This window comes from Aspergillus glaucus, assembly GCF_001890805.1.
Source record: "Aspergillus glaucus CBS 516.65 unplaced genomic scaffold ASPGLscaffold_2, whole genome shotgun sequence".
Taxonomy (NCBI): Eukaryota; Fungi; Ascomycota; class Eurotiomycetes; order Eurotiales; family Aspergillaceae; genus Aspergillus; species Aspergillus glaucus.
The window spans coordinates 1,047,119-1,176,826 of NW_019170454.1; the positions used below are offsets into that span (position 1 = coordinate 1,047,119).

The 129,708-nt window shown below is 48.7% G+C and overlaps 52 protein-coding genes across 52 annotated transcripts in view; 28 read left to right on the top strand and 24 right to left on the bottom strand.

The window, feature by feature from the left end:
* The window catches only part of ASPGLDRAFT_42219 (RNA helicase SLH1), a 6,136-nt gene extending 4,622 nt beyond the window's left edge, over positions 1 to 1,514 (bottom strand). The window contains exon 1 of the mRNA XM_022545566.1: positions 1 to 1,514. This exon is cut by the window's left edge and continues 4,622 nt beyond it. Coding sequence (XP_022405312.1) covers positions 1 to 1,459 — 1,459 coding nt within the window. The 5' untranslated portion in view covers positions 1,460 to 1,514.
* A 171-nt stretch (positions 1,515 to 1,685) lies between these two features.
* On the top strand, positions 1,686 to 3,034 carry ASPGLDRAFT_141318 (palmitoyltransferase YKT6). The gene is made up of 4 exons (XM_022541730.1): positions 1,686 to 1,924; positions 1,982 to 2,442; positions 2,500 to 2,584; positions 2,650 to 3,034. Exons 1-4 carry the CDS (start codon positions 1,904 to 1,906, stop codon positions 2,683 to 2,685), a joined length of 603 nt encoding a protein of 200 aa, XP_022405313.1. The 5' UTR covers positions 1,686 to 1,903; the 3' UTR covers positions 2,686 to 3,034.
* Positions 3,035 to 3,055: 21 nt separating this feature from the next.
* ASPGLDRAFT_79125 (uncharacterized protein) lies at positions 3,056 to 3,899 on the bottom strand (the record flags this gene model as incomplete). Its single annotated transcript, XM_022550005.1, has 2 exons — positions 3,056 to 3,794; positions 3,840 to 3,899. The coding sequence occupies 2 exons, from the start codon at positions 3,897 to 3,899 to the stop codon at positions 3,102 to 3,104; spliced, it is 753 nt and encodes a 250-aa protein (XP_022405314.1). The 3' UTR covers positions 3,056 to 3,101.
* Positions 3,900 to 4,738: 839 nt separating this feature from the next.
* On the top strand, positions 4,739 to 5,925 carry ASPGLDRAFT_42221 (uncharacterized protein). The gene has a single exon (XM_022545567.1). The coding sequence runs from the start codon at positions 4,801 to 4,803 to the stop codon at positions 5,797 to 5,799; it is 999 nt and encodes a 332-aa protein (XP_022405315.1). The 5' UTR covers positions 4,739 to 4,800; the 3' UTR covers positions 5,800 to 5,925.
* Positions 5,926 to 6,494: 569 nt separating this feature from the next.
* ASPGLDRAFT_116570 (molybdopterin oxidoreductase family protein) lies at positions 6,495 to 9,701 on the top strand (the record flags this gene model as incomplete). Its single annotated transcript, XM_022539778.1, has 5 exons — positions 6,495 to 6,643; positions 6,705 to 6,815; positions 6,881 to 7,114; positions 7,162 to 8,906; positions 8,956 to 9,701. 5 exons carry the CDS (start codon positions 6,495 to 6,497, stop codon positions 9,699 to 9,701), a joined length of 2,985 nt encoding a protein of 994 aa, XP_022405316.1.
* Positions 9,702 to 9,951: 250 nt separating this feature from the next.
* On the bottom strand, positions 9,952 to 11,112 carry ASPGLDRAFT_116635 (CorA family magnesium transporter; the record flags this gene model as incomplete). The annotated part of the gene is made up of 1 exon (XM_022539790.1): positions 9,952 to 11,112. One exon carries the CDS (start codon positions 11,110 to 11,112, stop codon positions 9,952 to 9,954), a length of 1,161 nt encoding a protein of 386 aa, XP_022405317.1.
* A 500-nt stretch (positions 11,113 to 11,612) lies between these two features.
* ASPGLDRAFT_163193 (molybdenum cofactor guanylyltransferase) lies at positions 11,613 to 12,299 on the top strand (the record flags this gene model as incomplete). The annotated part of the gene is made up of 1 exon (XM_022542533.1): positions 11,613 to 12,299. The coding sequence occupies one exon, from the start codon at positions 11,613 to 11,615 to the stop codon at positions 12,297 to 12,299; it is 687 nt and encodes a 228-aa protein (XP_022405318.1).
* A 37-nt stretch (positions 12,300 to 12,336) lies between these two features.
* Positions 12,337 to 13,692, bottom strand: ASPGLDRAFT_63489 (molybdopterin molybdotransferase MoeA; the record flags this gene model as incomplete). Its single annotated transcript, XM_022548665.1, has 1 exon — positions 12,337 to 13,692. The coding sequence occupies one exon, from the start codon at positions 13,690 to 13,692 to the stop codon at positions 12,337 to 12,339; it is 1,356 nt and encodes a 451-aa protein (XP_022405319.1).
* Positions 13,693 to 13,996: 304 nt separating this feature from the next.
* ASPGLDRAFT_63490 (uncharacterized protein) lies at positions 13,997 to 15,253 on the bottom strand (the record flags this gene model as incomplete). Its single annotated transcript, XM_022548666.1, has 3 exons — positions 13,997 to 14,089; positions 14,146 to 14,923; positions 14,985 to 15,253. The coding sequence occupies 3 exons, from the start codon at positions 15,251 to 15,253 to the stop codon at positions 13,997 to 13,999; spliced, it is 1,140 nt and encodes a 379-aa protein (XP_022405320.1).
* Positions 15,254 to 17,621: 2,368 nt separating this feature from the next.
* Positions 17,622 to 18,715, bottom strand: ASPGLDRAFT_31768 (DUF3431 domain-containing protein; the record flags this gene model as incomplete). Its single annotated transcript, XM_022544097.1, has 2 exons — positions 17,622 to 18,249; positions 18,300 to 18,715. The coding sequence occupies 2 exons, from the start codon at positions 18,713 to 18,715 to the stop codon at positions 17,622 to 17,624; spliced, it is 1,044 nt and encodes a 347-aa protein (XP_022405321.1).
* A 576-nt stretch (positions 18,716 to 19,291) lies between these two features.
* ASPGLDRAFT_116578 (Rab family GTPase) lies at positions 19,292 to 20,372 on the bottom strand (the record flags this gene model as incomplete). The annotated part of the gene is made up of 3 exons (XM_022539779.1): positions 19,292 to 19,480; positions 19,547 to 20,262; positions 20,327 to 20,372. The coding sequence occupies 3 exons, from the start codon at positions 20,370 to 20,372 to the stop codon at positions 19,292 to 19,294; spliced, it is 951 nt and encodes a 316-aa protein (XP_022405322.1).
* An 874-nt stretch (positions 20,373 to 21,246) lies between these two features.
* ASPGLDRAFT_71633 (putative MFS monosaccharide transporter) lies at positions 21,247 to 23,030 on the bottom strand (the record flags this gene model as incomplete). The annotated part of the gene is made up of 3 exons (XM_022549561.1): positions 21,247 to 22,182; positions 22,233 to 22,881; positions 22,934 to 23,030. The coding sequence occupies 3 exons, from the start codon at positions 23,028 to 23,030 to the stop codon at positions 21,324 to 21,326; spliced, it is 1,605 nt and encodes a 534-aa protein (XP_022405323.1). The 3' UTR covers positions 21,247 to 21,323.
* Positions 23,031 to 26,771: 3,741 nt separating this feature from the next.
* On the bottom strand, positions 26,772 to 27,939 carry ASPGLDRAFT_141349 (short chain dehydrogenase/reductase family protein; the record flags this gene model as incomplete). Its single annotated transcript, XM_022541733.1, has 3 exons — positions 26,772 to 27,143; positions 27,197 to 27,782; positions 27,842 to 27,939. 3 exons carry the CDS (start codon positions 27,937 to 27,939, stop codon positions 26,832 to 26,834), a joined length of 996 nt encoding a protein of 331 aa, XP_022405324.1. The 3' UTR covers positions 26,772 to 26,831.
* Positions 27,940 to 30,291: 2,352 nt separating this feature from the next.
* Positions 30,292 to 30,800, top strand: ASPGLDRAFT_22147 (uncharacterized protein; the record flags this gene model as incomplete). The annotated part of the gene is made up of 3 exons (XM_022543157.1): positions 30,292 to 30,310; positions 30,367 to 30,610; positions 30,668 to 30,800. The coding sequence occupies 3 exons, from the start codon at positions 30,292 to 30,294 to the stop codon at positions 30,798 to 30,800; spliced, it is 396 nt and encodes a 131-aa protein (XP_022405325.1).
* An 804-nt stretch (positions 30,801 to 31,604) lies between these two features.
* Positions 31,605 to 33,362, top strand: ASPGLDRAFT_54666 (L-lactate dehydrogenase (cytochrome)). The gene is made up of 3 exons (XM_022548093.1): positions 31,605 to 31,744; positions 31,803 to 32,116; positions 32,169 to 33,362. Exons 1-3 carry the CDS (start codon positions 31,642 to 31,644, stop codon positions 33,246 to 33,248), a joined length of 1,497 nt encoding a protein of 498 aa, XP_022405326.1. The 5' UTR covers positions 31,605 to 31,641; the 3' UTR covers positions 33,249 to 33,362.
* Positions 33,363 to 33,576: 214 nt separating this feature from the next.
* Positions 33,577 to 34,656, top strand: ASPGLDRAFT_141354 (uncharacterized protein). Its single transcript, XM_022541734.1, has 2 exons — positions 33,577 to 33,859; positions 33,917 to 34,656. The coding sequence occupies exons 1-2, from the start codon at positions 33,602 to 33,604 to the stop codon at positions 34,577 to 34,579; spliced, it is 921 nt and encodes a 306-aa protein (XP_022405327.1). The 5' UTR covers positions 33,577 to 33,601; the 3' UTR covers positions 34,580 to 34,656.
* Positions 34,657 to 35,119: 463 nt separating this feature from the next.
* On the top strand, positions 35,120 to 35,937 carry ASPGLDRAFT_163218 (uncharacterized protein). The gene is made up of 2 exons (XM_022542534.1): positions 35,120 to 35,209; positions 35,289 to 35,937. Exon 2 carries the CDS (start codon positions 35,293 to 35,295, stop codon positions 35,890 to 35,892), a length of 600 nt encoding a protein of 199 aa, XP_022405328.1. The 5' UTR covers positions 35,120 to 35,209; positions 35,289 to 35,292; the 3' UTR covers positions 35,893 to 35,937.
* Positions 35,938 to 37,258: 1,321 nt separating this feature from the next.
* On the top strand, positions 37,259 to 38,967 carry ASPGLDRAFT_163221 (uncharacterized protein; the record flags this gene model as incomplete). The annotated part of the gene is made up of 1 exon (XM_022542535.1): positions 37,259 to 38,967. The coding sequence occupies one exon, from the start codon at positions 37,259 to 37,261 to the stop codon at positions 38,912 to 38,914; it is 1,656 nt and encodes a 551-aa protein (XP_022405329.1). The 3' UTR covers positions 38,915 to 38,967.
* Positions 38,968 to 40,239: 1,272 nt separating this feature from the next.
* ASPGLDRAFT_1499844 (uncharacterized protein) lies at positions 40,240 to 41,125 on the bottom strand. The gene has a single exon (XM_022542090.1). The coding sequence runs from the start codon at positions 41,116 to 41,118 to the stop codon at positions 40,666 to 40,668; it is 453 nt and encodes a 150-aa protein (XP_022405330.1). The 5' UTR covers positions 41,119 to 41,125; the 3' UTR covers positions 40,240 to 40,665.
* A 902-nt stretch (positions 41,126 to 42,027) lies between these two features.
* ASPGLDRAFT_117492 (MGMT family protein) lies at positions 42,028 to 42,562 on the top strand (the record flags this gene model as incomplete). The annotated part of the gene is made up of 3 exons (XM_022539873.1): positions 42,028 to 42,142; positions 42,227 to 42,353; positions 42,415 to 42,562. The coding sequence occupies 3 exons, from the start codon at positions 42,028 to 42,030 to the stop codon at positions 42,560 to 42,562; spliced, it is 390 nt and encodes a 129-aa protein (XP_022405331.1).
* Positions 42,563 to 42,984: 422 nt separating this feature from the next.
* ASPGLDRAFT_31778 (serine/threonine-protein kinase) lies at positions 42,985 to 44,944 on the bottom strand (the record flags this gene model as incomplete). Its single annotated transcript, XM_022544098.1, has 5 exons — positions 42,985 to 43,422; positions 43,472 to 43,709; positions 43,771 to 43,843; positions 43,897 to 44,696; positions 44,769 to 44,944. The coding sequence occupies 5 exons, from the start codon at positions 44,942 to 44,944 to the stop codon at positions 42,985 to 42,987; spliced, it is 1,725 nt and encodes a 574-aa protein (XP_022405332.1).
* Positions 44,945 to 45,710: 766 nt separating this feature from the next.
* Positions 45,711 to 47,351, top strand: ASPGLDRAFT_42233 (uncharacterized protein). The gene has a single exon (XM_022545568.1). It carries the CDS (start codon positions 45,958 to 45,960, stop codon positions 47,092 to 47,094), a length of 1,137 nt encoding a protein of 378 aa, XP_022405333.1. The 5' UTR covers positions 45,711 to 45,957; the 3' UTR covers positions 47,095 to 47,351.
* A 5,144-nt stretch (positions 47,352 to 52,495) lies between these two features.
* Positions 52,496 to 53,338, bottom strand: ASPGLDRAFT_729036 (uncharacterized protein). Its single transcript, XM_022549641.1, has one exon. The coding sequence runs from the start codon at positions 53,199 to 53,201 to the stop codon at positions 52,752 to 52,754; it is 450 nt and encodes a 149-aa protein (XP_022405334.1). The 5' UTR covers positions 53,202 to 53,338; the 3' UTR covers positions 52,496 to 52,751.
* Positions 53,339 to 56,390: 3,052 nt separating this feature from the next.
* On the top strand, positions 56,391 to 57,657 carry cwc26 (putative cell cycle control protein (Cwf26)). Its single transcript, XM_022545569.1, has one exon. It carries the CDS (start codon positions 56,456 to 56,458, stop codon positions 57,437 to 57,439), a length of 984 nt encoding a protein of 327 aa, XP_022405335.1. The 5' UTR covers positions 56,391 to 56,455; the 3' UTR covers positions 57,440 to 57,657.
* A 282-nt stretch (positions 57,658 to 57,939) lies between these two features.
* On the top strand, positions 57,940 to 59,190 carry ASPGLDRAFT_42238 (uncharacterized protein). The gene is made up of 2 exons (XM_022545570.1): positions 57,940 to 58,493; positions 58,544 to 59,190. Exons 1-2 carry the CDS (start codon positions 58,300 to 58,302, stop codon positions 58,941 to 58,943), a joined length of 594 nt encoding a protein of 197 aa, XP_022405336.1. The 5' UTR covers positions 57,940 to 58,299; the 3' UTR covers positions 58,944 to 59,190.
* Positions 59,191 to 59,347: 157 nt separating this feature from the next.
* ASPGLDRAFT_163237 (putative nuclear envelope protein Brr6) lies at positions 59,348 to 61,244 on the top strand. Its single transcript, XM_022542536.1, has 3 exons — positions 59,348 to 59,667; positions 59,734 to 60,635; positions 60,686 to 61,244. Exons 1-3 carry the CDS (start codon positions 59,553 to 59,555, stop codon positions 61,043 to 61,045), a joined length of 1,377 nt encoding a protein of 458 aa, XP_022405337.1. The 5' UTR covers positions 59,348 to 59,552; the 3' UTR covers positions 61,046 to 61,244.
* Positions 61,245 to 64,927: 3,683 nt separating this feature from the next.
* On the top strand, positions 64,928 to 66,659 carry ASPGLDRAFT_42241 (trehalose-6-phosphate synthase). Its single transcript, XM_022545571.1, has 5 exons — positions 64,928 to 65,234; positions 65,281 to 65,650; positions 65,700 to 66,073; positions 66,123 to 66,465; positions 66,523 to 66,659. The coding sequence occupies exons 1-5, from the start codon at positions 64,946 to 64,948 to the stop codon at positions 66,569 to 66,571; spliced, it is 1,425 nt and encodes a 474-aa protein (XP_022405338.1). The 5' UTR covers positions 64,928 to 64,945; the 3' UTR covers positions 66,572 to 66,659.
* A 183-nt stretch (positions 66,660 to 66,842) lies between these two features.
* On the top strand, positions 66,843 to 67,600 carry ASPGLDRAFT_22158 (uncharacterized protein; the record flags this gene model as incomplete). Its single annotated transcript, XM_022543158.1, has 4 exons — positions 66,843 to 67,124; positions 67,189 to 67,264; positions 67,315 to 67,350; positions 67,503 to 67,600. 4 exons carry the CDS (start codon positions 66,843 to 66,845, stop codon positions 67,598 to 67,600), a joined length of 492 nt encoding a protein of 163 aa, XP_022405339.1.
* Positions 67,601 to 68,339: 739 nt separating this feature from the next.
* Positions 68,340 to 68,705, bottom strand: ASPGLDRAFT_42242 (uncharacterized protein). Its single transcript, XM_022545572.1, has one exon. The coding sequence runs from the start codon at positions 68,645 to 68,647 to the stop codon at positions 68,471 to 68,473; it is 177 nt and encodes a 58-aa protein (XP_022405340.1). The 5' UTR covers positions 68,648 to 68,705; the 3' UTR covers positions 68,340 to 68,470.
* A 1,061-nt stretch (positions 68,706 to 69,766) lies between these two features.
* Positions 69,767 to 70,504, bottom strand: ASPGLDRAFT_729453 (uncharacterized protein). The gene has a single exon (XM_022549643.1). It carries the CDS (start codon positions 70,324 to 70,326, stop codon positions 69,955 to 69,957), a length of 372 nt encoding a protein of 123 aa, XP_022405341.1. The 5' UTR covers positions 70,327 to 70,504; the 3' UTR covers positions 69,767 to 69,954.
* On the bottom strand, positions 70,497 to 71,070 carry ASPGLDRAFT_729458 (uncharacterized protein). Its single transcript, XM_022549644.1, has 3 exons — positions 70,753 to 71,070; positions 70,540 to 70,724; positions 70,497 to 70,500 (listed from the first exon to the last, which is right to left on the bottom strand). The coding sequence occupies exons 1-2, from the start codon at positions 71,000 to 71,002 to the stop codon at positions 70,720 to 70,722; spliced, it is 255 nt and encodes an 84-aa protein (XP_022405342.1). The 5' UTR covers positions 71,003 to 71,070; the 3' UTR covers positions 70,497 to 70,500; positions 70,540 to 70,719.
* Positions 71,071 to 71,177: 107 nt separating this feature from the next.
* On the top strand, positions 71,178 to 72,916 carry ASPGLDRAFT_42243 (zinc-dependent alcohol dehydrogenase). The gene is made up of 9 exons (XM_022545573.1): positions 71,178 to 71,398; positions 71,452 to 71,537; positions 71,596 to 71,644; positions 71,694 to 71,775; positions 71,830 to 71,851; positions 71,901 to 71,981; positions 72,032 to 72,131; positions 72,180 to 72,294; positions 72,345 to 72,916. Exons 1-9 carry the CDS (start codon positions 71,259 to 71,261, stop codon positions 72,711 to 72,713), a joined length of 1,044 nt encoding a protein of 347 aa, XP_022405343.1. The 5' UTR covers positions 71,178 to 71,258; the 3' UTR covers positions 72,714 to 72,916.
* Positions 72,917 to 73,214: 298 nt separating this feature from the next.
* Positions 73,215 to 73,885, top strand: ASPGLDRAFT_42246 (extracellular guanyl-specific ribonuclease RntA). The gene is made up of 2 exons (XM_022545574.1): positions 73,215 to 73,414; positions 73,477 to 73,885. Exons 1-2 carry the CDS (start codon positions 73,400 to 73,402, stop codon positions 73,864 to 73,866), a joined length of 405 nt encoding a protein of 134 aa, XP_022405344.1. The 5' UTR covers positions 73,215 to 73,399; the 3' UTR covers positions 73,867 to 73,885.
* Positions 73,886 to 74,461: 576 nt separating this feature from the next.
* On the top strand, positions 74,462 to 75,697 carry ASPGLDRAFT_141384 (uncharacterized protein). Its single transcript, XM_022541735.1, has 2 exons — positions 74,462 to 75,050; positions 75,112 to 75,697. Exons 1-2 carry the CDS (start codon positions 74,759 to 74,761, stop codon positions 75,606 to 75,608), a joined length of 789 nt encoding a protein of 262 aa, XP_022405345.1. The 5' UTR covers positions 74,462 to 74,758; the 3' UTR covers positions 75,609 to 75,697.
* Positions 75,698 to 75,824: 127 nt separating this feature from the next.
* ASPGLDRAFT_163249 (uncharacterized protein) lies at positions 75,825 to 77,166 on the top strand (the record flags this gene model as incomplete). The annotated part of the gene is made up of 4 exons (XM_022542537.1): positions 75,825 to 75,925; positions 76,026 to 76,251; positions 76,304 to 76,414; positions 76,492 to 77,166. Exons 2-4 carry the CDS (start codon positions 76,213 to 76,215, stop codon positions 77,164 to 77,166), a joined length of 825 nt encoding a protein of 274 aa, XP_022405346.1. The 5' UTR covers positions 75,825 to 75,925; positions 76,026 to 76,212.
* A 3,541-nt stretch (positions 77,167 to 80,707) lies between these two features.
* ASPGLDRAFT_63507 (putative MFS transporter) lies at positions 80,708 to 82,748 on the bottom strand (the record flags this gene model as incomplete). The annotated part of the gene is made up of 7 exons (XM_022548667.1): positions 80,708 to 80,922; positions 80,974 to 81,102; positions 81,170 to 81,606; positions 81,666 to 81,772; positions 81,823 to 81,996; positions 82,050 to 82,267; positions 82,319 to 82,748. The coding sequence occupies 7 exons, from the start codon at positions 82,746 to 82,748 to the stop codon at positions 80,708 to 80,710; spliced, it is 1,710 nt and encodes a 569-aa protein (XP_022405347.1).
* Positions 82,749 to 83,596: 848 nt separating this feature from the next.
* On the top strand, positions 83,597 to 84,883 carry ASPGLDRAFT_117660 (TauD/TfdA dioxygenase family protein; the record flags this gene model as incomplete). The annotated part of the gene is made up of 4 exons (XM_022539893.1): positions 83,597 to 83,834; positions 83,897 to 84,229; positions 84,290 to 84,664; positions 84,726 to 84,883. The coding sequence occupies 4 exons, from the start codon at positions 83,597 to 83,599 to the stop codon at positions 84,881 to 84,883; spliced, it is 1,104 nt and encodes a 367-aa protein (XP_022405348.1).
* A 5,564-nt stretch (positions 84,884 to 90,447) lies between these two features.
* ASPGLDRAFT_163254 (MFS transporter) lies at positions 90,448 to 92,309 on the bottom strand. Its single transcript, XM_022542538.1, has 2 exons — positions 90,899 to 92,309; positions 90,448 to 90,844 (listed from the first exon to the last, which is right to left on the bottom strand). The coding sequence occupies exons 1-2, from the start codon at positions 92,179 to 92,181 to the stop codon at positions 90,532 to 90,534; spliced, it is 1,596 nt and encodes a 531-aa protein (XP_022405349.1). The 5' UTR covers positions 92,182 to 92,309; the 3' UTR covers positions 90,448 to 90,531.
* Positions 92,310 to 92,790: 481 nt separating this feature from the next.
* On the bottom strand, positions 92,791 to 93,853 carry ASPGLDRAFT_63510 (uncharacterized protein; the record flags this gene model as incomplete). The annotated part of the gene is made up of 5 exons (XM_022548668.1): positions 92,791 to 92,949; positions 93,007 to 93,079; positions 93,302 to 93,500; positions 93,560 to 93,691; positions 93,748 to 93,853. 5 exons carry the CDS (start codon positions 93,851 to 93,853, stop codon positions 92,791 to 92,793), a joined length of 669 nt encoding a protein of 222 aa, XP_022405350.1.
* A 2,703-nt stretch (positions 93,854 to 96,556) lies between these two features.
* On the top strand, positions 96,557 to 98,575 carry ASPGLDRAFT_63511 (uncharacterized protein; the record flags this gene model as incomplete). The annotated part of the gene is made up of 2 exons (XM_022548669.1): positions 96,557 to 96,594; positions 96,754 to 98,575. 2 exons carry the CDS (start codon positions 96,557 to 96,559, stop codon positions 98,573 to 98,575), a joined length of 1,860 nt encoding a protein of 619 aa, XP_022405351.1.
* Positions 98,576 to 98,754: 179 nt separating this feature from the next.
* Positions 98,755 to 99,726, bottom strand: ASPGLDRAFT_116658 (acetate uptake transporter family protein; the record flags this gene model as incomplete). Its single annotated transcript, XM_022539793.1, has 3 exons — positions 98,755 to 99,063; positions 99,128 to 99,302; positions 99,359 to 99,726. 3 exons carry the CDS (start codon positions 99,724 to 99,726, stop codon positions 98,755 to 98,757), a joined length of 852 nt encoding a protein of 283 aa, XP_022405352.1.
* Positions 99,727 to 102,814: 3,088 nt separating this feature from the next.
* Positions 102,815 to 103,522, bottom strand: ASPGLDRAFT_31797 (uncharacterized protein; the record flags this gene model as incomplete). The annotated part of the gene is made up of 1 exon (XM_022544100.1): positions 102,815 to 103,522. The coding sequence occupies one exon, from the start codon at positions 103,520 to 103,522 to the stop codon at positions 102,815 to 102,817; it is 708 nt and encodes a 235-aa protein (XP_022405353.1).
* A 430-nt stretch (positions 103,523 to 103,952) lies between these two features.
* Positions 103,953 to 104,893, bottom strand: ASPGLDRAFT_22169 (WW domain protein; the record flags this gene model as incomplete). Its single annotated transcript, XM_022543159.1, has 2 exons — positions 103,953 to 104,062; positions 104,134 to 104,893. The coding sequence occupies 2 exons, from the start codon at positions 104,891 to 104,893 to the stop codon at positions 103,953 to 103,955; spliced, it is 870 nt and encodes a 289-aa protein (XP_022405354.1).
* A 1,100-nt stretch (positions 104,894 to 105,993) lies between these two features.
* On the bottom strand, positions 105,994 to 107,307 carry ASPGLDRAFT_1499907 (uncharacterized protein; the record flags this gene model as incomplete). The annotated part of the gene is made up of 5 exons (XM_022542091.1): positions 105,994 to 106,220; positions 106,285 to 106,424; positions 106,482 to 106,607; positions 106,665 to 107,177; positions 107,231 to 107,307. Coding segments are annotated over 5 exons (957 nt in total), but the record flags the coding sequence as incomplete, so codon positions are not given.
* Positions 107,308 to 108,716: 1,409 nt separating this feature from the next.
* Positions 108,717 to 108,929, top strand: ASPGLDRAFT_93699 (uncharacterized protein; the record flags this gene model as incomplete). Its single annotated transcript, XM_022550546.1, has 1 exon — positions 108,717 to 108,929. A coding segment is annotated over one exon (213 nt), but the record flags the coding sequence as incomplete, so codon positions are not given.
* A 93-nt stretch (positions 108,930 to 109,022) lies between these two features.
* On the top strand, positions 109,023 to 109,803 carry ASPGLDRAFT_31800 (uncharacterized protein; the record flags this gene model as incomplete). Its single annotated transcript, XM_022544101.1, has 2 exons — positions 109,023 to 109,233; positions 109,313 to 109,803. 2 exons carry the CDS (start codon positions 109,023 to 109,025, stop codon positions 109,801 to 109,803), a joined length of 702 nt encoding a protein of 233 aa, XP_022405357.1.
* Positions 109,804 to 111,244: 1,441 nt separating this feature from the next.
* Positions 111,245 to 112,381, bottom strand: ASPGLDRAFT_71652 (zinc-binding alcohol dehydrogenase family protein; the record flags this gene model as incomplete). The annotated part of the gene is made up of 2 exons (XM_022549563.1): positions 111,245 to 111,813; positions 111,859 to 112,381. 2 exons carry the CDS (start codon positions 112,379 to 112,381, stop codon positions 111,302 to 111,304), a joined length of 1,035 nt encoding a protein of 344 aa, XP_022405358.1. The 3' UTR covers positions 111,245 to 111,301.
* Positions 112,382 to 113,927: 1,546 nt separating this feature from the next.
* Positions 113,928 to 114,698, top strand: ASPGLDRAFT_163263 (SDR family oxidoreductase; the record flags this gene model as incomplete). The annotated part of the gene is made up of 1 exon (XM_022542539.1): positions 113,928 to 114,698. The coding sequence occupies one exon, from the start codon at positions 113,928 to 113,930 to the stop codon at positions 114,696 to 114,698; it is 771 nt and encodes a 256-aa protein (XP_022405359.1).
* A 2,133-nt stretch (positions 114,699 to 116,831) lies between these two features.
* ASPGLDRAFT_42257 (uncharacterized protein) lies at positions 116,832 to 117,798 on the top strand. The gene has a single exon (XM_022545575.1). The coding sequence runs from the start codon at positions 117,117 to 117,119 to the stop codon at positions 117,546 to 117,548; it is 432 nt and encodes a 143-aa protein (XP_022405360.1). The 5' UTR covers positions 116,832 to 117,116; the 3' UTR covers positions 117,549 to 117,798.
* Positions 117,799 to 118,927: 1,129 nt separating this feature from the next.
* On the top strand, positions 118,928 to 120,309 carry ASPGLDRAFT_1499936 (uncharacterized protein; the record flags this gene model as incomplete). Its single annotated transcript, XM_022542092.1, has 3 exons — positions 118,928 to 119,338; positions 119,483 to 119,803; positions 119,878 to 120,309. Coding segments are annotated over 3 exons (1,020 nt in total), but the record flags the coding sequence as incomplete, so codon positions are not given.
* A 1,072-nt stretch (positions 120,310 to 121,381) lies between these two features.
* On the bottom strand, positions 121,382 to 124,094 carry ASPGLDRAFT_141405 (putative membrane bound cation transporter). Its single transcript, XM_022541736.1, has 2 exons — positions 123,971 to 124,094; positions 121,382 to 123,909 (listed from the first exon to the last, which is right to left on the bottom strand). Exons 1-2 carry the CDS (start codon positions 123,972 to 123,974, stop codon positions 121,724 to 121,726), a joined length of 2,190 nt encoding a protein of 729 aa, XP_022405362.1. The 5' UTR covers positions 123,975 to 124,094; the 3' UTR covers positions 121,382 to 121,723.
* A 3,200-nt stretch (positions 124,095 to 127,294) lies between these two features.
* Positions 127,295 to 129,708, top strand: part of ASPGLDRAFT_63518 (uncharacterized protein) — a gene marked incomplete at both ends in the record, with an annotated part of 3,389 nt that continues 975 nt past the window's right edge. Inside the window, 6 exons of the mRNA XM_022548670.1 lie at positions 127,295 to 127,335; positions 127,381 to 127,482; positions 127,529 to 127,813; positions 127,859 to 129,051; positions 129,139 to 129,527; positions 129,579 to 129,708. The exon at positions 129,579 to 129,708 is cut by the window's right edge and continues 820 nt beyond it. Coding sequence (XP_022405363.1) covers positions 127,295 to 127,335; positions 127,381 to 127,482; positions 127,529 to 127,813; positions 127,859 to 129,051; positions 129,139 to 129,527; positions 129,579 to 129,708 — 2,140 coding nt within the window. The remainder of the gene's footprint in view (positions 127,336 to 127,380; positions 127,483 to 127,528; positions 127,814 to 127,858; positions 129,052 to 129,138; positions 129,528 to 129,578) is intronic.

Below are 129,708 nucleotides of genomic sequence, written 5' to 3' on the forward strand. Positions count from 1 at the left end.
ACTGGTCGAAATAGAAGAGACCGGCCATTTTATTGACTTTAAGGAAATCGGCGACATCAATATAGTTTGGTAAAGTGGCGGATAGACCAACTATACGGATAAGAGACTGTGTACTTTCAACTTGTCTCTGGGTCCGAGCTACCAATGACTCTATAACTGCACCACGTTCATCATGAAGCATGTGAACTTCATCGATAATCAACAGTCGCACCTTTTGGACCAGCTCAGTATCTCCCGTGCTCTTCCGTGTCACAACGTCCCATTTTTCAGGGGTTGTCACAATAATTTGGGTCTCCATGATCTCCCGTTTCGATAACTGCATATCTCCAGTAAGTTCACGGGCCTTGACTCCCAGCCAGGCAAGTCGTTTGCCAAGTTTTTCCGTGACTTCAGCCGCCAGCGCCTTCATCGGTGCGACATAGACGATCTTGAAATCATCCACCTGGACAGTGAATTCAGTCGCAGTTGGTTCCTCGGCTGGGTTAGGGACTGTATTTTTGCCAATCGCGCTCAAGATGGTCAACATGGCGGCATCAGTTTTACCTGCACCGGTGGGAGCGCAGATGAGCATGTTCTCATTCGTTTTGTAGGCTACATCGTAAAGCAAGCTTTGCATCCGATTCAGGGTCTTATATCCTTTGAAGGTACCCTGGCATAGTCCATCCAAGCTTGTAATCTGCACAAGCTTCTGGTTGACTCCCAATGTGCCTACTTTAGACGCCGGCACGCTGATTTCGGTATAATTTTTCTCCTCGGATTGCTCGCTTCCCAGCGGCAGCCCGTACCTCTTTCCTCCGAAAGCCAGGGTATTTCGCGAGTCGTGCTGCTTAAAAACGTGGGGATATTTCGGTTCCGATCTCGTCTGGGCCGGTTGTAAGGCGGCGTTCTTATGCTCGTAGTCCTGTTGCCGTAGAGCCTGCTCTCGCTCTGCCTTGGTTTGGAGTTTTCCTGCTGCCAACCCATCCGTCTGAGCCTGAAGTCCCTTATCTTTACTTGCTAGAATCTCTCCCCGGTGGGCGATCAACTCTATGACCAATTCCAGGTCATCAAATCCGACTACCTCAGCCAAGGACATTTGTAGCTCATCATCGCCGCTGTCCGACGCAAGTACTGCAGTGATTTGCTGCGCAATATCCGCCGGATCAAGGGCTTGTCGTGCAGCTAAACCATAGCATTTCTCTTCCAACCAAAACTGATCATAGCCCGTCGTGAAGGGGAGAGGTACACCGTTGATATCGTCAAGGTCATCGCTGGTCTCGTCGTCGGAACTGATCACATCCCAGATATCATCGACCGTTCCGGGGGACGAATAGTCGTCATCCAGGTCCAACTCCAGATCGCTGCCATAAGTAAGCTGCTCTGGGGCGGGGTCCTTGGGAAGCTTCAAATCTGCAATGGCCTCGCGCATCGCGGCCAGCTGGACCAACCACTGGGACTCTGAGGCATCGACACCATCCATCTTTGCTTCCGTCTTCCAATACAACGAGTACACCGTAGACCAGGTTAATATAAAAAGGATTAGGGGGAGTTGGAGAGGAATACTCAAAGAGTCACAGCAGTTGGATATCGCAGGCAGAATTCTTGACCGCCCACGATGTAGCCCTGCCTGAGGCGGCGATTGACTCGGTGGGCCGTTCGCCTCAGGCCACAAGGCGTTGACGACCCTGAGGCTGTGATGCGGAGAGCGGCGACGTTGCTGTGTTTTTGGTACGACGTCCCTATTGAAGCCACCTATTCTCCCAAGAAGTCGCTCTGCCTTTGCATCGCTTCCCTAATATTGTCCTCTAAGTTACGAAGTTCCCTAAACGGAGAGCGCTCTTTTCTGCTATTGTTATACAACGTGTCCGACACCGACAAGCCAAATCTCCTTATCTCACGGCTGAACAACGCCCACGCTACCACCATGAAGATCTTCTACATCGGTGTATGTCTTCCAACGCTTCAAGAAGGAAACATTTACTAATGCTAATCATGCGCCTAGGTCCTGCGAAACGACAGCAAACCCGCCCTCGAACTCTGCGGCGAACGAGACCTCAGCTCCTTCTCGCGATTCACACGTGACAGCTACAATGAATTCATGATGCTGTTCTGCAAGACGGTGGCGGAGCGCACGAACCCCGGCCAGCGACTTGACATCGAGGAGAAGTCATACACATTCCACGCCTACGGCCGGACCGAAGGCGTGGCTGGTATTATCATCTCGGACGGCGACTATCCGGCGCTCGTTGCGCACCAGCTTCTGTCGAAGGTTGTCGATGAGTTCTTGGCCAAATACCCCCGGACGAGCTTTTCGGACCCATCTGCACGCGAGAACTCGTGCCCGCTTGCGCAGTTGAAGGACTACATTGTCAAGTTCCAGGACCCTGGTCAGGCGGACAGTATTATGAAGATTCAGCAGGAGTTGGATGAGACGAAGATTGTGCTGCACAAGACTATTGAGGGGTATGTCTCAATTGTTGCTTTCCAGAGGCAAAGCTTAAATTTGCTAACTTGATATAGTGTCCTGGAGCGAGGAGAGAAGATTGACAGTCTTGTCCAGAAGAGTGATGGCCTGAGCTCACAGAGCAAGATGTTTTATACTCAGGTATGCTTCATTCTCCGCCCTCCACTATTCCAGACATATGGGAGGGTGACTTACACATTTAACAGGCCAAAAAGCAGAACTCATGCTGCACCATTATGTGAATACTTTATGAGCAGTTTCAACCCTTGTCGCTTTCGCTCCCTAATGATATCAACCTGGCGCTAGTCTTTTGGATGTTACGAATCAGATATTGTTAGACTGATGTATTCTCGCTTTTTAAATTTCGGACACAAATATGTTACGCAAGTTCTAATATACACATGTGCTTCACACTTGACAGTAATTACAGAGACTTAACATATGAAGGTATAAATGACAGATGTTCCTTATAATCGAGAGATATTCGACAATCTTCGAAAGATCCACTCAAATGTTATCGAGCTTTACGCTCGAATGGATAACCATCAAAAGCCCACACACCGATGGATGCCCTGTCAAGCACCGTGTTGTAACGAATTCCCTCCCTTGCACACGTTCTCCACACTTTCACTCGGTGACATTTAGAGGGCCAAAAAATTCACAAACAGATCCTGTTCAGATCCGGGGCATGCGATCTTAGCCTGCGCACATTGTCTGTTACGAAGGTTATTATCATCTGCTCGTATGCTTTAGCTGACCTGCCTTCTTCACAGTCCAGTCGCAGGCACAGGTTCTGGAGCGTAGATGGCAGAGCTGTAGCCATATCGACTGAATCTGTTGGCCACCGGTCCCAGCAGAGCAAAAGTGCCGGTATCTCTGCGGATTTGAGGTTTGGAAAGTTACTCAAGATATCGCAGAAGGGGAGAATGAGTAGACAAAACCAAGCCGTAAATTGGTACTCGTTGCAGCGCATCCATGCGCTGGGATACGCCTCATCATTATTTTCGAGAACTGTGGGCACATTGCTACCGTAGTTAACGACCGTGAGCGAACCAAATGCCGAGGCCATCCCACTCAGGGCTGAAGATAATGCATGGTAAAACATCAACCCCGGAAACCCTGATCTCCGCACGAAAGACCAATTCAGCCTGAGAGATAAGACAGCCACACAGGCAAATAGATCCTCGTCATGGAGAGCCTTGACCCACATGGATGTATTGGGAAACTCGGCTTCTTTAACGAATGCTTCCGCTTGACACAGGATATCTTTCAGGTCGGACTTGTCTCTATTGGGCTTCCATTTCGAGGAATTCTCAGGGAAAAAGCTAACATGTCGTACGTACGACGCGCACTTCGGTTGCCGTAAGATGGTTCACAGCAGGTGCAATACACGAACCCAAGGGACGGACTCCCATTTCAGAGAAACAGTCCGGTAGATGAGAGGTTTCACATACATATTGAGATCTCTCGATACTCGTGAAATGGATAAAAAGTCATCAAACGACAGGAAATCGAAGACATGTCTTCAACAATCAAATGGAAGCGAGGGCAGCGAGCTTCCTCTCATTGATATAGACTCTGAGTGAATGTTCATATTCAAGAGAGCAATTGCTTGTTTGCTGACATTCTAACTTCGGCCTCATCATGCCGACGCACTAGCCTTATGCGGTTAGCGTGGCATATAGGGAGTATACGAAGTATACGAGTGAATGTTATGAATTCTGCGTTTGATGAAGCTGGTTTGTTATTTAAATCACCAGTTCCAGCCAACCTCACCATCCTCAATCTCATCACTTTCATCATTTTCATCACTTTCATCACCTCCAGCACTACCATTCAAAATGGCTTTTCCAATTGTCATATATCTCCTCATCGCCCTAATCTCCTGGCATATCTGGAGCCAGTTCACCTCTCGACGTCTTCCTCCCGGCCCTATATCCCTACCTCTCATCGGTAACATCCACCAACTCTGGAGCCCAGCTCCCTGGAAAGTCATCCAGGCGTGGCACAATCAATATGGTCCTATCATCACGATCAGACTCGGTCCCATACCCATTATCTGCATCGGTAGTTACGATGTCGTTCGAGATCTATACGAAAAGCGAGGTCGAATCTACAGCTCCCGACCGCGGATGACATTCCTCAACGAATGCATGTTTGAAGGACACTTCCCAGCAGCGCAGCCTGATGGTCCGTACCTGAGGATCTTGCACCGTCTGCAGCATGCTGTGTTGAATAAGAATGCTACGGACTCGTACCGCTGCGTCCAGGACTTGGAGAGCAAGCAGGTACTACATGATTTGCTGCTTAATCCTGAAAACTTCAAGACGCATTTCGAGCGGTATGCGTCGAGCATTATGTATTTATTGCTGTTCGGCAAGAGGATTGTCCATCCAGATGCCAGCGAAAAACAAGAAGTTGACGGATTTCTACGTCTTTTTGTCGGGGCAAATGGGCTCTCGGATTCTCTGCTCGATATTTTCCCCTTTCTAAACAGCCTTCCCGAACCGTTTGCACCGTGGAAAGCTACAGGGAAGAGGGTCAATCAGGAAATGAAAAGAATTATCAGCACCTCACTGGAACAACGACGGGGATGGAACTGGTCTGAAGAAATCATACATCGCCAAGAAGCTTCGAACCTGCCACCCGGTGGATTGCAATGTCTTCTTCTCGAACTCTACCTCGCCAGTTCAATGACAGTATATATCATCCTCCAGTTCCTCATCAAAGCCTGTGCACTACATCCAGAGGCACTGAAGCAAATGCAAACCGAGCTCGATACTGTTGTTGGTGACCAGAGACTCCCAACCTTCGATGACGAGAAGAACCTACCGTACCTAAAAGGCTTCATCAACGAAGTACTTCGCTACTACCCCCTTGTCACTATGGGTGTGCCTCGCACCACGACACAGCCTGATGAATACATGGGATACCGAATTCCGAAGGGATCCATCGTCGTGGCCAATAACTGGGGTCTTGACAGAGATGAAGAGCGACATGACCGCCCTGATGAATTCCGGCCTGAGCGGTGGATTGAGAGACCTGGTTCGCGCGTGGCTGTATTCGGATTCGGTCGCAGGGCTTGCTCAGGCGAGCGTTTAGGGCGTGCTTCATTGTTCATCGTTCTCGCTAGGTGTCTTTGGGGCTACGATATTGTTCCTCGTCCCAACCTCGATGATACACAACAGCTGGAGAGTGGCAATGCAGTCTTTAGTGTCCCCGTGGTAAATGCTGGGTTTCGCCTTCGAAGTCCTGAGCGCCGCGAGATCATGGAGAAGGAGTGGTTGGTGGCTGAGAAGGACGAGGGCAAAATTATGGCAGATCTCGAAGCGAGCGTGAGCCGGCGGCCTGCTTAAAAATTTATTATGGCTTTGCAATGTTATTCCTTATTCGTTATTGTATCTTTGCTTGTGGGAATTGGAGGTAAAATGGCTGTATTTAGAGAAGGTAGAGCAAAAATCACAGGATCTAGATACTTCCGCAGAATTGCAGAGACAGCGGGTATCGGTCAGTTGTAGACATGTGCATGCCAAATTTTGTGGATTTATTGGTAGGCTAATTGCGCGAATCTAGCTTGAACGTAGTGCTTGATCAATATAGCCCTACGGCAGAATATGTATCGTGCCGTGTACACTTCCGATTCACCATGACTACACCTCAACAATTCTTCTGCTTTCTTATCACAATACTTAGCAGCAGGATTACTCTGCACCCATTTCATAACAATAACCATTTGGTGCTCGGATTCAATTCCATTTAGATTTCCGCTTTTGGAAACCATGAAGCATGCATGATGTAATGTCGTGAATTCAAGGTGATAGATTCCGATTTCGAATCTCCCATACACCGTTGGCTTTTCAATTAATCCCAAATTTGCAATTGATAGACTGTAATTATACCCAGCGCGCTCCTCTACGCACAAGTACACCGTCCGTTCCAGGTGTGGTCGCATACAAGTCATCGCCTTGCCTCTTCGACGGGAACGGCAACTATAGCAAAGCAACTCGGAATTAAGGAACTTGGTCTGCCTGGAATTTCATAGTCGATAGGCATGGCCCAAAATGTAACCGAGACGCGCGATTCTGTCCAGGATATCTATGGTCCTCGCACTCCGTATCAGCACCAATGGCCGACTCGGTGCGATGTCTACACCATTGACACGCCGGACAAATGGGTCCAAAGCGCGTGTATACTTTGCAGGTAAACACACCATTCCTGGAATGGTTGCTTACTTCCTGAGCGATGCTAAGAGGTTCTGTAGTAATGGATGCGGAATGGATATCGGGGTGAAGAATGGAAAGGTTGTCGGTGTCAGAGGCCGCACGACAGACCGTGTCAACAAGGGGAGATTGGGTCCGAAGGGATTAAATGGGTATGTATATCATCTTTGTACAGAGGGGTTCATTATATGGGCCCTTCATGCTGACATTGCGACAGGTGGATCACTGTCGGCCATCCAGACAGATTGAAATATCCGCTCATTAGGCGAAACGGCAAGCTTGAGCGCGCAACGTGGAATGAGGCGATGAGCCTTATTGTAGAGAAGGCCAGTGAGGTTCGTTCTCGTCTGACGAACCATGGTATTGGGTTCTATACCACCGGGCAGCTCTTTATTGAGGAGTACTATGTCCTTGCTATGATTGGAAAGGCGGGTTTAAACACGCTGCATATGTAGGTGACTACTCTTATCAGCATAATTTAGTTGCTCATACTATCAGGGATGGCAACACACGACTATGTACCGCGACCGCCGCAGCTAGCATGCGCGAGTCATTTGGCTGCGACGGCCAGCCCGGATCATACGCCGACGTTGACTACACAGAATGTCTATTCTTGTTCGGTCACAACGTCGCAAATACTCAGACAGTCCTCTGGTCCCGTATGCTAGATCGACTAGATGGTCCAAACCCTCCAAGGCTGATTGTGGTCGATCCTAGAAGGTCCGAGACGGCTAAACGAGCAGATGTTCATCTTACGCCCAGGAGTGGAACCAACGTGGCCCTTTTGAACGGGATACAACATCTTCTATTTAAGCATGGTTGGGTAAACGAGGAGTATGTTGCGAAACATGTTGTTGGAAAAAATGAGCTTTGGACGACGGTCGAAAAGTACACGCCAGAACACGTGCAAGAAATCACGGGAGTTCCCCCCAATCAACTAATGGAGGCTGCCAGGATAATAGGAACAACAAGGAGTCTCCTCTCGACCGCCCTACAGGGAGTGTACCAATCCAACCAGGCTACCGCGAGCGCGTGCCAAATCAATAACATCAACCTCCTCCGCGGCCTAATTGGCAGACCTGGTAGCGGCATCCTTCAAATGAACGGACAACCAACGGCACAGAACAACCGAGAGACAGGATGCGATGGCGAGTACCCGGGATTACGAAACTTCCAAAACCCGAATCACATGCAAGATATCGCTGATATCTGGAACATCGACTACATCAAAATGCCACACTGGAACCAGCCTACGCACGTTGAGAACATGCTAACCTATATCGCCGGAGGTTCGATTGAGATGTTCTGGATTTCAGGGACCAACCCTCTAGTTAGTCTTCCTAATCTGCCCAGGGCTCGTGAGCTCCTGACGAAGCCCAACCTGTTCGTCGTGTGTCAGGACATCTTCATGACTGAGACAGCGGCTATTGCGGATGTTGTTCTTCCTGCAGCACAATGGGGAGAGAAGACGGGTGTTTTCACTAACGCGGACCGGACAATGCACATTTCATTAAAGGCCGTGGAACCACCTGGCGAAGCACGTGCGGATATGGAAATCTTCCTCGACTTTGCAAAACGAATGGACTTCAAAAACAAAGACGGTGGTCCACTGGCCCCGTTCAATGGCCCGGAGGAAATATTTGAGGCATGGAAGCGCATGTCCTTTGGAAGACCCTGTGACTGTAGCGGACTTGGTTATGAGAAGCTCCAGGGAGGATCTGGCATCCAATGGCCGTGCACGGAAGCGTACCCATTTGGCAAGGAACGACTGTTCCAGGATGGTGTCTTCTTCACGGACGTGGAATACTGCGAAAGCTTTGGCCATGATCTCGAGACAGGGGCACCGTTGACGAAAGAGCAATACAAAACTCTGAATCCCGCGGGACGAGCAATTTTAAGGCGCGCGCATTACAGGCCGTCACTGGAAGAGGCAAGCGAGGAGTATCCGCTGCACCTCTCGACGGGGCGAAATGCTCTTCACTTCCACACGAGAACGAAAACAGGGAGGAGCAAACGGCTTCAGGAGGCCGATCCTGAGCCATGGGTTCAGGTCTCGACTGAAGATGCAGAAGCATTGGAATTGAGCGAGGGTGAAATGGTTTTGGTCAAGTCTAGACGGGGAAAGGTGGAGCTACCCGTAAGGATAGGTAATATTTCCCAGAACCATATCTTTATTCCGTTTCATTTCGGATACTGGGATGCAAAGGATGACCGGTCCCGAGCGGCGAATGAGTTGACAATTGGTATATCGCCCTTCTCCTATTTATGTGATATCAACGCTGATCAGACCAGAACAATGGGACCCCGTCTCCAAGCAACCAGCCTTTAAATCCGGTGCCGTGCGCATCGAAAAAACCGTCCAAAAAGAAGGCCAAGAGAGACACCACGCCAAAGAACAACAAACAGCCGCGATCCACAACATCGAGATGAATAAGAAACATACAGCCAGCATCCCCCAACCACAAACAGACCAAGACAGCCCACCCCGCGTCCGCAGACTAGAACTCTGGCTCGGCGCCACATACGAAGGTATGCATATGCTAATAGATTTTTATAACCACCTCATCCCCCGACTTATCCACGACTTCGACGTGCAATCGGGGCTGCTGGTAATGCACCGCATCGCAACAGAAACGTGCAAACGCTTCAAGCCCATAGTTGAGAAATACCATGAGAGCAAGCAATATGGCCGCTCTGTCTCACAGCGTCTGCTCGACACCATTATGCCCAAGGATATCAACAAGTCAGACCCATACGAGGCATTGGCGGCACTGCAATCGCTGCAGTTATTCCTGACGTATATCGATGACCATCTGATTGCATTATTGCCGGCTAGCCAGGCACTCTGGGATAAAGACTTTCTGGACGCTGTACAATTTGGGCAGGATTCTATCATGAGACAGAAGGCGTGGGCTTCGAATCATATTAAGACAAAGAGTCCGCAGACGTTGCTTGTGCCGATGACCATGCCCGAGGATTTGAATTCGCCAGATTCAAGTTTGGGAGGGATTTTGAAGTGTTACCATCATAGAATTTGAAGTATAATAGTAGTAGCTGACTACCCCTGTCCCTGTTGTGATGGGGATGGCTATCGTATACTTTGCGAGGACCTGCCGTCCATACACATGTCGGTAGTGGTGTTGAATGTTGGTCATATTGCGGTGTGAAATGGGCCTTATTTGGTGTATGTAGATTGTATCTAGCAATATATTCACTATCTTGGAAGATTGTTCGCCAAGTCCAGCAGATCCCAAGAATGCAAAGACGCCCATGCGTCACAGCTCGGATCTATAATCGCAACTTGTTGATACGTCGCAACTTCCGCATCCCATACCATGAAGCTGAGAGTATACCAGTAACTGAGAGCGAGACTACAACAGCAAAAGCATGCGCACTCTCCTCAGAATAGTTGATCACGTTCATGCCGTACCAACCCGCAACAAGAGTAGCCCACGCCAGCGCAAGCATAAGAATCTCAATCTTTGCTTCCAACACCATGATCTGGTTCCGTCGCACACTCAGCGTGGACTGGATGGTTTCTTCCGTGCGTCGAATATTGTCCATCAGGCTCACTGCCTCCTGAACAACGGAGTCGCTTGCCTTGAAGTAGGCCTCGAATAAATACTCGACATCTTGGTGATCCTCCAACGCATGGGGCTTTCCGGCCCTCTTATCGCTAAGGTACATATTGACCATGTCTTCATCCTCATTCAACACTTCCTGCACGACATCTCGCACCTGGCGTGCACGCTTTTCAATGGTTGCGAGCTTCCGCGTAAGATCGAGGATTATGCGTAGTTTACTATGGATGACATTTTCTTCCTTGTCCAACGTATCCAGATCGCTCTTCTGCAAAGCATTCGAGAGTTGCTGCTCGATCAACATATACTCTGCTTCGAGTACTGATGATACGGATGCAAGTGCAGCTTCCACCACTCGTAGCTCGTAGGGCTGGCTCACTGACAAGCCCAGTCCATGGCCGCCACGTAGTTTTGCTTCGAGGTTGTGGCTGAAAACGCGAGACACCCTATGATCATTGCCATCGGTGTTGTTTTGTGGCCCGTGGCTGTTGCCATGGTCGTGGCCGGGATTCATACATTCGGCGATATGAAAGAACAGCACCTGATCATGCTGCACTAATAACCGCAAATCGAACAGGTGAATCAGTATTGTACTTTCCCGGACCAGGATGTAAGGGAATCCACTAGACGGTAGGTCAAAGACGCGCAGATCTCGCGTACTCACGCCATACCTATCCGTAATCCCGAGTTTGGTCAGCTTGCTGATGGGCGCTGCAGCGCCATTACTGTTATACAGTGTGTACTGCATCAACGCATTTCCGTTCATTGGTCGTTGTGAGAGCTGAAGAGATAAATTGTAAACTTGCTCTGAGCTCGGATTTTTGTCCTCTAGTCTGCTAGCAGTATGAATCGCTCGAAAGTAACCCATGCGTTTGTTGTATAAAACCTGCCAATAAGTGTTTCCCAGGAGTCGTGATGGGCCGGCCATCGCCGGTCGCAGAGGTTGTGTATTGCATGGTTGGAATATCTTGGACCAGGTCTTGCCTCGACCTAGGCGGATGAAACATGGCGGATCGAATAGCATTGCACTTGGACAGGCCGTATATACATTGACCGGTGTCCTTGACTGCAAATATTATGAAGCTGAACTTCGTATTCTGGGAAAGCGGTGATGGGCGGATACGTTCCGGGCTGCTCAGTGAGCATAAAGCGGCGTGAAGTCAAGCCGAAAACGGAAAGGGAAGTCCCATGGAAGTTTTCCGGAAAACATCTAAATAGGTAGTGGTAATACCAGGGGTACATAGTGGTAGCACCCTCTTGTGTACTGTTTGACATCGATCTAATCGCGATATCAGCAATAACGTCATCATGATCTCATAGCATCCTCTTCGTCCATCCACTCTCACACGGAACAACCATCCACCAACCATGGCATCCCTCAAGCCTCTATTGCTCGCGGGAGGACGGTCATCGCGAATGGGCACGCGCAAGGAGCTCCTCTGTATAGGGGACAATGAACCGATGTACAAGCGTCTGATCTCTGTCCTGCATGCCGCATGTCCTGAGTCCGATACGGCATATGTATCGCTAAGGGACCGGACTTCTGCGCAAGCCTTTTACGGAAACGACAATGTGGGATGCTCACCTGATGATGTGCTGAAGTTGAATATCGGGGGATCAGCATTAACCGTCCGGTTAATCTACGACAATGAGGACGGCAGTCCTCAGGACAAAGATGTAGACATTGGACCGGCAGCAGGACTTCTTTCTGCACATCGCCAGGATCCATCGGCTACCTGGCTTGTAGTGGCATGCGATTACCCGTTTTTAACGACTGCGGCGTTGCAGTCTCTACGCGAAGAGTCTGAGTCCAGCAGGGTACCTGTTACGTGCTTCTCCAACGCAGAAGGCTTCAACGAGCCACTTCTCGCAATCTGGACGCCAGATGCTCTACATTACCTCCAGAAGAACGTCGAACAAGGGATACTGGGTCCTAGTGCGGTAGTAAAGCGCCTACATGGTAGGACACTACGGCCAGAAAACGAGCAATGGCTATTCAATACAAATAACTTGGAAGAGTGGCAGCGGGCACTGGATATGAAGCGGATGAATTAATTTCGTCTACCTCTATATACATTAGGAAACTTGGTTGTCATTCGTTCAGGAAGACATCGACAATATCTCCCTCATGCAGCTCCGATTCGCCTTGGGGAACATGAATCCAGCAGTTGGATTCAAGAAACGGTTTGATTTTGTTGGGGCTGTGGTCGTTTATGAGAACCACGTCTAATTTGCTTGTCGGGTGGCGGTGCAATATGCCCGGACGGAAGATATCTTTGTCTGCTGGACATGTTGATATCAGTGATTTGGATCCGTTTATGTCATGCTTGATGGCGCCGTTTGTTTGCGGTTCGTTGTGGTCTCGTCGTATTGTTGCTTTAAATGCAGATTCCGGTGACTGGCCTTGCAGACGCTGAACATAAGGCAGGACGAGGAAGCGGAGGCAAGCAGCGCTGGCGACGGGGTTTCCGGGCATGCCAAAGAAGGCTGTTTCGGGTCCATATGTATCAGGTATAGGAATCTTCGCAAAAAGCCCCGGATGTCCAGGCCGAATAGCGATCTTATGAAAGACGACCCGCGCAACAAGATCCTCTAATGAAGTCGGAATCAGATCGAATCGTCCCGTCGAGACCCCCCCAGTACTGATGATAATATCGTATTTGTTCCCGCGCAGACGACTTTCCAATGCCGATACCATCGTCTCAGCACCGTCATCCAACACCCCGAGAAAATCAACATCAATACCCCAATCCCGCAAACAAGCCGTAACATATGGCCCATTAACATCCTGGACCCGACTTCGTGCATCCGCTGACAACTCATTTCCTGTGGAAAACACCCCAACCTTTATCCTCACCACCTCAACCTCTCTAACTCCGACAGCCGCCAACGCCATGACATGTCTGGGTTTTATCCTTGTCCCAGCCTTAACCACAGTATCCCCTTCTGAAAAATCACGCCCCGCCACCCTCCGATTCTGGTTTGCGTCCACCGGCTTGACAACCTGTATATATCGATTTCCCGATGGCCTCTCTCCCCTTCCTACTAAAACGTCCACGTCCTCTAATTTCACGCACGCATCGAACGGTCTATGATCACCCTCAATAGCCTCGGGAAATCTTGCGCCAGTCATGATCTCCACGCACGGATACACCGAAGCATCCGAATCGGGTTCGCCGGAGATGACCATTGGTGCGTCGCTGGCAGCCATTGTGCCTGCGACGTGGAAGATGATTGGAGTGGAGGGGGAAGCTGTTCGTGTAGCGGCGGCGTTCAATGCGTAGCCGTCCATGGCGGATGTGTCATGCTTGGGTGTTGAGGAGGGGCTGCGGTACTCGCACTTCGAGATGCAATTGAGGGCGTCACATAGCGGTACTGTCTCTGTTGTTGGTGGTGCATGTTGTGCTTCGGTGATGAGAAGATCTAGGGCTTCGTTGTAGGATGGCATTTTGCAGTGTGTACTCAATAGTGTAGTTCTATGGAATTGGAGACTCTCAAATAAAATCATAACGTTCTTGGCGACAATCAGGTTACATTTCGTCAGTATGATGTATTCACACTGAACTAAAATAGTCTTGCATGGGAGACAGGTAGCTTCATCCTGGCTGTTTTTTCCGGCCAATCATATCACCGCCCTGGATACAAGTCACCTTCCCGACCCGGACTCTATGCACATCTCCACGCCAGGTATCCACTGTGTCCACGCATAGTACTTTGTACTGCTATTAAACATTAAATACTTGTCATAAAACTCAGTTAGACCGCATTTCATGCTCCAGACTCGCCAATGTGAACGCCGCGATCCCATGCAGGCTGTTATACGCCACCGGCTCATTGACATAGTACTGCAGCAGCAGTTAGTGCCACCGGACTTTTGATTTGAGTACGGATAAGAACTCACCTCGTAAGTCGCGCTTGAATTCAAGCTACACACCCCGACAGTGCCATTAAACCCAAGTAACCCATCGCCTTCATCAACCACGTATTCCTGAAGCATATGGTTATAGCATTTCTCTGCCACGCCTGTATACTCCTCTTCAGCAGACAACAACCCGAGACGAGAACCCTTGAGCAACCCATAAACAAGCATCCCCGACCCGCTCGTCTCAATATAATTCCCCTTTGCGTGAGGCAGAGTCACGACTTGCCACCAGCAGCCGTTGTATTTGTCTGCGGCTGAGAGGACAGCATGCGCCAATTTTGTATATAGTTGACGGATATATGACTCCAGTTCTTTCGGAAAGATATCATGGGAGTGTACAATGTCGAACACATCAACAAGCGCCATGAAATACCACCCTAGCGCTCTGCCCCAGACATACGGACTACCCCCAGTGATAGGGTTAGCCCAGGAGGCTTTCTTGGTGGAGTCGTAACCTTGTACTAGAAGCCCGCTGCCATTACCCTCACTGGCAGAGGTGCTTTGGTCCTGACAATGTGTCCACAACAACTCGAGCTGATGAATGACATCCCCTGCGACGGCGGTGGCATTTCCAGGATCGAATCGCTGTGTATATTCTACCAGAAATGGGAGAAGGGAGTATGTGCCGTCGAGATAGCTCCAGTTCGGGTATGTGTAAAACCAGTATCCACCGTACTGGTTTCGGGCTTGGAGGTTGGCTGATTGACGGAGAGCGTGTAGTGCATTTCTGACTGTGGTGTTTTGCGATTTGTCGTACCTAAATTCACGCGCTCTTGTTAGCGAATGATCTTATTAACTAGAAATGGAAGTGAGCATGCAAATGTGTCAACCCATCGCCCGTCGCAAACCTATCCAGCGGATATCCCGTATCTCGCGTCGCATTGGTCAGATAGGGGAGTAATCCCTCCGAGCTAGACTCCAGATACTCCTCCCAGTCCGTGTTTGTATCAGGGCATGCGCTTTCAGTCGTTCCATGGTAATCCAAGACGCGCAAGACCGCAGATTGGAAGAAGCCAATTTTGAGATAATCCGAGAATGACGGATGGTCTGTTATGTCGTCATTGCGCGCGATGACACTATCAGCCATGCGCGTAGAATATGGGCGATCGCATGTTGACGCGACATTGTGAATTAGGAGCAGTATACAAGCAGATAAGCTGAGTAGCATGGTTGTGGTTTTGGTGCGGTTACTTTTCGGTATGGAGCTGAGAGGTAAACAAATGATCCCCAGCCGTTCATTGCCTTGCGGATCTGGCAACGATATTGGGGACTTTTAGCAACGTTTTCGCAACTACAATTTCCAGCACAGCTGTATCTCAATATAGCAACAGATCTTAATACACCTTATTAAGAGGCAGTGAAGATGAAGTTGTGTAAAATGTTACAATCGTTGCAGCCCTGTGCAACATCCCCAAAGGAACACTCCACACTTAGAGTAGCTAATCTATATACCGTTGGCTCCATGATCACCCGATCCGATCTTACTGGTAGACCAAGTTTAGTCGCGCTGTCGCTGCTAAACGTCCCTCATAACACTGTGGTTGTAGCACACACCAGGCCGTTGCGGAGCGCTAAAATGCCGGGTCTTGGTATCCATCGGGTCAGATGAGTACCGAGGGGTTATACTTAGCACAGCTATCAATGATTATTAGGGATCTACTTGGTAAACTGGATTGGATTCTCCGAAAAACGTCCTGCAAGAAACATACAGGTTGTGTCGATCACATGATACAGTTAGGGTTATTGGTCAATCTAGGTCCCTATTCCGAACTATACATAGTACCGCAAGGCTACGAAGTCCGTGAGTACATGGGATTCTGAAATTACTAATTATGATTTATCTCCTGGCGCTAAGCCACGAGTCAGCTGTCAAGGAACGGTATTTGACAAGGGTAGAACTAGACGTTCGACCACTACACCAACGTCCTGCTATCTCGACTGACCCGTGTCTCTTCCTGGAGAAGATAAAGAGACTCAACAGACTGGTTATTCCGTAGTGTACATTGGGATTTAGACGGGTTGACTCTTGCTTCATGGTGTGCAAATCGTAAGCTGTGGGTTACATCACGATAACTGCGAGCTATGTATATCCTGACTGAGTTGTTTATGGCGCCAACGGAGCTCAGAAGATGATACAAAGGAGAAGATAACAAAGAACAAGAGTGTCCATGAACAAGGATGTACAGGCAGAAAGCCATGGTTAACGCTTCAAAGATCAGCCGTGTGTCGATAGTGAGTCATGGAATAGCATAGAATACTGCTTAACGGCTTGGAATATTGCTTACTCGACTCCATGGAAACAAAGCGGTGGTAGGACGAATATTATTTTGTATTCAGAGCACGCTAAGTGCGCGGTTGTCGCTCTTCTAGGTGTAGGGTTGAGAAACAGTGAGAACAGAAGATGCCTTCTGTTCGATTCCTGCGTAAAGCAATGAATGGAAAGAAGCACATTCTAATGATTGTGTTCTAGCATTCTTTTCCAATAATTTCTGGTTAGCAACATAGATCCTCTCGTACACACTTGCCCTGATCGGTGTATCGCCTATACAGCGCTCATCTGATCTCAACAGCATGCGAGTAAGTTCGAACTCCAGTCCAAGATGAAATACCACACAGGCTGACATGCATGAGCCGGCAGTATCAAATGGCGATGCATATGGGTGAGCCGCAGAATTTCAAAGATACCACGCAAACAACCCCTGAGCCCAATGTCGGGATGGTTGTTATTTGCCAGCGAACCTCCATGCTCTTCAGATGTAACCTGCTTCCCAGTCTACTGGAAAGACACAGCACTTGCTACTTCCTCACAACACCCAAAGATTCATGCAGAATCCAACCATTCGACTTAGTGTCAACTTATATAGAGGTCTGATTGCACAAGCAAATCTCCGCAAGTCGTTGCTAGTTGGTGTCTCGGAAGGATCGTTACCATAAAGCCACCGAATCATCGAATAATTTGTTGATTGGGATTCAATTCTCTTTGTACTCAGGAGGTGCTCCAACGCTTTGTGGTCTATCAAGATGCAAAGCTGCTCACTTCTTCAAGCTCAACCACCACTCATGCAGAACTCTTCCCGGAGCAACCTGAAATCTGTGAGTTAACTGACGACATCAGTGTCCGTCCTCTGTACCATGCTTTGCGTCTTGGTGCATGTTATCAGCTTTTTCACAGCCCTCCACAACTCAACGGAACCCTGACTCTTCGCTCCACTACAGTGGATGTATTAGGAGCTATGTGGGACCGTAATATGGCAGGTAATTTGGTGCTTGAGGGCTGCCGGGTGTTGAAAGACAATCGATATCATTGTGGATGAAGGTTGTGTACGGCATACGCATATATCAAATCAGTCACAAACAGGGAACTGCCCCTACAGTAAACACATCCATAACAAATCTATATAATTAAAAGTCGTAAATATTATCATGATACCCCCTAAACCGGAGCGAGGGTCTAACTACCAAAAATAAGCACTCCCATATACATCCTGATAGCACTGAAACGTATCCGGACAATGAACAGCCTTCTGCCCAAAAATAATATGCCAATTATACTCCATCACCCGCGCACTCAAATCATCCGGCAAATCCGTCGTCAACACCCAATTATAATACCGCTCATAATCACTCTTCGGCCTCTGCAGCACCTGATCCCTCGACACTGCGAACTGCGAACAACACGGCGCCGCGACAACCTCCGGCACCTCTGTGTTGTTGTGTAGTTCCTCCCAAGCCTGCGCGTAGACTTTTTCTGCTGTTTTGCCTGGTCGCGAGGGGTTGCGGAAGGGTTGGATTTCGTCCGGGCAGCCGGGGGATTCTTGGCAGCGGAGGTTTGCGAAGCCGTTTTTCTGGACGAAGTCTGTTTGCAGGGAGCGGACGGATTCGACGTTGCTGTAGGAGAGGGTGTCTGTGTGCCAGGCTTGGGGCCAACCGTCTTTGTGGCTGTGCAGGAAGATGATTGTTGCGGGGAGGTCGTGGTAGTGTTCGACGATGTAGTGGAGGTAGGCGAGGCTTTCACGGCCTTTGTTGATGGGGGTGTGGCGCGAGGCGAAGGGGTCATCGACTGTGTAGATTACGTTTCGCCATCTGCCTGTGTGTGAGACTTGTCCTTTTACCAGTGTTTCGGGCAGACTCACTCGTTCAAATCATTGCTCACCCACGACGTATCCTCCCACGACATCTTCGCCATGACAATCGTACGATCATTTGGCACGATAATCGGCGTAGTCTCATACTCCGGCTTCTTCGACAACACCTTTCTATCACCCGGTTTCGTCTTCCTCATACCGCTCACCCCTGGCCGTGCTCTATCGTGATAGCTTTCCGGATCAGCAGCAGGAGCATCCTGTTGTACAGGATAAGTATCCGGAATCACAGGCGTCTCGGGAACAAATTCGTTAGCGGGCGAACCAGCGGATGTAGGGGCGGGCGAGCTGATCTGCCAGAACGGCTGGACGCGCGAATCATCTTGGACGTGGTCGAGATGGCGTTTGATGAGAATGATGGCGAGGATCAGCAGTGTGGCCGAAGCGACACGGTATGTCAGAGTCATTTCATATCTTGTCGCAGAGTACACCTGGTATGTAGTATATAGAAAGGATGAGAGGGAGGAAAGGAGAGGAGAGGTGTACGGAGTGGAAAAGGGAAGTCGGTCGGTCGGTCGGTCGGTCGGTCGCGAAAAGAAAAGAAAAATCTGGCAAAGACGGGTGGAAATTGGCAATGCCGATCAGTAGGGGCCGAGACGGGGACTATCTATGGTAGACAGTCCGATACGAGGAATTAGAACACAATTGAACGAAGTATATTGCTCTTCTCTGCCTGTCGAGTGACGATCGTATGCGGTGATGTTTCTATCTCAGACGTTCCGGATAGATGAGGGATGACACGTGCTGCAATTGAGTGAGTGTTTGGATAGTTACCTGCCCAGTGTACAATCGCCTAGCACTACCAGCTAGAAATATGTCTACCGTATACAATTGACAGAAAAATAGCTGTGAAAAGAGCAATGGCCGTGAAGTGACGTATTCCATCCTAACATTTTTACCCAATGCGGTATCTGCCCAGCCCAGCTCAGTGGAGTGAGACATCCACATAAATACCACTTAATGCAAATCATTAACCATAACCATTAACAGCACCTCCCCTTCTTCCTCTCCCCTTCCAACTGCTCCTCCCCATACGCATCCAACGCAACACTACTCGACGAAATCCCCAACCAACTCCTCCTCTTCGCATCCCCCCCAGCACCTCCCGGTCCAGCAGGCCCCAACCGAAACCCCCCATTCCCATCAACCCCAAGCCCCCTCGACGAAGACGCCTCCGCAGCGACCACCGCCGGAAGATCCTCCACTACCTCTCTGCCCCCTCGATTCCTCAACCGCACACCACCACTCGACAAAGACAGCCCCAATGGCCCGGACGACCGTACTACCTCCCGCCGATGTCTCTGCTCAACCAATTTCCGCGCAATCACCCGAAACACCTCCTCAATACCCTCGCCGTCCTTCGCGCTGATCTCATGACAGCAGTCCCATCCGATATCCTGCCCCCAGAACCCGCTGCTTCGTTTACTATCGGGGCTCTGCAGGAATAACGTACTGCTGGAGCGATGCATGAAACTCGTCGTCGACGTAGTAGGCGTAGCAGTAGCAGTAGCCGGCGGAGTAGACGCCTGGGTGGGATACAACTGCTCGGCGACATACGCGATCGTGCGCTCAAACGGCACCCGTCGTCTTGAAGGGTCTAATGCCACAACATCCGACTTCGTCCCCACAACATGTATCACAATCCCCTCCCCATCATCGCCCACGGCAAGGTTATCCTTCAACTCCTTCAACCACCCCGCCATTTCCTCGAAGCTTTTCTCATCGGTGATATCATAGCATAGCAAACAAGCGTGTGCGCCGCGATAATATAGTCGGGAAATACTCCGGAAGCGCTCTTGGCCTGCTGTGTCCCAGATCTGCAGACGGACGATTGTGTCGGAGGTGCGGTCGAGGATGCGTTGGGTTATGAAGGAGGCGCCCAGCGTGGGGGTTGTGGTTGTGGGGGAGAAGGTGTTTTGGACGTAGCGGTGGACGAGGGAGGTTTTTCCTACGCCTGCGCTCGGTGGTTAGTATGGTAGATTGTTTGGGAGTTGGGTATAAAGAAATAGAGGGGATACCCTGTGATCCGAGGACGACTATCTTGGCCTCGAGAGAGGAGCTCATGCTGGGGTTGGTGTACGGAGCATGTCAGTGTAGTTAAAATGTCTGCAGGATACTGTAGGATATCCAGTATCTCTCAGATAAAAGCAAGGTTGATAACATGATAGACAGGTTAAGTCCCAAGGTCCAATCACTGATCACTGATCGATCACATCAGTGACTGCCAGTTGTTAGACCCCATGGTCAGGCTGACTTGTCTCTCCCTTACTCCGCGCACCTGAATCCTCGTGTATTGTGAGACTGACCTCTTTACTCAGTATACATATCCATTAACTATAACTAATAGATACTAACTACAAACTACCGCAACCAGCCGACCCCACTGCCCGAAACGTTTCCTGCCTCAGGAATCAATAACTTACTTACATTACAACCCCTCTTACATTCTTTACAACAGATCTCAGATCCGATCAGATCTCACAGTGGTCCACGCATTCTCCACGAGGGCCACTACGGTTACATTGACAGCGAAAATCAGAAAATCACAGAACGTTGAACATGAACTTGAATTTGAAATTTTTTGAACATAAATGTGTTTATGTATTCAGCAATCGAGCTATCCAATCTATCGCCACTCGGGTATATTTTCCAACTGTACAGCAATCATAGACCATGAAATTCCCATCGCAAAACATTAAGCAACCCAGGCTAAAACTGGGAAAACGTAACCATGTGCAAGACACCGGCGATGCACCATCTATCATGCCAGCCACAGGCAAGTAAAGGGTATCAGGTATTTGCCAGCGAAAACCGTAAGAGATCCCATATCACGGACAAATGTAAAACAAAAACTATTAAAGCAAACCACGGCAATAGATGAGTTGTGCCCACGGTGTCGTTGCACTTTTTTTTTTCACATAACAATACAAAGCAAACCAAAAAGAAGAAAAGAAAAAAAAAAAAAAAAAAAAAAAAAAAAAAAAAAAAAAAAAAAAAAAGTAAAAGCAAAAATCATTAAGCCTCCCCAGTCACCTGCTGGTGCTGAGCAGCCCCCTTCTCAGTAGCAACTTCATCAGAGGAACCACCGCTACCACGCGAGTCGCCGCTGCCAATACCAAACTCGTTGTTCATAGCCTCGACCTCCTCGTCGGACAACTTGGGCAGCTCCTTGGCAGCCGTGACATAGGACATGTTCTCGACAAATCCCTTGGCGAAGATCAAATCGATCTCCTCGAGACTGCGGTTCGCTGTCTCGGGGTAGAAGAAGTAGATCACGGGAATGAACGAGGCGTTGAGGGCTGCGAAGAAGAGGTACGTTCCCCACTGGATACGGTCAACCATGACAGGGGTGATCATGACAACGGTGAAGTTGAACAGCCAGTTGCTGCAGGTGGAGACGGCGTTGGCCTTCGCGCGGGTCTTGATCGGGGAGAGCTCGGCAGGGTACAACCAGGGGAGGGGGAGCCATGTGGCGCCGAAGCAGGCCATGTACAGGAACAGACCAAACACAGCGCCCTTCTTGGCGCCGTCGCTGTTGGGAATGAGACAGGCAAAGGTGATGGTCATGGAGATGAACTGGATCCAGGAACCGTAGAGGAAGAGCTTGCGACGGCCGATCTTTTCGATGAAGAACCAGGAGAATGTGGCGAAAATAGCATAGATAATCATGTTGACACCGCCAATGAGCAGGGCGAAGTCATGGTCTTCACCAAGGGAGCTCTCCAGGAGGACGGGAAGGTAGTAGATGACTGCATTGCAACCACTGAGCTGCTGGAAGATTTGCGAGGAAGAACCGATAAGCATGCGACGGAAGTGCTGGGAACGGCCACCGGTCATCAAATCGGAGAACTTGGTCTCTTCGCCAGCGCCAGATCTAGTCAAGTTAGCTTTCATTCCGCTTTTATCCTTGTATTGCAGACTCACGCTTCGAGGGATTCCAAAACCAGCTGCTTCTGGAGCTGGGTCTCGTGGTCGTGAATCTCGCGACCACCAAGTGCAGCCAGAACCTTCTCACCTTCCTCAACTTTACCCCTGGAGATTAAGTACCGAGGAGAATCAGGGAGATACCACATGCCAACAATGATAATAATACCAAAGAAAATCTGAAAGGCAATAGGGAAACGCCACACCAAATCCGTCGGGCCATAGTGAGCACCAAAGTCAATCCAGTAGGCGATCATAGTACCAATGGCAATGACACCACCTTCAATACAGATTAACAAACCACGGTTGGTCGTCTTGGAGCACTCAGCCTGGTAGGTGGGAATCGTCGAGGTGTTCATGCCGTTGCCAATACCAGTGATGACACGGCCAATGAAGAATTGTAGGAGAGGAATGTGGTCGACAAACGAGGTAACCTGAATAATCACACCAACAATCATAACAATGGCGCCGGAGAAAATCATCCATCGACGTCCCATCTTGTCACCGAAGATAAGGGCCCAGATGGCACCGGCCAAACAACCCAGTTCGTAGACGGCGGTGACCAGAGCTTGCATGACACTGTCGCCCTTGGTTGCGGTAAAGACGCCGTTGAAGGAAGGGTCACTAATGATACCAGACATGACGCCCTCTTCGTTGTGTTAGCTATATTCAGTCTCCTGTTAGGATGGGGTAAGACTCACGGTCATAACCGAAGAGTAGGAAACCCATGGTCGCGATGGTCGAAACCGTCAACGACAAGGGCTTGCCCGACATGCCAGCGTATGTCGGAGGAGCCATGATGAAGAAGCTGTACCAGCAGACTAGGTCAAAAAAGCAGCAAGATATGTGCACAGCACAGTCGAGTTCAGAACGATAGATCTCAGATCTTAGATCTCTTCTGAAAACAGACAATTGACCTGATAATAAAAAGTGTGGGAAAAAAAAAAAAATAAAAAAATAAATAAAAAAATAAATAAAAAAATTGAAAAAGATATATATATCTCTCTCAGAAAGAAACCTGGAGAAAAAGGGGAAAGAAAGATATATCTACCCCAGGTGCCTTCAGGCTGTAGCTTTGTATCGGAGTATCTATGCAGTACTTGTATGTAATTGTACCATAGTTTGCAGTGGGTATACACTAGTCCCCTTTTGTGCAACCGAAAGTGGGCCCAAGGCACGGTGGATCTCGAACATGCGTTTCCGAATGTGACACAACGGTATCCAATCAGCGACCAGTCTGGGGGCTTCAGACGAATCAGGTCGTTTGTTCTCCCAACGCAGCCTGTGAATGGGAGAAGGGCAATTTCTCACCTCCAAAGCCAAAGTCGTCATACTCTCCTTCCTTTTCTTTTTTTTTTTTTTTTCCCTTTGCCTATTCCGGATGAAGGGCTTTCCGAGTACAGAGTATTCTGTACTAGAGAGAATATGGAGCCCCGTGGCAACCCGACCGGTGTGGACCATTCTCCAGGTTCCTTTTCGCTTGAGAGTCACCTGTACGGAGTACTTGTACGTAGCCTGGTCAGTGCCTGTATGGTACGGTAATACAATAATTATTGAGACAGATTCAAGATGTGCTATGTTTTGTCTCATTTTATCTTTCTTTCTTTCTACAGAGTAAAGCACTCGAGCCTGCAGTAGTCTCGGTAATTCCTGGTCAAAACAAGCTTCTCGTATAATATGGATCACCCGTCTTGTTTTCTTGTCCTTGAATCTAGTTCACGGCTTCTCTCCGTAGTTACAGATCAAACAAGACAATTATCGGGAAGCCGTCAGCCTCTTCTCTTCGCCCGGTCCCGCTTAGCCTAGCCAAACTAGGAAACTTGCATGCCAATTACACCTTGGCTCCCACGCTAACGGTATTACGGTACGTACAATACTACTTCCTAAAACGGAAACGGGCTGTCCGGGGCCGAAAGGGTCACGAGAACAGATGAGCCACCTCCAGGTCTCCGCTGAGGGGATGGATTATGGGTTATGGAGTACCCCGGATCCTTTTTGTGAATGGGGTGGCATAATTATGACATCTTCATGGTACTCTGTACGGAGTAGCATTATACAAGTAAGCATAGGACAGAGTAGTATCTGACATACAGAGCACATGCAACAACTTGCCCCGTACTTCATCCCCACAGCTAATTAACTGTTGGTCTCCCCGTTTGTCCGCTGTCCACTGTCGGTTGTTCTCCGTCTGGAGATAATATGGAGATGAGATGAGATTAGATGAATGCCATAGGCAGCACTTTAGTAATTCTCCTATAACTAGTCCAGGGATATGCTGCAATTCACCAAATAATGCAATTCTAGACTTGTCTCATCGAGCTCATTCCAGCTACAAACAAGCAAATACATATTCACCGTCTCTAATCGGTCCAAACTAAGCTCACCAAGACCAAATACCAAGAAAGCAATTATAAATTATCCAATTGAACAGCTGACCAAACCTGCATCATCATCCGTGCAACAGAAGCAAAAAAGAAGCCACCCTTTTCCTTCTCGGTTTCGTTTCCGTTGCGTAACGCCGGCTGAATCACGGATTTCGGACTCTTTACGGAGTATCCGTACGGAAGTACGGGGGTACGGAGTAGTATGTACAAGTACGGGGTCCCTCGTGAAGAGTCCTTCCTTTTGAACGATAGTGGGAACACCGGGCCTTGCTGGGCTGATCCTTGTACACCTACTTGGATGCTTACTCGTGATTGGCGACGGCGCTAAGTATTGGTTTTTTCTTTGGGGCGTTGATGTTGCGTTATTTGCATGCGCCAATGGAACTGTCGTGCCGAGGTGTAGGATATTGGATTTCCGAGGGTTGGTTTGTTGGGAGTATGTAGTAAAACCGCGTGCTTGAGGTGGTACGGTGATACTCACACTATGTTTAACTGCGAGTACTGGTAAGTAGTACTATGAGTAAGAGCTCGTGGCAGAGTCGGGATTTACGTTGTAGTTTGTAGCATCCTTACTCGTTCCTGATGATTTTGTGGACCGTTGGGTGTCGGAGAAATTCCTCATCTATTTACTCCGTGCAGCTATCCCCAAGTACATACAGAGTACTGACTGTATATCTACAAACTATGTGACTTCACCACGGACAATCCCCGACGTCAGACAATAAGCCGAAAACACGGCTCCTCCGGACCGGATGATGCCGCCGGCGATGATAACAATGCGCCGCAAAGATAATCCTCCTGCAGGGTGACGTGAGACTGGAAGCTCAAAGAACTCAAGATAGAAAATGGAAAAATTCAAATCCTAGACATAACCTATCATAGTGAGTAGACGCCGCACAACATTCTGTACATAGATAGTACGAGGTCTGTACGAGGCCGTACAAGAACATGGTCTGTGATACCTTGCAGAGTGAGCAATTTAACCGAGGACTCGAGATTCCACGACATGGTTGATTTCAAATCCCTTCTTTTTGTTTCAAATTCATTTCCATTCCATGGACAGATAGACATGCCGCTCCGGGAATGGAAAAGGTGGTGGGAAATCTGCTTGGCGGGGAAAAGAAATGTGAAAAAAAGGTCCCATCTATGGAGCAATCAACATCGCCAAACAGAGTTTGTCACTTGTCATCCCAGAGTTGTACTCTTATACGATTGATAGTCGCGTAAAATAGCAATCAAAATTGTCGGTCAACTTCGGCCCCAAGGTACTTACTCGTACTATGTATTGCGAAAAGGCAACCAGTGCCCCAAAAAAGAAAATAATAGCGCTCATTAAGTCGTATCCGTCCAAGACATCATCATCATCATCACCATCATGTGGCCGTATCGCGACTTACTCCATATGTACTTGTACGAGTCCAGTACATACCCTGCAAGCCATGCACCATGACACACAAGAAGTGCCGCAAAAAACCCGCAATGATTCGGGCACCAACGGCATCAGTCACGGTCCGGTTCGAATCTTAACCAAGCCGATCTCCTTCACGGACACGGTCTTGGCTTCAACCTGCCGGGGCGGCGGCACAGTTTGTTTTGAGTATCTGGGCCGTGTTCAACGGGCCTGGCTTGGATGATCGAAACAGTGGACACAGCAGAGCTGGTATTTTATGCGAAGTGTTGGAGATCGAAACATGGTGCGTGTAGTTTGCGGTTCTTGGTTAGTTGACTGTCGGTTGTTTCGTTAAAAGAGCAACAGAATATCTGAAGTCGAGTAAGTCACGTGTTTTGACGCGCGAGAAATCACCACGAAACAGAGCAATTGCATCCAATTATTTCGTAGTGAAATTGATATTGACAGCAGAGCTATGGGAGAAAGCGCACTGCTTATATAGTTATGGGTTCTTTGTCTACCCATGCTCAGGTGTCATCTGACACGAGATGCCATATAAATAGTGCCAACACTCCTTTGGCCAGGCCCAGGCCCGGCGATGTCGCTTGCAGCCATACCAGATTCAAGCAAGCCGCTTACGGACGGCAGATTGAGTAACGACTCCTTGTCGACACGGTTACATTCCTTCGATAGGTCCAATGTATCTAGCTTACTGCAGCTTCCAGAAGGCTCCGTGAAAAGAACCTATTGTGGGCCAGACTAATCCCGTTGATCCAGGAACATGGATTACTATGGACATGGACATGGTATCTTATGTACACTTAATCAGGCGGCATTCCAATCCGTCAGTGCATTATCGCCAATCTTATCCTTGATAATCCGCTGCGTGAGGTCCCACAGCGCAGACCCCAGCTTCGGATCAGATGCTTGTTTCGACTCCTTTCCTGGCTGGCAGCTATCAGAGAAGTAGTACCCGTTCCATCCTTTCTCTTCGATCTCGGGACTTGTTGCAGCCCACAAGGCGCTAAATGCACCTTGTTCGGGGTCTCGGCCAATCGCCAACATCATTGTTGTCAAGAGCTTTCCGAAGAGTCCGGGGTATGCGTCTTTCCATTGTTGTTGCATTGACGTGCTTACCTGGAATCGTCAGCTAATGCATAACAATTCTGTTGGTTGGGGCCGTCACTTACCGCACCAGGATGCACAGAAAGCACATAAATGTTATCGTTGTTGGGCTTGACCACCAGATCCAAGAGCCCATACTTGACTCCCAGAATAATGGCCAGCTTCATCCGTTCGTACAACTCAAGGTTCCCAACATTCGGGTCATTAATCTCTTCCATCGACCCAAAATGAACCGTCGACGGCGCCATGCGATGCTGCTCAGACGTCTCCCAGACAATCCTTGGAGCAGGCGTCTCGGGCAACTTCGATGTCTTCCGCAAAAGCGGATACAACAAGTTACACACGTAGTATTGACCAAGCCAATTCACCTGAAAATGGCGATCGATCTTGTCATGTGTCTCGCCGTATTGGTTCACGTTAATACCAGTTGAAAGGATGAGCAGATCCAAGCGCACTTCCCGCTCGCGCAAACTTGTAAAAGTATCCTTGATCTGCTGGAAATTGCCCATGTCGCATTCCATCCATTCAATCTGTGCTGTTGGACCCGCTTCTTGCTTGATTTTGTCGATGGCGTCTTGGCCTTGGTCTTCTTTGCGGTTTATCATGATTACTCGGGCGCCGTTGAGGACGAATGTGCGTGCGACTTGGTACCTACGAAGTAGATTGCGTTAGGTCTATCAATTGAATGGTTAGGAGTAGAAGGAACTAACCCAATGCCTAATGCGCCGCCTGTGATCAAGGCGACTCGACCGCCGAGATCGTGGAATTCCTTTTTGGGTCCGATGACTGATTTTAGGATGGATTGCATTGTGTCTGTCTGTGTCTATGTTTGTTCTTCCAATTGAAATTGGAATTGAATGAAAAGAACAGCTATATATTTGGCGCGCAATGTCCGTTGTATAGTTCACGCCAGGTTGATTTCAGCGATATATATTCCACTGTCAACGATGATGATCCACGATTTCCACATTAAAGAGGATACAATTATTTTCAAATGAAGCAACATAATGAATTTGCTTTACGATAGAAAAACCAAAGGAATCACAAGGGGAAAGGGGAGAATGGTGGTGATGCTTGTTGGCGAGTTGTTGCAAGGCACTAAAGGAAGTCGAAGACAAAAAACTAACATCGGTGTAGCCGCTAGCATGACACAATCCCACTCTTGTAATAGCCTGCTAGCCCTGTTGAGTTGCATCTATCGTATGAACGGCCAGATGTCATGTATCCCCGATTGTTTTACTCGCAGCAAAATGCACAAAAACATTGAATGGGCGAATAGAGGGATCGTTGAGCTCAATCAGAGGACCCTTACGGATTGCAAAATCCTAACCATCATGGAAACCTTGGATAATCCGACCGTGCTGCGGTCCCATGAAAGAGAAAATCATGATCTGTAGACATGGTTAGACAGGAATGAAACAAGATAATCGGGACGCATACTGGGATGATCAAATGTCCCTCGAAATGTATAAAAGACATCCGACTCCTGATCGCGCCAACGATCAAGAGCAGCTCTCCCCTGAGAGGGTCTCGTCTCCATTGATATCATGTCTCATACTGAAGATGAGATGAGGTCTTGTAATTGGGTCTTTTGTATGCCATGAGCCCCATGGGCCGAAGGAAGGATTATCTTGAAGGCATATATGCTTCAAAAGCCAGTGTCGAATTATCGTCTCCCCCAAGCCACTATAAGTACACCCGAGTTAAAGCCGTATAGACCAACAAAATAAGTACCCAATCACTCTTGATAATACCATTCCATGAGCCACCTCAGCGTATTAGGTCTTTTTCGATGTTGGCTCGACGAAACATGACAACTCGTGTGCGAGACGAGAGCAAAGTGTCTCTGCAGTTTGCTCGGCATCTCTTTCCGCAAGGGGCTCTTGTGCAGTGCTTCTCATTAGGTGGTAATAAAATGTCTTGTTCATTGCCTATCACCGAGTAGCTCTGGAGCTCAGAGAGGGACATGGGTTCGAAGAAGGACGGTTCTGGAGATGGCGCTGTTGAGTTTGTATCTAGGTTTTCGACCCTCAGCTGGAGCGTTCTGATGTCGTCGTCGTTCAGAATAGGTTTCGGATTCCCCGCCCTTGACAGGCCAAGAAAGATCGGAGGATGATCTCGACAAGTACGGACTGTACGCTGAATGGCAAGAAGCAGCGTTGATTCCCGATCTCGGAGTGTCAACCACTTTATCCCCAGATGAAAGACAAAAAGCCACGAGAGCTTCAACGAGATTATCCAGAGTGGCCAGGCAAGCTCCTCTCCGTTCAACGCTTTCCGGAAGACAGCTAGCGAAGTGGTCATTTGGCATATGAGAAGGGAAACGAGAGAAAACTGCAAAACACTGGCATATTCGAAAAGAATTTCAGCTGAACATAAGAAGACATGATTGCAGAAAGTAAGCGATCGTGGTACTATACAGACAATGGCCTTCACAATCACAGAGCAAATTAGTTGAAAGGATGCAGGAGGTTAGACAATCTAAACCTTCAGACCATAATACGGGGCGTCGACTCGCTCGGTCTTAATGATAGCCATAGGGCATGTTATGGTAGAAGAGGAAAAAAGGGAGCAGGCATTGTTAAGTCGGCGAGCTATACCGACTATCTTCAAAGCCCAGCAGATGGAGTTACACCAAAAGGCTGAAGACAAAAAAGTGGGGGCAGATAGCCCCCGTATCAAGAATTGGAAGATGAAACGACTGTCAACGCACCTTTGCTCTTGTTGTTGGATGAGCTGGATACCATCGGTTGGAATGGGGTATGTGGTAGGGCAGAGTGTAGGAAACAGCTGCTAATCATGTCCCTAGTGTCAACTGAAAGCCCATGACAACCTCTGTACCGCCTCCGCAAGTGCCGGTTAAAGGTCAAGGTCGCCAGCATGTCCATATTACGAATGAACCATCCAAGTGCTATACAGTGGCCGGGCGGAAATTAGAACACAAGAAGTTCGAGATCACGAAAATAAAAGGTACGCTCTTCCCAATTTGCTTACCTCAGTGTTTGTCTTCTATCGAAAAACATTAGCTGCGCAAAAGTTTCAGGGTCCTTACACCAAGGCGAGAAAGGAACCTGATAATATCCTCCACCCGGATAACCATTACTATCCAGCTATTGTGAAGTGAAGGTGGATCGATTCCTACCCCAGACTTGTAGCAGATATGAAATTGAGAATAGAAGGTAAAACGACTCACTGTCATGACCATTCTTACCGTGATATTGACAACCACTGAAAGGTTCGTCAAAGCGGGGTCTTGTCCGTAAAACATTCAAGATCCCTCTGGCCAACGACGAATGGTACATGGCGGAGACAAATGGCATCCTTAGGACGAGCTCAGGCGCAGTGCAGGCTGTCCTTGAAGTGAAGAAGACGCTGCGGAAGCACATCCTTATCCGGGTGCAAAAACAGGAGGCTGCAGAAGCCGCTTTTTGGAACCACAAAGAAACGAACTCGCAAGCACAACTTGCAATGGACGGATAGTAAGTCCTCAACAACTGCAGTGCCTTCATTGAATAGAGATTCTAACCTTCTTGCAGCCGGCCACTTCTGTCTCTCAATTGCCACGAGGTCTTAGCAACTTTTCGCAAGGCCGAGCCCAGTTACGACGAGTATCTGGAATCAACTCGTTGTGTCACTGCATTTTTTGACATGCAAGCTTTCGGGCCTTGATCGGTTCTGAAGAGCAGCCGAGTGAAGGAGTTGGCTACGCTTATCGTGGCAATAACCGCACTGGCGATTAATGTGGCGTCAAGCTAGGGTTGGAGAGCCGCCTTCAACATGAAAATGAGCGAGAGCATGCAGAATTCCGCATATAGCTGGATAGACGATTCTGTAGGATGTTTCTACAATTTCCTACATGAGTCCTCATGTACACAATAAAGGCAACCAGGAAGAGATATGCAGCTTTTGCTGCCAGTACCAAAAAGCAGACCAAGAATGTCGAAGCGAGCTAATGTTAAAACAGAAAAAAGGATCCTATATGAAGCCATGACATGTGAAAATGATTTTCAGAGCTTGGAACGGAGTTATCGATTTAGTGTATGCAGTTTAGCACCAAGCGACTTGTCACATATTTATAGTACATTGGGAAGGATATATACAATAATAATACATGCCTTTGTTGTCGTTGAAGAGGATGTGCCGAAAACGGAAACCTAGGGCATCGCCACCGGCATGTGATTCTGCCTGAGGCATAAATGCACCACGTTTGTCACGATACTGCATGAGCATAGGCTTTTTCCATGTTCCATGTCCCCGGGATGTTAGAATGGGAGTGTAGATAAGCAATTCATGCTATTGATTGTATGATTCGTTGAATATCTAGCACATGTAGGAGTTCGTCTCGGGATAGAATCGGCCGAGAGCTATCGCCCGAGATCCCCGCAAATTTCCCCGGTTGGAAAGCAGCCACTCACCGCCCGCCGATTTCCATTTGCGCGTCCTTAAATTGGACTCTTCTACTCTTTTCTGGTTAGCCAGTCATTCTCAATATTATACAGATACAGTGATCATGTCGAAGCTTACAGGCGCCCAAGTTGCGGAGCACAACTCCAAGGACTCGTGCTGGGTCATTGTCCACGGGAAAGCCTACGATGTCACCGAGTTCTTGCCAGGTGAGCATCTATGAGAACAGGGATTATGCCGGTCAATTACTGACAATTGGTCTTATAGAACACCCCGGTGGCCAGAAGATTATCCTGAAGTATGCAGGGAAAGATGCGACTGAAGAATTTGACCCTATCCACCCTCCCGACACCCTCGACAAGTACCTCGATTCCTCGAAACACCTTGGCCAAGTAGACATGGCGACTGTGGAGCAGGAGGAGAAGGCGCATGACCCTGAGGAGACAGCGCGTCAAGAGCGCGTTCAGCGCATGCCTCCTTTGGCTGCGTGCTATAACCTGTTTGACTTTGAGACCGTGGCGCGGAGTGTGATGAAGAAGACTGCGTGGGGATACTACTCTAGTGGTGCTGATGATGAGATAGTATGTTCCACTCCATGGGAGTGATAGAGGATGTCTGCTAACTTGACGAAAGACAATGCGCGAAAACCACTCAGCATACCACAAGGTCTGGTTCCGGCCACGGATCCTCGTCGATGTGGAAAACGTCGACATGAGCACAACAATGCTAGGCAGCAAGACATCAATTCCATTCTACGTGACGGCAACGGCACTTGGCAAGCTGGGTAATCCCGAAGGGGAAGTGGTGTTGACCCGCGCAGCGCACGACCACGGCGCCATCCAGATGATCCCGACGCTGGCATCGTGCTCGTTTGACGACATCGTCGACGCCCGCAAGGGTGAGCAAGTCCAATGGCTGCAACTGTACGTCAACAAGGACCGCAATATCACAAAGCGCATCGTGCAGCATGCCGAAGCACGCGGCTGCAAGGGTCTCTTCATCACCGTCGACGCGCCTCAACTCGGTCGTCGCGAGAAGGACATGCGCTCCAAGTTCTCCGACGTCGGCTCGAACGTGCAATCCACGGGTGGTGACTCCGTTGACCGCTCGCAGGGCGCTGCGCGCGCCATCTCCTCTTTCATCGACCCCTCACTCTCCTGGAAAGATATCCCGTGGTTCCAGTCTATCACCAAGATGCCCATCATCCTCAAGGGTGTTCAGTGCGTGGAGGACGTCCTGCGCGCCGTCGAGGCCGGCTGCGACGGTGTTGTCCTTTCCAACCACGGCGGTCGCCAACTCGACACCTCCCGCTCCGGTATTGAGGTTCTGGCCGAAGTGATGCCTGCGCTCCGCGCGCGCAACTGGGAGAACCGCATCGAGATTTTCGTCGACGGTGGTGTCCGTCGCGCAACTGATATCCTCAAGGCACTGTGTCTGGGCGCCAAGGGTGTCGGTATCGGCCGGCCGTTCCTGTACGCCATGTCCGCATACGGGCAGGCGGGTGTCGACCGTGCCATTCAGCTGCTGAAGGATGAGATGGAAATGAACATGCGCTTGATTGGTGCAAGCTCCATCGCAGACCTTAACCCCAGCCTGATCGATGTTCGCGGGTTGACCGGTGGGCATCATGCGCCCGTGCCGGCGGACTCGCTGGGCGTGGGAGCTTATGATCCATTACAGGCACCACGGTTTAGTGAGAAGGCCAAACTGTAATCATGTTACCCTGTATATAGTTATACCTAATTGATTATTGTTCGAATACCCGATTTCGGCTACAAACCTGATTAGTCCTGCTTATTTCTTCCCATCTCGATAGTTGCTTTTCTGATACAATAGAAACAGATCATTTTTGTTTCCTTCTAATCTGCCCAGTCCCGTTGGTAGTCTCGGACCCCGAACACCATTGGCATTGACCCCAACCCCGAGCTTATCAATCGCCCACCCAATGACCTCATCACTACCTAAAACAGATAAGCTTATCTACATGAACTATGCATGCCGTAACCACTACTTATACCACTCCCACCCAACTCTCTAAACAACAACACCCAGCAAATCAACCCAACATGCCCAAAACAATCCTCATCACCGGCGCGACAGGCAAACAAGGCGGAGGTGTAATCAACGCCCTTCTCGCCCAAGACGCAGACGTCGAGATCCTCGCCGTAACCCGGAATACTTCGTCCGGGGGTGCGCAGAAATTGCAGCAAAAGGATCCTTCGAAGATTAAATTGGTGGAGGGGAATCTGGATGATCCGGGGGGTATCTTTGCGAATGCGAAGAAGATCACCTCGCAGCCTGTTTGGGGGGTGTTTGGTGTCCAAGTATGATACACCATGTATACATATTCAATAAAGGCTAGAAGCTAAGATGTCAAAAAGTCCCCCACCCCCGGAAGTTCCGACCAAACGCGCGAAGAAAACCAAGGCAAAGCTCTTGTCGACGTAGCGCTGAAAAACTCCGTCCAACTCTTCGTCTACACCTCCGTCGACCGCGGCGGCGACGAAACCTCCTATGACAATCCAACATCCATCCCGCATTTTATCAGTAAGCATAACATCGAGCACCATCTTGTCGAACAGGCAAAGGGTACGAATATGTCGTGGACGATTCTCCGCCCCGTGGCGTTTATGGATAACTTCACGCCGGACTTCGCCGGGAAGGTGTTTACGACGGCTTGGAAAGTCGCTGTTCAGGATAAGCCGTTGCAGCTTGTTTCCGTTGAGGATATAGGATTCTTCGCTGTGCAGGCGTTTTTGAACCCTGAGATTTATAAAGGGAAGTGTTTATCCCTGGCAGGTGATGAACTTACATTTGAGCAGTTCGGGAAGGTGTTTAAGGAGAAGACGGGAGATGATTTGCCCATGACGTTGGAGTTCGTGGTGCATTTATTATTGTGGTGGATGCCGGATTTCGGGGAGATGCTTAAATGGTTTTATCAGAAGGGGTATCGGGCTGATATTAAGGCGCTGCGGAATTTACATCCTGGGATGAGGGATTTTGGGGCGTGGCTTAGGATTGAGAGTGGGTTTGAGACGAAATAATGTTTGTTTTGGTTTATTTTGAATTGATATGGCGGATTTAGGGCCACAACTAGCAGAATACACTTTTTCCAAAATCCACGAGGCAAAGTACACTGCATGTGGCGGCATGGGTACATTCCTGTATTGTCGAAGCTCTGGAAAAGGATCATGCCGAAGAAGAGGAGCGAAAGTAGTGCTGACCCGGCGGAATTGCTGAGGAGAACAAGGTGTTTCGGCACAGGTTGCGATCAGAGATTTGTATGAGGCATAGATTTCTCTTGAGGGAGAGAATGGATTTGCGTAAAGAGAGTCAGTTTATACAGGAGGCAGGACAGGATATTTGGCGTCCTTAGCAACAGCGGCTAGGATGAGCTGGTGACTCGTTGAACCACTGTGCCGGGTGTTTAGTCTAATCCTGCGAGTCTCCTAGTTAGTCTAGCGTACAGCCCCTCTTCGAAAGTGGAATGCGACAGCCTTGCATGTGTGTCTGACGTGGCACTTATCATCTCATATCCCCTTTCCTACGGAGTACTCTGTACTAATACTTAGAAGCTCCATGGAATAAGCTGTCTACTGTCCGACATTTCATCCTATTCACTTTATCGGCAGAAAGACACAAATAAAACACCAAGAAAATTGCTTCGCGCCTCTGTAAGTTTGAGCATATTGCCTTGCTGTGAATGTGTCCTTTCTTCTATTATATACAGCTGACATGACCCGACACATGAAGCAACATGGATAATGACGACGCATTATCATCTACTACCGGAGATGGGGAGCGCCTTACACCAACACAGTCATTTACTACCGGAGACGGCGAACAAGACCCCACACTGACACCTAGTGTATCAACCACGTACTATTCGAGATTTTCATGCCCATGGAATGGAGGAACATACTTAATTTGCGATCGCGAATCAAGACTTGTCATTACGCTCAAAGGAGGTCACTTGGGCCTACGTCCACGAGAAGAGGAGCAGATCGGAGACAGCCATCGTCCTGATAGAAGCAGCCTTTGGCACTGCGTTGAGGATGAATCCATGTGGCTTGGCTTCTACAACGACGCTTCAGGCAGATTCATCGGCCACGGTGGTGGTTGGTGGAGGGAGTGGAAATTTGTCGCGGAAGCAGAGCGCCATGATCAGTGGGAGTGGTTTTGTGCACGGCAGCATCCAGATGGCGGACATATTCTTCTGGTGAAGCACTGGCACAAGCTTCTGCCGATGGCAGTGGGAGGTAAGAAGAACAAAGAGTTGGTGGTTGATTATGAAGATCGAAAAGGGACTGCATGGGATTTCATTCGGATTGATTCTGAAATTAAGACACCTTCATGACTGTTTTAAGTGACATCCAAGCAAGCCCAATGAGAGAACATGAGCATATGCCCCAGTGTGTCAATGCCGTAACACCACATTCAAGCCGGCATGGCGTACTTTTTATATAACCCTTTCAAACCAAGGCAAGCCGATGGGTGCTGTGAGGCATGACAAAAGTCATGATGCTCATGGAGGAGGGTCTGATGTGAGAGACTAGAGTCTGCTATTGATAGTCTGATGGTTTGTTCGGCGACTCTGCCTGGTGCTTGTTAACATCGGTATACTTCGCCTCCGCCATAGACAAGCTGGCATGAATCCTGCGGGCCTTGTGCTTCCATTGCTTCATCGTTATCTGGCTAGTCTTTGATTGAAGGGGAATCTGTTGCTCTGCAGTGCGGAATATATTTAGCATGGGGTGATACTTGCGAAGACAGCATAAGTAGCTTAGTTAGATGTCCCTCTGTATAGAGGTGTACTAGGTTACGAAGAGAAGATAGGACTAAAAGCCTGATGTTATGTTCCCAGAAAAGAAAAGGAAACAATAAAGGCGTTCACATATGGAAGGCGGATCAGCACAGCAGAAAGTCCTATCTTATCTTGATTTTTGGCCTGAGTCCACTGGAGAGCAGTTTTACTCTGCTTCAGCTATAACCACGATGTCCAAAACACCAGGCACTCGACCCAACTTACTCTGTTCACTGTCACAACAATTCAATCAACACGATGGTGTTCACTCAAAGCCGAGATTTCAGGACCTTCGCCGACATGATGCACTATAGATATACACAGCCTTCCAATTTCCTCTACTTTAAGGAGTAATTACTCCGTTATATTGCCTCGAATTCTGATGAAGGACCACCCCGAAACGTTGGAGAGTTTGTACAGAGCTTGCACGGTGTCCGACACCGAACCGGGAGGTCGGAGATAACACCCCGGGTTCGATGGGGCTTCGGGGATCAACAGCGATTGGAGATTCGGGACCCATCAACACTAATTATCGGTAATATTTGCTACCATGAGCAATCTTCAAGACGTTTCCATGTGTTCGAGGCGTTGCATTCTGCATCGGGTTATGCATATCCGGGTCAACTTCGGTGGCTCGATCGTCAGGGGTGACGACTTCATACTTCGAGTATACCACAGTCCATGGTCCTAGCGACGGTGATAGAGATTGATGCACTATGTCCATAGAGCTAAGCTATTGTCGTCGTCATCTTCCGGGCTTCATTAACTCCGAGACCGTTGGTTAGTCCATTCTCCAAGGTACTATCCTGGGAGATTATGTACAATCGTGCGCCGCTGGCTGAGTATATATACCGGACGATCGCCACTTGATCCGTCTTTTCATCACGCTCTTTCTAATCCATTCGCCTTCTAAGCCAGCATGGCCTCCCTCGTTACCAAAGGCCTTGTCTCTGCCGTCCTGGGCGCTGCAGTCGCCCAAGCCCAACTCTGGGACCAAGTCATCCAAACCAACTACGGTCCCGTGCAAGGCTTCAAGTACTTCAACGAGTCGACCCTCGAGAAATTCTTTGACGTTGCTGAGTCTAATGTTACCGCGTACTTGGGCGTTCCCTTCGCTGCGGACACTGGTTATCAGAATCGCTGGAAGCCGCCTCAACCCCGCGAGACATGGAACGAAACACTGAAAGCGACCTCGTTTGGCCCTGCGTGTCCTAGTGGCTCCAGCTCGTACATCAGCGAGGACTGTCTCAGTCTGAACCTCTGGACCAATGCCGGCTCTGCGGATGCCAAGCTCCCCGTCATGGTGTGGAACCAGGGCTCCGATGAGCCCAGCGACGACGCTTGGTGGTATGGCGGCGGCATGGCCCTCAAGGACGTTATCCTCATTACCTTCAACCGCCGCGATGATGCATTCGGATACCTCGCGCATCCCGAGTTAAACGAAGAGGGGTATGAGGCTACCGGGCATCGCACCTCTGGCAACTACGGTGTTCTCGACCAGCTCGAAGTCCTCAAATGGGTGCAGAAGAACATTGCCAAGTTCGGTGGTGACCCAGACCGCGTGGTTGTCGCGGGCCAATCTTTTGGTTCCTCCCAGGTATACCACGCAGTCAACTCCCCGCTATTCAAGGGCTACTTCCACGGTGGTATCTCCGAGTCTGGTATCCGATACCCCTATGATCCCCTCCTCGCCGGTCTCGCAACCTCGTACGTCAACATGTCCACGGCCATCTCCCACGGCACCAACTACACAACCTTCCACAACGCCTCGAGCATCGCCGAACTCCGCACCCTCTCCACAGAATCCCTCCTCAACGGCTCGCAGGACCGCGTCAACGGCACCTGGATCGACTATGTAACCGCTCTTTCCGCCATGTACCCCCTAATCTTCAAACCCGTGCTCGACGACTACGTCCTCCCCTCCAAATACATCGACACCCTCCACGACGGCCCCGCCAACGACGTCCCAGTCATCACAGGCAACACGAAGGACGAATCCGGCGCAATGACCACCACCGACTACTCCGTCTCCGAATACAACGAATACTGCTCCCTGAAATACGGCAACCTCTCCTCAACCTACTTCAAACTCTACCCATCCAATGGCACAAACGCCACAGCTGATAGATCCTGGAACGCAGCCGCCCGCGACGCCTCCCTCGTCGGATCCTGGGCCTACGCAACAGAATGGTACAGATCCGCTTCCTCCCCATTCTACACGTACTACTGGACACACGCCCCCCCAGGCCAGTCTCAGGGCGCCTTCCACCAGAGCGAAATCATGTACGCACTGAACGCTCTCTACGCCAACGCCAATGACTACCCCTTCACGGACACGGACTACGAAATCCAGGAGAAGATGAGCGCGTACTGGGCGAACTTTGCGAAGACGTTGGATCCGAATAAGGGTGACTCGTACACAGGGAAGGGGGAGTTGCCGGAGTGGACTCCTAATGATAAGAAGGGGACGAAGGTGGTCATGGAGTTGGGAAATGCGTTTGAGGATGTGAAGATTGCGAAGGACGAGCAGGTGGAGTTTTTGATGGAGTGGTTCCATCAGCAGGTGCCTTATTAGGTTCTCGGAGTCATAGTACAGTGAGGTTGATGATTGAGCATAGCTCAAGTGAGAATTGTATATATAATTATTATACAATAGTACTGCTACATACGTACTTGATTTTCTCGACATATTGAAGGCTTTCCTTTTCCGTTTTGGTGCTCACCCCTCGCTGCTTTTGGCTCACTGAGTAGCCCTGAGCATGCCCAGAGCCCTCCCTGAGCAGCCTGAGCTGATCACTGAGCAGGAGGTGAGCCCATGGATGAGCAACCTGAGTAAGGCAGCCTCAATAAAATGCACCACGCTAGGATTTCAACCCATGTCTGCTTTATCTCGTATTGCTTCTCACCACTAATCCTTCTTCCCCCCTGGTCATTGCGCTGGAATCATTAATATGATGGTCAACTGTGGCCATTTCTTTGTCTCTTGTGAAAATATCTAGATTGAGCTCTGGTGAAGTTCCAGTCTGCTCCTGGGATCGATCTGAGTTTAAGGAGCATGCTCAAAGCTCCCAGGAACATAACCGGCTATCCTGTGAGCTAGGATGAGATCCATGGGAGAGTGGAAGCTCCCATGACCAACCCTCATATCAGGATTTTAGTTTCGGAACCATGGAGGTGTAGATACTATCTTTATCATCTCTAATTCTAATTCCTAAGGGTTTAGTGTATTGGAATTGACTGGATAAGCACCTTGCCAATAGTGTCTATAAAGGACCTTTCAGGTTCCAGATACAAATCTACCTTCTCATCCATCAACTCATCTCTGACTCTAAGAGTATTGCCCTTGTTTGACTTTGGTCTTTGTCTGAAATTTTGACGTGCAACTCTTGCTAATGCTCTGATTATACCCGGTATTGTTTGCCGGCATTGGAGTTTACATTCTTTTTCCTTTTGTCTGTCATGAAGCTCTCCCCTGTCTTGTCCTTGCTCATATACTTCAACCCTGTTCATATTTTGCCCAGCTCTCCCCACCTATTTACCACCGATGGTTTGTTTCCCTTCCCACTGATCAAATGCCCATCCCAACTCAGATGGGATTCTTTGGACCATCTGGCAGCCACCCCCCGATCTGAGCCGTGTGATACACTCAGCCCGATATGATTTCTAGCTGGATTGAATGAGCGGTGGACAAAATTCCTGACAGGACGCGTTCAATTTGCAGGGGGTTATGTGACGGCTCGACACTGCGTCAACGACTCAACGCTGCATCAACAACTGACACAGACAAATGACATCATCACGCCAGATAGGACATTAGGGATGTCAATCAAACGCCTATAAAATCCCTTCTTCCTCTAGATAGATTTTCTTTTCTCTTTTCCACCCAGATTCGATATTCTCGTTGATGGCTACACTAGTTTAGAATATCTACTAGTCCGAGTCCGTGACAGAAAGGGAGGATGTCATACTGGCCGTCAATCGAGCAGTGGCAAGAGGAGGCCTCCCAGCATTTACCCGGGTGGTGAATGCAGGGTATACCAATACTGGAGCAATTACGATTCTCCTGGACAAAGGCACTCTGGACTCTATGTTACTACCCAGCTATAAAGACCTATTGGTCACCGCAGCTCGGCAGGTAGATCCAGCAGTGATATCAGTCGAGCTACCTGAGCAATGGTACCGTGTCAAGGTCCATGGGGTCCCAATCAGACGTTATCTCAGCTGTGGTTTGGATCTGGCTCGCGAAGAGATTGAACTGGGAACTGAATACCAGCTGAAAAGAAATCCAACATGGCTCTGGAGCTCAAAGGAGCTGCAGAGCAGCAATTAAAAGGGCTCAACTATTGTCATTACAGTTGGCTCACTAGAGGAGTCCCGGAGGCTTCTTATCAATGGTATTCGCTTTGGAGGATCCCAGTACAGGACAGAGCAGTACTGGGAAACAGGAGTGAACACAGTCTGCCCCAGGTGTTGCCAGCTGGGCCACTGCAGCTTCAAGGCCTGCGGTGACCACCTGCCATGTTGCTTTATATGCATGGGCCCCCATGAAGGCACTGAGCATGTCTGCCGGGTAGTAGACTGCCCAGTCAAACCAGGAACTGCCTGCAAACACACTCCCGCTAAATGTGGCACCTGTGGAGGCCCACACCCAGCAACTGTAGGGAACTGCCCTGCTAAACAGGCAGCAAGGAAGGAACTGAGGAAGAGAACTACAGAGTCTAAGAATATATCTCTGCCGGCTGAGAGTCCCCAGCGAACAACCAGCCCGGAACCCGCCATTCCAAGCTCATTGTGGTTCACCGTGGTTAATCGGGACCAGTACAGATCACGGCCACAGAGCAGCCCAGCTCCTAACAGCCCCCAGACCCAGCGGAATCTAGGGTCTGGCCTGGCAATCTGTCAAGAGGAGGACACTGAGATGAGGGGCACTAACACTCCAGGGCAGTTAAGGGCCCACTAATGTGACTACTTGTCACGGGCTCGAACTAGTAGATACTAACGAAATGATATTCCGATCTAACTAGTGTAGCCATCGACGAGAATATCGAATCTGGGAGAAAAAAGAGAAGAGGAAATCTATCTAGAGGGAGAAGGGGTTTTATAGGCGTCTGCCTGACATCACTAATGCCTTGTCGGGCGTGTTGGTGTCGTTTGTCTGTGTCAGTTGTTGACGCAGCGTTGAGCCGTTGATGCAGCGTCGAGCCGTCACACTACTCCAACATACCTGCCGCAAGACTTATGCAGTCACTATTGCAGCTCTGGAAGCAGGGCTAGAGCTAGGAGTGGGACTAGCGTGCCTACAGGAACCATATATTGATATGGAGCTCCGACATGGAATGCTTGTACGGAGTAGGATGAGAAGATGGGGAAGTGAGAAACGTCAGCCTGAGTAGTTGGAGCAGCGGCAGTGAATATATAGTAGAAAGATGGATGGATGTCTGTCAGGTTTAGTATTCACTAGACTATAGCTTACTACCTAAGACAGCACTTGAATTGATGTCTAATTAGGGTTGCCGGTCTAGAACACCACTACCAGGATAAACCCGAAACATATCCACCGCAACCCCACGGGGACCACCCGTCAACATCCCCCCAAAGTCCCATCTCAACACCCATGCATATACACCCCCCCACAATAACAACCACTGCCTGCACATATCCCATAACAAATACCCAATATCAATACAAATGCCCCGTTCCGAAGAAGCCGAATGGTGGATCAACGCCGTCCACGAAACCGTCCAACTCATCCCCGCCGGCACGGTAACAACCTACGGCCATGTAGCGTTGTTTCTAGGTGAACGTACGTCCCTCTCCCTTCACTTCATTTCCCTTTACTTGTATGTTTTATCAGATCAATAAAATAACTGGGGTGCGCTGAGGATAGCAAAACGAGCACGCCAGGTCGGAATCGCATTGAAACATCTTCCCGCGGAGGAATCCGGGGAATACTTTCATGCGGGGAATGTGCCGTGGCAGAGGGTTATTAATTCGAAGGGGATGATTTCGCATCGGTATCTTTCCCTTATGTATCTTCACTAGTAGATAAACGAAAGCTAATAATGCATCATGTAGTGAACCCGGAGGCGCAGAGCGACAAGCAGACGTCCTTCGCGGTGAAGGCGTGGAGGTTGATACGGACGCGATGGGCGAGTTCTACGTGGATCTAGCCCGGTATGGCTGGTTTCCTGATCCGGAGGCTGAAAGTGAGGAAGAATCATAGCTCAAGCTCGTATAACACGCATCGTTCATTCCATTCGTAAGACCAAAACGTCTGTATTCCACTGCCCAGGAACAAGTACTCCTCACCAGATCCCACTGGTAGTGACTCCGTAAAACAAAAATCGATCAAACAGATAACTAACTCGCAAGAAATAGATAAAGAGAAAAATGGCAACGCGGTGTAAGATGGTCTGCGAGACGGCTGCGTCTAACAGTGGAGGGTTCATAACCAATCTCCAAGATAGTTCGGATAATCGAGGTCTATGAGATCAAAGGGGAGGCGTATCAAAGGAAACAACCCAGGTAAAACGCCAAAAGATAATAAGAACATAAATCCACAAAAGCCGGCCGGAGATCAAGAGCGTTGGAAAGATTTCGATTCATCGCAAGCTCGCTCAGAATAATCGCGTAATAGTCAAAAAATCACCTCCGCTTCACTTCACTCGCCCATCCTTCAATCCCCTCGCCCCTGCTTCCTGGGCGAACATCAAGCGCGATCCCGTCCATTCCCGATGTCTTGTTCATCCATTCGTGTGATGACATCCCACCAGCATTGGCGCGCTGCTCTGGAGGCAGCTCCAACATAGGGAGCAGGAAGTCGCTCATCCGCATACTCTCATCGCCCGAGAATTGATACTTTTCGCGCAACACATCCGGCAATGCCCAGTGGCGGAGTCGGTGGATATTTCTCAACTCGCCCTTGCGGTTGAAGATCTCTTGCGACCACTTTCCGGAGAGACACAGGGACTTGGGGAATGACCCCAGGAGTTCAATAATCTGAGCTATGTGGTCGTCATCTTTGCCGTACTTGGTACCGGATTGAGGGTCGAATAGATAGTCTCCGGTGATAAGTTCGAAGACCTGTTTTCGTTAATATAATGTGGCTTCAAACTAGGTCGAAGTCACTCACCATGCAAGCCATACTCCAAACGTCTGTACTCGCACCCCACTTGGAACCCAAGATGACTTCTGGCGAGCGGTATTGCCGAGTTTGAATGTCGTTGGTAAAGTGATGCCCGACCCAGCACGCGTTGCCCAGATCGGCAATCTTCACCGAGATAATCATCTCACTGTCGGGTTCTTTATTCGAGCTCTTGGAGGGCGTCTTTTCTAGCGAAATTCCGGATACCTCTCTTTCCAACAAATCTCTGTTTAGGCATCTGGTCAGTCGTACTACCCGGGGGACTAAAGCAAAAGTTTTTCACATACGTGGTTTTCTCTCTTTGCTTTTGTTTTTCATCTTCATTAATTGGCGCATCCTTTGTAGGCTCTGCTGATGGTTCTATAACGCGTTAACAGGCCATGCAGAAAATAGGCGTAAGAGAAGTAACTTACCAGGCGACTCTTCGATCATCGCGCTGAGGCTACTTTGGGAATGCTGCGAGCTGTGCTTAAAGTCGGAAAAGTTGGCGTTGAGTGGGCTGGGCAGCGGTTGGCTCCCCGTGATAAGAGTGCGGCGTCGCCGTCGGCCGTTGCGGTTGTCTTCCTTTTCCTTTTGTTCCTTCTTGGCTTCTTCCTTGACATAAGTTTGGACGATCTCCTCAACATCGCCGATCTCGATCAAGACGTTCTCCGGCTTCAAGTCGGTATGAATAATGCCACATTCCCGGTGCATGTAATCCAGACCTAAAAGTACTTGTTTTGTGATTTGCTTAACCAGTGGCATGGGGATGCCACGGTGGTTCCAGCGCTTAATCAAACCCAGCAGGTTTTCACCCAATACCTCGAAGACCATGCAGACGTGGGTGCCATTGGGACCCTTGTGTTCAAACGAGTCGAGCAAACTCACGACATGTTTCCGACCGGGGTGAGAGGGATTGGCTTTGACGATGCGGCTGAGCAGTTTAATTTCATCGACGGCGGTTTCGGTGTAATGGGCGGCGGAGCGAACGACTTTAAGGGCGACATGCTTGCCGGAAATATTATCGCGCGACAGCCAAACGGTTGAGAAATGACCCCAGCCCAACTTGCGTATAATCACGTAGCGACCATTGTTGTATGTTTCTCCGACACTGACGGGGTGGTAACCACCCTTTACGTAGTCTTCGGAATCCTCTTCTTCGGCGGTAGTCTCGACTTCTTCTTCTTCGGATGATGATGAGGATGAGCGCGATGCGGAATCTGCCAAGGCGGCTCTGTAGTCGGGTCAGAAAATGCACATCAATGATGAATGCGGGAGGGAAAAAAAAAAAAAAAAAAAAACATACTCAGCCGAGGTGGGCTGGTCGACGGCCGGGGAATTGGGATCATTGGTAACGATGGGTTTCAAATCGGTTCCCTTTCTGCGCTTCTTTCCTCCATTGCCATTGGCCGCAGAAGCTGCGACACTGGCCATTTGTTTTCCTTTGTTGAGGACGGCTTTTGTGATGTCAACACCATCCATTGTTTCGGTGGTGGGAGGGGGGGGGGGTCAGGTAGAGGGAGGAGGGTCGAGTCGAGGGAGAGGAATAGGGGGGATACGGAGGGGAAAAATATAGGCAAGAGAATGAGGATAATCAGAAGTCGATATTGTGATGAGAATAAAAGAAATAATACAGAGAAGAGGAGAGGAAAGGAAGAGAAAAGTTGACGTTGATGGGGCGAGAAAGATGGAAGAAAGCGAAGAGTCCAGACGGTGTGGGCGGAGAAGCGAATCTGGAGGGGTTGGTTGGTCGGTGACCGCACAGCATAGAATAGAGTATGAAGAGAGTATAATAATATGCAGAGGATATGGGAAGAGAAGAAGAGGCTATGAGTGAGGTATAATAAGAATGAATATACAAGTACTCCTCGTGAATCCGAAGACTGAGAACAGACCAGCAGTGGTTGATATGACGCAACGGGTTGTATGAAATCAATACTTAATACAATAAGCCGAGATTCGAATACAATAGAATAGAGAAACAGAGAATACAAAATGAATAGAATAAAAATAGCTACAGAGTATGAGAGAAGAGAGTATATAAATGTCCAGATGTCTGAATTAGGAAATCAGGAATGTCCGAAAGCAGCGTGGCGAGTATACGACAGGGTACCATGCACTGTACGGAGTACACACATAGAAAACGGCATATAATTTAGAAAAATATAGCAGCGAAAAGTCATCTATAAACCAATCCCTACGTGCAGTTCTGTATAATATGGTTCTTATATACATGCCAGTTGGCACTCGCCTCGATATAATAAATCGTCAAATCTCCGTCAAATCTCCCACTGCGTCTTTTTCTTCACTCAAACAGTTCTCTGCATAATCCTTCACTGTATTGACCATTCAACCTGTTCCCTGTCCAGATGGGGTCAATTCTTTGTCACTGACCTCTTTTCACGTGCTTTTCTTTTCTCCTCTTCCCTGCGCCCCTCTTTTTCTTCAACTTCGATCTCACTTCACCTCCCCTCCTCTCATATTCAAACAACAAAATGTCCTCTCCGTTCCATCGTCGACCTCTTCCGGACTATTTCTTCGCCTCTCCTCTCACTGCTCTCCTTTATCCCGTTCACCAGGCACTCCTGCGTCTGCGAGGGCCTCCCCGCCTACCACCTCCTGATGTCCGGCCTATTCGCGTCGTGTGCATCTCCGACACCCATTCCCAACAATACCCCGACGTCCCTGACGGCGACCTGCTTATCCACGCGGGGGATCTATGTAACGATGGCAGTATCAGAGAGATTCAAGAGGCGGTAGATTGGCTACAACAACTCCCTCATCCCCAAAAGGTTGTCGTGTGCGGGAACCACGACAGCTACTTTGACGTTCGATCCCGCCGGGACGAGGATCGTGATCATCCGTCCTCATCGTCATTTGCAGCAGTTTCAGCGTCGACAGCATCTCTACACTCTCTGGAAGACCTTGACAGCCATCGAATCGATTGGGGGGATATTCACTACCTCCAGCACACCTCCGTGACCCTCTCATTCCCACCCCAGCCATCATCGCCCAATAGCGCCATCTCTCTATCATCCACTAGCACCACCTCTACGTCTAATAATTCCATTCGCACCCTAACACTCTACGGCGCCCCTCAAATCCCCGCTATCGTCCCTTTCGGGCCAGAGCACGCCTTCGCATACTCTCCCCACCACGACGCCTGGTCCGGCACCGTACCACCCGAAACAGACATTCTCATCACCCACACCCCGCCGCAGGGCCACCTCGATCTCTCACCCGTCTACTCCGCCGGCTGTCCATACCTCCTCTCTGAAGCCTGGCGCGTCCGCCCCTCCCTGCACGTCTTTGGTCACCTACACGAGGCCTATGGCAACGAACCCGTCTACTGGGACGAAGCACAACAGGCATGGGAGCGGCTCTGCGCTACAAGACGGGTGCGTGCCCGTGACGGCCGGCTCGTCTCCATCTTCTGCGGTCTGCTTCGTGATCTCCTCGATCCAACGGCGTGGGTCGATGCTGCTCGGGTCGTTGCGTACGGCGTCCTGGGCATCGTCTGGGCCAAGGTGTGGGGTGGAGAGAACCGAGGGTGTGGGTGGTTTGTGAACGCGGCTTGTATGTATCGCAACTCGGGGAGACTGGGGAACCGCCCATTTGTGGTGGACTTATAGGCGTCCCTATCCCTGCAGCTGCCTCGTTTCTGCCCGGTTTTCCATCGCATGCCCATGACTGTAGGATGTAGATGCCCGTACATTGACTGAATGAAGTTCCGAACGCGCCTGTATTGTAATCACTAGTTTGTATATAATGGGCTATGTGTCTCAAAATTACATTCTCCTACTGTGGAAGTCGTCTTTATTGGTCTTTTAGCCAGATATCTGTGAATACCCTGTATGAAATCGTATGGCCTCTTTATTTCTATGTTCTCTATTCACTGCCATCAGTACAAAAAAAAAAAAAAAAAAAAAAAAAAAAAAAACTCACATGAAAGCAAAGCTCCCATGTAGCTTTCTTACCTACAACTTCTCCCTACTCAAACCAACTCCCATCCATCATCTTCTACAAGCAACCCAGCTCTGTACCAGGACTCACTGTTCCCGCCTTGACAATCTTTATACATCATGAAGGATCAATCCCCTGAAAGCCTGGAATGAAACCCAGATCAGCACAATGTGGCACAATGCTGTCTACAGACCACTTCCCGATGTCCTCAGCATAGTAACGACACTGGTATCGTGGCATGCCCAATGATCCCTCCTCGCCACGATGCTGATTATAAATATGGTATACTATCATACCTCTCGTCGACGCGTCACGATGTGAGCCAGAGATGAAAATATAGTATATACTGCATATATAATGTTGGGAATGACAACCCCTTGGGACCCGGTGAGCTACTTACTGAGTAGCCGTGCTAATGTTAGCGTCTCAAAAAAAAAAAAAAAAAAAAGACACACGATGAATACCCACGCTCCAACCTCCACTACTCAATGCGTCGTTGAAGGCGCATATCACCGTCAGTCCCTAGATCAGAGATAGTCACCGACTATCCAGTGTAGTGAGAAGAACCTCTGGCATAGTGGCCGCGCACTTCATCTCATTCACGGAGGGTAACACAGAGAACAACTCCGCATTGCTTGGGACATACTTCGAATATTTTGGACAGAGAGCGAGCGGGTTTACAAGCGAACACGCGCAGTATCTGGCTGCAGTGCCTGGGCATTTTTCGTCGGGTGGATGAAACACACCTGCCTGAATTATACATCGAAGATCACGAATGGCTAACAGCTGTCTGTGCGTTGCCGGGTTGGTGCTTGGCCGGCTTTCAACACGGCGTAAGCAGACACAACCATGTCCACGCAACACTTTGGGGTCGAGCCATGATCAAACCCTATCTACTAGGGGATGGTTCGGTTGACAGTCCCCAAGGATGTTGGCACATTTGCCAGAGATAGGTAGAGGAAACTGCTACCGACAGCCGGAGGGAATGCGTCACTATTGAAGAATAATGGAAACCCGGGAACTATGGTCTTTACTACCGCAACAGACGATTCGCCCTGCTTGGTCTTACTTGGTGTTGCCGGGTCTTGTACGTCGCGTTTCTATATGATGAACCTCGGTTGTGACGGACGTCCCGGTGTTAACAACAGGGAATACTTTATCCATCTCGCACCTCAGGATGAGGACTGACGATAGGACAAAATCAAGTTTGGATACAGATGACAGTCTCGCACGTCCGCGTGGGCTCCTATCCCTGCGACCTTTTCGTGATGTTTCATACTAAATGTGGATGTGGCGGAATTTCGCAAAGAGAATGTCGCTTTGTGGTTGTTTCCCGGTAATCCTTGTATTGAGATAGGGTTACCCCATATTATGCTTCAACCATGACAGGATGCCACCTGGTGGTTCGAGAATGCTATGATGTGTCAGTTTGCTGACCATCCCGTGATGGAAATCAAGACGTGGTCGAGAATGTTAAGTCTCGTGGAATCAGTGACTAGTATACCTACTTTTACGGGTCGTTTCTAACATAGGCCTAAACCAGGGTTTATTCCCGTTGAAATGCAGCAGCGTCTGAGTTACCGGTCTCTCTGCATTGAGCATAGCTGTCTTATACATCGAGGGTCCTGCTCATCTATTGCAAGATTCCCACCCATCGAGCAAATTGCTTTTCCTTGCTAGGTATAGCACAGCTATACCGACCAGCTTACACTATTGGAACAACCGAGTGGTCGGGTACCTTTAGAAAAAGCAAAAGAATCGACATCCCAATTCGACGAGACGGCCGTCAACAGACTAGGACGACGACACTAGGGCTGTATATCTCCATACGCGATTTAGTCCCAGGCACATGCATCATGCCCGCGCCCTAGAAAACAAAGCTTTCTGGCTTTGTGACCGAATCATTTCCATGCTACACTGGTCTTCGGTTCCAGCCTCGGCTAGAGAGAATAGTATCCGCAGAGTTATTGGTTTTACAAGGCCCAAACAAGGTCTCGAATGAATTGGCCGACGTTCGTATGGGGGGTCGGCCTTTCTGTGTCTTCTTGTGTTTGCACGGATACAGACGGGTGGTTTCAGAAGAGCCATGAATGCGTTGATAAACGATTTCCCTGATTTTCAACACGGAGATCATCTTCGGGTCTACTCACATATAAAAATACTCCTTCGTCCTTAAAGCTGCTCTTAGGGATACGAGTTTAGACGCTTTACCAAGGGTTGCGGCGCTTCTTAGAGTGTGAGGGGGCCGTCTAATTCCAACCGAATGTATGGAAAGCGGCACACGACTCTATAATAGCTATGATTTTGTCTGCAATTACCCGAACGCCACATTATTGGTAATAGAAGCTATCTTCTATTTGCAGAATAATGGTGAGTGGTGTTCTTTTGATTCAACCATTAAGTGTTTCGTTCTGATCTGGCCTTAGCTGATCATACGTCTAGTTTTGAGTGAACTGAGTGCCAATGTAGTGCTGCATGCGAAACTCTGCCCGGTTGTTAAGAGATTCAAAATGGCAATGAACAAGTCACATCAACAGCCGCCGAGGAGCTTTTCCATTGTGGAACGTGCCAAAGCACACCTCCGTGGCCTTGGTCTGAGATGAAGTTGAGAACGAGAGCGTGCAATCCGATATATCTTTTGGACGCATTTTATGGCGCCCGCCTCTGTTACGAGCAACGGAACAATCGAGCGATATTTGCAAGAAAAGATTCCACAAGCCGGTGACTTGCGAATAGCCATGATTGTGTGTATGGCTATCTTTACGTTTAACGAAGGAATACACATGAGCTTCCGGACGCAACATAGAGGATGGCAGAATATAACTCGATCACACTAATTCAACCATTCGGAGACGGAATATATTCGTTCAAACACGGGAGCAAAAAACCAAGTATACCTACCATACAAGCGCTTATACACAGCCAACATCCCAGTTAGCGTCCGAGTCAGCATCAGAACAGCGACGAATGCTCAACTTGATACGTATCGAAAAATCTCACGAAGCACTGCTGGTGCGTGATATTCGGTTAAAGAAGCCCCGAAACCGGGCCCAATTCACCCTAAACGATATGGGCAGGGAGCGCTCTTATCCAACCTCCTCTTCTCAGTTTCGGTGCTTGCTTTTATCTCGGAATCTTTCCGGTACTTGACACGATCACACCATATCCACTAGGGAGTGTTTTGACTCATCAGCCCAATAATTCTTTCCAATACAGAATGAGGGACTCTCCCTCAAATCTGGGAAAAGAGACCGTTTCACGGTAACGAGGTCGTGCGGACGAAAATACCTGGATAAAGTAGAAATGGCTCCCAGCCTATTCCACATTATGTCCCTAATTCTCCATGTGTCAAACAATTCATTGCCAGAGAGCGTTCCTAGAGCCTAAACCATTCTGACCCTCCTGTCATTCCAGGTTATACTCCCACAAGCTCCTGGATGCCCAGTGATGCTGTTTGATTGTGAGGGTCATACCATTGTGACTTCTCGCAGTTGTTTTACGATACGTGCACAGTGGACAGGTGAACCATTATCTTGATGGAGTAAGATGTCCCTGACTACTGCATGAGTGTAAAGGCTAACCAGTATGATCATCCAGCATATCGTCAACCTCTATGCTCCCAGCCCCCGCTACCAATCCCAGCGCAGACAACGAAGACTAAGGATACTGCATAATTTGGGTGCTTTATGTGCAGCCGGTGGTATCCAGCTGGAGTCATCCAGCATCCACAATGATCCCCATGAGGGTGCCACTACTATCACACCACCGGCGCGGAACGAGGAGATAGTGGAGAGAGGGATCTCACGCGTCCTTCGATTCCATGCTCAAAAGACAAGCTTAGAAGGTCTGAACGATCAAAATCGACATTCTGAACCAACGAGACTGGTTTGTTGAACTTGTCTTTCTACCCCCCTTATCATGTGGTTGCGGTAGGACGGGCTTAATAGCCATTGAGGAAGCTAGGCAAGCTGCATTTGGGGCAGTTTGACTAAGGCAGCTCAACTGTCCAGCATATCCAGACAATAGATATTGACCAAGAAGATACCCAATATGTCGAAACCCCGTTCACTATTTGGCCAACTCCTTCTCCAGAGAAACTGTGCAAATGGTTGCTAGACGGTGCGAAGAACTCGCGAAAGGAGACGGGAATATCCTTCGTCGTTATGGCGATATGTGCCACTACAAGCATTAACAGCTAAATGCAAGGCGGTTTTCTCGACCAAGACTGATAATAGACCCCCGCAAGTCTTTTGAATCAATCCGACAAATTATACGGAGTTCGTTGTCAGTTACTGAGACGTGGTACTCCAAATCTCAACACGGACAATGCAGAGTGACCAGCACGCACGCCGGTGGTTCGAAAATATCTATGGTCGTGTTTGGATGATTATATGAATGACAATGCACGCATCGAAGTTGACACCATGAAGCCATATTGGTCATCTTCGGCAAGCGGTGCCCTTTTGTTAGCGATAACTTTCAAAAATTCGTTTCAAACACGAAGTTTCAGATCAGATGGCACTTTGCAAAGTCACTATAGCAGATGAACGGCTGTGTTGCAACCATTACAAGAGGCGCTTGTTCAGCAACAAGCAATGTTGACGCCAACCGTGAGTCGTTTACCCGCGAACGGTGGAAGAATTAAGAACCCCAAAGAAAAGCACGAAATTCCTACGGAAAGCTTATACAGGAGCTCACGACGACGGGAACTGTGCAAAGACAATCCACACCAAGTAGAGAAGGCCAAGTTTGAGCCAAGAAGAAGCTTGAAACACTCTGCTCTAGCCCCAGCCTGCCGAAGATTCCGTCATTGAGAAGGCTATTGTCGAGTTGTCAAAGGCAAAAGTAGCCCGTTACAACTTCAAAAGATCGATCGGCATTAACCCAACAGTCATTCCCACCAAGATAGATTTTCAGTTGGCGAGCACTTGATTTTTACTTTCCTTTTATCCTCTGGCATCGACCGCCAGCACGTGGAGTACATGAGCTAGACGCGCTCCAGCGAAGCGCATTACCCAGGGTTGAGGGCTACGAACCCAATTATCGAAGATCATCGAGTAATCGCTGTATCCGGCCTTCGGCTAGGGCAGGATATCATTTCAATACACTCTAGGCAAACGGACGTTGGTTGTTTTGAGCAATGGTTAAACGTTACAACCCAATGCCTGATATTGCTTTGGGTGCACGTTCTGCCTTCACAGCTACAAGAGATGATCCCAAGAGCGACCACTTTGAGATATCAAGGCGGGAGTCCCGTGATGGCAGCAGACGATAAGAAACGGCAGCTTGTGGTAGTTCGAGAATGGCCATAATTGTGTCCAGAAAGTTACGCTGAAATACGTACCAGGACATCACTGACAAGTGCCCAAGTTAGGCTAGAATAACAACTATGGAGGGACCGGCGACTCCTGGATATGCGAAATCGGGCCACTAGACCGCACTGACAGACACAACCCGCATTGAACATTCGTTTCCGATGCGAATGAAAAGAGTCGGCGCCGACCATGCAACTGTAAATGCTTGCAGAAGCCACTCGTTTGAATGAAATGCTAGTCACAGGACTAGATGGTGGTTCCGAGGAAAGACCCTGAAGTCGACACGCGCAAGGTTTAGACACTTGATCATCACTCATTGTGTCAGCTGCGGGGCCAAGAGCCATGGCTGTCTTGCTTATGGGAGTGGAACGGCAAATTCGAAGGGTGCCTGAAATATTCCATTCTTCACCAGCCTCACGGCTGTGTTGTGCTGTGTCACTTGGAGACCGATGATTCACCATCGCCTTGGACCATATGCCTTGCTCTTCTCTGACAACGCCCCGTTTAGCACGCGACGCCAGCTTCAGAGCGGGTCAATCTAAGAGGGTTATTCTCACCACATGGTCCTAGAAAGGTGGCAGGCTTATTTCCGGACAGAAAAGATCCTGGCTGGATTTTTCCACCTCTGGCAGGTGCAAAGAAGGGTTGTCAGGACTCCAAAGCGAGCGTTTACAACATAGCGAAGACCAGGATTCTGAGTTCTATCAGCCTCAATTGTCAGCTACAGGGAAAGCATGGTGACCGAACATCTCGACACCCGTGGGAATAATCACGTTTCAGAATTTCTGCACTGTTTTAGATCGCCCAAAAAAAGCATGCCGTACACGATTCTACCAAGATTGAGTGGGGTTTTTTCTACGAATGCACCCACTGGTCACTTGTGGTTTATGACATACGAAGACCCATCTTCATGTTGCGGTAGCCTTCAGTTACAATGTCTTGAGGCAAACAACGCCAGGGTCTGGACTTCAGCATACAAGCAGGCTTACACGGGGCAATTTAAGCTTGAAAACCACCAATGTTGGTTATTGAGCTGGGCTCTCAGAGTCCCCATGCTGTCTCTGCTTTGCAAGAACGCCGAATAATGGCTTACGAATGGCCATTATGATGTGCGTTATATATCCATTTGGTAGGGCCCGAAAATTCAATTGACGCAACTTGAACAAGATAGTCAATGGCATCGTGGACTCTGCTGGATACCATTCAACGCTCTATATATGTTACTGGAATTGCCGTGCCCATCTTGATCGATATCGAGCTACAGTTGTTCTCATTCGATGAATGTGAAGCGATTTGTTTGGAAAGACATAGGGTCATGACGTGGGAAAGTCTGCCTTCCATAGCTTGGACACGCTTGACGATACAGACTGTCAATTGATTCAATCGAAAAATCAGCAACTTAACCTGACCACCCAGGTCCTTTTGATTTAGCTCACGATGCCGGGATACCACCATGGAACAACAACGGTGCAGGCAATCTACCAGCCGTTTGAAAAGAACGACGGAAATATAGTTGATCGGTGCTACATTAATATCAGAAGTGAAACAGGTAAGATAACTTAGTCTATTCGAGGAACTTACAGCGGGCTGCAGCACCTCCGGGCCTACAAAGTATGCACTCGAAAGACTTGCCACTAACATTTCGGCCCTGCATTCTAGAAGCAAATTTGACTTGATATGCTTGTCTGTGTCATATGAGGCACTGGATAAGGCTTCCATTGGTCGTGCTATATCATCCGCCAGAGAGCGTGAGAGAGATCCAATGACCTAAACATCGAGAGGGCCAGCCGGCTACCCAAAACGGCTCCTATTAGTTTTTCCTTTTCTAAATGGAATTTTTATATCTCGAAAGCCACGACACATTCAGAATGCCGTTGGCAGGGACCCTGATGTACACCCCTGTACTTCTAGTTCCGAGGGCGTTGTGATGGGCCAGGTAGTCATTAAACCATACGCAAATGTTACAGTTGCTTATTCAGTCAACGGAAGCCAGCACCTTCTATTCTTATTCAAAATCTGTTTATGCAATATTAGGGCTAACCTCTATCAACTTACGCCGCTATCGACACCCAAGGTCCGGCTGCAGATTTCACTTCTCTTCCCTCATCCACACGTCATTCGTCTCCCTTCCTGCTTTGTGCAGCTTACTGGTCTGTCGAGCAGGATCCTTAGCCTAGTGAAGATGATCGAAGACCTAGCCACTCTAGGTCCTGTAAACCGGCCACTTCCGTCGCCTGCGGGCACACTTCAGGGGACTTGATATCGGCAGCCGAATGCTTCGGCTAGCCGCGAAGTCTAAGCTTTGGTTTGACTTGTGATGGAATTTCTCGTGAACGGCAACTTCCTAGGTTGAATTGCTGCCTGAATCGCCGTCCAGCACAATTGCCTGGCCGTATTGATGCATGTGTAAACTAGCGAGGGTCGGTTACTGGTCATCACTACCAGCGGAGGTTGGCCTATCCGAAAGTTACTCTTGGGTTGCAAGGATAGCTATTCTGAAGATCAAAGAGATGGTAGCATGACATTATAAGGCGCTCCTACTTGGAGCTGTTGCTTCCCGCGAGTCTGTGACATGACTTGATGGGACCGGTGAACAATATGGTTTTCCATTCACCAACAAGCCTTACAGAAACTCTGCGTTATATGTTTTCTCGTTTCCCTCTCATGAGAATAAGGACCTATAATTGCAGCCGGCTATCTGTGATCTCCCACACCACGGCATGGTTCCAACCCAACACATCCTACACGAAGTTCACCTTCCTATACAGAGAAGATAGAGGAACTGAGCGGTCTTTTCAACGCAACGTCCTTCACAATGCTGATCGACGAATAAAAGGAAACGCCACTCACCCATTCTTCGGGGCTCTTTTCTGTTCCCTCGAATTTAGGGTGGGAAGGCTGATCTACTGGATCAAGCGAGTCATCGACAACCAGTACGTTTCTGGCCCCCCAACCTTTTCTTGAAGATTCGTTCCTAATGCAACATCCCCGACTATTAAAAGTGTATCGTCTGGTGCGATTCAGGTACTTCTGTCTTGGATATTCAAATGCAACTTGGCATATGGCGCCGCGCAGTAGACCACTCAATGTGCATCTCTCCATCGAGTCTCATATGCCGGCTGCCACTTACGAATCCAGCAAGACACCGTGGTTCATTATGCATTGATTGGAACATTGAGATTACGGAAGCCAGGCTTCCCCCTCCAGTCATATGTTTGAGGGCATGGTATAAACTGCTACCAAGATGGAGCATATTGAATGACACCATGCTGACCTCCTGCTCTGAACGATAATTTCTGAATTTGGAAATTTCTTGAGAAGCCTGGATTTGAACAGCCAGACGAGCCATGGTACAAAGCTTATCATTAAGGAAACTATATAGATTGGGTTACCGGGCAGTCCGAGGAGATACATGGACCACAACGGGTCATAGGCCACCGGGTTACTGAAACATCTGCGAGGCTTCTTATTGCTTATTATGTTGGCTTTGGATATTAGCATTTGGTGCTCGCCAGAGCATTGCCATAGATCGATGGACATCTCGTTAATTACATGTATTTAGCCGTATCACCCTGCACAAATTAAATACGTCATACAAAAGATACCGGTCCAACAAATCTCCGTTATCAAACCAACCCGATAACAACAATCTCAAGCCAAGCCAAGCTCCCCCAAAAAACAACCCAACACAACCACACATCCCCCAAACCCAAAAATGCCCTCCTCCCTCGCCGACTACCTCGCCAAAAACTACCTCACAGCCGACCCCGTCCCCGAACGCCCCAAGAAAAAGCGAAAGAAGACTAAACAAACCGAAGAAAACACTGGCCTCATAATCGCCGACGACGACCCCCCGGATCTACGCAATACTATTACCGGAATCGATGATGATGAGGACGGGCCTGCGATGGTGACGGGGACGCGGAGCGCGGAGTTTCGACGCGCGAAGAACTCTGGTTGGAAGACTATTGGCGGACCGACAGCGGGTAAAGATGAAGCAGATGCGATTCTGGCGTCTGCGGCGGCGGAACGAGATGCGGCGCGGAAGGAGGCTGGGGATGATGAGGATGAACCTATGATAGAGGAGGATGGGGGGGTGAAAATGGAGTCTGGGGCAAGGGCGGGATTACAGACTGCCGAGCAGACGGCTGCGATGGTCGCGGAGCAAGAACGACGAAAGAAACTCGAGGCCGCGAAATACAAGGATAGGCCACAGGAAGCGCAGGAGACTATCTACCGTGATGCGTCGGGACGGATCATCAACGTTGCCATGAAGCGTGCTGAAGCGCGACGCGCGGAACAAGAGAAACGCGAGAAGGAGGAGCAAGCTAAGGAGGATCTTATGGGTGATGTACAGCGCCAGGAGCGCGAAGAGCGCAAACAACAACTACAAGAAGTGCGCGCGATGCCGGTGGCGCGGACAGTGGAGGATGAGTCGCTGAATGAGGAACTCAAGGGAAGACAGCGATGGGATGATCCGGCGGCGGCGTTCTTGACGAATACTGGAGGGGGTGGGGAGAGTACTACGGGGAAGCCTTTGTATAAGGGGAGTTTCCAGCCGAATCGGTATGGGATTCGGCCGGGGCATCGGTGGGATGGGGTTGATCGGGGGAATGGGTTTGAGAAGGAATGGTTTGCGTCGAGGAATAAGAAGGGTAGGATTGAGTCGTTGGAGTACCAGTGGCAGATGGATGAATAGTTACGGTGTGCTGGGTACTCCGCACTCCGGGGTGATCTACTTGTACAGGTGCTGGCACCTAATAATTGCATAGATAATGTACTACTACCCTGGTAGATACCGGTATGTCATGATGAAAGGCAGATTATAGCCTTGCTTGATGTCAACATAGCCCACCTTGCAACCCTTGGACATGACATCAGAAAGTATTCGTATATTCGTATACTCTGCACTCCAGACCATTCAGGCGGAGTACCTCGGCTATCACTGCGGCTCGTACAGCACCGGGGACCAACACCGGCGATAACAGCACCAGATTGGCCACTGTGAAGGACACCTTGCAGGTGACAGAGTGGTAGCCAGTCATCCGGACAAGGAACCTGATAAGCGCTAGACTGCGGTACCCTGAGTCACGCAATACAATGACTGCAACGTGCCTCTTTGTATGGATGAGCCTCGGGGACTCAAAAGAGGAATCCAGAGTACTGTGGAAGCCATGAGTCAAAGTGGCGGATAGTCCTATTCATCCTAATTCATGGACTGGAACCTGCTGTGGCGCAACTGGTAGGGAATAGTTAACTCAATAGTCGCTTGCATAAGATGACCTCGCGTCCTCGTGCTAGTTGGGGCGCATGCGATTAGGTGAATGCGTAGGGGGTTCTAGTACTACTACTGTTCCGGAGTAACTATATTATCTGGCCATTGTTATTCCTCGCTCCTTCCTCCTCCTCACTGATCCACGGTTATCTTTTGTTGTCCTATGCAAACAAAGCCGTTCCTTCCCCTGTCCATCTCTTCTTTGCTTTCCCATAAGCACAGTGCCCGACTCTTCCTCTACCGTACACCATATACCATACACCGTATCCCGCAACCATCCGGCTATGGCATCCCTCTCCATCACCGGTGACTTCCGTCGTCCCGGCGTCGAAGTCAAGCGCTACAATGACAAGAAGGCCAAATGGGCCTATGGAGGCCGCAGTGCGAGACACCTGCCGCGCCCGACATCCTTCCCAACCATTGAGCGATACATCGATCTCACGGCACGTCCGGCATTGCCCGGGTCTCATTACGCGGGGTACGTGTCCTTATCAACACACAGATAGGCAGGCAGGCTGACCATACTAGTATGACACGAGCGTTGAAGCGCGACAACCAACACAACCTGAACAAGCTCGCCAACGGCGCCAAAGTCGCCATGCGCTGGGATACCCGCGAGGTCCTCGACGACGACGGCCAGTCCTCCGACTCATCCGCTGACGAATCCTCCATCACCACGAATGCTATCCCCGGCCACGTCGACACCACCGCTCTAGATGACGAGGGCGCCCCCATCCCGTACGAAGTATCAGGCCAGACGATCCTCTGCGACGCCGTGGACAAAGCTCTCGAGAGGTTCGAGACGAAGGAAACGGAGAAGTTGGTTAGGGAGTATGAAGTCGTGTCGCATGATGGCGAGGTGGGCATGGGATACCCAGTGGAGGATGAAGGCTTCGAGTTAGTTGACTATGTCCACATCCACGCATGATCCGGTCATCGGTCTTTTGCCCTTTTCGTCTGTATTTTGGCACGGCATGGAGTTAGTTGGTCTGCTTGTGGATATTGGTCTAGTTTTGGTGATTTTTGGTCGGCGCTGATGATGACCTCGATGATGTTTCTGCGATGTTTTTATTCCTAGACTGCATCCTGCTATTATTATTATCCTATTATTAGTCTTGGTTATACCATAATGAATCTCGACATGATGTCGTCTGTTTTTATTGATATAAGTGAGCTTCGGGTCGCGATGGATAGTCTGGCATCTTGTGAAGAGAGCAAAATTGACCATTCGGGAAATGTTGAAGCTTTTCACGAATATGGTGAACTGCAGCACCAGACCGCGCAACTTCTGACATGACCCAAATTGTGCTCAAGTCTATTGACAATAACTTCGAGAATAATCCAGGATATAATGTTGTAAATTTCAAAGCAAAAACACAGTCGTTGCTATGCCCTTTGTCCATACTGGATAGTTGAATGGTGATTGTTTACTCCGTCCCAAACAAAAACAGAAAAAAAAGTCGCCGCTTCTTCCTCCACACTCCTACCACCACCTCCCTCTGACCCTCTCCCTCTCCCTCTCCAACCATCGCACAAGATGGACAAACGATCCGGAGAAAGTCCTATGGACTTTGAATGGCAAACCAGGGCTCCTGGCGATGTCACTTCCCCATTCTACCAGCTCAGCATGCAGCATGAGAACCAGAAGAAGCGTGCGTGACCCATGTTTACAGCTCGAACAGACCAATCTATTGAGTCTCCATACTGACAAAAAACAGGCCCCCATAGCACCTTCGACTCCCCCGAGAAGAAATCCATGCCTGCCCTCCGCGAACCAAACTCTCAACCCTTCCTCTTCTCTCAACCACCCGGGACTCCCAAATCGGCCTTCGCCCAACCCGCCTTCATGACACCCCGCAAATTCGACCTCGACTTCTCCTCCGGCGCAGAAAACATGTCCTCGCCTGAGAATGCAGATAACGAAGATACCCCCGAGCCGACGCCCGCGAAGAACGGTGCACACCGAAATTCGTTGTTCAGTATGTACGGACGGTTTGCGCCTGCGCCCAGTCCTGGCCGCGGTGAGATTCCGCGGGTGAGCCATTACTCGAATGCGCTGGCGAGACGGGTGCAGAAGAGGCGGAGGAGGGATAAGGCGCTGGATATGCGGTTACGACAGGACAGTGACGATGAGGATGATGATCGGCCGAGCAGCAGTGAGAGTAATCAGCAGAACCAGCTGCAGGGGCAGGGACAATCGAATCAGCAAGAGTCATCAGTATCGCGAATGTCGTTTTCCGACTTCTTCGCCCTTCTCGAGGCGCATCCTTATGTTCCGAGTATTCTGTCGTGGTGGGCACAATTGGTGGTGAATCTATCGTTGTTTTCGTTGGCTGTTTACGTGGTTTTTGGGTTCGTGTCGGCTATTCGGGCTGAATTCGAGCAGGCGGCTGAGGAGGTGTCGGATGGGATATTGGCGGAGATGGCTACTTGTGCAAAGAGTTATGTGGACAACAGATGCGCAGGGAACGATCGACTACCCGCGCTGGAGACGGTTTGCGAGAACTGGGAGCGTTGTATGAACCGCGATCCGGCGAAGGTTGGACGGGCGAAAGTGTCGGCACATACGATGGCGGTTATCATTAACAGCTTCATTGATCCTATCAGCTGGAAGGCAATCGTACGTTCCCTCCCTTTAACTTGTATACTGGCGTTATGCTAACGATGCAGCTCTTCTTCCTCGCTACGATATCAACCGTCACTGTCGTCAGCAACTGGTCCTTCCGCTCCTTCAGAAACCGTCTCAACCAGCACGAATACCCACACCCTCATCCTCCCCCGTTCTCCCGCCAGAACTCGGCCCAATATGCTCCCATTGCCACGTCACAAGGACAATACCAGAACGGCCACAACTACGGATATCTCGACCATCAGGAGCAGAAGCTCGCACCTGCCCCGAACTTGGACGAAAAGCAGAACGGCCCAGTGCTACTGGAGCACCCCAGGATGAACTATGTGACGGGGCGGAATCGCGATCGGGAGATTCAACTGCGGTCTCCTAGTCCTGTCAAACGGCGCAATTTGCTTTAACGCGTTGCAATACGACACAATGTGGAGCATGGTAGGGGTATATGGCGTTTTTCGTTAACTTTATAGTCACTTTATTTTATATTACACCTTCTGTCAAATGTATTTTTCAAGCTTTTTGGCAAGCATGTGGCTACGGACCAAGCGTGAGCGTTTCTGTGTACACAGTGGAATATACCTTTAGAATTAAAGTCTCTTTACTAGTAAGTCCTGGGATTCGTGCAATCAACCTGTGCGGAGGCATGTTTGACCTTTCCTACGGTCGTCTTTACTTGCACATCCTCCATCTTCTTTCCCCTGGCATTCACTGAGATATAGTGAACGACAGACAACTCGCATCGGCCATATACAGTGGTACTACAGGAAGTCCTAGTGTCCTTTTCTCCATCCTCTCTCACACACGTGCCTTGCACACCATCCTTGCTAGACCTAATCAATCGATCACATGACGCTAATTTAGCATGAACAGTGTCTAATATACGCACTCAATCGACCGGAATAAAGACAGAGAGATATCGCAGACACCGCGCATTGCTTGGTCGTCGAGTTATGAGCTTATTTCTCGAGGTTGATGAAATTTTGCCCGGCTCACGGCCTTTCTAAAGGTCGATAATATCGACACCGTCTATACTCAGCATGCAACACTGACACGGAGTTATGATTGGTGTGAAGTTGCTGAGAGCAGATTGCAAGAAGCCATATTAGCCATGGTATTCCTTGGCTATTAAAGAAAAACGCTTGGCCGTACTGCAAGGTTTTACAAGCGTAGCAGTCGCAGCGAAGGCAGATAATCCCTTCATCTCTGTGGCAAGTTTGAAGACGAAACCTCTACGGACGAAGTATTCTTGGATTCATGGAGATCTGTCAGGCGATTCATCAGTCAAACATACGAAAAGCGCCATGGCACACGGAACATAAATTCAATGCCATTTAAACGGTGCTGTTGGTATTCTGTTCAACGAGAACAGCCTGCTTCATACGCTACATATACGTGAGCATCTCTGCGCGCAGTTACTGAGGAGATATCACTGCACTGTCACTTGAGGCAGCAATGTTTAACGGTCATGGAAGGTTTTAACCGCGTAGTTCGGAAGTCCTCCCGATTGCCGTGCTTTCAAGCAATGCAAGGACAAAAACGCATAACCTGTGTGGTGCTAGCGTCAAGTCTATACTAAATACATACGACATGCTGGCCAGCTTTACGTAGATTGCAATAAAGACCATGAATTGAAAGTTGCCGTCCCGGCAGAATTGGGCTGTAGCGAAGGTCCACTGTCCCTGGCGAAGGCTTTGCCAGAAGTGAAGCGAGACGATGTGGACACTGGACTTGAGTATCAATGGCCATTGGTAGGGGTCTGGGGGAACGTCCCCATTACGCGGATAGCGATTCTGTCGTGCGAGATTGTACGGTTTGCGCCAGGCATTTCCCCCTCCTAGCGACAAAGGACTTTGGTTCAAGGAAATAAAGAAGACAACGGTGACACCGGACTTGAGGTCATTAGACCCTCCTAAGGTTCCGGGGAAACGTTCCTAATACACGGATATAATTCTTGTTATCCCATGCCGCACAATCCGCCCAAGACATATACAACGGGGCCTGGTGAGAAAGAACGTTGGTCCAAGAAGGAGTAGCGAGTAACTAGTGGGTGTCCTTCAAAAATACCACTGCAAGGACATGTGCAGAAGACTTGAGACGCAAAAGAAGACAAGCGAGACGACATTCATCGCAAATCTAGCTTCATACTCTTTTTTGAGATCAGAGACTTCAATATCACAGTAGATAAGGAGCTAATTGAAGCCAAGGCGAAAATACAATTCGAGAGAGGTTATATACCTCTCGATAGCTCCAATACTTTCGATCACGAGTTACAACACAGTCAACAGAATCGACAACCGTGTAAAAGTAAACTAGCCCTTGGCATAAACTCGCTGCTTCGATAGAGATATATAAGAGGGACTTCCCCATTCTCTTAAAATTCTAATTGAATTTCTAATCCTCAACGACTTTAAAAGCCCACACATACGAAATATCACCATACATGAATGAGATACCCTCATTCTAGCGCGGTTCTCACGATCACATTTTTCACTAGACAGGTGGCTTACTATGCTCAGGATTCTCCGAATTTGCAGACCTTTCAGCCTGAGCAGGAGGTCAGAGAGCTCACATGCTCGTCACCACTAAATGCCGGTCAACACAAACTTAATAGCATTCTCATGCTCCCGTTGACAACATAGTCATTGAACACTGCTCAATCGCGACTCTGAATGTATGTCGAGCTACTACATGCTCTGGTCGAAGCCGTCCACGTGGCAGGAGCATTATCGGCTTTACACCGAGGGACCTTTCGAGCCTGTCGATGATGGAGGATGGTACTAAGGCCAGAACAAGACGATTTTCCGCGATATCAAGTAGGTTATATGGTTATTAAAGCTGCTGGGTTGCAATCTATCGGGCTATCATGTCCTCACCCTCTTCGCCTCCGCTCCCCCTTTGGACCAGTTTTGGGCTCTATGTCTAATTCCAGAATGCAAGACCGGTATATGCGTGGAAAACTTTGCATTCCCGTTGATACACTTGAATAGCGCGGTGAGCTCCAAGAACAAGTTCGAGAGCTTTCGGAATTGGTGTGTTTGTTGTCATACTTCTCGTCGGTGCAGGTTTGTGTTCTATATTGGCGCCACCCTTTATGTGCATAGTCCACGGAGACAGGTTGTCATGATAGGAATGAAGTCGATATCAATTCGACGGAAACTTTACCTTTTGTTGCTTGCTACAGACGACCACTTGTTCATTACGAAGCAAGTCTTCTTGGGGTGCATATGCAGATATTCCGGCGCAAAGAAATTTTGATCCTTTCCCCGCAAGAGTGCCGTCCTCCTCGAATTTTAATTCTGAGATGAGCAGTCAGAAATTGATGCTTTTTTTCGAGGACCAATTGACAGAGGATAATAGCGAAGACAGGTTTGTTTCGCGAAAAAAGAGATATCATTGGGTGACCAGCATCACTCCCAAGCGTGGTTATCTGGATTATGGCGTTTCTGGTTCGCAATTCACAGTGGTCGTTTTTCGAACATTGTGCCACCTCCCTGGAAGAAGGGGAGTCGACCAGAAACTGGTACATTTGGATGAAGGCTATGGCCACCAACCTTGATACCAAAGACTAGATAAATCGCATCCCGTTGGAAGGGATGGCACCTATTTATCACAGTGCCCCAAAGGCCAGTGAGAGAATTGCAGAAAGAATTATCATTCTAACAATATATTTAGATAGCAGCTCTTCAGCCCCAGATGGCAAACTTAGCCATCTGTCCCTGTGTCAAGTCTTGCCGGCCAGTTCAATCCATCGTCTCTTGGTTAGAGATGCAAAAGCAGAATCGCCATGTTATGAGGCGTGCCTTCATGTGATTTAAATCAGTATAATTCTGATAGAGCAAAGAGTATTGCCATACTCTTTGTCTCAAATGGGACATGTTAGAATCTCTTACTACCTTACGCCACATGTTTTCACTTATATATATTACGATATGTCAGCCGGCCCTAGAAAATTACAACATGCAATAGAGGCCAAAATAGATGCTACGCGTCGATATAAACAGCTATCAGATACTCTGTACTGATTGTCGTTGTTCATGGCGCCTTTGGCGATGATTCGATATGACGTCGCCCCGGCTACAACATCGCCTCTAACACCGCAAGTATTCCTGGCAGTAGCCGGTCGATCATTATCGTGGATTTATTCATTCTGACGTCTGAAAGTGGTGGCAGTGGTGACAGTGAGACGGGGAATATAATAAAGTACGTCGCATCAATATTCACCTCTCGCTCATGTTCCTTTTACCACGACAAAAAAGTGTATACCAGTCGCTGATATTCTTCCGTAGAGCTACAAATAGTCCACAATGGCACCTGAGCAGGAGCCTAGACGTCTGATCATCGTCTCCAACCGTCTTCCACTGTCAGTGAAGCGGAGTGACGGCGGTTATAAGTCCTCTCTGTCAAGTGGCGGTCTTGTTACATCGCTGTCCGGTCTGACCAAATCGACACAATTCATCTGGTTTGGATGGCCTGGGATTGAGGTGAATGATCCTACTGAACGCGAGAAGGTCTCGAAGAGTTTGGCTGAGCATCATGCCGTGGGGATCTTTTTGGATAATGCGCTGGCGAACGCGCACTATAATAACTTTTCTAGTATGTCTCTCCCCCGCATGATTTAGCACATTTGCTAATGGGAAAGATTCCATCCTCTGGCCAATCCTCCATTACCAATCCGGCATGACCTTTGACGATGGGCCATGGCAAGCATACCAAAAAGTCAATGAACTCTTCGCCGATGCCGTCGCTAAAGAAGCGAGAAAGGGAGATCTAATCTGGGTCCACGACTATCACCTCATGCTACTACCTAAGCTCCTGCGCGAGCGGTTAGTAAAACAGGGCAATAATTGCGCGATTGGGTTCTCACTTCATACACCATTCCCTGCGAGTGATTTCTGGAGAGCACTTCCGGTGCGGAATGCCATGATCGAAGGACTCTTGTCGAGTGATTTGATCGGGTTTCATACGGATGAATATAAGCAGAACTTTATTGGGACTTGTGTGAACTTGATGTGAGTGTCGCTTGTATTATGACTCGATCGGATTGACCTAACTTGGCAGGGGTGCGCATACCGGGGTGCCGAATAGGATTCAGTACAAGGACCGTTTGGTCGAGGCGGGTACATTCGTTGTCGGAATTGATCCGCAAAAGTTCGATGACACTTTGAGCAAACCTGAGGTGCAAAACCGGATTAAGGAACTGGAGGAAAGATACAAGGACGTCCATGTCATTATTGGTGTTGATCGATTAGACTATATCAAGGGATTGACGCACAAACTAAAAGGTTATGATCGATTCCTTGACGACCATCCCGAATTGAAGAACAAGGTTCTGTTGATCCAAGTGGCGGTTCCAAGTCGTGAGGATGTCAAGGAGTACCAAGATCTGGAGACGGAGATTAGTACGCTTTCTGGGAAGATTAACGGGAAGCACGGTAGGTCATCCAAGATTTTCTAATGACGATCAAATCTGACACCAAACAGCAACGCCCGATGGCTCCCCCCTCTTATACATGCACCGCTCCATTCCATTCGAAGAACTAACAGCCATGTACTCCATCGCCGATGCATGCCTGCTCACATCCTCCCGAGATGGTATGAACCTTGTCTCCTTCGAATATGTCGCGTGCCAGGCAAAGCGCCACGGAGTACTTGTGCTTTCTGAGTTCGCCGGAGCATCCGTCTTCATGAAGGGCGGAAGTGTCAACTTTCATCCGGCAAATACAGCCGAACTCGCGCAGTCAATCCACAAGGCTGTGAAAATGGATGGGAAGGAGCGCAAGGAGAGATATGAGAAATTGAATGAATTTATCAATACTAACACGAGGTGAGCTTGAAGCACCTTTATGTCGATTTACGGGGTTATACTGACTGTTTTTTTTAGTGCTGAATGGGGAAAGAAGTTTATTGAGAGCTTGTCGAGGAGACTATGATTGTCCATTGGAAATTAGATTGGCGTTTGTACATAGAATCGCCAAGGCATAGGTGCTTGATAGATTTTCATTGTATAACACTTTGGCCCATTCAATTCACTGCGCTCCCAAACAAGCAAAACAAAGCCTATAAGCAACCGTACAAACAGACTTTCATTTTTTTTTTTTTTTTTTTTTTCCTTTCTTTCCCCCTCTCAAGCGAGGCGATCTAGTCCTAATACCCCCTCTTGAACTACACGTCCAGCGACGAAGCACTACTACTTCAAAGGCCATGGCCATGTCTCTTCGTTCCCTGCTACTCATCTCCTTTCTCATTCTTTGCTATTTCTATCCTTCGTTCGCCCTCGATATTGCCAGCATCGTATTCTTTACACCCGTTATCCTCCTTTTCATGTACTTATCATTCGAGCACTTCGTCTTCTTGATGACCTATCTCCGTCAACACGAGGCTAGAGTACAAAATCCGCTCCCAAGGGTTGTCTACGTTAGAGAGAGAACTAATAACACCGAGAGGGCGCTACAGTGCGTCCTCTCAGAGGTGTGGCTGTACATTGTACGTGCTTGGACGGCGTACATTTTCTACATGTCATTCATCCTCTTGATATATGGGATGGTAGCTATGGTTCTTTACTATCCTGTTCGTCCTTTTCTATGGGATTGCTCTGTGTTGGTGGATTGGGCTGAAGCTTATTTGTACGTTTCTTGTTCCGTGCTTTTCGATTTTGGCTAACGAGACCGTCTAGACACCCCGAGGAGGCGCGGAGGAGAGATGCAATCAGGTGAGCGGAGGAATAATATGGTATGTCGGTTCCCTGTTGGATACTCGCATGTTTGCCATCAACAGCGCGGCTCGGATTCAACTAGTGATGATTGAAGTACTCCATTCCGTATGAATGTGCCATGATTGCAGTGACAACTATCTGAAGTCTAGTCTCTGTCAATGCCGATACCAGTCTGATCAAGAGAGCATGTGCTAATCGAGCCAGACGTGAACAGCTTCGACCAACCATTGGGAACCTGAGTGGCTGAGTGGAGGAACAATCGGGCCACATATCAGAAGCCACGATCGGGAGATATATGACTTGTTTGACTAGTGATGAGAACAGGACAGATCGAGGGCAAGGCTACCCTGTACACTAGCGCCATGACCGCATTCGTATCTGCTCCTTACGTATGAAGTCGAATCTTGTGTTCATAATGTCAAACGCGATTAGAACACCCTTGTCTTTCTTGTCCTCTGCACCTCTTCTTCCACCACGAGTTTTATCCCCAGTGACATGCTTGCTACTCGCTTCAGTTCTCTGGCTAATCGTTGACTCTATTCAAGACGTAGTGCATACGTTTGAAGACCTCTAAACCTGCGGGTCTACCATGGAGTAGCAGGTTGAGGTACGTGCTCTGCGACTTATTTAGTCTTGATCTGGTCTCCATTTCTAGTTGTCGTTCTTTAATACAGTCGTCTTTGTACTGGATAAGACTGCGGGGCCATACGCGAGGCTCTATTCTACTAGTGATGATGGAACGTTATGTCAGTATGAATATGCTATGTTAAAAACAGCTCTCCCTCTGAAGTCGCTCATCATATCAATAGCCGTCTAGTTTAATAAAGCATTCGATTAGGGTTGCATCGACCCAAATTCTCCCTCTGTTGATGCCTTGTAGATATGGCTAATGCCAAGAACCGCTTAGCATTCCTAATAGCCCTATTCTCCACAACGCCGTATTTAGCCACGGAAGGGATAAATCCCTCCATCAAAAAAACAACATCTCGACAACGGCCTCGCTGGCAATACAATTGCCATAACCACAATGCCTCCAGGATATTTGTGTTACTTTATGTAGTATCACACATCCGATTGGTCCAACCGGATATCATGTACTAAGGTCGCTTACGGTCGCTTACGGTCGCTTACTATTGGTGGTTTTTGTTTTCTTCTCGGCGCTTTTCCTTTTATTGCTGTTTCTAGTCCTCTTTTGGACAGCTATAAATAACCCAACTATTCGACTGATGATGATTGGATATACAGCTCTATATGTGTGTGATGTTACCGTCAAAGACGGAGCGATGAACGCCATTTCCTCATTTCGGGTCCCTCTGAGGTCGAATATTGGGTTTTATTTTGTTAGATGTCGTATTGAAATGAAATCTATTCAATTAATATTGTGTTTCCGTTGCTGCGAATATATAAACGGACCCGGAAACCCACGCTCTCGCGCTCCCTTCGTATTGCTTGAACTTCCATAGTTCTTATCCACGACCTTGCTAGGGAACCGGCAAGGGAGACTTGGGCCGGTACTAGCGCTGACGCCCCAGGAGATGTCTACGATTGTTTGATTTCGCTCAATGGTAATTAGGCGTTAGCGGATGCTTGATTCGATCGTGACGATGAAGGCCATTGTGTTAGGAACTGTACAGACCGGCGGAACCATGGGTTAACGCCAATCTGCCGACGCTGAGGCTCGTCGGACAGGCATCTAGCCCAGCGTTGAGTTTCCAACAATAGTACAAGGCAGAAGCGATACAGTGTTAGGAACTAGTATCTACGGTAGGGATGGGATGTTAGATAAACAGCAGATATGAAAGAGACGAGTAGTCGTATAGATCAAATTCGATCCTCGTAAGACTCCCAAGGACTGCACACATGCGTTGATAAACATCACTTATTGAACGACAGCAGCTGGACAAATTCCGATACTCGTGTAACCACAACTAACCAAGGAAACCCCATCATTTGCCTGCATCATGATATGCCTACTCCTAATCAATGGAGGAATCGAGACGTAGGTAGCACATCTCCAAGCTTGACCTGGATCGGTTAGGGTCAGAACCCGTCCTCGGTGAGAGGACGGAAGCCCTAAAGCATTCCCCCATAAGGCCAAGGACGTCGATCTGCCCCGTCAAATCATTGATCCAATACAGTGTCTTCACTGTCCACTAGGAATCGTAAGTCATGTGTAATGCCAGTTTCTGAAGTGGGGGGCTTTCATACCTTGAAGTTTTCGTCTAGCAGGTAGAAAGAGTACTTCCAGGAATCTATTAGTATTCCCTAGACCGCATGGCGTTCTCCCTTGGCCTCTTCTCACGCTTTCGCAATCATTCCTATAAAGATTTGTCAGAAAGCTAATGCGAAAAAAAAAAAAAAGAAAAGAAAAGAAAAAAAGAGAATAAGGGAGCAAAACTCAGGCAAAACTCACCCATATAAGCCAGAAGCCTTTGCTTAGCCACAGCTCGAACTGGATAACGGGGTTGCCAGAGATATTGCTGAGCAAGCTTCGCTACCCTTCAGGTTAGAATAACATAGGAGCAAAATTTCTAACTTACCAACATTGGTTCAAACATCCGAACCTACCGACCATTGTCAAACTAAAGCAAACTAGTCGTCTCAGATAGGCTTCCGGAAAAGACCGCGAATGCGCTTGTGACGGCCCAGGGAAACAATCCAGTGATCTAAGTAATTAGATGCATTCTCCCACTTGAATAAATAGCAATATCCACAAAATGTAATCAGATCGCAATCTCTCATATACGTTGTAGTCACCTTTTCCGTCTCTGCGCGAAGTTCCCAATCGTTGCGTTTGAAAGGATGGGGATTATTCCAGAGAACCAAAGGATCTTGACCGGACATGAGAAGGTTATAATCGTTGACTGCCTCATCATTCGGTTGGACAAGAATCTGCGTGAAAAGAGGCCATTCTAGATCAATCCATGTCTCGATCACCCCCAAGAATCTCAACGGTGGTTGCTGGGTAAGCATACGTCTCCAACTGGCTTCAGGCCGTAGGTATACATCCTCATTCTGGGCATCGATTAGTGGGAAATTGCATGAGGAATGTGCATTGCGGCGGTTTTTGCTGCGAAGCCGCTTGCGGAAATATTCCGGCCAGAGGTGGCTTTTGATGAGTGGATTCTGAATGCGGTTGTGACCATAGTGATGGGGCTTTTTGGCTGGTTTGAAGAAAAGGGCGATTTGGAGGTCATGTTAACTACTATGCTCGGAAGGATGTCATAGGCATTATTCGGAGTGAATAGAGGAAGAACTCTGATTGAGAAAACTATCTATCGTAAGGCCTATTTATACGCAATCACGAGTATGTGCTAATCTATAATCGATGGATGCTGGCTGCATATCAATAGCCCTCGAGCCTTCTCATCGTCTAGTCGTCTCAGTTCATGCATATATTCATGCGGCAGTAAGTCGTACGTTCCGGGTAGGCAGGAGGCTCAAGGTCTAATTGGTCAATCGGAGCGGCCAACATATCAGATGTTTCGGCATATACGGAAGTCAACAGGTCATCTGTGTTTTGGATTAGGTCGTGCCAGTGGTGGCAGACGCGCTGGGCTGAGGTTAGTAGGGTACATGTGTTTGTGTGGGTGGAGATTTGTACGAGGATTTCTTGTATCCAGGCTACTCTATTTGTGGATTTGGTCATTTTGAGAGATTGTTGGGGTGTTCAATTCTTTCCATGAAAGATGTAACTAGTAACTAAGTTGACTGAGATATATGTTGCCAGAATGTTAAGGCATAAACTCTGCGTGAGTGCGGAGTAACTAACATTCGGAAAACCTCCACAATGGCCTCAGCCGATGATAAACCACGAGCGGGTTTACGGATTAAACGAACCTTTTAACCTCCTACCCTCATACGCACAGAGTACAGAGTAAACACTACCGCGACTGATTGAAGAAATGGAGATCCCCAAGTACCAAACAGCCGCGTGCATTGACAAGCCACGACCCGGCGCACAGCTGGAGATCCGCCATGATGTACCCGTCCCGGAACCGGGATTTGGCGAGGTGCTGGTAAAGATGGAATGGACTGGGTTCTGGTACGCGTTGCAGTTGAACTAGTATACCTATGTGGACAGATGCTAAGTGACAGTCACTCGGATCTACATAACCTCACCGGAGAATTGCCGATGACTACTAATGTCCCGGGTCATGAGGGAATTGGGAAAGTTGTTAAAGGTTTGCCATTGTTTTGTCCTAGATTTGTGGATTGCATTTTTTCCGCTGACTTATCTAGTTGGTCCCGATACTGCATCGGAGATGATGGGAAAGCAGGTTGGAGTAAAGTGTGCATTCAATTACCTAATGACATGGGAGCCTTGCTGATTGCAGTAGGTGGCTGTACAGTACTTGCAGAAAGTGTCCGACATGTCAGGTACAGTATACGAACTGTCCTGATCAGAGTAACTCGGGGAGGGTAAGCATTTGCGGGAACACTGGCCTGGTCTATACGAGCGCTAATGACTGGTAGAATGTTCCCGGGACGTTTCAACGTATGCTTCCATGTATGAGATGGATCTGTGCTGGTATTGACGAGTCCAGAATATGTCGTTTCCCCAGCCGACTTTGTGTCTGTCATCCGGGAAGACTTGAAGCCGGAGGCCGCTGCGCCTTTGCTATGCGGTATGTAATCACATACTGAGATGGTGGCTAATATGGACTAACATGTATAGCCGGTTTGACGATGTACGGGGCATTGAATAAGCTGGAAAGACTGTGCAGACCAGGCGATTGGGTGGTTATCATGGGTGCTGGTGGTGGACTAGGACATCTGTATGTCTACCCTGGTTTACGCTGTGTACTCCATCTGACCATGTGCAGGGGAGTGCAAATTGGAAAAGAGCTGGGATATCGGATCATCGCTGTCGATAGCGAAAACAAGAGAGATATCTGCATGCGCTCCGGCGCAACTGCCTTTGTCGACTTCAGAGACAACGTACGCCCCCTTACAGGTCACCCTGTCCAAGATCGCTGCTAACAGCCCAGGCCCGAGAATGCATCCAATCCCTAACCGACAACATCGGCGCCCACGCCGTCATTGTGGTCGTCGGTCTCGAAAAAGCCTACGAGCAAAGCGTCCAGTTCCTCCGTCCCGTCGGAACCCTGGTCTGCGTTGGTCTCCCCCGCCCGGACTACCACATCCCCATTTCGCCGATTCACTGCGTCAATGGTGGATACCACATTGTAGGCAGCACGGTGGGAACGGAAGACGAGATGCAAGCGTTGCTGAAGATGGCGGTGGAGGGCAGGGTGGGCACGCATTATGAAACGTTCGAACTTGAGGAAATTAACGAGGTTGCTGCGAGATTGCAGCGGTTTGAGGTTGAGGGGAGGGCGGTGTTGCGGATTCCGTAGGCACATTGATACAAATGTACATATCGGATAGCATAGGAGTTGATACAGGAGTGCAACGGGGTACTCCGATGCATGATAGGTCATAGCAGCTGAGACATTGGCCAGGTGTTAGACGTTAATATAGATACGCAGGAAAAAACGAAGTAGATATCCCTCCGTATCAGGCACAAAAATGCAGACGGAGATATCCGCCATGATATCCGGAGAACCCGCAAAGCGTGATACTGGATGCCCATCTGATTGGCAGATATGCATCCAAGCAGATATTCAGGGGCCGAGGTTAATTTGGCCTTCACCTATAACAGTACAGACCCTATTGGCAAGCTCTCAATTGACCGCCAATCGATTCATCAGACACGATCCTCCAGTTTGACGATTGGCTGATCTACAGCCGGGCGGGGATCTACAGCACCCGAGCAGCCAATTGTGGTGGCCGTGGGGATGTGCGAGGACAATGTAACCTTTGATGAAATGTCCGAGATAGCTAATTGTACACCGTAGTCTGGGCAGTTGAGAATATGGAGGCTAGGGATGCTGGGTAATGGCGCTCGCATACTTAAACCCCGTCATCTTCTGCTGGTCATTGTGACACGACAACTCTAGGCATCACCGTGACTGCACCAGCATCCTCTACTGCAAGAACATATAAACAAGCACGCGCCCCAATTGACAATCCCCAAGCCAAAATGCAGTTCACAAAGGTACGCCCCAGACCTCTCTCCACTCCCAACCTCCAATCCCCCACTAACCAACATCACCACAGTACCTCACCCTTACCACCCTCCTCTTCCTCCAAACCTCCCTCGCCGCCCCGGCCCCCCAGCCCCAAGTCGCTCGCGCCTGCGACTACACCTGCGGCAGCCACTGCTACTCCAGCAGCGCCGTCTCCTCCGCCCAGAACGCCGGCTACAACTACGTCGAGCAAGGCGGCCACGCCGGCAGCAGCAGCTACCCGCACGTCTACAAAAACTACGAAGACTTTGATTTCCCGGTGCAGCCGACGTACTATGAGTTCCCGATTCTGAGCGGCGGATCGACGTACTCGGGTGGTTCGCCGGGCGCGGATCGGGTGATTTTTAATGAGGATGGGGAGTTGGCGGGGTTGATTACGCATTCGGGGGCTAGTGGGAATAACTTTGTGGCTTGTGAATAGAGTAGGACTGGTATGGTTGGATAATGGCATTGGATGGTTTATATGGGTTTCATGTTGTATGAACGGTTGCTTGGAATCTATGTACACATCGGTATGGTTCGGAGACGTGCCCTCCAGACCAGTGAACACGATATATCCTTTGTTCGAATTGAATAACTCTTTGGAATCCGAACCCAGCTTTATTTATCATCGTCTGCTTGTTTTGTTCTTGATTTTGTCGCTTTCCAAAAACAGTACAAATAGCTCGTTCATAACCTCGTTAAGGAACGGCTGGGCGCGATTTGAGAAATGTAAAACTAATGGCTTACGGAATACAGGTCTCTGGATAGCGACGCCATACATACCCAGTAAGACCCCGCCCAAAGAATATTCGACTGCAATCTGACCTACTTCAGGATATATAGTGAACTCTCGAATTTCTGAAAGCACCCCAGTGATATGGAGACCAATCTTGCCTTATAATGCACAACATAGGACTATTCGATAGACGGCACGACATCTTCCGCGCAAATGAGTTGAGACAGCCGAAAGGATGCTCTACACGGATTCCTCTGTGCGTGATGAACGGCGTAGCGGCCCCCCCCAAATTTCCCGCGGTTGTAGGCAGATATATGAAATTGTTCTTCAGGATCTGTTGCGACGGAGCTATTTCCCCTTTCGCTGTCTGCATTGTACTGCCACCGGACGATCGCATCTGTTCGTGGTACACATTACACAAGTTCGTATACGAGGGATCGGCACCATCTTGGCTTTCCTCCGCGAGGCTGAGAAATGCCGCCGGCCTCAGAAGAAGTGCTGTTTTGTTCTCCTGTTACATATCTCTCCTTTCTTCTTCAGTCATATCTATCGTGGAATATCGTGATATTGGCTTCCAAGGTCTAGCAACCTCGTGATGATGCGTTGCCTAATCCTGTTAGGAATATTCCTACAATTCGCATGCCAAATCGCCTTGGCAGCAACAACAAAAGAAGACCGGCAATGCTGGTTTTTCAATGATCGACTAGCACCAGACGACGTGCCCTGCAGCGACGAATACTACACTCACTGCTGCGGCAAAGGCGAAGTTTGTCTATCGAACGGGTTATGCATGAACACCGGCCATCAACCATACGTGCTGGCAAGACGAAGCTGCACAGATAAAGACTGGCAAATGGGCAGTTCCTGCACAAAGGAGTGCCATTATAGTACGCAGTCAACCACGCCTTGGATACTCATCACGCTGACTTTCTGCCTCAACGAATATAGATAACCCAAGCGGTGGCAGCACAATATCCCTCGCCACCGAAGATGGCGAGAACAACTATTTTACCTACTGCTGCGGCCAGCCGGTGGTCGCCGAGAATGGAACCATAGGTTGTGATGGAGATCGCACCCCCTTTACTCTGGACAGCGGCGAGATGCTGTATGGCTACGCAGCGTTGGAGAACACCACTACGACCGCTCCCAAGTCATCAAACAAGAAAGAAGTCGCCATCGGTGTCGGGGTTGGGGTTCCGCTGGGTGTTATTGCCGCGTCGGCTATTGCTTGGGCTATATGGGAGAGATTACAGAGGAAGAAGGCGCTGGGTGCGGGTACTGGGTCTGCGATGGCGGCTGGAGATGCTGCGGCTCCGGTGTATCAGCCGGTCATGAAGCCTGATTCTTATATGCCTGCGGTTCAGAATGTGCCGGTGTCGGTACCGGTGGAGTTGGAGCAGCTTTCGCGGCCTATTCCGGAGTTGCAGGGGTCGCATAGGATGTAAATGCTTTCGTTATAGATTTTGTTATTATCGTTATATACGCTGTTTTACTATAATTAATATAAATGGATGGCACGAAATGAAACCCGCACAGATGCAGGGATAGTAATGACAAACTGAAGTCATGTAACGCAAAGACTTCCACTCGGAGCCGCGCCCCCCTTTTTTTTTAAGTCATCTTGTGTTATCATCCTTGAAATCGTCAACAATGATTACGAGGCGTTATTCGCGACCACCATGTTCCAAAAAGGTGGTGTACGTGGAAGAGCCGTTAAACAAGCTTGAGTCCAACATCGAGCAGCAGAGTGTTTCACCCGAAGGTAAGCCTGCGCAGAATGGCAGCGTCCTGGTAGATGGAGCTAGAAAGATTTTGATATTGGCATAGCATGTTATTATTTTGTATCTGACAATATTACACAGATCTCTCTACAATTCTGGAACAACTTCGATCTTATACGGCGGAAAATGCCAGTGTCGATCTGAGCCCTCTCAGCACAAACGTGCCACTATGGCTTCGATGGCCCATCAAGGAGTGCAAAGCATCTCGCCTTGCGGTGTCTCTGTAACGTGAGATTATGCTCAGATTCAGTGCGCGATACATTTACGGATGCTGTTCTTCCCAAAAAGAGCATTACAATTGATGAAGGTATGAACAGAACACCAAGTAATATGCAAGTTTGAATACTCATTCGATGTAGAGCAATTACCCTAAGGATGAATCCCTCGTGGCGAGACTTCTCACCCACATCATGCTCAGAATTGACAACCCCGATGTTGATATGGATCTGGTTGGCGATATCCTGAATGCTGTAGGTTTACGTTCTTGGGCACAATTATTCTGATTTGTCTTGTGTTCTATCTAATCATCATTCATCATCCCTTTTAGAAAATATCACATTATGCGAGAGAGATTGCCGACGCGCCTACTCGGTCTCTGCCAGCAACGCGCATGGACACTTGTAACGAAAGCCTCATACTATTGAGCACCATAACAGCCTCCCATAACCAGCAAGCTTTATCTGTCTTTGCATGTCTGCCAGCCATACTACAAATGTTTAACGTTATAGAGATACCTTCACCACCCTTGCGTTTCCCGGTATTGGCCCTCGTAAGCACCCTGGTTTTCCTTGTACATCCGGATACATCCAAGACTCTATTTCCGCATTCCGCCAACCAAGGCATCGTGGATCGACTGGTACATGTACTCGACCTCGCAGTTCAATCCTATACCAACGACGAGCTAGACTATCACGGACCGCCACTTATCAGACTTCTCAAAGTTGCGCAGATCGTACCCCTACATGCTAGAGCACATCTGCAAAACCTCCTTCTACCAACAGACCAAGATCGCGAAGACATACTTGGTACAGGTGACTCGTTATCAGTGAGTGAGCTGAGGCTTTCCGTATCGATAGCGGCAGATCGGTTAAGGGTGCTGATTCCTGCTCTGTTGTTTGAGTTGTCCGATAATGACCCACAATTGCTCATGCAAAATGTTGGATATGGGTATGTGTCTGGTTTCTTGCAGGTTCTCGGTGTGCCGCTCACGTCGAGCGCATAAAACACGAGCGTTCGTGATGATGTTAATCCCGTGACGGGGCAATGAAAGAGTGCGGAAAATGCTGAAGACATTCCTTAGATGACAGATGAGGAGAAGGAGCGTGAGGCAGAAGGATGTTTGTTCTTTTTTAGAGGCGGGTATTAGCTAGTGAATTATATTGCGTAAGCTATCGGGGACAGGTTGGAAGCGAATGGTGTTATTAGAGCTGAGAATCCGGTGAGGGAAGCATTGAGGGAAGGGAGATTAGAGGACGTTGATGGTTGAGATTCGCGAGTATGGATGTGGCCGGAAACAGGGGACACTAGATCTAGACCAAGCTAAACGAATATAGATAAAGGGGTAATGGAGGACTTAGGAGTATAGAGAACAAATAGAAAGTTCTGTGGCGAACTAGTGGTTCCTCTAAATTTAAGCTTAACGCAATCTAACTACATGAAATCAACAAAGAAGAAAAGTCTCGCATATGTCGTTCATAAAACGCTGAAACAACCAAGTCTATCATACCAGGTCACAAGGATGACCCATCTATCCCCCCTTCACTCTCAGAAAGTAACCCGAGCTTCCCGCCGAAGCTATATCTTCCATTCCCCTCGCCTTCAGTATATGTGCGTAATCCAACTGTCAGACACGCCATGCGATCGCCGCGGCGCGATGGTTGGTGCCAATCCCGGATCTCAGGCGAGATTGCGCATCGGATGGATCCGAATCCTGAACGGAGATGATCTTTCAAGTTAGCTGGGAAGAAGAAAAAAAGAAGTAGCGAGCAAGCTTCAATTACAGTAAATATCAAGGATTAACCAAGAGACTTTCGTATTGCTTAATTGTCTCCCGAATCTCTCTGAGTTGAAGGGACGATAAATGATATATCTCGGGGTGTCGATTAGCTCGCACTAGAACACCGAGTCTTTGTTCAAGCGTGGCATTCTCTTTGCCCAACTCTCGGAGAATCCGTGCGGAAGGTGCTTCATCGCTTTTATTTGTAGGCATAGTGAGAAGAGTTGAGCAATCCGTGGTATAGACTGGTCCGGTAGTGTAGCGGATTGGATATGGAGATGAACAATGAAATGTATAATGGTTCGAAAAGGAAGGAATGAACGAGCAGAGAAGAAGGTACATTATATAAACATATCATGGGGCAACAATGGATTCATGATAACTGACATTCGGGAACTTGCATTCGTCGCCATCTCAATTCCAGAAGGACTCAAAATAATCGATTGAATTAGTTTAAGTGTCAGATTCCATGCCCATTGTTCCAAGATTTTGTGCAAAAGTAATATTCCAGACGGACAATGAGTCCCGACGGCCTTCCGAATATTCAAGTTTGTTTGCCCGGTTCATGTAGGATACATGATGATTGGCTCCGATTCCATACCGAACATGTTTGCTTTTGCTAACGTTGGGCACCAGATGCGGAAGACCGGAAGTTGCTGCAACACAAAAGTCCTTGTCAGAGTGCAAAGGGTATCTAGTGGTCTGAGTTCACTCATAGTAGTTTCAGATAGATATCGTGAGAAACCCTAAACATGCAAAAGTTGCCGGGATCTAATATACTTACCGGTAACTGGTCCGAAGTTGACGCCGAGCCGAGTGAGGCAGTGATAAGATATTAGGTATGCCGTTGGAGGCTGACTGTGGAATGGACTACATTTTAATGTGTGACAAGGACGCAGGGCCCGAGATTTCGGTAACCAAGGTAGTCCCAGGAATGAAAATTAATACTCATTTTGCTCGGGGCCGAGATCAAGGCTACACTGACCATTTCCCCTATTAAAATGAAATTTGGTTTCATTCGATGATCGCGGAGGAGACGACGAATACAAACAGGATATTCACTTGTAGGCATGCTGAGTTATGCTCGAGAACATCCGCCATCACCCCTTAACCCATCATACCTCGAGTTGTCCGGCAGATATATATTCTTGCTCAGTGAATTGAGAAGCTGCTCATCAATCCCATGCCTAGATATATATCAGAAATGAAGATCGGGTGTAGGAAGCAAGCCGCACTTACACGTTCAATTGATTCATACTTCGCAAGGTGCTCGTACATGATGATGGCTCGCATTACCTCGTCAGAGTCCTTACGCGAAAAGGGCTTTTTAGTGTCTGGATGCATAGTAGCACGCCTGAGGACATGGAGCTTTTCTTGATTTGAGACATTCTGCTTACCACTGAATTGGAGAATGCGGTCACTGAGGGTTTCGGGCATGATGAAAGGATATTAGTGAGTGTGATTCCGAGTTAGTGGTGGGAGCTGAAAGCACGTCGGCCCTGTCGGGAGGAGAAGGAATAGAAGGTCGATGGTGAAATTTATAGACGTTCGGTGGAGCAAATCACGGCCTCATAATATCACTTCTACTAAATATTGGAATTTGAGTATCTGCTTGTGTCTCTCTAAGAGGGTCTGTGATAGGCTACGTACCTGGCCTCAGTGACAGATCCGTGCACCATGTATTTATTTCTAATAGAGCGGTTACTCAGAGCGTTATGAGAGCCAATGGGTCTGGGTAGTATGCTGAACGCTCAAATTGTTTGCCTTGTTGATGTAAGATGGATGACAGCTGAAACAGTAAAATGTTTCTTATATAACTTCACGCCCAATTAAATATACAGGCAGCGATAATCAACAGGATATTAGCCACTACCCACAAGATAGCAGACAGTTACCGTGAAAGATCATGTATTGGGTCGGAATTCCGGACCTAGTATAGTGAGAAATTCTGAATATGCAGAAGATGCTGGGATCAAGAAAGCTATACATAAATATGACAAGGACAGAATATAAGAAGCAGCGCCGTAGGACTCTGGCTACTGTGAATTGTCAGAAACAAAAGAGATGGTCTGAATGTTTTCACGAAAGTAACATGCTTTCACTTCTGGCTCAAAATGGTGATTTTACTAGATGCTTGGGGCAAGTTGGGGGCACGCTTAACTGTCAGGCTGATTTAACGGGCAAGGTACCGGTCATTTTGATGCCTAAAGCTGTCTGCATGAATGCTGGGCGTACCCCTATAATACGTACGACTCGCGCCGGATGATCATGTTTCACTATCCGCCATTCCTGTAAATAATCGAATAACTACTACCGACAAGCCCCAAGCCGAAAAGAGCCAAAATTGAGTGTATATACCCTTGGAAAGATTCATCGATCTCAATCGAGCCCCCGATACCATACATTTCGGTCATGGTACTTCCTCGAAATCAAACCAGCCCGAATCAGCTCCGACCCTATCATTTGTACATCGGCTGTTGACCATCCGTTTGAGATGGAGGTCAACGCACAAGACAGGCAGAACCTATCATGGTAGTCAGCAGTCCTGGTATCAACAAGGGCGTATCCGAGAGGTATATGGCCTCCATTCGGGGGCAGTATGGGACATCGCGCGCAACGCCAGAAACTTGGCGAGAGGCTAAAACTACATAATACGGCAGCAATGTTGAGCTCAAGTCACCGCGTAAGCAAATGGAAGATTGACTTGCTAAGCGAGGGAGGCTGTCATCAAAATAAATCTCAAAATGGCAGATGGAGAAATGTATTCCTAATGCGCAAATCTAAAGTCCAACCGTTTATTCCCCTCATCCTTGGTCGTAGCCAAATAATTCATCTTCTCGTCCTTTGACATAGCGTTCCACTTCCTATCGCGACTGGCATTACGCCAGACATAGTATACCTTGGTCAACAGGTAAATGAAAATATTCATAACCGCCAAGCCAACAAGAACGCGATTTCCTCTCTTATAGCGAGGTGAATCATCTATTCCCAGTTAGATCAGGGTAAAGTGATAAGACGGAATGAAGTCCTTACCTGCTCGATAGATATTCGAAGAAATGATACCCGATGCTTGCACGCACATGTTATACATAGCGGCAGATACAGTCCGCGAACGAACGGTATTCGAGTTTCTTGAATTCCACGCAACCTGGATCGGATGTGCTGTTGTAATCGATTTTTTAGTTCCCAATTTCGTGAATCCAAAAGGCTGTGTTAGATCAGAACTTACCGTAAGGAAGCGACAAAAACAATGTCATGATAACCCATGCCACCCATCTATTGATGGAATTAATATCAACCGCATACAAGTATACGACAAACGGCAAAGCCCAGATTTGAGGAAACATGGCGGTCAAGGTTAGCTCGCCGAATATTTCAGACACACACGTCAATGCCAGCATGGTGAAGATTTGCGCAACTTGACTAGGAATGGTGAGAAGATTAGTGACAAACGTGCCAAAACCCATGCCCTTCAACGTTAGTGTCAGATATTGCGAGGGTGTCTGGTTGGGGATTTGGAATGTGAGGCCCAGGGCATATAATGGCCACAGGTCAAAGTCGCATAAACTCTTACACAGGAGCTTAGGTGTTATTGGCTCGCGGTTGTGCATTGTTCCTTTGCTTGGGTCGTCGCGAATGACACGGTTGATCATTATCGTTTCTTCGCTGGTAGGTGTTAGATTATTGTATAGGGAAGATAGGATAGGGTATAAAAGAAGACTCACCGTGGACTAAACCAGCCCTTCTTGCCTCGGCCCCAACTGGCAGTTTGGCAGGGTCCAGGGGGCATGAGGATAAATGCGGAAAGACCGATTATCAACGTTATGAGGCCCTTTGACCTTCTGTTAGTCCTAGCCGAGAATATTAGGCCGTGTTATTTACCTCGATGAGGAATAGCCACCGCCAGCCTGACTGACCATTGACACCACGTAGATGCAACAGCCCAAAGGCTAGAAAGCTCGATAGGATGTCGGCCAGATGTAAAGCTGTCCAAAAGAAGCCAAGCCGAATGGAAAGCTCATGAGACTTGTAAAAGTATGATAGATACAGGATCACCTGTAGTGGCAAGTTAGCAAGGCGAATGTGTGAGGGTGGATTGCGACACTTACGTCGGGTATGAATCCTCCCTGGATAATCGCGAGAAGAGACCGACAAGCAAGATAAGATGACCTCCCCTTGAGACCATATTGGGCCATACTAACGACTGACCAAAGAGTCATCTGCATAGGAATCCATCTGTCCGGTCCAATCCACTTGCTGACGAGTTGCGAGGGCAGTTCAGCACAAAGGAACGAGAGCTTAAAGACAGTATTTCCCAAGTTATAATCTGGAAAGAGTCAGCAGTTGATCATAACGAAGGCTGATGATGCTGTCTAACCATTCGTAGTGAGACCCAAGTCCTCGAGAAAATTATCGGTCAATGCTTGTTGAAGATTTGAGCGATCCAACTCTAAAGCCATGAACATAATACAGGTAAACAGCATGATCCGAAAATCAATCTTGCGGACTAATTTGTGTTCCTCTCCCCAGGTCCATCTTGCAGATGGATCGAACCGGTGCAAGTTCTCCCAGTCATCCCTTGGCAGGTACTCCTTCGCAATGTCCGGATTGTCGTAAACCGATGGCTGAGTTGCAATGGCGTCGGGGTCATACTTCTTGCCTTTCTGGAACCAGAATCTGCGCCCGCTTCCTTGCTCTCCCAGAGCTGGGATATCTCGGTCGGTGGATTGGTCTGTCTCATTCGATAGAGATGTAACTGTTTGGGTGGCCGTCTTCTTAGATGCGCTTGGTAGGTAGACCGTAGGCATCCTTGGAAGGTCGGACAGACAAGATCTTGTTCCTGGAGACTATGTACAAATGAGCCATATTGGACAATGGCATACAGCTATATACTCGTGAGTTTATTGCATTCAGAACTGAGACACCTCGCTGAAGGTAATCTAGCCCATGCTAGCCTCTTGCACGTTCTTGGCAAGCTCTTGCATCATTTGGAAGACTCTGAAGTAATACATGGCCTGCCGAGTATTAGAAATCGATTCATACATGTGGTTGGGATACGCGATACCAGGCTGAAGCACGGTGGTACATATACATCCACCCCGCAGGCAAGATCCAAATTAGTAGTATTCGATTAATCTGATTGGACAGAGATAACAATTAAATTCGGGGGAGGGGCTGGGGGGAGAGCTAATCTCGAGCTAGATTGGCGGGCACAAGCGACCATGCAATTAGGGCAGCTTAAATTTTTACTTTGCCCTGGACCCTTGAACCCAATTTCACAATTTAACTAAACCATGGTGACATACTTCAAAAACATTTATTAGGAGCCTTTCAGTCATGTAAGAGATGCCAAGGGTTGCGTAACTGGAGTAGCAAATGATATGATCGGCTATCGGGCAGCAGCATGCAATGGCGAGATATTGCACAATCCCCAGTCAGGGTTGCAACTTCACATATCCTACTTCAGACGGCTATCGAGTGTGTATTGCGAGATACAGATTCTTGGGATGAGGGGTCCGGAAGTACGGCACAGTTCACATGCCAACTTTATGCACAGGCAGCTCATATAAATAGAGGCTGTCAGATCTCCATATACTGCTCAATAGATCTAGTAAACCAAAGATTGACGCAGCCCCAGATACAGAGTACATTCCCAATGGCACCCTCTATTGCCGACAGCACTGCAACCCCGGTGGTTCCAATCGCGAAAGATACTGCCCCAGCAGTGAAGTCTCCTCTCGAAAATGAACCTTTGAAGCTAAGCGGCTCCCTCGACTCATTCGACTCGTTCGACGTTACCACCGTCATTGGCAGGGAATTTCCAACAGCCAACTTGAAAGAGTGGCTGAATGCCCCTAATTCCGATGAGTTACTCCGGGACCTTGCCATCACCAGTAATTAAATAAACTCAGTATCACATCAATAAAAAACACAACTAATAAGTCACTCACTCTAGTTTCCCAACGCGGCGTCGTCTTCTTCCGCAAACAAGATGAACTAGACGACGACTTGCAGAAGGAACTCATCCAGCGCCTGGGCATTCTCGCCGGTAAACCCAGTACATCCGGTCTTCACGTGCACCCAATCCACAACTCGAACCGTGAACATGCTGCCAAAGACGACGAGATCAGCGTCATCACCTCCAAGGATAATGAGAAACTGTATAGGGACCGTTATAGTAAAATAACGCAGAGTGGCAGGAAGCAATGGCACAGCGATATCACCTTTGAGCCCATTCCTAGCGATTATACCGTTTTGCGTCTGACACAGCTGCCCAAGACTGGTGGTGGTAAGTCAAGTCACCCCGAGCATCGCGAGTGAAAGGTATAAAACTGATCAACTGGGTCAGATACACTCTGGGCCTCTGGATACGAGGTATATGATCGCATTTCGAAGCCATACCAAAAGTTCTTGGATAGTTTGACGGCAACATATGCCCAACCCGAGTTCAACCAGGTTGCCAAGGAAAACGACTTTGAAATCTTCACCGGCCCTCGGGGTGCGCCAGAGAATGTAGGGGAGGTGTTGAAGGCCATTCATCCTGTTATCCGTACTAACCCCGTAACGGGGTGGAAGAGTGTGTTTGCTGTGGGACATCATGTTGCCAAAATCAATGATCTTTCTGAGGAGGAAAGCAATCATTTGCTAAGGTGGTTTGTGACTTTGATCGTTGAGAATCATGATTTGCAGGCTCGTCTGAGGTGGCAGAATCCGAATGATTTGGGTAAGTAGTACCTTTCGCTTCCTTATGTTGAAGATGGGGCTGACGCGATGCCGTTGTATAGCTATCTGGGATAACCGCAGCGTCTACCATGCGGCGACTTTCGACTACGATCATCTTGGTCCGAGAACGGGCCATCGTGTAGTTGGTCTAGGGGAGAAGCCATATTTTAATCCGAAGAGCACAAGTCGACGGGAGGCATTGGAGCAACAGGAAGCATAGGCACAGTATGGATGGATGGATGGATGGATGGACGGATGATATCATTTACCCTGACCCCTCGCCGAAGCGATATGCAGGCTACCACAACTATATATGTCCTTGTACCTCTAGTTACATTGTCCTACTACATCCCGACGAATTTAATGCCTCGTCATGGCCTGTGGTGGCCTATGTGCCTGGTGTGCTGTTCTGCGGCCCTCTTGGCGCGCGGCTTTGGAACCTTTGTGATGTTTCTGCAAAATCCAGGACAGCACTAATTGTGCTTGCCTGGGCAGAGCCATTGAGCCTACCTTCCTTACCTTCTTGTCCTCGTCCTCCTAGCATGCGCGAGGTATCATTAAATGCCTCCCCAACCTTCTTTCGTAATTCCTGACGCAGCTCCTTCAACCTGGGGCAGTCCACAAGAACATAGACCACTGTTTCTTTCGCGCCGCACTCACATTCCTCATCTTCTCGTAGCCGATGTAGCTTCCCATGTGTTGTGAGCCATGAGTGCCCAGTGCGCAGCTGAGTGAGCAGATAGGCCCGGTTCCGTGGCAGTGAGCCGTACATCCGTCGGGTATGTATTGAAGGCAATGCGGAGTCGATTTGGCGGAGGTGGCCCCCTTACATGCTTTCCATTCCTGTTCCCATTGCTTAAGGATTTGGTTTCTGATGGATCTTTTCTCGCATGAAAGCGGGCGACGGAATGGGTGCGTTCCTTCTGGGCCAACCGCGTCTTTGGCCAGCTGATCTGCTGCATCATTCCCCGAATTGTCGCAGTGGCCCGGGACCCATTGGAGGCCAAGGGAGGTTCCTCGTGTTTTTAGTTCCTGGGCTGCCTGCAGGATGGCATGGATAATTCTCTGTCCAGATTTAGTGCCCGGATTCCTGATTGCTTGCATCGCCGACGTGCTATCACAGAGAATTGTGGCTGGAGTCCGCTCTGTTCCCAGGGGTTCCTCGTGCTGGCGGGTCACTTTGCATGCAAGACTAATCGCATAAAATATTCCGATGAGCTCTGCCATGTGCACTGTCCAGTAATCCATGGGTCTGATACTGATCTGCCGAGATTCTATAACCTTCTGATTCTGGTCCAGGCTCACTGCCGCTGCACCAAGATTATCTTTCTGGCCTGATGCGTCCGAATATACAACCACCCCTGGGGCTGTGCGTAGGGCGCTAGCTTTTTCTATTGCTATTTCTCGATCTGAGTCGATTTGAATATCCGCAAAGGCAGACGCGTGCCACGGTGCGAGCGGTTTTGGATCAATGACCTCTAGTGGGTTCAATCGCTTCAGGTTCATCGTTTTCATTGTTTCAGCCAGTGGAAACCGAGGATCTGGATTCCTGTGCATGCTCCGGGTCCGGCCCCGTGCAATCACGTCATGGATGGGATGGTCTTCGGGTAACGTGCTCAGGCGGGCAATCACCATCTGAGCGCGTTGTTTGAGTCGAAGGTGCGTGGGCAGTGTATGTGATTCAATCTCCAGCGTGGGTGTTGCCACTGTCCTGAAGGCTGAAAGGACTCGGATCAGGGCAGTGCGCTGAACCGTTTGAAGGAGTCTTAAATGTGTCTTATCTTTGAGCGGGTTGTGCCAGACTATTGATGCGTAATCCATAATGGGAGTCACACAAGCTTGGTAGAGTTGTCGCAACTGCTTGGGCTGGAGATGTCACAAATTCCCCAATGCAATATTTATTTTTGTTGCTCTCTTGACTGCCTGTTGCACATGCTCCTTCCACTGCATCTCTTGGTCAAATACCACTCCAAGGAGTTTTGCCGTCTTGGAAGGTAGGATGGTTTTACCATTCATGGGGACTTGGCCCTTGTCATGCTCACTTTTCTTTCTTGTTAGATGGATCAGCTCTGTCTTCTCAGCTGCAAGGCAAGAGCCTGTCCGTCGGGCCCATGCCTCAATCCAGGGGATATCCTCTTGCTGGAGTTTCCGGAGGTTCTCCTCTGCTGATGGGCCTGCACGCCAGCGAAAGTAATCATCAATGTACGCGGATGCCCCGCCGTCATAGTCAACTGGTTGTTCGACCAGGTCCGAGTTAAAGAAGGCAAACAAGATCGGTGAGAGAGGGGACCCCTGGGCGAGCCCTGCATTTTCCAGTGGGGCAGTTTCCGTTTCAAAATCGTCAAATGTGATGTTGGCCTGCCGGTTGTCCATGAAGCTGCGGATCCATCGCCTTGCTAGTGTTGGGATGCCTTTGGCCTGTAGCCGGGCATCAAAGCTGATCTTGTTGACCCCGTTGAAAGCACCCTTGAGGTCAAATGAAATCAGTGTGACCACCTTGGACCGGAGCCATGCACGGTCAATGGCGTTCGCCAGTACCAGCAGGGCCTGTTCTGTGTTGCATCCGGGTCTGCCCCCAAACTGGGTTTTTGGGAGCAGTCCATGCTTCTCCGCCCAGAATGATAATCGCTTGGCCAGAACAGCTTCCAGCAATTTCCCTAGTGTGTTGAGAAGCGAAATGGGGCGGTAAGCACCGGGTACTGAATAGTCCGGTTTGCCGGGTTTTCGCAGTACCACGATCCTTGCTCACTTCCACTGATTTGGGTAGTGCCCTAGCTCAACTGATTTGACAAATATATGTGATGATCTTGGCAAGGTATGGCCACAGATGCTTCCATATCAGGGTTGGGATTCCGTCTTCTCCAGGCGCAGTTGTTCCTTTCGCGGCTTGGACTGATCGGTATATCTCCAGCTCAGTAATCGGTTCCCACGGGATTTCCTCCTGTGTTGATGCTGGCCCATTTTGGGCATCTGCCATCTTCAGGAAGAATGATTCCATAAACACTCTTGCTTTATCTTTGTTGTCAGCAAGCTCTTCGGATGCTACTTTCCACAGGTGACCTTCCCCAGCCTTGTCTAGGAATTCCTTCCAGTGTGCGGACTTTGTCTTTTCAATAGTTCTGGTCCAGTCCCGGCGCTTTTGGTGCATATCCGCAAACAGCGTCAAAGATATAGAATGGTGCGGTCCTGTTTTTGCACAGCTGTCTTGCCATCTGTGACGCGCCCGGTTGACTTCAGTCTGTTGGGATTTGAGTTCTGGGGTGAACCATCGCTTGGAGTATGGTGATGGCTTTTGCTTTGGGATGTGGTCATCAAGGGCGGTGGTTGTTGTTTGAATCAGTCTTCCAACAGCGTCGTCTAGATCCGCCTCAGAGAGAATTGCAGGTTCAGGGTCCATGTTTCCTAGTACCTGTTGATCGATAGTGTTCCAGTTCGCTCGGTCGTATGCTCGCTTTGGTTTAGTTTCAGCATTGTGTGTGGGTTGTAGGTTCCATTCCGAGTAAGTTCCACAGTGATCTGATCCATAGTGGTCGTGATGAAGCCGGCATCTGATAAGCAAGGTGGAGCAGTCTGTAACAGTGAGGTTGATTGTAGATGTTTTTCCCGGTTGGTTGAGTGACCAGAATGTCGGTATGCCACGTTGTAGACACCATTGTAGTTGATTGTGGTGGAAGAAATTGATGAATTCTTCAGCCTGATCAGCAAATACATGGTGGACTGGTCTGCTGCTCCATGCGGGGTGGTGTCTGTTGAAATCACCAGCCATAATGATTCATGTTGGTTTGTCCGCTCTGCTGGTGTTTCAGAGGATGGTGCTCTGACTCACGTCCAGAGCCGCAAGGGGCGGGCTTTGTGCCCGGTTTTGAAATAGCTGCACTGGTGGGATATATATGGAGAAAAGAAGGAACTGAAGTTCAGGTGTCCAGATTTTGACTGCTGCCACATCTGGGTGGTCACAGTGGATCTGGCAGTGCGATGAGGTCGATATTTTCTTGTTCACGTAGAGCAGGCTTCGGTATCGTCCCGATTCCTCGGGGGGTGTTGGTTGATAACGCCGCCATGCGGTGTGGCTGACATGGGTGCGATATGCGCTGATGGGTGGTTCTTGGATGAGGGCCTCCATTCCTGGCCTCAATTTCATAATGTTCAACTGGAGTAGACAAAGGTTGTGTGATATCATTGCAACTTGGCAGTGTCGATGGGTGCTGGGCACCTTTGGTCTCCTACAGGATGGTCTCTGTTGCAATCCAGGCACTGTGCTCTGATTCCAGGTGGGCAGTGTCGGCATTCGTGTTCACCCACGCAGTGACCACATCGGGCTCTTTCCTTGCAAGACCATGCTAGGTGACCGTGCCTTTGGCACCAGTGGCATCTTTTCTGTTTGACTTGGTAGGCCTCGATACTGCCAATGTATCTCTGTCCCACCAGTAGACCATTGTTGATGATCCATTCTGCCGCTTCTGGTGAGTCGAGCCAGATGCCCAGAGATGCTGATGTTCCCAGAGGCTTGTCATTCCTCTTCAGCCATGCAATATCTTCGATTTGGTACCCTTTGCCGGCCAGCTCGTTCTCCTCTGTGATTTTCTCGATCCCTTGCTTCTTGCTTTTTCCAGGTCAAAGTCGTCAGTAGGGGTGCGGTGGACGACAATTCTGAAGCGCGGTTTCACCAGTTTTGTGTCGTTGCCCAGCTCCCCTAACCATTCCATGTTGGTTTGGGCCACTTCGGCCGACTGGGGGTCCCTGAATCTGATAACATATCCTGTTTTGGTGGTTCCTACTCCTGCTACCTGTGCATCTCTGGTGGTGTCTGCATTCAGGAGAGCAGACCTGATTCGCATGTTGGCTGTATCTGTGGGGAGGTATCATGTAAACTGGGTTCCTTCGTTGTTTTCAGTCTCAGGGTTGCGCTGCGTATTGATGCGGACGCAGTGGGGTTCCTTTTGGGGTTGTTGGATAGCTGGAGCTGCAGCACTGGTAGTGTTTGCTACTATATTTGTCCATGTCTTAGCAGGGGAGTTGGTCACTGGTGGCGCCTCAATCCGCGTACGGAGGGCCTGAATCTCCTCTTGTAGTTCTGTGTTCCGGCCTTTTAGTGCCTGCTGTTCGTTTTTGATCTCTTGCATTTCTGCTCTTGCTGACTCTATAATCCCTGTTTGGCGTGCGAGAGTTTCCTGGAAGTTGTGGATGAGCTGTCGGATCTCCTGGTTTGTAACCCATCCATTGCTTTCCCCAGAGGCAAATTCAGGGCTCGAGATCGGTGTAATGGCTGTATCAATGCCATGTCTCCGGCGTTTCCTTGTCAGTGGGATCGTTGGCTGAAAGGCCTCCTGCGAGAAGATTTGGGGTGTTCCTTGGGAGTTTGTGGGATAGGGCTCGGGAGCCCTTTCGGGCGGGATCGCCATCGGGCCGAGATTAGTTCCCGTTTCGGCACACCACCACGGTTCGAATATCCAACAATCAATTCTTTCTCACAGTCTTCCTTTTTCCGGGCCGATTCCTCTCAATACAGTCGAATGGTACAGTCGAATGGTACCCATAGGCACAGTAGTTCCCAAAATCAGCTTGCCCCCCGAACACTGTTGGTTTGTTTCCCAGAACCTACCATGAAACACGCTAGTACATATATAGTTAGCCTCTATATTATTCCTGTTCTCATTGTATTGTGTTCCTTTGTAATATTACAAGACTTGTTGTATATTACCAATATGAGCAATACAGTTTTCTCTAGAAGGTTCTGTGCAAACTGGGAAGACATAGAAAAGCAGAAAACATTATTTTGTCTATCTATACATCTTCTGAATCTATCCTAAGGTACTAGTTATATACAGGTATTATGCAATAAACAACGCATTAGACAGAATAAAGGCGTCACGGACTAGCATCCTTCTTCTCCTTCTCCCCCTTCTCCCGCCGATACTTCAACCAGTTCACAAGCACATAGAAACTGGATATCACCAGTCCCCCAGCCGCAAGGCCAACGCCCATATATAGCGCTCCGCGGTATCCCTTCAATGTATTTGTGCCACCGTCGTTGACGTGTGACTCCACTGTACCTGCGAAGCCGAGTCCGATGGAAATGGAGTAGTTCACAGTTGTGCTGACGAGGGAAGCGGCTAGACCTTGGTGTTTGCGGGGCATGGCGTTGCTCAGAAGGAGAGTGCCTGAGGGGAAGGACATGTCCCTGTTTGTCATTAGATCACCTGTTTATGAATTGCGAAGAGATTGGAAAATTTACATTCCCCACGGGGTAATCAAACTGGCAAAGAACGCTTGGCCCCAGTAGATCTGGTCGACGGGCAAGGTTGCAACCAGGCAAAGACCAACTGTGTATGCACTCATAGAGCAGAACATAATAACGCTTGGTGGAAGATAACCAAGCAGAATACCTGTTGTGATAGATGCAATAGCACCAGAAGCCGCAGCACCTGAGAACTTCGCCGTCGCAAGAAGAGGTGTATCTCCCTTGATCACCAACATAAACTGGTAGAAGTAGTAGACGATGATACCCATACTTGACCAGCCTGCCGCAATACAACTAAGTACCCAAGCAAGATCACCGGTGAAAATCGATCGAGGGAGCAGAGGGCACTTTGCAGAGCGTTCAACAATAGCGAATGCAACAAAAGAGAGGAACCCGACGATAAGCAGGACGTAGACATATGGGTTACTCCATCCAACCAAAGGCGCCTGGTTCCATGCGAAGTTGATCAAAACCAGACCGATAACACCTGCCGTGGCGCCCAGGATATCCAGTCGGACCATCACAGGCAAATGGTCATCTTCGGATTTCGAATGTGGCAAGAAGGGAATAATAATATATCCCAGCGCAGCAAAGGCAACGCACACAATCGCCAACACCCAGTATCCCCACGGCCACCAGACAAGCTGTGCGAAGATCGAGGAGAACGCCGCACCCACAATATATCCTCCAGGAGCCGTCGCACCAAACAAGCTGAACGCCATAGCCTTCCTCAACCCCGGCGGGTACGTCCTTCCGAAAATCGCCACCGCGTTGGGGAGCAGCATCGCCGGCCCAATACCCTGAAATGCGCGACAGCAGTCGAAGAAGATCCGGTTCGAATACACACTGAACCCCGCGAGCAGCGACCAGAGAGCAAACCACAGGAATCCAGCGACGAACATAAGCCGGTGACCCCACATATCGCCCATGCGCCCCGAAACCAAGATGAACGTTCCAACCGTCAAACTATACGCGGCCGGAAACCAGGAAATCTCGCCGGGGTCTGTTGTGCCGAAACTGGCCCCTATGATGTGCGCCGGGACGATACCCATGCCCAGGGCTGCCTGGGTCATGAACTGTGCCATGCACACGATTGTGACAAAGATAGTCTCGTGCCATAGTGACTTTGGAGGACCGATATTCGATTGCGACGTTTCCGCGCGAGTCAGGGGCTCGGGCTCATTCTCGTCGGCGTTGTGCTCGTCGTGGTTGCGCTTCGATTCATCGTATGGCACCTCGGGCTCAGGATGGTGCGTCACTGACGAAGCGGAGGCCATCGTCCGGATGAGTGACAAGTAGGTTGACTGTCCATGCCTCGGGGAACTGATTCCTTTAAGAAAAGAAGCTCAAATCTCGGCCCGTTATCGGGCTTCGAGCCATCTACATAAGTTATCGTGGGTCCGGCGTTATCTGCAGCGAAAAATTTCAATGACAGTTCTAAAAAGCCCCGCCGGGCCCCCTGACGATCAAATTTGATTCGGCGATGGCAGTTGACGTCGGGTTTAGTTACGGATATAGACTTATCAATCAGGATCGGACTTCGGTAGTGATATCATATCGGACCTGAATGAGATAATTCTAGAATCATTCCTTCGAACAGTTTTGAGGGTAATAAAGTTCGAGATAGTGCAAGATACCCTGGTGACTCGACCTGAATGGAAATATAATCCATATGCTGGTCGTGGAATGATACTGCAGCAGATAGATTGCATTTCAGACGCTAGCAAGCATGCACGGATCTGAATATCGGGGTATCCGCATAATCTCCGAGAGAGCATGAAGTCTCGTACGCTAGCCATTGTTCGTGTTTCATTCCCCTTTATAGAGTTAAGATAAGCTTAATCCGCAGTAAAATAGTAGTGCACTGAAGTCAGCCCTACCAGCTCTCACCACGCGCAATGTCCCCCGTCAACCCGTAAATCCGCGCCGGTCACAAAGCTGCTGCCGTCACCTAGCATAAAAATAACTGGAGCCCGATACTTATCCGGAGTACTCAACTGGTTCAGCATTTTCTCTTCTGACCACGCTGACTCCACACCCGGTACCTTGAGTGTTTTCTCAGTAGGTGATGTCCGGGTTTACCCAGGTGTGAGTGTGTTGACTCGGATCAACGGCATCTCCAGACGGGATCCCCATTCGGCGGCGAGAGAGCGGACCAGTTGGTGGATGGCTACACTGGAGGCGTTTCAACACGCGCCGTCAATCGTCTATGATGATTGAGTGGTGAGTATGGAAACTCATGAAACAGAAGAGGGACAAAAATGTATCTACCTTATAGGCACCGTACCAGCGGACGTTTGAGATTAGCACAATACTACCGGAAAAATTCTCCTTTTCCATAGCTCAGGCTGTCGCCTGAGTAACAAGAAATGTCCAGGTGACGTTGGTATCCAGCACCTGCCGAAATTGGACGCTTCGAACACAGTAGCCGACCCTAGATAACCCATTCCAGCAACAGAGACCAGCCCTCGTACGGGATAGCGGAGGGTTGGGATGAAACTGGAGAATATTACATTCACAGTCTTTTCATCTGTCACATCCAAGGGGTAATACGCGACTTTTCGGGCATACTTCTCTGCGGTAGCTTGGATATGCTCTGACGAGGTCAGCAGTGTCGACGAGATCAAAACGCACAGTATGATGGTATCGACATACCCCAGGTTTCCTGTTTCAGTTCAGCTTCAACATCGAGATGGACATTATCGAGATCGAGTCCGACAACATCGCCGCCGCTTTCGGGGATCGCGTCGATTATGGCTGTGCCCCAATCTCCTCCGGCAACAGTGACTAGAAAATACACCTTAGCGTTGTCAAGCCAGCCTAGAGAAAAGGGGTGAGCATACCGATGATCGTGCGCTTATCCAGACGGAAGAGGTCAGTCACTGATCGTGAGGAGCCTTGTCGCTCTTCGACTTCACGGTACCCAGGGCCATGGGTATAGCCTTCCATCGTATAGTCTGCACTTTCTATGATAACGAAGAGATATGATCTGGCGAATGACTTTCTGGAAAAACAGACCTACCAGAGGGATCGGGGCATCAGCAAAGCGTTTAGACAAGGTTCAATCATCCTGGTTGGAATCCAGATGCTCACCGTGACAAAAACCAATCATGGCAAACAAAGAGTTAGCCGCGCCTCAATCAGCAGGGATGCGTTTGCCGCGATCCGGGTAACCTAACACCATCCTCCTAGTCCTGTTTCCTCTCTTCAATCCTTCTTGTTTGAAACTACTCAAGCGCCAACATAACACCAGTAAAACCCGCTCCAATCCTCTCCCAAAGCGCCACATACACCCAAAATCCTTCCTGCATCCCAAGTACAACCGCAGTAAGCATCCTCATCGGAACAGTCGCCACAAAGAAAGCTCAATTATCCTGGACAAATGCCAAGGTGTAATATATCCCCATTGCAACGGCGGCTAAAGCATTCGCGCGTATCGCTGGGAGCGATGCGTCTGGTAATGATAGCGTGGATAGCATGGATCCAGGATAGAAGAGGATACATATCCCCGTGAGTAGGGAGCTTGCGCCGAAGGCGAGAGTTGTGTATGCTGTGTGTGTAGGCATGGTTGGCTTGGTTGTAGTTGGAGAAGACGTTGTTTTGGAAACTATCCTATGCCTGAGGCATTATACATTACACGGCGAAAGTAGATTCTGGATAGACTGAAATGACATCGATTCCCCGTCACCAAGTTCTGAAACAGCCCTGAGCACGAAGGAACAATATGCTCGAGAAATATGAGAAAAATGTAACAGATCAATCACGGAATACAGGTCTCGAACCTCGGGAACAGAACGCAACAAATGTAATAGCATTGCCTAAATACAATGCAACCACCAACACACGACAACCCATCAAACATTTACATATGCCACATCTCACTCAGAAAACCATTACTTGCTAGCCTTGCAAGCACCCTGAGACTCGCCGGGAAGTTTCTGTAAACCCGTTAGCATCATCTCATACCATAGCTTTCCTATATTTGACAATACTTGCAATGCAGATCTTGCTCTTGCAGGTACCCATGGAACCGTCCGGCATGCAGGGTTCGTTGTCGGGAATAGGAGTCGGGGCCGTGGAGGAGGACAGAGGGCGTACGGGCGTGCTATCGGCACAGGCACAACTACCGGCGAGGAAGATGGTTGTGAGAATGAAAAGCTTTATTGTGTTTGCGTAGCGGTGGAGTGGAAGTAGAAGAGAATAGACTTGTTCGTTTGAATAGAGGGTTTTTTTTGTTGTTGTTGTTGTTGTTGTTGGGATGTTTGGGCTGGGAGTGAAGGGGTATTTATACCTTCTGTTGGAGTAGAATGTAGAATGAGTCCCCTGTTATATTTGCTTCTATTGACTTGGAAGAAGCGCCTGTGAAATGGAAATTGAAACGGTGGACCATTGCCGTTAAGATATTAGTCGCGGAGATGTGGTTTTTTATGCTTGGTACTTGGGGCAAACAGCAAACATGTAGACATATTCCGCGCTTGATATTGAAATACCCTCGTACCACTCATTATTAACGCTTCCTCTGAGTCACAAGGCATATGAAGGGGCGTAGAAAGTTCATAGAATCCAAAAGGGGGCCACGGAGTACAGATATTGACCCCGGGCCTAGATAAGCGCGGGGAGAAGAAAGAAATATAATAATAAAACACCGCGAAGTAAAGGCGAAGTATTGAGAAGAAGAGAAGACAAACAGAGAATAGAAGCAGAAGAAACCTCCCTCCATCGTTTACACCCCTTGAAGCGCGACGGTCCGACAAACGCATTCTATACGCACAACACAAAGCACCATCTTCCTGCTCGGCCCAGTCTTGTCTGCGATGTCTTGCAGCAAGGTGTCATCTCAGCTCTGGGTAGTGATAATATGAACGACCGAGTCACGCCAGGCAGGATTCAAGGAATTATCCATTGTCTTTTTGCTGGCTGTCATGGTTCCGGGGAGTGATTTGTTGGAGACAGCGAGATAGGAGTATTTTACTCTAGAATTGAGGGCGAAAATGTAGAAAGCGTAAAAATAGCACCATTGTTGCCGGTTACCGTAACTGGAAATTCTCGCGTACTCGTGTATGTCTTTGAATCTACAAGATGGTTGCCTCGACGCTGATGGCGTACTCCAAATCGGACACTCCAGATTCTTGATAGTCCATCTTATGCAGTGCCTCCTGCTGTCAGAAATACAGGCGTCTTCCCCATAGTTCACGCGAAGGGGACTATATCAAGATTCTCTGAAGACAGAAGATGTAACTAACTTCCATGAATAAGTGTCGAGTGATATCATGCAATGGAGTCGGTGTGGCCCATTCCCGAGAATCTCCATGCAGGTACGGAGTACAAACGGCTCCATCAGATGTCAATGTCAAAACTAACCCCCCGCATACGGTGTATTGGGTCCGACATTTAACCGTCCCTGCATTACCTTATTAGAAGAAATCAAAATCATGCTCTAAACCCAAGTAGGCAATAGAGGCACATTTCGCCGAACAATCCTTTGTTAGAATGAAGACTTGAAGACTTGAATCCGGGGCATTGCATCACAACACTGATCATATCAGGAAAATAGTCCTATCCCCGCCATAACAGGCAAACGGTACGAGTACGAACCCGAGGGTATATGTGGGGGGGTTCGTACTCGTATTATTTTCCAATCGAGGAATCTTCATGAACATCCAGGGTCTTGTCCGCGTAATTGGAAACATGTAAAACGGAAAATGACTCTGGACCCTAATGCAAGTTTAAAAACCCCGCAATGTCAGTCATGATGGCTGATAATAGTTCAGTCGTGTTGAAATTGAAATGCGATTCCAGACTGCCTTGCTAGGCCCTATCGCCTGGGTCCAGGCTATTGCATCTGACAGCAATCCAACCCTCAATCACCGAAATGATATCGCACCACCGCAACCCGAGCCCATAACTATCACTGAACTCCCTCTCCCTCCGGTCGCCCCGAATACTAAGCCAGGCTCCTGCATTCACAACACAGGCTGCCTCGACCGGACCTCCTCCCTCCAAAGCGGGAACTTCCTTCCCGACGGCAACCACGTCGTCATCAGCGCGAACTTCACCGGTGCTCCGGCATCCCCGAACCCGGCGAGCATTTATAACGGTGTCCAACTGATCATAGTCAAGGCCGACAACACGACCTTTCCCAACGGCGATCCGTGGAAATGCATTACCTGCGGGGTGCCGAAGAACAACAGCGTGGGAAGCACAGAGCTGCTTTCGTACCCGCAGGCATTCAAAGACGGGAAGCGCGTGCTCGTTGAAGCGAACATCGTGAGCTGCGGAGAGGAACTATTGTCCAGTGAAAAATGCACCCCCGAGAAAGTCCATATCTACCCCATCCGGTGGGACAACAAAGCCGATGGATCAGGACCTGGCGGCACAATCCGAGAAATCCGAATCCACCCAGATAATGTGCACATTGGCTTCAACTCCTTCGGGATATCAAGCGGCAAGATTGACGAGTACGGATACTTCGGTCGATTGCGATTCAACCCATCTCCCAAAACTGGTACCCCTCGCGTACCCCGCTATGAGCTCGTTAACGTGACTGTCCTCTTTAACAAGGACGCCTCACTACCATTCACCGCGAACGGCAGTGACCTAATCTTCAAACCAGACACAATCACCGTCGGCGAATTCCGCGGCTTCACAGGCTCTGGAAAAGAAGTGACTTATGTCGGCAGCCCGGTTGAATCATGCAACATCGATCTCTTCGCCGCAGATCTAACGACCGGCAAAGTGCGCCGGCTAACCAGCCACCCCGAATACACGGACCCCATCGACGTCTCTCCAGACGATAAATGGCAAGTCATCCTCGACACCCGCGGAACAGGTCGCCAGATGTTCCTGGCCGGACTGCGCGGTATCCCCCCGGTCACAGATATGGCATCTGTCACAGTGACAGCATCAACCCGGAACAACGGTGCTAGACGGTTCTTCGAGCCCTGGCTTCTCGACCATGACGGCGATCGCGGGACGTATTTCGGACAAAAGATTAATGCTGCTGGTGATGGGAGCCCGGGTAGTATTAACGATCCGAATTGGAATGCTGGTGCTGATCCGCGGTGGTCGCCTGGTGGGACTCGGATTGTGTATTTTCAGAACTTGGTGCAGGCTCCTGCGTGTGGGGGTAGGAATCCGCTTCCGTGCCCGAAGTCGACGGAGGAGGGTGGTAGGACGAGTAGGGTTATGCTTGCGCATTTGAGTAGTCGTGAACCTATCAAACAGCGGCATTTTGAGCCGGTTTCTGATGATGTCCCTTGGGGTACGCCGTATAAACCCGGTGATAAGATGCCCGAGCGAACATACCCCGGTGCCGGTAATTACACCCTCAAGGGCAAGAACTCCGGCTCCGCGAGTGTGTCGATTTCCTACGGCCACAACAACCCATCCATCATGACCGTCGGCGCTACATACTACAACTACTCCGATGATGGATTGAGTTTTATCAGTGGTTCTGAGAAAGTCAAGTCCACGCCGCTTTCTGTTACGTTGAACCGGGTAGATTGGTTTTCGGATATTGTGTCGACGGGTGAGCAGGAGGGTACGAAGAAGACTGGGCCTGGGGGGTTTCATTTGGAGATTGATGCGATGACAAACATATTTAATGCGAATGGGACGCTGACGACGGTTATTGATGGGGTGGTGTTTAAGCAGCCGGGTAATGGAGCTTGAGATACATAGATGGTATACGATAGAGGGGTTTATATGTTCATGACAAAGTCTTATTATCCCAATATTAAGTAGAAAAGTAATCCCATCCGTCACATCTCAGTATCCATATTCATACCTGCCCACAGGCCCATAAGACATCATTTCATCACATCTATACCCCAAAACAAAAAAGAAACCCCCTACTCCGCCTTCCTTCCTTGCCTTCCCTTCTCACTCCAGGGGAAATGCAAAACTGGCACAACAAAGAAACTATTAGTATTATCCGCCAGCCCGGCAAACGCATTATACCACGCCAAAAATGCCCCCAGCAGCGCAAAGAATCCACCTGCTTTCTGCAGTTGCGCGTGCGGCATGCCGGCAGGGTCGCGGATCATGTAGGCGAGTGCGAGGAGGAGAACGGCGATGTCGACGAAGAAGAAGAGGGAGAAGAAGGCGAGGGTGGAGCGGAGGGTTAGGAAGGTTATTATTGTTGTGAAGATGAACCAACCCTGTTGTCGTGTTAGTAATTGGTTTGGTGGTTGAGAGGGGTGGGGGAGGGGAAAGGGGACTTACCCAGAGGAATAAGGAGAAAGAGTCGTAGAACATCGCGGTTGTACCACCACCTGCTTTCTCAAGCGTGGGCATGATTTCGAATCCACCGGGGATAAAGGTGATCGCGATGGAGATCCAGAATCCACCATAAGATGAGAGTACAGTCGCACCGAATGTATTTCCAATTGCCATTTCCCTGAGTATCTTTGTCAGTTCCTGAACATCCATATATACCCCGTTCTCAGAACATACCACATCCCAGCACAAAGCTGCACCAACCCCCCATACGCCAACGCCGGCGCAACAACAATATTCGGCAGCAAAATACCCTTCACCTGCATCTGAATCAACCCCAGGAGGAAAGTAGTAAGCGCGAAACCACAAAGCCCCAACGGCCCGGGATTCGCGACTTTCCGATCAGTGGGAGGTTTGTATAGACCAGGCTGTAGTTCACCACCAAAGGCAGGGAGACGGGTTGAGGCGGTGTTGACGTGGGCTAGGGGGCCGTAGCGGCTGTAGTCGTGGGTGGAGGATGAAGTTTCTTGGTGGGAGAGGTTGGGGGAGCCATTGTTGTGTTGGCTGGTGATTGTGTTTTGCTTTTCGAGGTCGACGTCCGCCATTGTGGAGGATTTAGGGAAGGAGTAGAGGGAAAGATGTGAAGGGAGAAGAGGTGGTACAGTATGAGAGTGCAGGAGAGGGCTGGGGTGGTCACGATACCAGATGGGGGCACCCCCTATATATAGCTTTCTGGGGCTGTCATTGAGGATCCCTTCTGCGGACCATACTCCAGCATAGAGAGCGGCTACGCGACCAAATATCCGCGGAAGAGAAGACCAACCATGTTCTAAATCCGCGGCTACATCCTCAAGCTTATCTCAACCATAATTCTGAACCGATAGGCACCGAAGCGCACAATTAAGTTTGTTGAGGTCATTGTCGAGCTGTGCTGGAAAACAATAGCACAACACTCTGTGTGGCCGCGTAGCTAAAATTCCAGGTTAAACAACGGAGATTTCCCCACAAAAACGCAACAACCAAAAAGGGGAAAGGCGGGGGCGGGTCCATGGGGTAAACGAAAACGCGGAGTGAAGAATCATCATTCTTGGTTCGGGGCTCCCATTGGCCAGGGACGAGCGGAAGAGTTCAGGGTTTTGGATAAAGCTTGGAGTCTAAGTTTATTTTATGGGGCGGGACCCCCATGGCGGGCCAGAAGGTCAGTAGTTGGATAGGGGTAGGTTCAATGGAGGGATCTGAACGTTAACTCTGCGTTAAACTTGCAGGAGATCGCTAGATGCGCTTAAGCGAGAGTGACAGGGAGGTTATTTCCACCTTGGCTCTGTGTGTTGCTCCGATTCTTCCCGAGTTTGGTGGATTGTCCGTGAATCCGACATCAGGGTCCTTGGCCAGGGGGGCAAAGTCTCCAATGTCTTACCGCGTCAGAGCACAGTTGTGGGGTATTGTGGAGTACGGGACCCAGTACCCCATTTGTCCGGAGATCCTTAGATACGGTTTTATTTGAGATACACTCTCTCCCTTAATCTTTGATGGCTCTGCGCGAAATAAGCATTGACTAACTAGAACCTTGAAGTGACTTGTTTAATTTTGATCGCCAACATACTCCGGCTAGGTCATCATAGAACAGATATACTTGGACAGGATCCGGAACAGTTCCTCGTAATGGAACCACATATGATGTCGACAAACACGCATTCATGACACAACCATGGTTATCCCGATACCCAAATTAGGTTAAGGAATGCTAAGACTCCGCAGACCTGCCTGTTCAGGAGATATACTGTTGATCTTCCCCGTGTTGTACCATGATTGGTAGGGATCAGAGGCATTCGGTATCAAAGAACTAGGTCTGTGAGGTCATATAATTGGAGACGGGTTATTGGTGCGCAGAGAAAGTACCTACGTACTACTTGGACGTACTGTATTATGTTCAATTTTCCGTTATTTCGTTGAACATAGAACATCACTGTACGGTGCATACCGGACTCTACTCATACTTGTACAACTGTCGCTTAACCCCTCTTAACCAAATCCGGTTAGCTACCACGTACCACGACAACATATAAACCGCGACATCCGCCACTTTCCCCTTCCTCTTCCTCACATTCACATTCACTACTCAATACCATCAGTGTGCTAATGTGCAGATTCTTGCTCCCTATATGATGTGAATACGTAGGTACTATACCCCAGTCTCGACAAGTCCCTCGTGTATATCGACGAGCGGGTGTCGGTAGCTGTGTGCCTCTTAGTACCAAAACCAAACCCCATGGAAATCGATAGAGTGTTACATGCTCCCACTGCCATTGGTCAAGTGTAGCACGATGACTGATCTCCAACATTTGTAGACCATTGCTTTTGCTTTAGGCTGATTGGCGGCCAAGTCGAGCATGCGATTTGTCTTGGCATTTTGGTACACTTCAACCACGCCGTACATGCTTGGTTATGCGCTATAAACAGCGGATATAATTGTGCTAGGTTGCTATAATCTCCTAGGCTTCTAACAGCGTTTGCCATGGATGACATGTTTCTTCTGTACATTCCTTTTCCATCAGATTGTAGAATATGAGAATGGCGAATTGTTAACCAGCAACACAACCGAACTGTTCCACTACTTTGGAAATAGCTGAGAGATTCAGCGTCGACCGGAATGATACAGTAAATCCTTGTTAGCATTGACTCGGACAAAACGCGCTGCTGTTAGTAGTCTTCCTATTGGCCGTAACGCGTTGGCACTTCCTCTGTAGAATATGTAAGCATATTCATTTAGATCGGGGAAAGACGAGGTTTCATGCGAAGGCATCCAATTTTGTCGTCGGCAGAGGAGTCCGGGCCAGCTACTCAGGTGGTAGCAGGATAACATCCTCCCATTCCGTCTTCTGTGGGCGAAGAAGTAGTATCGCCCGTTGCATTGCCTTATTTGTTCTGTTGGCTTCTCATCCGCTATGGTCACTTCGTTGAAGAAACACAAGTGAGACGTGGTCGTGTTGGTATACGTGTCCCAATATAGGCATTCGTAGACCAGCTTAGCATTCTTCATGCTGACGGTCTCATGCCAGCCCAGGATGATTCAGTGCTGTCATGCATATCGCTCCGGATGAAGATCCGATGAACTTCGGCTTTGTAATTAGTTGAAGCAAACTTAAAGCAATATAATAGCTTTATAACGGCTGTCACCTCTTTTGACCTCTGGCGGAAAGCCATGCGTTCGTTCAGAGCGTCGGTAGGCAAAAAGCCCTGTTCAATCAAGTGGACGAACACGTTCTAACCGGTTGATTGTTGCACCGATCGCCAGGAGACAATCTTCATGGCACGTTCATAATTGGGCTTTTTGGCCCTGTATAAGTTGTCGAAGATCCCGATGTCATGTATGTCCTGGAGGTTTTCGTTGCATACATTTGTGTAGGCGAGCACAAGTTCTCGTGCGGCGTTTTGAGCCCTGGGATCGCAGCTGGCTATGGTTCTCTCGAATAGTGCCTTTGCTGTTTCGGTCAATGAGGAGAACTGCATGTATTTACGGAAGCGGTTCATTTGGGGTAGCACCCTACGTCAACGTAGTCACGAAGGAGCACATTGGCGAACTCCTCTAGGATTGCAGATCTGTCACTTGCGTTGTGTACCTCATCGGGTCCGTCCTCCGTGATATATCGATCCTCCTGGACCCTGAGGAATCTGGAATGTACATCAGACAAATCAGGCTGGATCGACGACTGTGTGGGGCCTTTTTGAGTTCGCGAGATCCTTAAACATCCCACTCAAACGGCGCGTAGTAGCAAAACGGCACTGACCATGCCGTTCGCCGGCAGTCATACGTCCATTATGCCATTTATCATGGCGGATTGCGTCCACAAGCTTGCCAAATTGGCGATTTGAGTACAGGCGCACTGCGTTTACCTGCACTCCTTTACAAAATCGCTGAAGAAGAGGCACCGAATCATTGTTGTTGATTACCTTTTTTGCCGAGCGAGATGCTTTCGGGGAATCCGTGGCCTTGAAAAAAAAGAGATTGACCATGTCTCCTGGTTGCGCTTCTTGAGTCTTTTGCTTAATCCACCCGACGACTTCGTCATGGAAAGCACCGTCTTTATTAGGCGAGGTTCCAGCAAGCTTCGCCTCTTCCTGGACCTGTTTGTGGTGTATGCGGTCGTGGTCAGTAAAGACAGGTCCCAAGCCCGAGCTTGACTCCGGCCTCCCCGATTTGGTCTCTGTTGTGGGCGTCGTTCTCATGGACAGACAATTCAAACGCTCTTCCAGCTGGAAGCACGACAGAAATATATTTCCCATAGCAGTTTGAGTTTCCATGGGCATGAGCATTGATGATATCTTCTTGAAATCAGAGAACATGGCGCTGTGAGTGGGATCATTTGGGTCTGTTGCACTGCAGACCACCAGGTTGTGCATGGCAGCTTTTCCTGGTCTTGACGGGGATGCTGATCTACTCTGCAGTGGTGACATTTCAGTGAATGAATCCTGTACAATGTACCTTCGATAGGTATGGGTGATATGGACTTGGCACCAGGATGCAGATGGAGTTGGGAGATAGCTGGAATGGTAGGCATCAACGGCTCTGGACGGTCCTAGGGTGCATGACATGCACAGGCAACAGAAGCAGTAGTAATTTGTTGGTTGAAAGAACATCTCTCGTCACTGACCTAGTTTACTCTCCAGAAAAGTGGACACGCCCAATAAGGCATAAGACTACATGTTTGCACCCAATGCAAACACACCCCACGATCGCCGGATTTACAAATGCAAGATCCCAAATACAACCGAAATGATCTGAAATTCATATTTACCAACATAACCAATATACTCAGCCAAACGCACACAATCACCAATCATCAGGCGGGGGATAGTTATCCCCGCTGTCCGAATACGCCTCTTCGCGCTCCTCACGCTCATGTTCCCTTTCTTTCTCCTCGTCGGAGGAACTATCATCGCCTGCATCCAGTTAGCACCATCCCATACCACATCATCCACATTCGAACTCGAAAGCAAAGGGGAAAACGTACCCATCTCGTGCGCAATAAATGCACCCCCCGCAGCTCCCAACGCCAACCCCGCAGCACCACCCAGAAGATACTTCTTCCGATCACTCTTCTTCTTCTCCTGCGGATCCTCACCCTGATAATACTCGCCCTGCGGCGGCGGAGAAGCATACCCCTCCGGTCCACCCGGCGGAGGACCACCACCGTATCCCATCGGCGGCGGCGGCGGCCCGGCACGATAATACGAGTCCGACTCCGGCGGCGGTCCGCCCCTAGCACCAAACTCGCTATCGCCCATGGGTGGCTCCCACTGCGTGCGGCCGGTGGATTCCTCGAGGAAGAAAGCACGGCGGATACTGGGTTCCCATTGCTGGGACCAGCCTAGGGGGAGAGGCGGCGGGGGGTTTGGTGGTGGGCGGGCGGAGAGGCCGGGGCCGCCGGGGCCGCCGGGGCCTGGTGGAGGGGGGCCGCCGTAGGGGGAGCCCTGTGGTGGGCGGTCGTAGGGGGAGTCCTGCGGGGGTCGTTCATATGGAGAGCCGGATGGGGGACGGTCGTAAGGAGAGCCGGATGGGGGACGATCGTAAGGAGAGCCGCCGTAGGGGGGTCTATCGGAGGGAGGGGGACCAGGGGGGCCGCCGTAGGGAGAGCCTTGGGGAGGGCCGCCGTAGGGATGACCCTCGTAGCGGGGACGGTCGTAGGGGGAGCCTGAGGGGGGCTGGTCGTAGGGGGGGCGTTCGTACTGCGGTGTGCCGCCGTAGTAGGGGGGTTGTTCGTAGTAGGACATTTTGATATGTGTGATTGTACTCTGTAGTAGAGTAAAAAGGAGAGGGGAAGAAGAGGGAGAGGGGGGTATATATACGGCGTCACGGATGGAGGGGCAGCTGCATGTGTACTATGCCATGTATGTCCATGTGTACACTGTATGTATACCCATCTGTACCCGTACACCATACATAGTTAACACCATTCCCCACTACGGAGTAAACATCAATATTAATATTAATTAGGCAGATGCATTTCATCCCCCTTATCCGTACCAACCGGTCCAGTCCATAATTATATCCAGGGCGTAACGCCCGGAATAAACGCCGTCATACTGTCTCAGTTTCAGTTACTATCCACAAGCCACTCAGCTGCGCCTTATGTGGCATGGCATCAAGCCATACATACAAAGGCCCAACTAAAGTGGTCCAACCGCCAACACCGCGCCCGTGACCCCCGGAAGAAGCATGCCGAATGTAATGGAAAGACCTCGGCTATGGAGTGTATTGGGTATGATTTGTCTGGGCTGGCTGCGTGTCTGAGTTGTTCGTTTCTCGTCTTGTTTGTATGTAGTTGTACCGGATGGAGACTGTTTCCGTGCATTCGGGTGTGGCGGTGTTGCGGTGTGGCTTGCTGTCGACTAGTGATATTCGAAACGATAGTTAGTCTGTTTATTCCTGGGCATGGGATCTGGTCTGCTGTAGGATTGTACTCCATATGCTGGTATAATGTGTTAGGTGGGTCAGGTCGGCAATTGCGGGGTGTATGGTACAGAGTGAGGTGTCCTCTATACGGGACTCCGTATTCGGTATCCGTAGTCCATACGAGCAATTTATGCGCTTGGCTGCATCTTTTCAATGCATTACACCAGATCGAGTACGCATTGCACAATTTCAAAGGGATCGGAGTCGAATGATGTAGTTCTACATGGTTGTGCTGTGATTGTGGCTGGTTGTAAGGCTGGCCTTGTGGATACCTGAGGATTGCATCTCGGGGTTCTACAGCCCTGCCCCGAGTACTTGTACAAAGCACATTATTGGAGTACTTTTAGAGAGCTGGTGGTCTCCAGTCGGTTATCTATGGTTTGAATGTAATCTGGACATGATTAAATAACTATCCTTGGTCGAGACAATGGGCCGGTCACCGATATATATATTTATATGCACCTATACGTACCTGTTTTTCTAGAACGACCGTGGCTTTCCTCTTCTGGACGCCGCCGCTTTAATAAGGGTACTCAGAGCCTGCTCAGTGAGCAGTCACGTGGCCTCCGATTAGGGCCGGATTCCACTTGTAAAGCTCGTCAATTGTGATTCCAGCATTGTCAGCCATGTCGGCGCAGTAGATGCCTGGAGGCAAGGAAAAGAAGTATCAGCTATGGGTCAATGAGGCGGATACTAGGAGGATGCTTACCATCTTTCTGCATCACCCAACTGTCGCAATTTCCTGCGACGCCGGACTGAGTAGGGCCTGGGGGAGCGCCGCTCGATGTGGGTGTTGATGAGGCGGATTTGGAGCTAGGTGTTGTCACAGAGCCTCCTTTGACGCAGTAACTAGAGAAGAAGATGTAAACAAATGAGCTTAGAAGAGAACTGGTGCACTCTACTTACGCGGCGTCAAGCAGAAGATTAGAGCAAATTGAGTTAATCTGAGGGTTCCAAGCTTGCAATTCGCCAAAGGAGACTCCATAGATGGCCTCGAGTTTCGTGCAATCATCGTCTTTTTCAACGACATGCCTAAAGGATCTGAGTTAGCAACAACCGAAATCATGGTTTGTTAGATCTAAAGCGCACCAGGAGTAGCATTTGGAAGTCGACCCAGTAGGAGTTGGACCTGGTGCTGTGATATAGGTCGATGTGGTCATGTTCGAACCCATTGTAGCATTCCAATTCTGCGTGGGAAAGACACAGTACTCAATGCCGGGCGATGGATTGATAGCCAAAAATAGATCAACACTAATTGAGTACTTGAGCGAGATCTGCTCACAGGTGTCTCCAGCAGAGACTTTGTGGTATTTTCCACACTTGTCAGTGGTCCCGCCGGCAGTAGTACCGCCAGGAGTGACTGTCGCCGTGGCGTATTGGTTTGTCTTAGTGGCAGTCGCCCCTGCAATGGTTGTGGGTGTGTACAGCGTCCCAGATCGTCCAATACAAATATTGTTGCTAATGACGAGGTTCGAACATGCGCTGTTCAGCGTGGGATTGTATCTGAGCAGGTCTGTCACTGAGATTCGCTGGGAGGATGCAATGGAGGAGCAGGTGTCGCCATCCTGTACTTTGTAGACATTGCATTTCCTGGGAAGACACCTAAGCGGGCCTCTTGTTAGCAAATGAGGCCGTATTCCTCAGTTATTACATACAAGACCTGATCCACGAGGAGGTTCGTCCCGTCTAGAAATATGTCGTTCAGGATCTTCAAAGTTCCGGTGGAGACTCCATGGGCCTCGGCAATGGCTTAACGTCGCCCGCCTGGCCTCCCAAGTATAAAAGAGCCCTCCCTCACATATTCTGCACTCATCCATGTTCCTGGCCATTTGAACTCCACTAACCCCTATTTCTTTTTTTCTTTTTTCTTTTTTCTTTCAGAAATTGCGGCTGCGTCCTCTTGCCTCCACTTCTGGTTTCCTTTGCCTCGTTTACATTGACCGGCGTTTTGAGCTGATTCTGTCCCCCTCTGTCTTTTATGCAGTGAATTGATTCATATTCTCTGCTCCCCTATCTTTTGCTAGAAAATGCATTTGCATGAAGTCTTGCTTTTCCGTCCATTCTTCATTAATGGTATCTGTCCTTTCGACTCCCTTATCAAGGAAGGGTATTGATTCCAAGCTTGACAGACTCCCAAGGCTGATTACAGCTTATACCCAATCCCATCCCTTGGCTTAGATTTGAATTGATTCTACATAATTTCGTATGATAAACCGGCTTTAATTGGTCCTACTCTGACCCAACGCTTTAACGTCCTAACCAGACTCCAAAATACTCCAGTAGGCTTGACGTAGCTTAGGCTCAACTAGTCCCGGCGATCCCTTCATAGAGAAGAGACTCAAGCTCTTTCGCAGCCCATATTGTACCCGCAATCGGTTGTTGTGTATCTGAAGGGCTTGTGGATAGTGCTTAGTGATATAAGAAAAAAGCGCGTCAAACTCTGTCAACTCGTGCCTGTAGCTTCAGTGGGTTTAGCCCCATTCGGCCTGTTTCAGAGAAGACAGCGGTGTGTTGCACTCATATCAAAGTAGCAATTTTCTTGCTAATAAGGAACATAGCTCCACGAGACAGTTTGTCAACGACGAAAGACCACCGTCGGCCAATTGCCACTTGTCTGTAGAATTTTCCACGGTGTCGTTGCCAAACGTTCTCACCCATATATTTCTATTCTCTTGCGTAATGCCGTTGCAAAATGGTATCATAAAAACTACCACTTTTGTGTGGTTTTATTTCGTAAAGGTGTTTGTATTCTCGGCAGTGGCTGAACAGGGATAAATATGCCATTTCCAGAGGAATTGACCCTATTTCTCGCCAGCAAAGATATTGCTCTCGGCGATGTTGATCCATCATTGCGAAAAGGTTCATTTTGTGTAATATGAGGACTTAGTGAATGTCTAAGCTTAGTTCATCTGCCAAATCCAGAGTAAGAGTGCTGTTGAAAAATTGAACATATCTAGTGTCATGAAGATTGAACGTTAACCACCAATCATCGATAAGTGGGGCTCTCTGATGAACATATTCCATCAGACAAAAGTCTTGTTTAACTGGTGGTGGGCATCACATTGGATACACCACTGGATTAACGCTGTCAAGCTTAAACATGGCTTGAGATGCTTGCACAGGATACCCAGAACTTCGGCATCTACTTGTTCGGCCTCTATGGTGGCGCTACACGAAGCTTGCGTAGTGATCGATAGAGGCTACTGTGTGTCCGCCATCGTTGGTGGCACTAACCCCATCTTGAGACCCAGTTGTACAACTATGATGTCTGAACAGGGTGTCCTCTCCCCAGACGGCTCTTGCAAGACTTTTTCAACTGCCGCTAACAGATACACCCGTGGTGAAGCCGCTTGAGGATGCAATCGGGACGTCATTCGAGCCACCACCACCAATCACGACGGCAAAACCGCTGGATTCAGTTTGCCCAGTCCAGATGTCCAGGAGGCTATGATACGCAGAGCATACGAAGTTGTGGATCTCGATGTATCAGATACTGGGTACGTCGAGTGCCACGGAACTGGTACACCGATGGGTGACCCTATCGAAACCAAGGCCGTGGCCCGCGTTTTTGGTGAAGCAGGTGTAATCATTGGATCTACCAAACCCAACTTTGGCCACACAAAGGGAGTCTCCAGTATTCTCACAGTCCTCAAAGACTGTTCTTGCGCTCGAGAACAAGATAATTCCCCCAAGCATCAAGTACTCCCCAAGGAACCTGAACATCCCATGGTAGTCAGGCAAACTTGCGCTTGCAGAAGAGCCCCTATTCTGGCCCGAAGGCCGCCTGGAGCGAGTCAGTTTGAACTCATTCGGTTTGGGAGGAACCAATGCCCACGCCATCATCGACTCTGCAGCGAGCTACAAAGCTCCTGCTGGACCCCGGATTGAGGAGGCTGCCCAAATTCTCCTCTATTCCGCGAGCACCCAACAGTCGCTCACGACTCCCATTGGAAATTACAAGACCTTCATTGGAGAGACTGCGCTGAATGTCGAGGACGTCGCATACACGCTTACTCGTGGCAGGGAGCATCTGCCTTATCATGCATTCGCCATCGCCAATGGTTCTTCAGTTGGAGCTGCTTCTCCGATCACCAAACCTGGCCAGCAGAAACCCAAGATTGCCATGGTATTGACCGGCCAGGGCGCTCAATGGCATCAGATGGGTGGCGACCTACTGAAGTCCAACCCGACCTTCCGATCTAGCATTCGCTTGAATACCCTCCATTGAGCCCGCCCCTTTTAAGGACCACGAGCTTAAGATCGAGAAGCACGCCGTTGGTGTCAAATTCGAAGATATCTTGGTCTGTATGAACCTTGTTGACCATGTTGGACGTTACCATGGTCTTGAGGGCACGGGTGTTGTTCGCCGTGTCGGTCCCAAGGTCAAGACTTCAAGCCAGGAGACCGTGTTGCTGCTATGGAGCACAATATGTTGTCGACGCTGCTGATCGCCAACGAGATCATGTGTGTCAAGATCCCAGACTCACTCAGCTTCATCGATGCTGCGACTATGTTCACGGTCTATGCCACCGTGCAACAGTCCCTCATCACCGTTGGTCAGCTCAAGAAGGATGAATCTCTCCTCATCCACTCTGCCTGTGGTGGTGTCGGTCTTGCCGCCATCCAGATTGCGCGGATAATTGGAGCAGAGATCTATACTACCATTTGATCTGAAGAGAAAGCGCAGTATCTCGCCAAGAACTGTAACATCACCAGGAACAGGATCTTCAACTCTCGTGACAACTCTTTCGTCGAGGAATTGTACCACGAGACCAACGGCAAGGATGTCGACCAGGTCCTTAACCCCCTCTCTGGCGAACTCTTCCACAAGACCTGGAAGTATGTCGCGCCCTATGGCAAACTTATCGGTCACGGTAGACTCGGCATGGAGCCATTTGTGGCCAACCGCAGCTATTGCCGTGTGGACATTGATGCTTTCTATGTTGTTAACATGCCCCGTTTCAAGGAGCAAGTCAGCTATGATTGCATTACGACTTCATTGCTAACATGAAACCAGGATGATGACCGAGAACCTAGTCTACGTTGATGAGTCTGGTTGTGATAAATGGATCGCATTCAGAAGAACGGGCCGGTCACCACTTGGTGTTGCCCCCGTGCAAGTGTCACAGTTCCACCGTGATGACCGGTATCAAATACCCCTTGCGTACGCCCAAGATAGCATCGTGATTTCTCGCATTTTTCGCGGTTCAACAGATGCCACTGTGTTCAAGGACTTCATCGACTAGCTTCTTCAGCACTGCCAAAGATGGCCGGAGTCGAAATCCGTCTTGGTCATGGATAACGCATCGTTTCACCACTCTGGACGTATTGCGCAGATGTGTGCCGATGCCGGAGTCAAGTTGGTTTATCTACCTCCTTATTCGCCGGACCTCAACCCAATTGAAGATTTTTTTTTTTTTTTTTTTTTTTCGCTGAGCTCAAGGGCTTTATTAGGCGTAACTGGAGCTACTTTGAAGGAGACCGGGATCAGGGGTTTTGATTTCTTTCTTGACTGGCGTACTAACAAGGTTGGAGCAAGAGAGGAGAGTGCTAGAGGCCATTTCCAGCACACAGGCCTGACTATTGAGGATTGGGATTCTTGGCATTTTCGTGACTTGAATTGACAGTCAATGAAAATCCACGCCTGATCACTACTAAGGCTACCAAGTGAGGCTACTTAATCTGGAGGAGTTTTGCAGGGCGATTGATTGAGAAGGAAAATGTAATCACGGAAATTCCACCACAAACTTAGTGCCGCGGGCTTCTCCTCTGCGAAGTTTGTTGAGACCGACAAGCACCTCATCAAGTCCTCCTTGCAGCGTTGTAAGAGGGGGTGGTTTCAAAGCACTATCACATAGTTCGCCCAAGCTGGCATAAAAACGACGAAGCAAATTCTGATCATCGGGCACAACCGGAAATGTGGGACCTAGGGGCGATAGCAAGGAAAACTGTCGCCCAAAGACAGTAAAAACCATGAGACTTTTGAACTTGACGTCCGCTTTTTTCGGCTTCCCTTGATCAAGCAACGTAATAACTTGCCCCCTTTTCAACACCTGGGCACAGAATTGAGAGGAATTCCCTTCAGAAAAACAATCCAAAGCTTTGGTGATACTTGGATAGGCTTTGGAAATTTCACTCGCCGCTGTAGGGGATTGATAGTCAAATACCGAGTCTGCGCCATAGCATTTGACGAGATCGAATGATCGTGGTGACGCTGTGACGACCACATGAAGACCCGCTCTTTTGGCAAGTTAAATGGCGAAAAGTCCAACGTTTGAACCACCAGAGTAAATGAGGATGGAGGAATCAACAGGAGACTGCCTCGTAGCGCCAGATAGAATATCTTCCCAAGCGACATCAAGGTACATAAGTGCAAGAATTGCAGTGACTGCTGGAATGCCGTACGTTGCAGCCTCAGAATCGGTCATCATCTCGGGTATGTGCCAAGCCAGCTCTCCATCGACCTTCAGGTATTCGGCAAACGAGCCGACATCAGGGTATTGGCCACCGTGGACAAAACCTGCTACTCTGTCCCCAACATTCAATCGGCCAACCATGCCATCTCCAACTTTGACCACCTCACCAGCATAATCGCAGCCAATAACACTATTGTTCGGAGAGAGGAAATCGATGTTTTTGTAGTCAACCGGGTTGAGGGCAGCAGCACGCACTCGGACCAGTATCTCACTATCGGTAATTTGGGGAGTTGGTATATCGATGACTCGTACACATTGACCGAATGACGAGGAACAAGCGAAGTTGAGTATTTGCTTCGCCAGATATCGGTTTGCCACGAGAGCTTTCATGTCGGCTGCAGCGTTGTGCAAAGTGCTGCAAAGCAAGGTGGTGAGTAAATAATCGAAGAAGTACCTAATTGGCTGGTTCCACAAATGTAGTATAACATGAAACTTGTAGGCAAAGTTCTCTTAGAGAGAAATTTAGTGAGGTTTCACGGAACGATTCAAAAGGCCGACGGTCGAATGATGCCAGCAACACGCTATGTAATCGACATGATCAGCAGTTATTCACCCGAGGCTTGGGATTATTATTCATCAGGACCTTCCTCCCGAGATCAGAGAAGAAATGAGACCATGACTTTACACCTTCGGCCACCACTGGTACAGTTCATAATATCACACTTTGGGGTTGAATGAAAAGGACTCACATGGCGGTCACTGATATACGATCATTCACTCTTGGCACCCGTTGATCAGTACAGTTTCTATCAAACTTCTATCCACAGTCTAAAACATTCCTTCTATTATCAAAACTAAGAGGGGATGGTTACACCCATTGTACCAAAAGAAACCCTCCCCTAATACATCTAGCAGTTATAAATCAACGAACCCCGTTTATTTCTCGGGTTTGGCTTTTAAGTTGCAAGTGACTATTCACAATTTGTCTTTAATGCACACATCCAAAGACGGGCAATCCTGAAAGTAGCAGAGCCACTGTACTACGTGTTTTGGGCTGCGCAGCTCGCTTGGGATTTACGTTAGCTAAACGGCAAAACCATTTGCGAAAAGGATCTATAGGTGAGATTCAGGGATCACGCAATTATTCTGCTCTAAGGACCATAAGCAGCGGGTAGTTATAGTGAAAGAACTTACCTAATACAAGTTTCACCGTAATTTAGATAACAAGCTGATATCGGCACAGTGATCGCGCGAAAGAGTTGCCGTATTGAAAAATCTATCGATAGGGTTCCAATTTGTCAAACATACGGCGGATGATGAGATTTCAGCAGGTCTACGCATTGCTAAGCAAGCAAGCGGCGGCAAAATTATTGCACCGCGACCCGAGTAGTGAACCACAGTTGAAGTAGGGCTCGGAACATTTAGACTTTTTGAACCGACGGCAAGGTGTAAAGCATACTCCACGGTCCGATCACTAATCATGAGCTTAGGAGTTATTCAACGAGTGAAACGGACTAAAAACTCCACTTTGTGGGCCTTGAGGCAGGTTCTTTCGGATTCTATACCTGACCTAGCAACCTAAACGAACCCCACTAGCAATTGGTAATCACATAGTTAACTAGCTCGGAGAAAAGTGCTTTGTCATGATGTCCGATCAAGCTACACGACTGGACTAAACGACTAATCATCTTTTTCTTTAAGCTATGGTGTAATCCGCGGCAAAGGCGATCTGTTGGCTCGGAGTCGGCGTGATAATCTTTTCCGTTGGCATATACGAACCAAATCGCAGGAGAGGAAGGGATTAGATGCTTTGATGTTCTTTGCTCCAGGAAACTATATATATACGTGACGCTCCTCCTTGAGAATACTTTGTACACACTTGAATTGCCACACACATCAAGCCACTTTGCCCAAAGCCCCACAAATTGTTATCAAAATGAGTGCACCGACTACCTATCTTGTCACCGGTGGCAACCGAGGCATTGGACGTGGTTTTGTCCAGACGTTCTTACAAAGGCCCTCTACCACTGTCATTGCGGCCGTTCGAGACCCGTCGAGCGAATCGTCCAAGAGCCTGCAAGACCTCCCAAAAGGCGCCGGCTCTAAGCTGATTACCGTCAAACTTGACTCCTCAATTGAGACTGATGCTGCGGAAGCGGTGGCTCGGCTTCAGACGGAACACGAAGTGTCCTCGATCGACGTCGTTATCGCCAATGCCGGCATCTCTCTAGGTGGCGCGCCTGTACGCCAAATTTCCGCTAGGAACATCGCCGAACATTTTATCGTGAACACAACGGGTCCGGTGACGCTCTTCCAAGCCACTGCCGACCTCCTTCAGGCCAGCAAGACTGGAAAGCCTGTCTTCGTCGCAATCTCAAGTCTTATTGGGTCCATTGGATCCATGGAAGCCCTTGCGGGCTTCCCGGCCACTCAGAGCCCATACGGTGGAAGCAAGGCGGCTTTGAACTGGTTTGTCCGCCGCCTTCACTTTGAGGAGCCTTGGTTGACGAGCTTTGTCTTCCACCCCGGCCTGGTCGAGACGGAGCTGGCGAACGCAGCGGTAGAGGGCTTGAGCCTCAAGCTCTTGGACCTCGGCGCGATTTCTGTCGAGGCCAGTGTGTCATCAATGGTGAAGACCCTCGACACTGCTTCTAGAGATACCAGCGGCACCTTTCGAAACCATGACGGTTCTGTTATACCATGGTAGAAATGTGTCATCGTTATATTCACAGCAACCGCGATCAGTTGAATCACATTGTTTGACATCTCGTTTGTACACATTTTACCTTCTTTCGGCGTCTGTCTCCTTTGTCAGACGATCTCTTTGTCATGAAGTTTTCCATTACTACGCCAAACTAAGAGTCAATATGAATGATATGTAAATCATTTAGCATTATAATTTCAACCTTGGAACTGGTCTTCATTTACGGGAGTAACTATGTTAGGATTAGCGTAAAATGCGTCCGTATTTGGGGACTTTATTGAGCAGCTTCTACAGCACGCAGTCACCCGATCCCTCCTTGCAACGCGCAGAAATTTCTTTTACTTCTTTTCTCCACACCTACATGGCCTATCAACTCACTGAAGACGATTTGGATGTCGATAGTGAGTGGGACTCAGCACCAGTCCGGGCTGCGCGCAATCCCAACCCCGCAGTCTCCAGGAGTGGGGGCATAAAAGGGAGTTTGTTCCCATCTGCTCATTTAAGTGGTAATGTCGCTATTCAAAGGGATGGAGCTCATTTCTTCAAGGCAAAGGATTCCGCTGAGGACCCTAATCTTGATACCACCTGGTGTTAGCTTTCACACAATGGAGCATGTTTAGCATCACAAGATACTGGTTCCTGACATGTCAAGTATAATAATAAGCAAGACTATTAGTGTTACAGTACTCTGCTTAGTTCTGCATGACTTGGGCATGTGTCTTAACACAAGGGGCAAGGTTGGAACGGGAAGGATGTTGATGGTTTTCCTTGCCAGATAATCTTGCTTTCCACGGCTCGGTGGTTTGCACTAGTTTGTATGGAAGCTTCCAGTCACGTAGATCACGCGTACAAAGGCCTAACAAGACGTCGTTTTAAGTACATACGGTCTCCACAATACGGTAATTGTGGGAATCATGTATTCCAGGTGTTTTCCTAATCAATATTAATGCTTTCTTGGCATTGAGTTTGAGAGACAAAGATTCAATCCTTAGGGGTGACACTGCTTTCGCATCCGAGTGTATATAAGTCCTGCTGGCAGAGTGTCTTAGGAGTCAAGCAGTAGGAAGAAGTCAGGTTGTTGCATTTGCAATTCTTGACCTGAAAACAGGGGAAATTCGGTTCATGTTACTATATTTTACAGTGCCGGACAAGTTTGGCTTCTACATGAATTACACTCTTCGCTGGCCGAGCCGGTGGTGGTTGGGCAGGATGAATGGGCTCAAACAGCTGTTGAATTAGCTCCTGAGCCTCCTGTACAGATAGGCCTCCCTCATGCGCCATTCGTCCATTTGTAGTGTGACGGCTCAACGGCTCAACGCCAGACAAACAGCGCCAACATATCAAACGATGCCATACAAGCAATATGGGCAAACAAGGGCTTAAGCCGCACCACAAAAATGCCTATAAAAGACCGTTCATCGCCTAGATAGATTTCCTTTTCTTCTTCTTCCCCAGATTCGATATTCTCGTTGATGGCTACAATAGTCTAGATAGGAATTCAGTTCGTTATTATCTTCTATTCCGAGCCCGTGACAGAACTCAGGAACTATGGGGACAGGAGAAGCTTAGGGTGCGTGATTTTATTTAGCATAGGATTATATGAAGCTGTGATGGGTTGATAACAGGTTGGTGTAGAATCTGATCCCTAGTGCCTAGAGTGGCACAGCGGGTCTGCAAAATCCGCGCCAATCCGCGCCGCGAATCCTGCATGTATAATCCGCAGCCGCTTCGGATTCTGGCCCATTGATCCGAATGGGGTGGCTTGGAGCAGATTTTGCGGATTGGATTTATCCACAAGATCCAATTACAATATGTTAGTGTAATTTAGTAAATAACTGGCAGTTTGCCAATTTCTTGGAGTTATACAATGATTAATATACAATGCAATGCCTTTCAGTTATAGGTTTCAGTTGGATATGGATGTCATCAGCATTCAGCAGCCTATAAACCAGTTCATCTCATACACTACAGGCTGCCGGGTATATATATATGGGTGGATATTACGGAGTGAAAATGAATGGTTGTGCAACTTCGGAATGTATAAATATGACTATTTTTACTTCGGAGATGGTTGATAGTGTAATGAGACTGATATAGATGATATAAATGTAATGGAATATTAATTGTATTCAATGCTTGATGTTGTTGTTTTATGTTATTATTGTCGCAAATTATAATGCGGCTTGTACTTTGGAGAATCCGAATCCATCCAATCCGACTTTAACCGCAGTTGGCTTAGTGTATGACTAAAGAGGAATAATGCGAAATCTTGCGGCTTTTGAGGCTTAATCCGCGCGGCGTGGATGGAGGATCGTTGCTCCACCTCGTTTCTTGATTTGACCTCCAGCTCGTCCCCTTTTCTCTTTCCTCCCTCTTATCAGTCTATTGGCATTCTCCCATCTATCTCCCCAAATATTCACAATGTCAGACAACACTCGCCTACTCCCCAACAACTCCCACGACGACGAGTGCCCCCGAAAACCATATAACATATACTACACAATCCCATACTACAAACCATTTTTCTACTCATACATCTTCATCGGATCATTCACTTTTGCCTGGATAACCGACTACCTCCCAACAGTCGGCAAAATATGTCTCTGGATTGGGTTCGCCACGACATGCGGACTACTGATCGCCACACACCCATCGATCTACACCGATCAGATGAGATCAGATGAGACAGGAAAGTCAGTTCGAGTACGTCGTCCGCTGATCGGGTTCAAAAGTTGCGAGGTCGCTTTGGACGTTGAAGGCATTAATCATGGGCTGTATGATGCTGCGGATGGGAATACGGACTTGAGACTTCATGATGGGTGTCGGTATGGGTATGCTAGGATTCGTTTATAGACTGTTTCTGGAGGGTCTGGTTACTCCTGGATATAGGAGGATTGGATGTGGTTTGTTTAGCGCTTGGGATGTTGTGACGATTTGATTATTGGACGTTTGCTAGTATGTGCTTATTGATTTGAGCCCTTTTCATGAGTCCTCTAGAACCATTCAATTCATTATAGAAGGAAAGAAAGGATAATTCTGTAAATTTAATCTGCCCGCATAATTGAAACGGATTGCCAACTAAAACATAAACTTGGATCTTGCGGAGTCATTTTGCAGCTTCATTAAAAGTACCCACTCCCATTTGGCCAATGCTCTTCTTTTGTTGCTCTCACAGAGTACATACAATAAAAACATGCATAGATCAATAGGAATTATGGTCCAAAGCTTCATGAATTGCAAATGATTCTCCTCTTTGTCAAAACCTAACCGGTCACCATACTCACATCTCCCACTGGTTGGCCCCCTCATTCAGCGACGCAAGCATGCCAATGTACCACAGTGCAAGTAAGGCAGTCAGCTGTGGCTGTGTAGCTGTGCTTTCAGTGGACCATGGAATTGGCTGAGAAAGCTCCAGATTCCCATTCCGGTCCAATTTCCTGATCGCGACCAATTCTTCGCTGGTAACAATATACCAATATCAAGTATTATGCTGGTTCATGTAGAAGTTGACTTAGCTGAGAGCCTGACGAAATTCCTTCCATTTCTGAACATCTTGGCTGTCCCTCACCTCAGTCCGCCACTTCCATGATTGTTTGATATCTCCCGGGACACGGTTTGGCACACCGCATTGATACATAGAGATTTCCCATTAGTCTCCCATCATGTACGACACTTCGCCCAGTCCTGGTCTCTTGAGAATTCCACGCGTAGGCGTTAAAGAATCATGGTCATAGGTGAGCTTCGGAAGGTGCTCCTTCCCAAGTCAATATTTAAAGAGCTTATATTCTTACAACTATGTATAATTTAGAGTTCTGAAGCATAGAATGGAAAATGGGCGTGAAGTAAACTAGTAGAAGCGATCACCATACGGGGATGGGGTGTATATTCTGATGTTATTACGATATGTTGAAAGAATAAAACTTGAGGGTCTTATTGTCGTTGACAAATCGAATTGGAGTAAGATGTACAAATCGGAATATAGTATTTTCCACTCATAAATGAGGCTATTCAGTAACTGGTCATTGTGAAGTTCGCCATTTTAACCAGTCGCACTCGCATTTTATTAGCCATCAGATATATGCTATACATGTTGTTCCCTTACAGATGAAATATTCTCAATTCTGTATCGTCTTCCTGTATCTTCTCCTCATAAGGAGTCCTTTAGATTCGCCTTCATCCTAGGACGCACTGGCTGAAGCGCCCCCACAGTCCATATGACACAATCGGTATTCCAAGCCCATGTTGAATCAAAGGAGCGAGCGCTGGCAGAGTATAAAAAGGTTCATTTCAAGGGCAGCGCTCGGGTTCGTCTTGACAGCCTTACCTTTGAGACAACCTTTGGCAGTCAGATGGATGACTGCCAGAATGTCCATCGGCTCAAACGCATCTTGGATATCCAAGGCTGCCTTCGGCTGAACAGCGAGTTTCATGTTCCAGTTCTGGTCCACGTTAGCGACTGGGGCCGCCTAACGCTGCATCATGACAATGGAGAATCTTTTCCTGAATTAATTGTCCCTCTGAACTATAGCCTTCGCGCACAGGACCATGAGAGCCTGATAGCCACAGCACGCAGTAAACTAAGTGCACAGCACCGGTGGTGGGTTGTTGATATTTTCATCACAGAACAGACTGGTAGGTGGCTTGTTTTCTGATATCACATATATTCATTACTTCATGGCGCGCTTCTCTTCGGGAGACATAGTGATTCTATGGGACTGATTAAAGTGAATTATTGGGCAGAAAGTGTCTTAAATGAATCAAACCAACGGCTTCTTGAAGAGTGGCAGCTCCAAGCCCAACTTGTCCGTTCCCTCCAGGAACGCTTTATCAACAATCGCTGGCCCTCTGATGGACTTATCTACCATAAAATCCGGTACTATCAGGGGTGCCTCGATGGTGCTCGCAATACAGATGCAGAGAGACAGTGGTGGGCAATTCTGGAACATATCCCAAAGACTAAAAAGCCTAGGTATTTACGAGCTTTCCTTCGCCATGGAAGCTTACCCCAAGCATTTGACGCGCTGCTCTCCATACCTGGGCTTTGGACACACATGCATATCGGTGTCCTGCATAAGGTGATTGGGATGCGGTGTGACCAGGTAGGCCCTGTGCTGACTAGACACAGATAACTTCCCTCATCCGATCAATATTTGGTCATATTGACTAATCACGAGTGCAGGAGATTCTACACTACTTGGACTATATTCGACGGGTCTGGTATGAGATTATGGGCGGTTGCCCTGACCTTGTGGATCATGTATATGGCCACACCGTCCAGGAACTACAGTCTCGAGTGCCTAAAGTTTCAAATACAGACCTGAAGGTTCTGGAAAATAAAATGGATGAGCACATTTTGTTCCCCAAGATCCAAAATCCTGAGCACCGGAGACTCATCTGGGACCGATTGCAAATGATTGATGTTCCCATTCCGACTCTGGGTAGCTTTTTTCAAAGACCTTCACTACCTTGATGTTGGACGAAAGGTCATGGAGCACCTGTTTCCTCATGATCCTGACTTGAAGGTCACAGTCGATGAAGGGGTAGGCGGACAGTATCATGGCGCTGTGGACTGCCATACACTGACTCGGTAGATGCTGATCGTTATGCTCTTGATGGAGAAATGTTGGGCCAGACCTACAGGTCCCGACGAGTCACGGTCCGGCTTGTGCGACAAGCCTTTTTCCAAGCCTTCTTTGGTTATCTCAGAGAGGATACCAGTGGTTATCCAACGGTGAATGTAGATACCACCCCGGTGGAAACCCAGGGAACTCAGGCGACCAGCAATCCGAGCCCAATCCTGACGGAAGTGGCAGGCATGGAAGAAATCACAGATCCACCATCTGTACGCCAGATGAGTCCTGCCGATCTCTTTCCCCAACTCCATTCATTTACAACTCCAGATTGGTTGAATGTCCGTCTTCTGGTTACCATTCCTAATCAGGACCAAAGAGGTATCATTTTCCCTTTTCAGCTAGACAAAATGCAAATCTGGGAAGAATTCTTCCGTGGACTAGACGAGTACGGGTTCCATATCACCTTGAATGGGCGGGGCGTCCGCTGGAACGAATGGTTTCAGTGGTATGCAGATAATCCAGGATACTATCTCAATGCCACATACCTGATGCAACCCAGGGAAGAATACCTTGAAATGAGAAGTTCTCATAAGAGAAGGCGGGTAAATATTGATCCTGATGGCTGGCTCACCAGGAAATTTCGCAGTTTGCGGCGACATGGGCTAGTTGAACTATCTGCTGAGGAAATGCAAGTGTGGTTTGATTCTGAGCCGAGTGCTGGTGAAACAATGTCATGAAACTAGGAGAAACTGAACAGATTAGTATTTTCATAAAAATTACAGGTTTTTGGTTTAAGTATTCAGGAATTTTATCCCCTTAGCCATTGTTTCCCATGGACATTACATAGAGCATCATGGAATTAGGTATATCAAGAATCTCGGCTTATGGCTTCCGTATTATATACATGATATACGAAGTTGAAGCAGAAAAAAAGGGGGGAGGGGAAGGACAGAAGGAAGAAGAAGGATAGTGCCCTTGGGAAATCCTGTATTACGCCCAAACTCTTTGGTCGCAAGTGTCTGCTTTTGTGGTTTAATTAATGAAGCTAGTCGGCAGCATAGAAGATGTTTTCTTCCACGAGAAGATGTCTTGACATTTTATAATATATTTTAAACAGGATTCCATGTTATTGCGCTATCTTTCCGAAGGACGAGGAGAAGTATTATGTATCTTGCTCAATGCAAGTGGAACCAAACTGAACAGCTACATAGAAGTTATGGTAGTTTATCGAAGGCAATCGATTAATTGAACTTAAAGCATACAGAAAACCAAAGGCCATGAAAAGGCTGCACTAGCAGCAAGAGTTTCAAATTGTTGCATGAAGAAAAAGAACAGGCGAAAGAAAAGATACCCGAAAAGAAAATGAAATGAGAAAAAAAATCTCAGTCTGGATAACCATAGAGCAATCTACCATACAAACATTCCACCCTAATCCACCCATTCGCACATCCGAATTTACTGGCCAGGACCTGCAAAATCGCTGGACTGTGCACTATCCGGGTAGAAGAAGGTAGCGACTGCAATGATCACATAGGCCGCTATGAGAAGTGCGCCCTCGAGATAGTTACTGCGACCGTCGAGAACCAAGAAGTTGACAACAAAGGCTGTCACAAACAGACAGATGGTCTCGAACAGCGTAAAGTACAAAGACATGTCCTTGTCCATACACCAGCCGAGGATAACGACCAATGGAGTGACGAAAATAGCAATTTGGATACTACTTCCGACAGACACACCAATCGACAAATCCATCTTGTTCTTCGTAGCCACACTGACGGCGGTAACGTGCTCTGCAGCGTTACCCACAATGGGAAGAATGATCAAACCAATAAAGGCCTCGCTGACGTTGGAGCTTTCGACCATCGTTGGAATAGCGTCAACCAGGAACTCAGCGCAGACCGCCACAAGAGCAGTGGAAATGAGCAACATGACCACGGCGGCGGTACGGGACATTTCAGGCTGCACGGTCGATGGTGCAGCCTGGACAGCGACTGGATCTTCGTCGTTAGGGTTAGGAAAGCGGGAAGCCCCACGGGCGTACTGCACAGCATTGCCAACCGGGGGTGGGCGGTTTATCCGACCTGGAAGAGAATTGGCGCGTCGGAGACCGTGTGCATTAGGAGCCGGTTGAGCAGCAGCCGGTTGTGGCTGTCCGCTTGAAAACACGGTATTGGAAAGCAATGACGGCATAACCGGTCTAAAAGGCGATTTTCTCTTCGGAATGTCGTCAACGGGGCCAAGATCTTCGCGAACGACATTGGGTTCCGACAAGTGCGACTGTAGGGAAGGTCGGTTTGGCATGGAAGCGCTGTCAACCACTGCGTCTTGCTTCTCAGCCATGACTTCTGATTTATGTCGCCTCTTCTGCTCCTTTCTGGCCTTCCGATCCTCCTTGGCGGGCTTCACGTTGACGCTGGATGGCTGTTGTCCGAAGTCTCGAGAACGGGGCATCTGCAGTCGTCTGACATCGTCGTCCGCGTCGTATCGCATGTCATCGCCAAATTCGACGGCACACGAAGCGGAATCATCCATGGAGCCCAGGGCCGAATTGGATCTGTCAGCGGTTGCAGGGCGAGGCAGTTCGGTCAGCTTTTGGTGAATCGACCGCCGTGTGGCGGTGCCCTTGGAACTAACGCTGGACTTGCGATGTCTTCTGGATTTCATAGCCTTCTTGATACGTTTGGCGGTGGTCCAGGATGTTGTGGTGTCGTCAGAGTCACTAGAGGAGCTGCTGGAGGAATCGGAAGAATTCATCAACTCAGCCAAGATACCAGGGTGAGATTCTTCGTCGATGATCTGTTGAGGGATACTGGCGTAAAGGTACGAATGGGACTTGAGCTGGAAGATGATGTAGAGAATGTACACCAGCAACAAGACGACACTCGTTCCGCGGCTGACTTTGAGGGTGTATATATCAGCGATTGCACCGTTGGACCATGAGGCATGGAATGCGGTCGGAAGGAGCAAACTCATGACACTCAAACTGAGGAGACAGGCGCTCATTTGAGTGACGGTGCTGTTGTAGATCTGTTCTTGGAAACGGAGACCTCCCAGGAGAAAGGCCATTCCCATAATCAGGAGTAGATTTGCCAGAATCGAGCCGAGCAGTGAGGCCTGAACGATGCGGATTTCATTCTTAACCAGAGCAATAATGAAAATGATCAACTCGACTGCATTTCCAAAGGTGACGTTGATGAGTGCACCGATGGTATCTCCCAGGCGCATTGCAACACACTCTGTAGCATGACTCAACAAGCCAGCCAGAGGGATGATGGCCACTGCGTTCATGGCAAAGATGATGGCAGGATCCAAGCCGACAGCCTCGACGGCAATACCAATTGGTACGAAGACCAAGAGGACATTGACCCAGCTGTGAAAGAGGGCTGTCTTGGTGTGCTTGCAGAAACGGACCGAGCCATGTTTGGCGCGGACCAATAGGCCAGGCTTTTGTTCTTCGGTTTTGTTTTCCGTACTCGACCCCGACTCCGCGGCCGGGGTCTCTTTGGGAGGAGTCACTTGGGCATTTTGAGTAGGGGCGGAAGGCTGTATATCCGGGGGTTCCTCAGCGGCTTCCTTGCTGGGTTCTTGCGAGGGTAGACTGCCATCGAACGCGTGAGCTTTCGCCCACGAGTGAATCCGGTCTAACGTGCAGTGTCAGTATGGCAGAACAGGTACAAGGGATGAATGTTTGCTAGGACCCACGCATGTATTATGGACTGGGTCCTGGGGGTAGTCACAGGCACTGCCTAGGTGCAGACTGAAGTAGAGCGATAAAAAAGTAGAAAGATCGAAAGGAAGGAGAGAATGAAAGAAAGGATAGAAAGAGAGGAGAGAGAGAGAAAGAAAGAGAGATAAGGACAACGGGGATGAAGCCTTACTTAAGCCCGGCTTGGCCTTGGCAGCCTCAGGACAGTGATGCGCGCCAAGCCTCGGGACCCACGGTCTAGAAACAATGGAACACGCAAGCACTGTACAGAGTATACAATTTCTATAGAACATTGCATTGTGCTACAGGTAAGCATGACTTAATTGATACAGAGTACGGAGCACAGAATACAAGCGAGTCTGATCGACTGTACAGACTCGGGCATTATCCCGTACGCATTCTGTCTGGCCCAATGCTGCATTTCTGCCAGTCACGGCATTAGGCGCTGTCGCCTCACGGGATCTATGCTATCTGATTGGTAGATACCAAACCCACCGCGGCCTGAGGATCTTCCGGATTTCCAGTTTGATGGCATCATTCTAGCATTCATAATATTACAGGCTGAATAGAGTAGAGGTACACACATCCCTTACTGGGAGTACATAGTACATAGCGCTTGTTTGTAGGCAGCAGTGTACAAACGGTCCTTGTACTCTATACTTGTGCAGGTTTCCAAGACGGGCACCAGCCGAGATTGAACCACTATCCAGAATAATTCCGTCGATCATGACTCCACTTGTCGGCCCAAAATAGCGTGGCTTGCCTGAGTGCACCGCCACATTTTTCCTGATCCACGATGCTAAGCCACATGATATCAGCACAATCACGTTATTCCATACGCGAGTGTACAAGTAGCCATGATGTCTTCCATACGCGTCTATGGCCGGAGCCTCATTGCTGCCTGGATTTTGCCCTCATTGTATTACTCTACCAGGCATACAGGCAAAGAATAATAACATCGGTGCCAGGGTTCAGGGTTGATCGACTTTGCATAAGGCTGGGGTGCTAGTGTGTAGTACAGAATAAGGCAGCAGTCGAGCATTGCTGCAGGAGTTCAATGTTGGAGATACTACGAATTTCCCCCCAGGCTCCAGGGGGGAAGGGGGGGGTAAACAATCATTTTTTAGGGAAATAAATGAATTTTCAATATTTTTTTGGGGGGCTAGATTAGGTGATAGCGACAGTATCGCTGTAGTACCATAGCGCACCATAGTGGCAGCACTGCCGCGGACTGATATGGTTCAAGATGCCTCGCCGGCTGATGAGAATCGAGGTGATATCCAATGTATTAATAGTTGGCCCGATTAGCAAGCCAGCAATCTCTTCAGGAGATGCCACTATAACCATACATTAGAGTTGGCCAAGAACTCATTCTATTATCATCAGTGGTAAATAGACAGTCAATATCATCTTCTTATAGTATCCACTTCAGTGACCAATTCATAGGAGCAGTACCGCTGCGATATTATTGGCCGTATTGATTCTATGATTTGAACGCTTCAGTTTCCAGTTGCAGGTCCCTTCAAGTCGTTTCTCAATCTTGTTCTTGTACCATTCGTACGAATCATCGCGATCGTCCCTGGTAAGGCGAAATAATCGGAGGCACTCCTTCTCCTGATCTGGCAACCGGTCCAGCACCTGCTGATGGTACTCCTAGTCCACTTCCAGGTGTTTTTTGGCCACATCAAGATGCTCTGTAGATACTTGCAGTTGTTGCTCCGACAAGGTCAGTAATCCACGTGTGGAACCGGCAATGCCTTCACAATTTTGCTCGATGCGATCGAGATTGCGTCCCTGGAGCGCCGTGGCGTATTTCCTTGGTGTCGCTTTTGACCGTCTCCAGACTTCTGATGCTGTCTACCATTGCCCTCCAGTCGTCAGAAAGAACAATGTCCTTGATAAGATTCTTCCGCCTACTGCGATGTTCAGTTGGTACTCCAGCATTTTCTTGTAGAGCTTGACCCAACTATCGCAAAACGGGTCTTTCTTCAGCTTTGCCAATTCCGGTCGTTTCCATTCATCCTCTGACCAGAGTAAATGCCCGACCTCGAGGTAGTACGCAAGGTGAGAGGTCACGTAGTCAAAGCCATCCTTGTTAGCCTTGGATGCGACATGAGGGTTGGTCAACAGAGGTAGAGCAACGCACACCCCAGCTCATACCAAAGACGCCTCTAACGACGCCTTGGCGGCCTAGTCAACAAAGACCTTGACGGTCTGAATGCGTTCTGAAACTTTGGCCATGTCGTCTCGCATGGGCTTATGCTCGTCTGTTTTCTGCAGGCCGTTTTTGACCAAGATGCCCAGTTGCTTTTGACGGTCGATGGCTCGGTCCTCCGAGTCTGCAACGGCACATTAGAAACACCATTTCAGCTACGCGGGATTACACAAACGCACGGTTGTTTTCATATTCGTTATCGAGTAGTTTATCATATTGCTGTTTCAAGTCCGGGTCTATTTCGTTGTACGCGCGCTCCTACAGAGACTCATTGGGTTGCATAGCACCATGAGCTTCCTCTATCTCACTGCTGTTCTCCGCCGAGGAATCAGTTACTGGCACACCCGTATCACTTGTCTTTCCTCCTTTTTCCGGGATTTTTTGTGAAAGAACCGCGCAGGAATGTTTTTAACATTTTCGAATCCTTTCAACACTCGGAAATGCATGGTATGCAAACTCGCTTGCGGTGGTTTTTAGGAGACTCAAGGCAAGGAGAGAAAAAGAGAGAGAGGGGAGCGAATCCTCTGCGGCTGAGATGAGCCGATGCAAGCCAACACATAGTTGCAAGTTAGTTGATCAATCAGAATGCCGATCAATATTGACGAGTGTTAGAGTCCCAAGCTCTCATATGCCCTGCTCTATAGAGAGAGGGAAGAATAACTAACTGAAAACATCTTAAGCATATGCTCGCCGGAAGAAGTTCATGGTGCTTGTACAGAGTAGTAACTAGTAAAGTAGTAAGTGATGATTTCTTCTACAGGACGGCAAAGCAATTACCCGATCGGTCGGATGCTGGAGAATCTCGCGTATCTTCGACCACTTCAACGCTAACGAGTATTCTTCAAGACAGTCCCCTTCTCAAATCCTTATCTGGATTTGTTCTAGTTCTGTTTCCATATTCCAGAACACCTTATTTCAACGTCTGATCGCGGGATGCACCCGCATTCGGCACTTTGTTCGGCTCCGTCATGGTATGGCCAGCCGATTTCTCTTACCGGAGGCGATGTTTCACCTTAACATGAAAGTACTAGTACAAGGAGACATCTTTTAAACAAAAAGGTAATGTCGTGTTCGCACACTCCGGTCCAGTTGACAGTGGAGGACAATGGTTCCATATGAGAGGTCCAGAAGCTCCAAGCTTCTTAGGTGAGTTGCCACCAAGCTACCCGAATATCAAACTCACCTTCACAGGACACTACACCCATCATCACTATGCACCCGTCTCGACCTAGACATCCAATCCTTCCTAATAATGCTAAAAGGCGCCCTCCCACCAACAATAATAATCGCCATGTAAGCCTCCACCCACACCAACAAGATCACCCCTAACAATCGACAGCAACCAAAGCGACGCCATCGCAGATATAACCATCACAATTGGCTATATCTCAGCCTTGATATCAGTCCTATCGCAAGCCTTGCTACCCCGCGCCAAGTTCATGAAGATCATGCTTTTTGATCTATTGGCTACTTGCGTGTCGGCGTCGTTGTGCTGTTTGGCTGTTTTTTGTGCTGTGAAAGCGAGGCAAAATAGTACGCCTGTGGATGCGTCGGAGGGTGTGAGGAACGGGTATAACAGTGATGCTTGTGCTGTTTCTGCGGTGTGGCTTATTGTTATGATTTGGTTCGTCGCCTACATCTCATGCTGAGATTATGCTAATCTGTGTAGGGGCGCCAATACGCTTCGAGCATGGAAACCTATGGAATTGCAGGATCCGATGGTTGCGTTTTCCATTTTCTCATGTGTCACGATAACTCGGGGAGGAACATTCATTACAGTCGACGAAGGGTTATCATTTATCACTCGACTGCTGAAAGGGTTCATGCTTGGTTTTGCCATTGCGACTGGCGTGTCCCTATTTATCCTCCCAATTACCAGCAGAGGACACGTCTTCCAGGATATCAAAGGCTACGTCTCTCAAATTGATGCCGTACTGCAGGCGCAGCTATCCTTTGTCAAGCGAAGTTCGACATCAGGTGTGTGGACAGGTGACCAGGGTCTCTTGGAGCGGACACGAACCACGCAAAGCGGGATATCAGGTAACGGAGGCGCTGGACCTAATGGTGAGTCAAGCCTGGACTCGAAAAGGCAGAAGCTTGGCGCTGCGATAGGAAAGCTGAATGCTTTACACGGCAAATTGCAGTCTGATCTTTTTTATTCGAAAGATGAGTTTGCATGGGGGAAGCTGTCAGCAGGTGATCTTACCAAAATTGGTGATCTACTGCGGAATGTCCTGCTACCTTTGTCTGGAATGGCCATGCTTCCGGATATTTTGGACATGACTGTCAATGGCGAAGGAACACGGAACAACTCGATTGGAAGCGTCGATGATCCAGAAGAAGACAACTTGAAACGCTCGGAGATAAAGAAGGTTGTGGAAACGCTTGAAGAGCGTCTTGGAAGTTGCACGGACTTGATGCGCTCTGGGCTACAATATGTGCTTGTTACCCTCGATCTAGTCAAACACAGACAACTGGAAAAGCAACTCAAGGCACGAAACAATAACTCAAGTGATCATGATGAAGAGTCTAAGGGTGGCATTCTCGATCCGCTCCAGCAAGACTTTACATCCCAATTCGAACAGGCTTTATATCGATACCACGCGCAGCGCAAGGAGCTGCCAGAAGCGCTAGCATATCTAGAGGCTTTCTCATCACCGGAAAAGCATGACGGGAATTCGACCAAGTCTAATTCAGAAATGCTTGCAGACCCAGATGTCAGACAAGAGTTCTTCTTCATCGTATACATGGACCATCTACAACACGACCTGTTGCACGCAACATTCGACTTGATCAAATTCGCAGATAGCATAGTCTCAGACGGCACGATGAAGTGGGGCAGATTCATATTTCCAAAGCAGGGCTCGATTTGGAACTGGATGACATCAAGCTTTACTAAAGAGCCACCTCGTCGACAATCTACCACATCCAACTTATCAACATACCAAGACCCCACCCCAGACCCCTTCCCAGACCCCGAAACCCTCCCCCCGTCAAACATCTTCGAAAAAACAAGCAGCATCCTCCGCCAAATATCCCGCCTCATACGCTCCGAAAAAAGCATGTTCGGCTTCCGCGTAGCAGCAGCAGCATTTTGCGTGGGTATCGTGGCCTATCTGCATCAAACGCAGGAATTCTTTATCCGCCAGCGTGGTATCTGGGCTATGATCGTTATCGTAATCGGAATGAGTCCGACGAGTGGACAGACGATGTTTGGGTTTGTGGCGCGTATTGCGGGCACGGTTGTTTCGCTTGCGTTGAGCTTGATTGTGTGGTATATCGTTGATGGAAGGACGCCCGGTGTTATTGTTTTTCTGTACCTTGCTAATGTCTTTGAGGTACGCCCCCTTCCCCCATACTCCCCTCTACCCCTCTAACAACAACGACAGTACTACTTCTACCTCAAAACTCCACAATACTTTGGCGCCGCGATGATAGCAATCGTAACCCTAAACGTAATCGTCGGCTACGAGCTACAAGTCCGCAAACTCGGTCTCGAAACAGCAACCTCAAACGGCC

Bases quoted from the DNA above. Each gene is read 5' to 3' on its own strand.
- ASPGLDRAFT_141318 (XM_022541730.1), top strand. From the start codon at position 1,904: ATGAAGATCTTCTACATCGGT. The intron at 1,925-1,981 runs GTATGTCTTCCA...TCATGCGCCTAG, and splicing joins TGAAGATCTTCTACATCGGT to GTCCTGCGAAACGACAGCAA. The intron at 2,585-2,649 runs GTATGCTTCATT...CACATTTAACAG, and splicing joins GCAAGATGTTTTATACTCAG to GCCAAAAAGCAGAACTCATG.
- ASPGLDRAFT_42221 (XM_022545567.1), top strand. From the start codon at position 4,801: ATGTATTTATTGCTGTTCGGCAAGAGGATTGTCCATCCAGATGCCAGC.
- ASPGLDRAFT_54666 (XM_022548093.1), top strand. From the start codon at position 31,642: ATGTCGAAGCTTACAGGCGCCCAAGTTGCGGAGCACAACTCCAAGGAC. The intron at 31,745-31,802 runs GTGAGCATCTAT...TTGGTCTTATAG, and splicing joins TGTCACCGAGTTCTTGCCAG to AACACCCCGGTGGCCAGAAG. The intron at 32,117-32,168 runs GTATGTTCCACT...ACTTGACGAAAG, and splicing joins GTGGTGCTGATGATGAGATA to ACAATGCGCGAAAACCACTC.
- ASPGLDRAFT_141354 (XM_022541734.1), top strand. From the start codon at position 33,602: ATGCCCAAAACAATCCTCATCACCGGCGCGACAGGCAAACAAGGCGGA. The intron at 33,860-33,916 runs GTATGATACACC...GATGTCAAAAAG, and splicing joins GGGGGGTGTTTGGTGTCCAA to TCCCCCACCCCCGGAAGTTC.
- ASPGLDRAFT_163218 (XM_022542534.1), top strand. From the start codon at position 35,293: ATGGATAATGACGACGCATTATCATCTACTACCGGAGATGGGGAGCGC.
- ASPGLDRAFT_1499844 (XM_022542090.1), bottom strand. From the start codon at position 41,118: ATGGCGGGTTCCGGGCTGGTTGTTCGCTGGGGACTCTCAGCCGGCAGA.
- ASPGLDRAFT_42233 (XM_022545568.1), top strand. From the start codon at position 45,958: ATGTCCTCTCCGTTCCATCGTCGACCTCTTCCGGACTATTTCTTCGCC.
- ASPGLDRAFT_729036 (XM_022549641.1), bottom strand. From the start codon at position 53,201: ATGGTGAATCATCGGTCTCCAAGTGACACAGCACAACACAGCCGTGAG.
- cwc26 (XM_022545569.1), top strand. From the start codon at position 56,456: ATGCCCTCCTCCCTCGCCGACTACCTCGCCAAAAACTACCTCACAGCC.
- ASPGLDRAFT_42238 (XM_022545570.1), top strand. From the start codon at position 58,300: ATGGCATCCCTCTCCATCACCGGTGACTTCCGTCGTCCCGGCGTCGAA. The intron at 58,494-58,543 runs GTACGTGTCCTT...TGACCATACTAG, and splicing joins CCCGGGTCTCATTACGCGGG to TATGACACGAGCGTTGAAGC.
- ASPGLDRAFT_163237 (XM_022542536.1), top strand. From the start codon at position 59,553: ATGGACAAACGATCCGGAGAAAGTCCTATGGACTTTGAATGGCAAACC. The intron at 59,668-59,733 runs GTGCGTGACCCA...GACAAAAAACAG, and splicing joins GCATGAGAACCAGAAGAAGC to GCCCCCATAGCACCTTCGAC. The intron at 60,636-60,685 runs GTACGTTCCCTC...CTAACGATGCAG, and splicing joins CTATCAGCTGGAAGGCAATC to CTCTTCTTCCTCGCTACGAT.
- ASPGLDRAFT_42241 (XM_022545571.1), top strand. From the start codon at position 64,946: ATGGCACCTGAGCAGGAGCCTAGACGTCTGATCATCGTCTCCAACCGT. The intron at 65,235-65,280 runs GTATGTCTCTCC...CTAATGGGAAAG, and splicing joins GCACTATAATAACTTTTCTA to ATTCCATCCTCTGGCCAATC. The intron at 66,466-66,522 runs GTGAGCTTGAAG...TGTTTTTTTTAG, and splicing joins TTTATCAATACTAACACGAG to TGCTGAATGGGGAAAGAAGT.
- ASPGLDRAFT_42242 (XM_022545572.1), bottom strand. From the start codon at position 68,647: ATGGCGTTCATCGCTCCGTCTTTGACGGTAACATCACACACATATAGA.
- ASPGLDRAFT_729453 (XM_022549643.1), bottom strand. From the start codon at position 70,326: ATGCTTACCCAGCAACCACCGTTGAGATTCTTGGGGGTGATCGAGACA.
- ASPGLDRAFT_729458 (XM_022549644.1), bottom strand. From the start codon at position 71,002: ATGACCAAATCCACAAATAGAGTAGCCTGGATACAAGAAATCCTCGTA.
- ASPGLDRAFT_42243 (XM_022545573.1), top strand. From the start codon at position 71,259: ATGGAGATCCCCAAGTACCAAACAGCCGCGTGCATTGACAAGCCACGA. The intron at 71,645-71,693 runs GTGTGCATTCAA...TGATTGCAGTAG, and splicing joins GGAAAGCAGGTTGGAGTAAA to GTGGCTGTACAGTACTTGCA. The intron at 71,852-71,900 runs GTATGCTTCCAT...TGACGAGTCCAG, and splicing joins TGTTCCCGGGACGTTTCAAC to AATATGTCGTTTCCCCAGCC.
- ASPGLDRAFT_141384 (XM_022541735.1), top strand. From the start codon at position 74,759: ATGATGCGTTGCCTAATCCTGTTAGGAATATTCCTACAATTCGCATGC. The intron at 75,051-75,111 runs GTACGCAGTCAA...CAACGAATATAG, and splicing joins CACAAAGGAGTGCCATTATA to ATAACCCAAGCGGTGGCAGC.
- ASPGLDRAFT_163254 (XM_022542538.1), bottom strand. From the start codon at position 92,181: ATGGCCTCCGCTTCGTCAGTGACGCACCATCCTGAGCCCGAGGTGCCA. The intron at 90,845-90,898 runs GTAAATTTTCCA...AATGACAAACAG, and splicing joins TTGATTACCCCGTGGGGAAT to GGACATGTCCTTCCCCTCAG.
- ASPGLDRAFT_42257 (XM_022545575.1), top strand. From the start codon at position 117,117: ATGTCAGACAACACTCGCCTACTCCCCAACAACTCCCACGACGACGAG.